The 144,179-nt window shown below is 38.0% G+C and overlaps 2 protein-coding genes, 2 long non-coding RNA genes and 1 pseudogene across 15 annotated transcripts; all 5 read right to left on the bottom strand.

Annotated features, from left to right (window-relative positions):
- Positions 1 to 38,254: 38,254 nt before the first annotated feature.
- On the bottom strand, positions 38,255 to 48,176 carry LOC306652568. The gene is made up of 3 exons (XR_013761473.1): positions 48,060 to 48,176; positions 38,996 to 39,166; positions 38,255 to 38,498 (listed from the first exon to the last, which is right to left on the bottom strand). It is a non-coding gene; the product is annotated as an uncharacterized lncRNA (long non-coding RNA).
- Positions 48,177 to 63,523: 15,347 nt separating this feature from the next.
- Positions 63,524 to 96,224, bottom strand: LOC306652566 (adenosine deaminase domain-containing protein 1-like; the record flags this gene model as incomplete). The annotated part of the gene is made up of 7 exons (XM_079125393.1): positions 63,524 to 63,529; positions 67,021 to 67,153; positions 71,452 to 71,689; positions 89,272 to 89,501; positions 90,417 to 90,554; positions 93,349 to 93,472; positions 96,164 to 96,224. The coding sequence occupies 7 exons, from the start codon at positions 96,222 to 96,224 to the stop codon at positions 63,524 to 63,526; spliced, it is 930 nt and encodes a 309-aa protein (XP_078981519.1).
- A 2,002-nt stretch (positions 96,225 to 98,226) lies between these two features.
- On the bottom strand, positions 98,227 to 104,277 carry LOC306652564. The gene is made up of 4 exons (XR_013761468.1): positions 103,856 to 104,277; positions 101,419 to 101,512; positions 101,215 to 101,313; positions 98,227 to 98,441 (listed from the first exon to the last, which is right to left on the bottom strand). It is a non-coding gene; the product is annotated as an uncharacterized lncRNA (long non-coding RNA).
- An 18-nt stretch (positions 104,278 to 104,295) lies between these two features.
- Positions 104,296 to 112,313, bottom strand: LOC306652563 (TBC1 domain family member 8-like). 11 transcript variants are annotated; one of them, XR_013761459.1, is made up of 4 exons: positions 111,736 to 112,313; positions 108,160 to 108,366; positions 105,745 to 105,869; positions 105,087 to 105,278 (listed from the first exon to the last, which is right to left on the bottom strand). XR_013761459.1 is itself a non-coding variant. In XM_079125392.1 (3 exons), exons 1-2 carry the CDS (start codon positions 111,884 to 111,886, stop codon positions 105,154 to 105,156), a joined length of 276 nt encoding a protein of 91 aa, XP_078981518.1. In that variant the 5' UTR covers positions 111,887 to 112,313; the 3' UTR covers positions 104,296 to 104,327; positions 105,087 to 105,153. The 11 variants fall into 11 exon arrangements, 1 of the variants encoding a protein (XP_078981518.1); XR_013761460.1 differs by having other exon boundaries at positions 105,745 to 105,866; XM_079125392.1 differs by lacking the exons at positions 105,745 to 105,869; positions 108,160 to 108,366 and adding an exon at positions 104,296 to 104,327.
- A 6,651-nt stretch (positions 112,314 to 118,964) lies between these two features.
- On the bottom strand, positions 118,965 to 121,954 carry LOC306652565 (poly [ADP-ribose] polymerase tankyrase-2-like; annotated as a pseudogene). The gene has a single exon. The product of its transcript is annotated as a poly [ADP-ribose] polymerase tankyrase-2-like (transcript).
- Between the last annotated feature and the right edge of the window lie 22,225 nt (positions 121,955 to 144,179).

Below are 144,179 nucleotides of genomic sequence, written 5' to 3'. Positions count from 1 at the left end.
GGAAGTGGACACCATGAACTAGACCCAGGAGTGAGCTCCCGCCAGAATGAGTGAGCACCAGGAGGCCTACATGTAAATGCTTCAGCACTGCGGACAGCTCCTGGGTCTGCTCCCTAGAACTGGCTTTTCTCATCTTTGCAGCATGTTTTAAATGTGCGAATGCTGTAATATTAACTAATTTCAAAGGAAAAAGAAATGAACCTAGCGTGTACTTTTCTCCCCAGGGAATCCTTATGTCTCCCTTTCATGAAATGAGAACTAAAGAGGTCCAAGACTCTCAGGGAACCTCATCAACCATCTCATAGACCCCATTCTTCCATAGAGCTCTGTAACCAGGAAGATCGTCCTAGGAAATGCCTGGCCTGGGGCTCCTCTAAGGCACACCTGGCCCAGAACATCTGGAACATGGGACCATATTGGAGAGAATGGACCAGTGGCAGGCTTCGTGGGGATCCAGGCTTTGCCAAGTACAGGCCCAAACCCAGGTTCAGGAAGCAGTCTATACTTCAAGAACCAGATGTAGAGTGGATGCTGCCAGCTTTTGTCAGTCTCCCCATGGGAAGAAGCAAGGTGCACAGAGAAACATCAGTGTAGCTTGCATTAGGAAATCTGGGGAGATCTGAGTCATGACTGTCATGGTTACTATCTACTCTGGCATTGTCTACACTCCAGGCACACACATGAACTTGACCTCATTTCATCTGCCCATCCACCCTGCAAAACCGGTGCTGCTATACCTCTTGTGGAGATGAGGAATCTCCCGCTTACAGAATGGAACTCGGTAGGAGCAGGACACAGCCAGGAAGTGACAGAACCTGGATTCAAACCTCGATGGCCTGCCTCCATGGTCTCAGGGCTTCTACAGTGCTGCACTGCCTGCGTGACTCCCCAGAGCCTGCCATTCTTGCCACTCTTGACCAAGGAGCAGGGCCTGGCTGGTCTGTCATGGGGCAGGCAGAGCTGTTCCTCCTGGTCCCTGTGGCTCCTGCCTCATGGACGGGCTGCGTCTCAACTTCGCCCTTCCTTCTCCCATGCTCACAGCTCAAAAACTGGAAACTTCATCTTCTAAAGTCAGCAAGAAACCCTGAACAGGCAGACTGCTTCCCAGTTCACTGTGGCCGCAAGGCCAAGTTCACCTCTTCTGTCCTTCTTTCCTGTTTGCACACCAAGGTCTGGGGAGGAGCTGTCAGTCTGGCCTTCATGTTACACTCTCTTCTACTCCAACCTGCTCACCTGTCCTGCCTCCAGCTTCCTCCCTGTCCTTTCTCTTCAGGCTATTGCAAGTCACTTGTCACTTGGACACTCTGCCCAACCCCTATGTGCTGCAAGAAAATGAGCTTTGAAATCACATAGAGAAGAGCCGGGTGCGGCCGTGCACGCCTGTCATCCCAGAGGCTCGGGAGGCTGAGGCAAGGAGGATCTTGAGTTGAAAGCCAGCCTCAGCAAAAGGTGATCTGAGTGAGACCCTGTCGCTAAATAAAATACAAAACAGGGATGGGGAGGTGGCTCAGTGGTCGAGTGCCCCTGAGTTCAATCCCTGGTACAAAAAGAAAGGAAAGAAAGAAAGAGAGAGAGAGAGAGAGAGAGAGAGAGAGAGAGAGAGAGAGAGAGAGAGAGAGAGAGGGGAAGGGAGGAAGGAATGAAGGAATGAAGGAAGGAAGGAAGGAAGGAAGGAAGGAAGGGAGAAAGAAAGACATTAGGGCCAACTATTGACTAATAATAATCAACTATAAGAAGAGGGTCTATGTATCTCTGATAGGAAAAGTGTGGGCATCTTGCTCCAATGCAGCACTCGAGGATAAAAGAGAAGAAAATTCTATCACTGCAACAACATGAATGAACCAGGAGGATATTATGCTAAGTGAACTATTCAAGGCACAGAAAGATAAATATCACATGTTTTCACTGGTATGTGGAAAGTGAAAAAATTGATCTCACAGAAGTGGAGAGTACAATTGCCTTTCCAGGTGTTGGGGCTGAGGAGTGCAAAGGAAAGGAGTTGTGGAAAGAGGATGGGTAGCAGATACAGGATGCAGTTAGGTAGATGGAAAAACGTCTCCTGTTCTATAGCAAAAGGGTGACCATTGCTGGCAACAATTAATTATATATTTCAAAATGCCAAGTATAAAAGATTTTTAATGTTTCCAAAACAAGGAAATGGTTAAGACTGAGGTGACAAATACACCAATTACCCTGATCTAATCATTACACATTGCATACACATTTTGAAATATGATATTCTGCCTCATAAATAAGCAGAATTATCAACATAAACTAAAACTAAATAGGATAAACTACTGTTGAACTATTTTCAAACTGAACTCTTTAATGTTCAAAATCTCTCTCATACATATATTTTTCCAGATCCAGAAGTTTGATAAGGACTGTGTTCTAGAGAATAGAAGTAAGTTTACCTGAAGTTTTCTGTAATTTTTATAAAATTAAAAGCCATTAAAAATAAAATAAAATTTTGTTTAATGTGATTTTTGAGTCCTACCACTAAACAATCTATGAAACAACTTTATAAAAAAAAATTGTAAACTTGAGCTACAAAAAATATGGTTTGCAAATATTGTATTGAAATAAAGTTGAGGAAAAATGTAGAAGGAACTATTCACCTTATGTCACTGTAATGGACAACATTCACTTACCCAGCTACTGGACATCTTTAACTGGGGAAATGCTAGATGATGTAGCCAAAACTTAAATTCAAATACAGACCCCCACTCATAAGCTGGATCTTCACTGGCATGTCATTTAACCTTTGGCCTCTGTTTTTAATTTTTTACCATAAGATGAAGGGATTGGACTAGACATACTCTTATATTCCATAAATTAAGGTTTATAATGCTGTGACTTTAAATCTAGACAGTTGGTATTCATGGTTGCTTAAAGCCAATATCTAACTAGTATGAATATCCTCACCACTTAGGTGGGGAGGATATCAATGCCAGTTAAATAGTGATAAGTTCATGGTTAAACATAATAGTACCTAGAGGAATTCAATCACATGGTAACATACACACATACATTAAAACAACACAATGTAAGTCCATCACCTAAGATGCAATCAAAAACAAATCAAGAAGGAAAAAAGGAAATTAGAGAATATTTACTTTGGGTAATCTGCCTATCATTAATTTCAGGGAATAAAATAAGCTCTAGTACAGTTATATAACATGTCCATGATATGATATTCCAGAGTCATTTTCTCTGTCATCTCTGATGAGCCAAGAAATGATAATAGGAGTGCATATTAATTCTTCAGGAAAACACCATCTCATTCCAAGAACTTATCCAGAACACTGATGTCACAGTTTTGATGTGGTCACCATGATACTCAAAGATCAAAGAGGGGTATAATTACATGTCCCAGTACTTTAAGGGAAAAGTCTCCAGAGCATGAACTATCAATCAGGCCAAACAAATCCATTTATACTTTTAATTATCAGTGAATCAGACAACTCTATCAAATATCTATTATTTGTCTGTTGCTGAATAAAACTATTTTGTTAGTCTCTAGATTAAACACTTGAGGGATGTTGACATGCTTCTATTAATGTAAGTAGTTATTAAAGTCTATCAAGAAGAATTAGACTCATTTAATGTTACACAGTATTGGAGGTTCATTTTATTTATTGTTATGTAACTTCAAATATACAGAAATATTACAAGAGGATTGTAAACATCAGACACAGTTTCCATCCAGGACTCTGCGATAGAGCACAATGCGAGGGCCATTCCAATACTCACTTTAAAAAAAAAAAAAGTTTACTTATAGATGAACACAAGGCCTTTATTTTATTTATTTATTTATTTTTATGTGGTACTGAAGGTCAAACCCAGGGCATCATGTGTGCTAGAGGAGCATTCTACTATTTAGCCACAACCTGAGCCCCCAAAAATCACTTTTGTTTGTTTGTTTCACCTTACAATTCAGTAGGACTTTATTTAAAATAGTTATTCTGTGACAAATGCATTTTGTGTCTGTGCACCTGAGATATGCAATAAAAAATATAGGAGGTTTCCCCTCAAGTTTTCATAGCCTGAATGTGTCCATGTTCAAATAAATTAATTCATGCCAAAGAAAGATTTAGTTTCATGCTAGACAAAATTTGTTTTTCTTTAATTAAAAAAATATTTTGCATATAGGATCCAAGAAATACTCCACAAATGATTAATCTTAAGTAGTGGTTATGCCAATAAATTTTTTAAATGAACCATTGGAAGTTGCCAATTCAATAGTTAATAACTTAAATCTCAGAATTTGTATATTTTAATCTAAAAAAAGGCAGACTATCTAGGCTGTCCAAGTTTTTAATTAATTGACTACCTTGAGAATGAATATCATCAGAAAAGTTCATTTTCATCTAGCCAGGGTGTCTCTTTGTGATCTGCCCTCTTGTGAGCAGCTCTCAAAGGTGAGCAGGAATTCCTCTTTCTGCTGAAACCCTTTCTTTACTTTCCTTTTTACCCTCAGCAATGAAGGCACCAGTAATATGTTTTCTGCAAAGTTTCAATATGTCCATTTCATTTACAGCTTCATCATTCCTCAGTCATTTTTGAGACTCTTATAATTTTTATCTGCAATTATACTTTCATTATCTTCCTTCCAAATATTTTAGATGTCCAATAAGTCTTTTTCCTTAGTAACCAAGTAATCTTCCTTCTTCATCCTGAGGGCAACTTGTATTCTACAGTATTTATTGATAATTGGCATATAAATATTCTCATATTTATAATTTTTCTGGTTTGCCTTTTTATTTATCCTCTGTTGCTTTCTTCTGGAAACATTTCACACTCTTTGGTAATACTTGATGGTAATTCTTAGGAGTGCCATTCTGCTGTCAATTTTCCTTGAACATACTTTGAGATCTTTCTTAGTATTTATTTACAAATGATACTTTCTGTTTCTTGAATGGTTACCCCAAGTCTGCCTGGTTCTTAATTCAGTTTCTTTCTTGCTTAAGAAATAACCCCATCAAGCTTGGATTAGTGTCCCATGCATGTAATCCCAGTGGTTTGGGCAGGTAAGGCAGGAGGATCATGAATTCAAAGCCAGCCTCAGCAAGTTAGAGAGGCCTTAAACAACTTAATATTACCCTATCTGTAAATAAAAAATATTTTTAAAAGGCAGAGGTGCTGGGGATATGGCTCAGATGTTGAGTACCCCTGGGTTTCAATCCCTGATACAAAAAAAGAAGAAAGAAATGAATGAAAGAATACTATCAAACCAACCACACAAATCATGTAACTGGAACATTAGGTTCTTTCTATGTGCTGCTACTTGGTCTTGGTGTTTTTATTCACATTCACATATTTTGTGCTTTGCAATTTTGGCCTTGGAACAAATAGTTTGGGCTTTAAACAGACAGCAGCATTGACCCTGTTTCTCTGTATATTTGGAGCACAACTCAGAAATGCTGTCTCAATTAGAAGTTCATAGTGTCAATAACTTCTTCCTCTGAACAAAAACTGGATGTTGGCTTGGTATGTTCTGCACAATCAGAAATTCATCAGATATTATTCCCTTGTATGTGAACCACAAGAACATGTCCTTTCTTAGGAAAAAATCAAAATACTTTTAAATATATATACATACATACATTTATCACTTAGGAATAAAAGGGCATTAGATTTATGAGCATTGATTTTATATCTTGCTATTTTACTGAAACCATTTATGAGTTCTAGAAGTTTTCTGGTGGAATTTTTAGGCTCCTCTAAATACATACATATATATATACTATTAAATAATAAATATATATTATTGGTAGATATATAAGTCAAAGAAGATAGAAATGTATCACCCCATGTAGAGATACCTAGAATGAAATATATTCAAGAATATTTTTAATAATCTTTACTTTAGCTAATAAAGAAATCTCTTTCTGCACCCTTCACTTTACAAATTGCTTATTTTTCTCTCCTGGAGTAAGGATTTTTATTATTTCAAGAAGCTAATTTTCTGTTCTGGCTTTGCTGTTCGCCTAAGTCTAATTTCTCTTTTATTCAAAAGTCACTTTGTTCCCATTTCTCTGAACATATCCACTTTCCATTCAACTAAATGAGTTTCTCTCTTGGCTTTATTCCCTGAATCCTGTGCTACATACTATATTAATATACTTGGGGATTAAATTTTCCCTGGAGTCTATATGAAAATTTTGATTTCATACACAGAATAGGAGTCATTAAATCAGATACCAGTAACCATCTTCAGTGCAAGGTGCAGAAGGAAGGATGGCCCACTGATTATGAGAATGCTGTTAGCACTCAAAGTCGTGCCTTTGGAAAATCTAGTGACAGGAAAATGACATATGACCCTAAGGCGAATTATCCTACAGTGCACAAATTATTTAATTAAGAGTAAAGCAGAATGAATCATAATAGGTCAATAATAATGACTATGGCTTCCTTCATGTGGCACAATTACAAAAAATGGTAATTTATCATTAAAGAGAGACATACTTCATTTTCGTGTACAAGAAAAATTAGCATTAGTCATTTTGAGAAAAAGCAGGTTATTCCTAAAATCAGGATTTTCATTCAGTTACTCAGGCTTAGAATATACCATACAAATCAGTTTCTCCCAGTCCCCCCTTCCTACTTACAAATTACAGGACAGATGAAAATGTGACATTTATGACATTATTCCAACTGTATAATGATGGACTATGGATCCATTCTATGGAATCATTTGAAGAATAGTTCATGTTCCAGTCATTAAACTTGCTAAATGAGTTTAGACTTGGATCTTATGGATAGAGAAAGAGAATGGTAAAATCTGCAGATGACTGTGTATGAGAAGAAGAAATGTGTGCATATGTTTCAGACTCCCACTACCTTGTTATTTAGAATGTTTGGGGCTTAGATAATTCCTTTTCTCCCTTTTTTCCTTTCTTTTTTTCTATATAAAACTTTATGATTCTTTTTTTAGGCATTAACTTCGTTTATTCAAAAATCTAAAGGCCATTTTTATTTTCATCAACAAGTAAGGTTTACAGACTAGTACTTTTGTGGGTGAAAGTGATTGATTCTAATTTGTCTGGTATAAAACACCACCATTGTTCTGTAGGTTAAAAAGTATGCATGTAAAGTAGTCTACAAAAATAAAATTCTAGATTGATTCCCAAGTATTTTATTTTTTTGAGGATATTGTAAATGGCATAGATTTCCTAATTTCGCTTTCAGAGAATTTATCACTTAGGAATAAAAGGGCATTAGATTTATGAGCATTGATTTTATATCTTGCTACTTTACTGAATCCATTTATGAGTTCTAGAAGTTTTCTGGTGGAATTTTTAGGCTCCTCTAAATATAGACTCACGTCATTGCCAAATAAAGTTATTTGGAGTTCTTCTTTTCCTATTTGTATTTCTTTAATATCTTTGGTCTATCTAATTGCTCTAGCTAGAATTCAAGGATGATGTTGAATAGAAATGATGAAAGAGGGCATCCTTGCTTTATTCCAGTTTTTAAGGGGAATTCTTTCTTTTTTTTTTTTTCTCCATTTAGAATCTTGGCCATGGGCTTAGCACAGATAGCCTTTACAATACTGAGGAATGTTCCTACTGCCTCTATTTTTTCTAATGTTCTGTGCATGAAGGGGTGCTCTAATTTATCAAATGCTTTTTCTGCATCTATTGAAATAATCATGAGATTCTTAACTTTACATCTGTTGATGTGCTGAATTACATTTATTGATTTCCAGATGTTGAACCAACCTTGCATCTCTGGAATGAAACCCACTTGATGGTGGTGCACTATCATTTTAATATGTTTTTGTATGCAACTTGCTAAAATTTTGTTGAGAATTTTTGCTTCTATGTTCATTAGGAATATTGGTCTGAAATTTTCTTACCTCAATGTGTCTTTGGTTTTGGTATCAGGGTGATATTACCTTCATAGAATGAGTTTGGATGGGTCCCCTCCTCTTCTATTTCATGGAATACTTTGAGGAGTATTGGAATGAGCCCTTCTTTGTAGGTCTTATAGAGCTCAGCTGAGAATCCATCTGGTCTCAAACTTTTCTTTGTTGGTAGGCTTTTGATGACTTCTTCTATTTCATTACTTGAAATGGATCTATTTAAATTGTGTATATTCTCCTGACTCAGTTTGGGTGGATCATATGTCTCTAGACATGTAAATGTCTTCAAGGATTTCTATTTTGTTGGAATACAGATTTTCAAAATAGCTTGTGATTCTGTTTTGTAATTCAATAGTGTCTCTTGTGATATTTCTGTTTTCATCTGGAATTTGAATTTTCTCTATCCTTCTCTTCATTAGTGTGGCTAAGGGATTATAAATTTTGTTTATTGTTTCAAAGAACAAGCTGATTATTTTGTCAATTTTTTAATTGTTTCTTTTGTTTCAATTCCATTGATTTCAGCTCTGATTTCACTATTTCCTGTCTTCTACTACTTTGGGTGTTGATCGGTTCTTCTTTTTCTAGGGCTTTTACATGTAATGTTAGGTCATTTATTTGTTGATTTTCCTTCTTTTATTTGATGCACTCAATGCAATGAATTTTCCTCTTAGTACTGCTTTCATAGTGTCCCAGATAATGAGACCTACAGAACACTAAAGAAAGAAATTAAAGTAAACCTTAGAAGATGGAAAGATCTACCATGTTCTTCGATAGGCAGAATTAATATTGTCAAAGTGGCCATACTGCTGAAAGTGCTATAGAAATTCAATGCAATTCCAATTAAAATCCCAATGCCACACTTCATAGAAATAGAGCAAGCAATCATGAAATTCATTTGGAAGAATAAGAGACCCAGAAGAGTTAAAGCAATCCTTAGCTGGAAGAGTGAAGCAGGGGTATCACAATATCAGAACTTCAACTATACTACAGAGAAATAGTAACAAAAACAGCATGGTATTGGCACCAAAATAAACAGGTAGACCAATGGTACAGAATAGAGAACACAGAGACAAACTCATATAAATACAGTTTTCTCAAACTAGAAAAAGGTGCCAAAAACATACAATGGAGAAAAGATAGCCTTTTAAACAAAAGGTGCTGGGAAAACGGGAAATCCATATACAGAAAAATAAAACCAAAACCCTGTCTCTCACGCTGCACAAAACTCAACTCAAAATGGATCAAGGATCTTGTAATTAGACTGGAGACTCTGCACCTAATAGAAGAAAAAGTAGGTCCAAATCTTCACCATGTCAGCTTAGGACCAGACTTCCTTAACATGACTCCCAAAGCACAAGAAAAAAAAAAAAAAAAGCAGGAATCAATAATCAGAATAGATTCAAACTGAAATGCTTTTTGTCAGGAAAGGAAACAATCAACAATGTGAAGAAAGAGCCTACATAGTGGGAGAAAATCTTTGCCACACACACTTCAGATACAGCACTAATCTCCTGACTCTATAAAGAACTCAAAAAATTTTACACCAAGAATACAAATAACCCAATCAATAAATGGGCTAAGGAAATGAGCAGACACTTCACAGAAGAAGATCTACAAGCAATCAACAGATATTTTAAAGAATGTTCAACATCTCTAGTAATAAGAGAAATGCAAATCAAAACTACCCTACGATTCCATCTCACCCCGATTAGAATGGCGATTATCAAGAATATAAACAACAATAGGCATTGGTGAGGATGTTGAGGAAAAGGTACACTCATACATTGCTGGTGGGGCTGCAAATTAGTGCAGCCACTCTGGAAAGCAGTGTGGAGATTCCTTAGAAAACTTGGAATGGCCCCACCATTTGACCCAGCTATCCCACTCCTTGGCCTATACCCAAAGGACTTAAAATCAGCATACTACAGAGATACAGCCACATCAGTGTTCAGAGCTGCTCAATTCACTATAGCCAGACTGTGGAACCAACCTAGATGAATTCAATTGATGAATGAATAAAGAAACTGTGGTACATACACAAAATGAAACATTACTCAGCCATAAAGAAGAATAAAATTATGGCATTTGCAGGCAAATGGATGAAATTGGAGAATATCATGCTAAGTGAGATAAGTCAGTCTCAAACACCCAAAGCCTAAGTGATCTCTCTGATAAGCAGATGATGATACATAATGGGGGTTGGTAGGGAGGCAAGAATGGAGGAAGGAGGGACTGTATAGAGGAAAAAGAGGGATGGGAGGGGTGGGAGGGTAGGGGGATGAAAAATAACAAATTGAGACAAACATTATTACCCTGTGTACACTTATGATTACACAAATGGTGCAAGTCTACTTCGTGTACAACCAGAGAAAAAACAGTTGTACCCCATTTATATACAATGAATCAAAATTAACAAACTTTAAAAAATATATTATTCTAAAAATTCCATCTTTCTATTCACCTTTATATTTAGCTAAAACTTTCTTCCAGTTCAGAGATATGCCAGATTAAATTATAGAAAATATCCTAATGCTTTTAAACTTGCACATTCTATTTCTATGGTCTATAAACTAGCTTACAAAATTTGATTTGATAAAAGCCTTGAGTATTTTGAAGAAGTCAGACTCAGAAGATTTGCCCAATAATCAGTGAAATCTAGTGCTCCCAGTTCTGCTGGTTCCACAATGCTTTTCTGTCCATCCAAAAGGCATTTTTCAAAGCTGGAAGCTTCATAAAAAATATCAAACTCTCAAAACTGAGATAATTTCATAAGCATTTTTAGAGAAGATTGGATTTAACAGGGTTGTGCTTTGGGGAATGACTGGTTGATATAAATCAGAGGTAGTGGGTAGGTAACATTTATCTGATTTCATTTAGCAGCAATATGGTTCAGATTGCAATGTGGGATTTAAGAATATTTAAATATATGGTTGCATCTGGAGACTGCATAAACCTAAATATAAATGACTCAGATGTGCTTATGTATTTAACAATGTCAGTTTTAAATATAGATAAAAGTCAAGACTTAAGGCTGGCAATTGAAAAGATGACTAAAGCAGTTGCTCTTACATATGCAACCATATTTTTAGCCCTGATCTGAAAATGGAGAAAGAGTTCACTAGATATTCCTGTCTAACCAATGAGAGTGAAGAACAAATGAGTATAAGGTGAAATTTGGTATATCAGAAGAAAGAGGTCTGATAAAAAACAAAAGCCAGTAGGATGACCACTAGATTGACTTTGATTCAGAAATACACAAACTTTCTAACCATGTCAGGATCACAGACCTATCTTTTTTAAAGGAAATTAAAAAGATGGCACTCTGAGCCCTTGAGCCAACAAAGGATGGTTTGTCACCATCCTGAAAGGAGATTGGAAACAGAATCTCAGGGAACCATCAAATTGAAAAGTTTCTAGTGTTTAGTTATATGATTCATTCTATCAGTCAGAAAGAACCCTGAGTTTAAAGACCTGAATTCAGATTCTGCAAGTCACTCTGAGATTTGTAGCTATGGGTGGAGTGCATAAGGAGATAATTCATACCTCTAAGGGAGCATCATGAAATTCATTTGGTAAAATAAGAGACCCAGAATAGCTAAAGCAATCCTTAGCAGGAAGAGTGAAATTGTGTGTGGGGGGGGGGGGGGGTATCACAATACCAGAACTTCAGCTATACTACAGAGCAATATTAACAAAAATGGCATGGTTTTGGTACCAAAATAGACAGGTATACCAATGGTACAGAATACAGGACACAGACACAAACCCAAATAAATACAGTTTTCTCATACTAGACAAAGGTGCCAAAAATATACAATGGAGAAAAGATAGCCTGTTCAACAAATGGTGCTGGGAAAACTGGAAATCCATATGCAGCAGAATGAAACTAAACCCCTATCTCTCAGCCTGCACAAAACTCAACTCAAAATGGATCAAGGACTTTGGAATCAGTCCAGAGACCCTGCACCTTCTAGAAGAAAAAGTAGGTTCAAATCTTCATCATGTCAACTTAGGATCAGACTTACTTAACAAGACTCCCAAAGCACAAGAAATAAAAGTAGGAATCAATAACTGGGATAGATTCAAACTAAAAAGCTTTTTCTCAGCAAAGGAAACTATCAGCAAAGTGAATATAGAACCTACAGAGTGGAAGAAAATCTTTGCCATACATACTTCAGATAGAACACTAATCTCCAGAATCCATAAAGAACTCAAAAAATTTATACCAAGAATACAAATAACCCAATCAGCAAATGGGCTAAGGAATTGAGCAGACACTTCACATAAGATCTACAAGCAATCAACAGGTATATGAAAAAAATGTTCAATATCTATATGAATAAGAGAAATTGAAATGAAAACTACCCTAAGATTCCATCTCACCCCAAGCAGAATGGCGATTATCAAAATACAGGCAACAATAGGTGTTGGCGAGGATGTGGGGAAAAGGTACGCTTATACATTACAGGTGGGGTTGAAAATTAGTGCAGTCACTCTTGAAAGAAGTATGGAGAATCTTTAGAAAACTTGGAATGGAACTACAATTTGACCCAGCTATTCCACTTCTTGGCCTATACCCAAAGACTTAAAGTCAGCATACTGCAGTGATGCAACCACATCAATGTTTGTAACTGCTCAATTCACAAGAGCTACATTGTGAAACCAACCTAGATGCCCTTCAGTTGATGAATGGATAAAGAAACTGTAGTATATATACACAATGGAATATTACTCAGCCATAAAGAAGAAAATTATGGCATTTGCAGGCAAATGGATGAAGTTGAAGAATATCATGCTAAGTGATTTAAAATTTTAAAAATAAATAAATAAATAAAATAAATACAATTTGAAATGACTTATTTTTTTAATTTATTTATTTTGCTTCATTGTAAACAAAAGGGGTACAACTTGTTTCTCAGGTTGTACATGTAGTAGTAGAGTTGCACCATTTGTGTAATCATACATGTACATAGGGTAATGAAGCTTGTCTCATTATGTTATGTTTATTCCCCTCCAACCCTCCCACCTCTCTTCTTCCTCTATACAATCCATCCTTCCTCCATTTTTGCCTCCCTCCCACCCCTATTATGTATCATCATCCGATTATCAGAGATATCATTTGGCCTTTAGTTTTCTTGGGATTGGCTTATCTGACTTAGCATGATATTCTCCAACTTCATCCATTTGATTGCACATGCCATAATTATATTCTTCTTCATGGCTGAGTAATATTCCATTGTTCCAGGTGAGCATCTGGGAACTGAGACTGTAGCCTTGTGGGCACCCTGGTTCAGAGGCCACACAACTCAACACGGACATCAGAAGTCACATGAGTGCTAAGTAGCACACTTTCCTGTGAGGAATCATGCCTGGCAGTACTCAATGTGGATGAAGGGGTAGCTATCAAGTGCCAAGGGACCTTAGAGCAGCCACAAAGTGCATAATACCACATGTCAGCTACAGTAAGGAAACCTCCAGTAGGATGCTGACCCCTTCTCTATGGGGCATAGCAGTTTTACTGACATGTTTTACCCATGACAAAGAAATTTCCCATTTAAAGTGTAAAATTCAATGTTTTTTAGTATATTCCCAGAGTGCAGCAATAATTGACAAGATTTTATATCTTTATCACCATAATTCTTCATTATTCCCAGTCAAACACCATCCTATACCACCAGTTTATGCAAACACTGATCCACTTCTCATCTCCACAGATTTGAACACTCCAGATCACTCTTATAAACAAGGTTATTAGTATTACAGGGCTGGTCTATTTTACTTAGCTTCTTCTCAAGGTCTGTCAGTGTTGCAGGTGTCAAAACTTCAGTTATCATAATATTCTACAATATTCTACCATATGGATAAATATGTTTTGTTATTGTTCCATCAGTTGATGTACCTTTACTCTGGGCTCATTATCTATTGTTATGAAAATGTGTACAGACTTTTGTGTAAAAATGTGTCTTCATTTACTTTTGGTATATAACTAGGAGTAGAATTAGAAAGTCCTATGGTAACTCAATGTCCAACTCTTTGAAAAATTACTAGATTGCTTTTCAAGTCATACTATCTTTCACATGGTCTAATATAAAAATAGTACTTTACATACCAACCAGTAGTGTATGGAGATGTAACTGTTCCACATTCTCACAAACACTTGGTATTACTCCTATTTTGAATAAAGTGATTCTGATGTGTGTTGGTATCCATTTGTAGTGTTCATTTTCTATGTCTCTGATAATGAATGATGTGGTGAATGTCATGTATGTACCTATCAGTCAGTTGTATATATATATTTACAGGAAAATGTATAATAGGTACTTGTTTATTTTTAAATCTGGTTATGTATCTTTTCCTTATTAAGGTTTAAATATTCTTTATAGTCCTAGATATTAGACTATAATAACACGTGTTACAATTATTTTTCCTATACAGTATAAACTTTTTAATATTTTTATGATGTTCCAAACACAAAAACTTTATTTTTTATTGTTTTAAATTTTGATGAATTTATTTTAATCCCCTACATCATTTTTCTTTTTCTTTTATTTATCCATTTATTTATTTAATTTTGCTTAAGCTTATATCAAAAAACTTATTTCTAATTCAAAGAAATAAGTATTTCTTAATATTTTCTTCTTAGGTCTTTAGAGTTTAAGCTTTCTGTCTCAGATAGCTGATCCACTTTGAGCTATTTTTATGTATTGTATGTGATACAGATGCAAATTTACTTTTTTCCATGTGAATAACCAGTAGTCTCAGTGCAAAAACACACAATTTACTTGTTGACACATATTTATTAAAAATCACATATATCACTGGTCATGGTGTTGCACACCTGTATTGCTATCAGCTCAGGAGGCTGAGGCAGAAAGATTGCAAGTTCAAGGCCAGCCTCAGCAACTTAGCAAGACCCTGTCTCTAAAAATGTAAAAAGAGTCTGGAGATGTGACTCAGTTGATAAGCATTCCTAGGTTCAATCCCCAGTACAAGAAATAAAACAATCACACACACATCCCCATATATATATATATATATATATGTTTATCATTATATCTAATTTATCTTCATAATTATTTTTACACCAGAACCAAAGAATCATAAGTACTGTATGATTGTTGTAAGTTTTAAAATTGATGTGTGAGCACTATGAATTTGTTAACCTTTTGTTCAGAATTGATTTTGCTACTTGAATCTTGCACAAACTTTATGCTAAACTTGTCAATTTCTGCAAAATATTCAAACAGAATGTGATGTTTGCATAGTTTAACATGAGACATATTTTCCAGTTGATAATGTCATACATTCTATAAACATGGTATATCTTTCCATTTCTTTGGTTATTCTTTAATTCCTCTAAAAGGATTCCTTTTTTTCAGAGTATAAATTTGCATGTCTTTTGTTAACATTTTCCTGAACATTTTATTATTTTTAAAATAATATTAGTAGATTTTTTTCTATGTTGGGGATTGAATCCAGGGCCTTACCCATGCTACAAACTACCACTGAGCTATACTACCAGTCCTGAAGTTATTTTTGAAATTTCTTATTTTATTCATTGCTAGAACATATACTTGAGTTTTGTATATTGATTTTCTATTCTTAAAATTTACCAAACTCATTAATTAGTAGTAAGATATATGAGTGTTCTCTTATTTGATTCTATTGATGCAGCTTATTTAATAATAATACTGTACGGTCAGTGCTATTGAACCAATTATAACATGCCTGAACCCAGACACGTATGGATAATTCCAACATTTTAGAAAAATGGGAATAATTTCTTCCTTTTTTATTGTTTATTATACTTAGTTATACATGAAAACAGAATGCATTTTGATTCATTGTACACAAATGGAGTGCTACTTCTCAGTTTTCTGATTGTTCACTACATAGAGTCATACCATTCATGTAATCATACATGTACATAGGGTAATAATGTCTGTCTCATTTCACAATCTTTCTTTCACCATGCATGCCCACACTCCTCCCCTCATTTCCCTCTACACAATCCAACATTCCTCTATTCTTTCCTTACCCCCTCCCCCATTATATATCGGCATTCACTATCAGAGAAAACATTTTGTTCTTGTTTTGTTGGCATTGGCTTATTTCACTTAGGAAGTTATTCTCCAACTCCATCCATTTACCTGCAAATGCCATCATTTTATTCTGTGTGTGTGTGTACACACACACACACACGCACACACACACACACACACACATATATATATATATATATATATATATATATATCACAGTTTCTCTATCCATTCATCTATTGAAGGGCATGTAGGCTAGTTCCACAACCTAGATATTGTGACTTGAGCTGCTATAAATGTCATGTGTAAATGAAATATGTTGATATTAAGTCCTTCAAGTATAGGTCAAGGAGTGGGATACCTGGGTCAAAAGGTGGATCCATTCCAAGTTTTCTGAGGAACTTCCATACTGCTTTCCAGAATCTGCAGTCCCACCAGCAATGTATGAGTGTACTTTTTCCCCCACATCCTCACCAATCCTATTAACACACACTAGAAAGTAAGCATTAAGGTGAAAAATTTTAAAAGGTAAGAGAAATATGCAAAGAAAAAATTCACAATAGAAACTACAGAATACTTAGAGAGGAAAATGCAATATAACATGATACCAACTGACTTCCTGTCATTTTGATTGATACTGTGTTACTATGTAGATCTGGTTGGAAAATACTGGTATCTTAACAACACTGAATCTTCCTATTTATGAATTCTCCATTTACTTAGCTCTCCTTAAATTTTTCCATTGAAACTTTAAATAGTTGTTATAATTATTTTGTTAAATTCATACCTACACATTTTTGGACATATTGTAAATGAAATTATGTTTCTAATTTTATATTTTAATTTTCATTACTGACATATCAGAAGACAACTGACATTTGTATATTAATCTTGAATCCTGAAACTTGCTGTGATTCCTCATTATAATTCATTTTTCCAAGAGGTTTTTTTTGCTGTTGTTCTTTTATGATCATTTGAGAATTTATGCATTGGAAATTGTTCACTGTTAAAAATTTAGGTTTTATCTTCTATTTTTTATTTGTTCTAATTAGTCATTCATGACAGTAGAATGCATTTTGCCACATTACACAAAAATGGAGTATAACTTCAAAAATTTCATTTTATGTTTTTCCTCACATACATATTATTTCTTTACTTTTCATTGCATTTTCTAGAACTTTTGGTATAATATATGGAAATGGTGAAAGTGGACATTTTTTCTTCCCTTAGAAAATATAATTTACTAACTTTAATTATGTTTTTTGTATAGGATAGTGATTGAATTTTACTTCTAGAGTTTTAAGAGATTTTCAAAATCATGTATGCATTTTTATTTTGTCAAATATTTTTCTGCTTTTGTTATATGATCTTATGATTTTAGCCTGTTTATATTCAGACTCAATAATTTATACTGAAATATCAAAGTGGTCTTGAATGCCTTTAATAAATCATCCCATTGGGTTGTGTACTGTTAAATGAGTCAACTTTCCCTTACTGTAACAAAATACTTGAGATAATCAAATTTAAAGAGAAAAGACTTGGTTTTGCCCACAGATTCTGAGGTCTCAGTCCATTCTCTGCGGCTCTCATTGCATTAGTGCCTTAAATGGAGCAGCACATCATGGTAAGACATGTGATGTAGCCCATTAACTGCATGGCTCATAGTAAAGAGAGACAGGCAGAAAGAGATGTTCCTTTGCCATTCTCTGCAAAGAATGGCAAATCTGCATTCTTTGCAGAGAATGGCAAAGGAACATCTCCAATGACATCAATCCTTCCACCTAAGTTCCACCTCTTAAATTTTCTACTATCTTCTAATAGTACATAGCTATGGAAAATTCTTTTATAAATGGATGTTTCTGCAGCCATTCCATAACATGTACAATTATTTTTACATATTTACATATTGGATTTTCTAAAATGTTAAATTCACCAAATTCTGCCAAGGTCAGATGTACAAAAGAGTGATTGTTTTGTTATTACAATGAAGCCCAAGAAGGTACAAATGCCCAGAGCATTTGATGGAAAAAAAAAATCAGCTCCTAAGTGGTAGTGAAGCTTTATCTGCCTCTTCCACTGACTTTTAGTGCTTAATTTAAGCAGTCTGAGTTCTAGTCACTATGGAATAAAGGGTGAAAGGGAGAAGAGAAGTAAAATGTAACCTCTGAGATATGGCATGCACTTGTGCCAGTTCTTTCCCTTAGTGAAGCCTTCGTGTAATCTGCAATGTAAACTTTTCTGTTTATTTCATCATCAAAGTATTTAGATTTCTTATTAAATCTTAGAATAAAAGTAGAATAATAGATAAGATAGTATCTCACTATCTATGAAAGACAGAAAACATAAGGAATTTCTTTCCTTTTTCATTTTTGTCTTGTAGTTAGAGGTCAATTCAGCAGACTCTTATTAAGGCACAATTTCAGGGGAACCAGATACTTAAGCATAATGTAGACTGGAGATTGCATTTAGTCCCAATAGTAGCTTGAGACCATATTTCTAGTTGCAAGAGAAATCCACGGTCCATGGAAGCTTTGCATTCAATTTGGGGATTTTTCATGCTGTCTTCTTCAAAGCAAGCCAGCTTTAGAAAATAAATAAATACACAGCTAGCGAACTCTCAGAGTTCTACAACCAGAAGCCCTATTGAGAGAGGTTTTATCATTAGGGACTAGACTGCTTTGGGGAGCAGAAAACTTTCAGCAATGGAACTTTGGGCTCCCTGTGGACACAGTGGCATCTTGACCCGGTGGGAGAATCCACATAGACACTGGGGTAGGGAAACTGACATGAGCCTGCAGAACTGTTTGGGAAGCAGAATACAGGCTGTGTTGGTGAGTGAAGCACACAGCATAGGTAATACTGTCCTCTTTGACAAGAAGAGAGACCATTATGGGTGGTATGGTGAGGAGTCAGTTCTGAAGGTGCTGGGACAGGGTCACAGACTGCTCAGTTCCTGTCCTCCAACTCCAGAACAGAGTCTACTTCTTTGTTTGTCCCTGCTTACAACAAGAGACAACCTGTAGTACTACAGGGCTTGGACATTTGCCACACTCCCTTAGGTGCACAGAGTGAAGTCTTTGGTGATAAGCATACACCCATTCTGTGAGGTCCACCTAGTGCTGGAGTTGAGCTTGTGAGATGAGCATTCCTTGGCTTAGATAGGCACCCCACCCCCAGCAGCACACACTGAAGCCTCTGGAACTGAAATAGGCCCATATCACAGGGCCACATATGCCATTGCTAAGCTTGTAAGAAGGCCTTCCTGTGGCCTAGACACTTCCCAGAACATCATAGATTGAGGTCTGCAGAGGTGGACATGGGCCTCTGCTGTGGTTTGTGCTATGCCTGAGCCAGTTCAGAACGGTTCACTGTGGCTCGGACATTGACCACCCCACCACATGTGCAGGCTCAGGGCCTCTGGAACCAGTGTCCTCACACTTGGAAAGTCATGCATTCAAGCAAACCTCTCAGCTAGGAGGAATTGACCCTTTTTCCTTTGTACTTTTCCTTTATCTAGTCCACCATTATTTTCATTTTGCTCTTTTTTATTAATTTTTTTCTTTAATCTTATTTTCATTCTTTATTATGTACTAATAAAATTTCCATTTTTCTCATGTCACATTTTCATACTTTATTAATTTTATTTTTAGTAATTTTTAACTTTTTCATTTATTATATGATATTTTACTGCCCACTTTTCCCATAGTCACTAGTGTTGTAGTTGTGATTTTAAATTGATTGCTGTTCTATATCTATAAGGGTTTGGTTTTCTTTGTGGGTATTACTATCATAGTGCCCAGGTTTGTTCTCCATTTGCAGGCATTTCATTTCCTCCTGAACAGTTAAGGAGACAAAGAAGGAACTCATGTGAAAACTCACAACAGGCCTATGGGATGATGATATCAAGAGAAAGGGCATGGGGGAAGCCACAGTTTCCCTCTTGGGACACCAAGAACCCACATGTCTCCTACTGGTCCTGGAACTCAGACCTAACCACAAGAACACCAGGGATCCACAGAGACCACCATGGCAGGAGAATACTAACAATTTTGAGGACTGTTTTATGTTCATTTTACCAAAAAGTGTATGAAACAGAGCAACACAGTAATGTAAATTTATCTGCATATAAAAAGAGAGTTGAATCTATATTTATGATAAAATGGGACAAGTTAAGTTCAACTATTCTCAGGGATGAAATTAATCATTGTGGACTAATTTTTTCAGGTGAACTGGCTCTCACTGAACTTGTTGCTTTTTTAAACCTCTCTAAATATCCACCCTCCTTTTTCCCTGTCTAGTCTCATTGAGTTTTTGAGTTAATTCTTAGGCTTTCCCAATTTAGCTAGTACTGGTTGCAATAATAAACTTCCAAGGAATCTGGTGACAAAAATTGACTTATCATAAGCAAAAACTATCAGTAAACAGAAAAAAATGTAGTGAACTAAAAAGGTTTTAGGATAAACATTTATATGATAACTGCACTTTGAGAATTATCCTAAAGAGATTGAAAAGAAGATTTCAAATTAGGCATGCCAGTCAAATATAATTTACTAAACTAAAACTAAAAGTGAATTTTCTAGAAAAGTCAGAAGAGGTTAACATGATTTTTTCTCCTGTAAATTTGCTTATTTCTGCTTATACCATTGACACAGATACATCTTGTTAGCATGGCTTTCTTAGAAACTCAATGAACACATTTTCTTCTCTCAACCAAGCAGATGACTTGAACCCTAGAGCAAGCTCTATCAAAAAATGACTAAAACCTGCAAAAAAATTATAAAATGACGGTAAAACATTAGAAAGTTATAGGACATTTTCCCAGTTACTATGTCATGTTGGGTGAGTATAGGAAATGTTCTTTGCCCTGTTCATTAAAGAGATAAATCTAGTTAGGAAATAAGATATTAGAAGAACTTATGAATCACATAACTCTGCAAGGTATGACTTTTTCACATTTTATTTGGCCAATCTGAAACTCTCTGCACATGTCTATCTTAAGACTATTTCCCTCCCTCTGGACTAACTCTTGTAACAGTGGAGGATAACAACATGAATCTCCATAAAATGTCTCCTCTCTTTTGAAATTTTTTTCCTTCACTGGGCCTTTTCTTGTGCCGTTCCTTTAATGGTATCTAACTGTAAGTTATGTGTTTTGAGAGTTAAATTTTCTGCCTTGTTTCACTTAATGGTATAACTTTTGGGATGGCAAACATGGCCTTAAGGATTACTTAGGATGATGGGGACAATCCACAGTATAAGGGATTTCTATGGAAACCTGACCTCCTGTCTCAACCTCTATGAATGACAGTTTTGGGACCTACCATTCTTAGAACTTAGCAACTCCACACAAGTTTACAGCCATTAAATCAAACTGACCTGGAGAAAAATTAGAATGGAAAGGTAATAAATTGTCTCAACTCCAAACACCAAATATTTCATCAAGTAGAGAAGGCTGTAGATACAGGAAGGAAAGAGTGTCAAACTGTCATGTGATTATGTATGAAGAGGACTTTTTGGTCACTTAGGAAAGCTGTTTCCTCATCCACTACTTTTATTCTTCAGACCATAGAATTTTCACAATTATCACACTGTAGGTGTAACACACCCAATATAGGTTGCAGGGAAAAGTCATGTCAGATGAAAATGATGGAAGAAGAGGAAAATTGAGAACTGGATCATAATGGCTGTTAATATTAACATAAGCCAGGGACTCCTTCCTTAAATATTTAACATGCATTTCCCTCTCCCAGAGACTACTTTCCTGCCTCTCACTTGAATTAGGATTCAGCTTTTTCACAGCTTTATGTTAAATTTTTCATTTAACTCTTGAAATTAATTCCATTATTGCAATTATTCTCCTCTAGATTTGTGCTGTTCAGTTCAGAGATTTATGCTGTTTCAGAATTTCAATATAGTATTTGAAATTTTAGTTATAATTCTTATTATTGTTATAAGTATCATTCCTGTACTTATGAGTGAATTTTGTATTGTGGAAGAAGAACTGAGATTCTTTGTGCTACTGTATTCATACCTTATTTTGAGATACATTTTAGATCCCTTTGCAAATGTTCCAACCACCAGAGGAAACATTATATGGACAAGAAGCAAAATCTAATTTTTTTACCCCTTCAAACATACGCTCGAACCCCCACTTCAGAGAGGAAGTACATCCCTCTGACTGCAGTGGAGCACAACCCCAGTGCTTTGGGAGTGTTTCCCAGCTGGAAAGTGGTGGGACTTCTCAGAATGCACTACAGGAAGAGGCAGAGCACAGAGCAAGCTGTTAGGCCCAGGGCTCAGAGCCAGGCTGTACACTGCTGTCATTCCAGGCCAACAAGTGTCCACAAGGACCAGCCATGAACCTGTTAGAACTGCACTCTACTCCTCCTTCAATCCTGACTTTTCCCAATGCATGGTTTGCAGCACAGTGAAAACTATTTCAGACTCACTGAAAAGAAAAAGATATGAGATAGTGAGCTTCTTCCTCACACTAGAGATGGTTGAAAATTCTTAAGAGAAAACTTCAATGTTCTGATTTTTCCAGGTAAGTCTGAACACTGGGGCTTCAGGAGATGGTAGGGAAATTATTGGGGAAGAGACCTATTCCATGAACTATATATATAACCAGGTATGTTTTCAAAGAAAGGAGCTGATCTAGGCAAAATCTAAATTTCCTTTGAAGTGCTCACTTTAAGATTGAAAAATTTGATTTGGATGTTATAGTTCATATTTATGTGTTGCAATATGATATTCCAATACTTCTGATACATGCATACAATGTATAATGATCAAGTCTGAACTTCTGAATTTGATTAAAATTTATGTACATGGAGCAATAAGCCTATTTTAGAAATCAAGTTTCTTGGGAATAACAGAATTTTAATTCCTTATTTTACAACTAGAACTAGAGATGAAGAGAACCAGAAAATCTCTAAGTTAGCAAACATTAGTTACAGTGTTATTTTATAAAGGCTTTCTCTTATACAGTACCCTCCACATTTGCCTTTAATTCTTCTCAAGTGCACTTTTTTCTTAGGTTTTTAACACATATCACACATAAACCACTGGAAGAAGTAATAGAAAAGTAGGTCCTTTCAGAAGAGAATTACTTGGGAGTTTTAAAAATCTAAGGCTTTATTTCCAGGGGAGGAAATAACCCAGAGAGTACAGCCGAGGAGTGTCTGGTTGGCAGTCAGTACAGGTACAATTGCTCCCCATGAGCTCTACTGTAGCCTGGTCAGCTTTTGCTGGCTCACTCAGTTCAGTCATTGTGACTGCAAAATTTTAAGTCCAACCCTCAGAAATGTCAAGTTGATGGGGTCCTCAGAGGAGTAAATGTCATACACTGCCTTGATATAATCTGTTTGGACTGCAAAAGCAATTCCCTAGACTTCACACACAGAACATCCTTGAAATCAAGGAAGTAGGAGGGCTCTGCTGTCTTACCTAGAAATGGCCTTAATTCCTCCTCTAACTCAGAAGCTGGAGAAATTCTGACAAGTCTGACAGAAGCCAATGGCAATAATAAGCCAAGTATCATTTTCTGTAGAAAGCAATTGCTTTATTTTTGAAATATCTATAGCTAAATATCTAATTTACTACAAAATGCATTATTTTTACTCAAATTCAATTAAAGTTATTCTGTATTGCCTACATAAAATATTTCCTATATATGCTTCTTCTTTTCTCAAATGCTAAATTACCCATTTACATTAAAGGATAAATTTCTACCTTGTGATGCTCAGCACTCCTCTGTGTCTACTTAATACAGCTATATTTATCTGTGCCGTTTTTTGTAAATCAGTGGAAATACAGTCTGAGAGAGAGAGGATTTTGTGTATGGGTGCATATAAAAACAGTCTGTGGGATAATAATGGTGAATATTATCCCCATATTCCTTGTGCTTCTCTAACTTCCCATCTATCACCATTATCATTTCTTCATTATAATGATACACCTACGTGATTATACATTTTCTTTCACTTTTTATCTCTTCTTTTTGCCATAAGCTTTTTTATTCTCTTGTTCAATGTATTTAATAATAAAATAGGAAAAATTTTACTATGAAAATATTACTAAGTATTAAAATCAGGATTATTTCAATATAATACAGTGAGTACTCCTTCTCTGAGCTGCTTTACACGTTGACAGGCTTATTCCAATAGTTTTATGCAGAAATTCAGAAACAATTCAGAATAAGTTTTATAAACTTTATTAGTAGATATGTAAAGTCTCAATTTTTTTTTCAATTCTCTGCTTTTTCAGCCTATGTTATGATGTATATTGGGAACGGCACCCTGGGATGGTCATTGAACCTAGTGTGTGTTAGGAGAGCATGTGTTATAACATGACAGAACTGAGCATACATCCCTGGTCAAGAGTGGCTCAGCATGAACCTGACATGTGTCCACCATCCTTTTCCCTGCAGCAGGTCCACAGCATGGTGGCCATGGCCAACCACACAGTTGGGATGGAGTCCTACCTCATGACATCTCTGAGGCCAACGAGCTCCAGGTTGCACAGGGCTTCCTGTTCTTGCTGATTTACCTGGTGGCACTGGTGGGGAACCTTCTCATCATCATCCTGGTCACCATGGACCAGTGTCTCCACACCCCCATGTACTTCTTCCTGAGGAACATGTCCCTCCTTGGTGTTTGCCTTGTCTCAGTCACTGTCCCAAACTTCATTCTGAACTCCTTGTGCCACAGAAGCACCATCTCTTTCCCGGGATGTGTCTCACAGGTCCTGTTGGTAATTCAGTTTGCTGAAGCTGAGCTTTTCACCCTTACAGCCATGTCCGATGACCGCTATGTAGTCACCTGCTGCCCTCTGCACCATGATATCATCATGAACAGGGAGTCTGTGTGCAGATGGTAGCTGCCTTCTGGTTCTTTGGGGGTTTATTTGGGGTCTTATACTGTGAAGGACCTTTCTCTCTACCTTTCTGTGGCTCCAGAAAACTCCCACAATTTTTCTGTGAGGTCCCCTCTCTGCTGAAAATTTCTTGTTCAAAGTTGCATGTCACCATTGATGTGAGTGTGGTCACTGGAGTCATATATGCACTTTTCTGCATTGTGTCCAATGGATTTTCATATGTGTACATTTTTAAAACCATCACAAGAATGCCATCATCACAAGGGAGGTCAAGAGCCTTCTCCACCTGCATGCTTCAGCTCATGGTGGTGACCACGTTTTTTGTGACTGGTGTCACTGCCTTTTTGAAGCCTGAGGAACAAAGATGTCAAAGCTTGTCTGAGGAAGATTCTATGGAAACTGCCTCATTATAAGTTTTAAGGGGGAAAAATAGAACTATTCTCCAGGAAGGATCAATGACATATCTTTATGAATTGCTGTTTTGCGGGTTTTTTATGATGTATGGGATCATTTGGATATAAGGTAAATAACTGAATATCTTGATTTGTATAGGTATGTATTTTATTTAGAAACACTGCAATGAGGTTTATAGGCTCATGACCATGAATCATTAATGATTATCTCAGAACCAACATGAATGTTTTTGAGCATGAACTTTCTTAGTGTATCCAGGTAATTTGGATATCCATGGCACTGTAACAGGCTTCTGAATGACCTATGAAAGTTCTCCTTTGCCAGCTCTTCAGAAACTGTTAACATAATATTCTACTTGGCGGTGGTCACAATTCAATTACATCAACATTCAATAACTGAAGACTAAGATTTTCCTCAGAGAAGGATATGTCTGTGGGAGAATGGTCCTACCTTGCTGTCACTGAAGCTGGAAGAAGTCCTATGCTGCAGAATGAAGGGAACATCTAGGGGTGGAAGAAGTGAGGAGACACATTCTTTACTGGAGAACTGCACAAAGAAATATGGCCCTGATTGCTTCCAAGATTCTAGTGCACAATGACCTGTGCTTGTAGAATAATGAATATCTTAGTCTAAGACAGGCAACTCATATGGTTTATGACTACAAAAGTGTAAAACAACCATAAACCTAAAATCAGAATTTCTGGCATAAGCATAGATATAAAATTATTTATTTGAAATGTTATAAGAATACTGAATTTACTTGCATTTCTTCAACTTACTAATTCCTTAATTCCTGTTTTTGTTGTTCTTGTTGTTATTCTATTTGTCAAGATTAGTATTTTGGACTGCTGATTATTGTGCCGATGTATTTTATCATTGTTTATATCATTCTTTGTATGTTTGAGAATAAAAATTAAAATAGATTATTACTATGTGGAAGGTTTAAAAATAAATGAAAATGTTTTATTTGAAAATAAAATTATAAAGAGAGAGAAAGGCAATTTTACACAATACCTATGTCACCAAGCCTGGCAAAGCCCCGGGAGAGAAATCCTTCATGTGGAAGGAAGGAGATGAGGTGGGTGGTGGTGGTGGTGCCCAGGCGGGTCATGTGCTGACCTCTTTCTCATCATCTGGCTTGGAGACGGTTTCCAGCAATAGATCCCTGGGGCTGCCTCCTTCCCCTCTTTGGCCTTGCTTGGAGTTGGGAACCCAGATATCAGACTTGACGCAACACAGTATGTGGTACTTCACATCAGTGGGTTCCATCTTGTTGATGGCATCTTGGAGCATGTGCACATCCTTCAGATCAAAGCACTTTTAAATTTCCTCATGAAGGAACTCATAGACCTGGACAGAGTCCAGGCCACCAGGGCCCAGCTGCTTCTCACACTCCTCTGTCTCATATCCCTTTGTGGCCTTCTTGATGTGCAACTGGGTTTGGCCCTTAGCATGCTCTTTGCAGGCCTCCAGCTCATCATTAAATCCCTCTCTCCACAAGTGAGTTAGCTATCTTAATCTGATTCTAAACTGTGTGAAGCAGGCAACAGGTTCCACCTGCAGACTCTTGGTTAGCTTCAGAATGAGAAGCATAACAATTGTCTGGTGGGCCCATGCTCCATGAGTGCATACTTCTCCTCTAGGTCAATGCACCAGATAACCAAGTAGCTGGCTGTCTACTCATATACCAAGTGGATATTGACAGGTACTTCTGGCTGTCATCCCAGCTGCAGAGCATGCCAAAGTGCTGATCTGTTTCTCCTACTTCTCCACAAAAGTTTTGGGTTTCTGATCCCTCACTTCCTCAGAATCATCCTCTACATTCTCAGGCTTGGTATTGAACATGCTTTTGCTGAAGCCATCTTTACTGAATGTGTCCAGATTCCAGAATGTGCTCTTTTCCTTCGAGCACATCTCCAGTTTCTTCTCACAGCTCCACTTCTCATTCTGCAATTGCACCAGGTCTGCCTGGTCACCTTTGGCCACCTCCAGCTCCTTCAGTCACCTTGTTCTTGCACTAATAGTAACCCCTGTCCAGCTCTTCCTTCTCCTGATCCATGTGTTCCACCTGGGCCTGGTGTTGTCAGAGGAAGAGGCTGGTCATATCACTGTTGGGGTGCATCTCATCCTTATCATAAGACACTGGGATATGGCCCCACATGCTGTAGTCACCCATCTTGACTTGGCAGACCAGCAGCTCTGGCTCTGATAGAAGAGGTGGCAGCAGTGCTGGAGATCTGTGTTGTGGAGGCCCATCTCTTCTCCATTTTTATTTATGTAAGCAAAGCAAAAAATTTAGGGAATTGATTTTATACTTAAATTACACTCTAAATTGATGGAATTGTACTCTAAATTGATGTAGTCTTCAATGGCTCATTAACACTGATGAAAATTATCAGTGAATTGATGAAATGAATGGAGATGTATACTTTTCTTGATAATGAAAAATTACTTGAATTTTTATTACACACAAAAGATTATGGATTAGCACATGTACACATAACCAGTCATAATTTTTATAATCCATTATATTTGTTATTTCTCATTATGTAACTGCTAACTCATTCTCAGTAATAGAATCTGGAATGTACAAAATTAACAGAAACATAGAAAATACAAATTTTGAATAAAATAGGACTGATAAACTTGGCATGATATTTATCATTAATTTAATTCAAACTTTTATACAGTAATTTATGCAACACATGTATTTCATGAGCATATCTGAAAAACTTTACCCCCCCAGGAGTAATGTTTGTTACTTTTTACTTTCCAAAAAGTTGAATGATTTTCAAAATTCACTGAATAAAATGGTTTTTAAATTACTAAAATAGATATTGCTATTAATATTTATCCCTATACTAGTCCACATGAAATATGTTTAGAAACAAGAAAGGATAATACATATTCTAAAACCTGGATTGCTTGCAAGAAGTGGGAAGTAGGACTGGGAAGATCTGTATAACTGAGTCAATTTGGAACCTGAGTTCTCCTCAAATGCTTCATCCTCTTTATAGAAACCTTCAAAACATACCTGTCTTTCAAAGTTCATCCCAAATGCTTCCTGAATCTTTCACTCTTTTGTCACCTATATATTTTAGGCATATAATTTATGGGAATGTGTTTTTGCACAAATGTCCCAATTTTCTGTAGTGAAATTTCTTTCCTTTTAATTGTTTGGAATAATACCAATATAGCAGCAGCAGCTCTATGTTGGCTAATTTTCCCTTATATAATTCTTCAATAATGCTTCTGTTTACCTTCTTTTCATTTTTATTTTCAAGGCATGCCTTTTTTTGTTTAATTGTTTTTTTATTATTTTTTTTATTTTGCTAGAAAGAAGATTTCCTTTTGATATAATTTTATTTATGTTGCTTGTACTTTTGGGGGTCAATCAAAAAAAAAAATTGCCCAGATAAATGTCTTCTAGATTTCCCTCTGTTTTTTCTTTTCTTTTTTATTTTATTTTAATTAAAAATCATAAATTTACATAGGGCAATGTTGTTTGATTCATTGTTATTTTTTCCCTTCCCTCCTACCCCTCCCACCCCTCTTTTCCCTCTATACAGTCCTTCCTTCCTCCATTCTTACCACCCTCCTTATCCCTAAACCTAAACCTAACCCTAACCCTAACACTAACCCCTCCTACTCCCCCCCATATGTCCTCATCCGCTTATCAGAGAGATCATTCATCCTTTAGTTTTTTGAGATTGGCTTATCTCACTTAGCATGATATCCTCCAATTTCATCCATTTGCCTGCAAATCCCATAATTTTATCATTCTTCATGGTGGAGTAATATTCCATTGTATATATGTGCCACAGTTTCTTTATCCATTCATCAACTGAAGGGCATCTAGGTTGGTTCCACAATCTGGCTATAGTGAATTGAGCAGCTATGAACATTGATGTGGCTGTATCTCTGTAGTATGCTGATTTTAAGTCCTTTGGGTATAGGCCAAGGTTTTATCTAGCATATCAATCCATGTGCATTTCCTTGAGAAGTATTTTTTGTTACATGAGACAATTACTGATTTGACTTTGTACCTACATTTCTTCCATTTCATTGTGAATTTATTTCTCCTTTCTTGCCTTTTTACTTTTTTCTTCATTAAATAAGTCCTTTTAGTGTACTATTCTATATTTCATAGGGATTTACTTTTGTGTTCTGCAGCTGTAGTGGTATGGTTAGTTACAACATGAAACTTTGACTTATTGCCCATGTAAAGTAAACACTGCTGCTAAATTCCCAGCAATTCCACAATCTTACAAAAGTTGATAAAACGGCCTTTCTTTTGTGATGATTATGATTACAAGAAGTAGTACATTTACAAAGGCATGATTTATAAAAAATAAAATAGCTGGTATTTAAACATCAATATCATTTTATATTTCTAACATATTTTCCTTTTCCCAGTCTTTCCATAGTCTTGTGCTATGACTGTTTAAGACTTAAAAGTGTGCGACTGCCAGGGCTCTATCAGTTCAGCACTAAGAAACTGCTGAAACTCCCTTTCCCTGACTTTCAGAAGTTTGAATTTATGTCTTTAGCATCAGAAGCTCAATTAATGTCAGTACAAACACAATGAAAACCACACGCTGCACTCTTAAATACAATCTTCTCGTTTTGATGAAAACCTTTCTAGAGTCTGCTGTAACTCTCCAAAGGATAGTAAAATGTCAGAAACTTGTTCTCTGAGGATTTTTTTTAAACAAAGTTACATTTTCTATCTTAGCCTGAGTGTTCACAACAGAAAGTTTGCCCCATGACACCTTCTCACTCTGCCACTGTGGTCCTGGATTTTAGTCATGCCATCATAGTTGACCTACTTCTTCAAGGCCCTTGAGGATTCAGGAAAGTTGCACTTGGGGTAACTGATTATTATGCTGGATGAGAGGGTGTAAATCCATGTGTGTTCCTTCCTGAGGTCCCACCAGAACTGTATTAAGAATGTCAAAAAGTGCTCACAACCAAGAACATCAGAAACAGAATGAAGAGTGACAGAGATTTAAAACCAGGACTCAGATGGGTCATTTTAATGAACGTGGATTTTAGAAAATCAGATGCCCAATGTGGACTAAGAATCATCCTGAAATACCAGAATGATTCTCAGATGACTCTGGATTGGTGATGATGAGCCTAAAGTAAGCTGATATCAGAATGAGGGGAACTAATAGAGAAGCAAGTTGGTTTCCATCTCTTCTCTGCCCATGGTATAGCCTACCACCTATTCCCACTATAATTTATTATCTGCAGATGATAAAACACAGCTGTGGAGGACAAATCCAGGCAGAGCAGACATTATAGTATTAGGAGGTGAACGCTGTGTTGTGTGCTGTGACTCTCTCTCTTTCATGACCATATCAATCAAACCCTTCTCAGAAGGGAAGGTGACTTGCCAAGGCACAGAAAATAGGAACATCTTATAATTCTGAGAATGTAATGCCTATGGGAGGTCCACATTATTTTCTGTACTGTCATATCTCTGCAACTCTTATCTTGCTAATGAGAAGAAAGTTTTCTGTATTCCCTTTATACCCAGAGACATAATATTTCAAATTATCTTCAACCTTCTTTCTATCATCAGATGTGTTCTCAGACCAGATGCAAGAGGCATTGCTTAGCTGAGAACCAAAGTATATGGGGACTATTATTCCCTGACAAAGATCCTGCTAGAACCTCTTTACATGCCAGACAGCTCAACAATGACAGACGACCAACAAACTGGGGAATGCTCTTATCTTATTCCATTACACCGTCCCACTCAGAATGAGTAAATACAGGAGTATAAAGATAGGTTTGCCACTTTTTTTTACTATTTGCTGAAGTTTAAACATTTATTTTCATGAAAATATCAACCTAAACTCTTTTTCTCAGCAAAGGAAACAATGTGAAGATGGTACTTAGAAAATGAGAGAAAATTTTTACCACACACACATCAGATAGAGCACTCATCTCCAGGATATATAAGGAACTCAAAAAACTGAACACCAAAACAGCAAATAACCTAATCTGTAAAGGAGCTAAGGAAATGAAGAGATACTTCACAGAAGACATTCAAATCAACACATATATGAAAAAACATTCAACATCTAGCAATTAGAGAAATGCTAAACAAAACTAAGATTTCATCTCATTCCAGTTAAAATGACAATTATCAAGAATACAAACAACAAGAGTTGGCAAGGATATGGGGTAAAAGGTACATACACTGCTAGTGGGACTGCAAACTGGTGCAGACAATCTGCAGAGCAATATGGAGATTCCTTGGAAAATTTGAAATGGAACCCCCATTTGACCCAACTAATCCACTCCTTGGTTTATACCCAGAGGAGATAAAATTATCATACTAGAGTGACATGGGTCAAATCAAAGATGTAGCAGCTCAATTCATAATACCTGAACTATGGAACCAACCCAGATGCCCTTCATCAGATGAATGGATAAAGAAAATATGGAATACTAATGGAATACTAATCTTAAAGATGAAAGAAATCATGGCATTTGCAGGTAAATCGATGGAGCAGGAGAATATCATGCTAAACCAAATAATCCAACCCAAAAAAACCAAATGCCATATATTATCTCTGATATACAGATGCTGATCCTTAATGGGGGGTGGGCTAGGGAAGAAGAGAGGAACTTTGGATTGGGCAGAGGGGAATCAGTGGAGGGAAAAGGTGGGGGGTAGAAAATATGGTGCAATGAGATGGACACTATTACCCAATGTACATGTATGATTGCAGGAAGAGTGTGACTCTGCATCATGCACAGCAAGATAAATGAGAAGGTGTGCTCCCTTTGTGTATTCTGTGTTGAAATGTGCTCTGCTGTCATGTATAACTAATTAGAACAAATAAAAATTTATAAAAGCAAATAACCACTCTTCATCCTTAGAAACTAATGGGAAGGTAACACTCTAAAGAATGTTTAGGCAGCCTTAAATAATCGTAAGAAATAAAATGATATTTTAGTATTCCTCCTCCCCAGGAAAAATGAAGGTAATAAATATTCATCCATTCCTCTGAATTTTAAAGCACAGTTTTCTAAATAAGTGTTAATGTGGACTTGATAAAAATTATTATAACTGGTCTACTTTCTCTAAATCTTAAACAATTTCACACATTCCTGTTCCCAAATTACACTTTTGCCTCACAGTAATTTTCCATGCCAGAGAATTTTCAAATCTACTTTTCATCCCAGAATCCACTACACCTATCCAATTCATTTGAATTATTATCCACAATTACTGAAAAATAAAAAAAAAAAAAAACAGAATACACCATGACAAGTTTCATGGTATGTTCAATCTCACAGCATCCAGCCTACAGAAACCATCTAAATCAGATCTACAACATAATTATTTTTCAATTAGTAATATAAGATAAAGTTGTATTTCCATATGGAAACTCCCTCAAAAACAATATGCCCTGTAGCTCCACAATCACTAGTAACAAAAAAGTACAATCACTAATTATATATTCAGCTAATTCAGACAAATCATGTAAAGAAAAGTAAGGACAGGCTATTTATGGTTGGAAGCATGAAATGGGAACCACATGTGTTGGAACACACACTGAAGGGGAAGTCATGATCCATTTCTATGTGCATCTCAAAATAAAGGCTTCCATTTCAAGAGAGTGCACAGAACACGGCATCTATCCCATGGTATTTGAAACAGAGAGTACTCATATGTTATCTGTTCTAGGTTCCTCATTCTCCCTTCTGAAAAGTACATACTCATGCATGATCTCTCCCTAAAGCAAACCCATGGGCAATGTTTCAAACACAGAAAATAGTGATGAATGGTTTATGGAATATAATGATCTCGCAATATATAATTATTTGGACTACATAATTATGAATCATACTTACATTTTTCAAATAGTAACCCTGAAAACAAGCAAAAACAGACTGTGTTGCAGGTTATTTGTCTTGTTGGAACTCAGAAGTCAAGGGTGAAGCAAAAGGATGGTGCAAAATGCTTAGTGAAATAATCAGGGTCCTTAACAACACAACTGCTCTGATGAATACATTTTTCTCTCCAGGAGATCCATCCATTCACACTGTACACATGATCCATGGTGTGGGGTAGGAGGCACATATCCTCACAGATTTCCAGCAGGTTAATACAACACTTGTACCCAAATGAAGGTTTGCACTCTTGGTATCTGTCCACATGAATGCAACACCAAACCCCTGCATTCTCTTCACTTCCAACCTGCATGCAAGAAGTCACACACATGCACAAGCACAAAGGTCAAGATTACAATTCCAACATCACCCAGCCAAGTAGACAAGTGAAATCTACTGCTCCAGTGAATTTTCCCCTCCAAGCTTCTACCCATTAATACAAGAAGAATTTAGCCCTGCTGTAAGGAGGCTACGCCTGAAGAGGGTTCCAGAGAGGAAATCTGGAGCAATTCAGCAACCACCACTACTTGAGTATAGACTGGCTGGAAGAGCAACGAAGCATACCCCAACTAAGTAACTTCACCTGAGTTACTCTAAGAGCAACATTTACTCTTCGATTCCTTAAATGTAACTCAAGCAAGTGGCTCTTCTAGAAGGTTGATGCAGGTGATGTTTGAAACACCATATGAAATCAAATGAGGACCCCACCCAGAACTCTGCACACACATGTGCACATGACTACACACACACACAGCCTAGCAGCTCCATCAGCCCTGACACTTGGTACAGTGGACCCCACTCAGAGGGATAAAAAATCAAAGCAAGTAAGCTGGATGGGGTGACCCCAGATTTCTCCTGGTCACCTCTGACCTTATTCATGTCCCATTACAGGCACTTGGGTGGCACCTTGGCATCTCTCACCCTCAGTCCAGGAGCTGCAACTCCACAGCAGACCACTTCTTGAGGTTCAAACCCCACCCCAACACCACACTGACAGAATCACCTCATTTGTTCCCTCCACAGTTCCTTTGATTAAGTCCTCTAGCAAAAACATTTCTTACTGGAGCAGAAAATACTTTAATCCTTTAGCAAGGAGGTAAACCAATAAACCAGGTCACCCACTACTGTTACTAAGGTGAGTGCCAGGTGGCAAGCACAATTCTTACCTGGCAGTTGAGCTCCAGGCGGCCATCTCATGCAGGTCCTCCGTGTCTACACAGAATGCTGGGGTCCTGTGGTCCACCATCTCTTGGTCTTCTGCCTCTTGGCAGCATTCAGGTCATTCTCCCTCAGTCTCCAAACCATCCTCATTTCCTAATGGCTCTAAATTTCAAAATATATCCCTCCTTCTTTCTATCTTAAGTGTCAGGTTTCACAGTTCATGCTTCCTAATTCATCACCCCAATGTATGACCACCCCCACTACAGTCCACTCTTCTGGCTTAAAGCCTTCATCTGAACTTTAATTTCTTCCACCTTTAGAAAGTAACTTCAAAACAGAAAAAGAACAATCCTTCTGTGAAATCCGAATGTACCAACTATGGAAATACTACCTATTTTTATAAACTCTCAACTGCATAGCTAGCCAGAGACTTAGGAAGTCATAAAATTAGGCCTTCACAACTTTGTTGCATTGAATCTTAAAGAACTTATAAATTCTTGTCCAGGAAGCAACAGCACCAAGACTAGCCAAGTCCCAAACTGTCCTTCCAGATCTCAACAACAATCACCTTAATATGCAACATAATTCCAAACTTTAGTCAGCTGCTTATCCTATCTTCTCAGGCTTCTTGCTCAAACTGACAGAACTCCTGACAATATCAGAAAAGGCTATGCTTCCAGTTCTTATCAACGAGGTAGGTAAGGAACAGGGAAATAATACAATAGATCTATTTACTAATGTTCATTTATTTCAGACATCTGCTCCCCAGGGTCAAAAGCAGTAAAGAGCAAATTGGCCTTGGTCTGTTAGCTACATTATCCACATCAGAAGAACTCAAGTGACAGTCTAGTATGTTCTCCCTTCTGAAAGTTCCACCAATCAACACTTCAATTCATACTCTGATCTGCTCTGGATGCACTGCTGTGGCCTGAGTCTGTCCCCTCTAAAACTTATATTAAAACAAAATCACAAATTTCATCTGTTAATGATATGTGGTGGTGATATTCTCAGGAGGCAATTAGATGAAGTAATGAAGATGGGACCCACATGACTGCATTAGTAGATTTACAAAAAGAGTAAGAGGGAATGATCCAAGTAAATAAACTTGTTCTCTCACCAGGGGCCACCTTGGGACTCTACAAACTTTCCCCAACCAAGAAAGAAGTCTTTCACTACAAGCAGACTCTCAACCACAAAGCTCCTGCCTCCAGAACTGTAAAAAATAAATGGTTTTTCTTTATGAAATTATTCAGTCTGTGATATTCAGTTACAACAAAGGAAAATAGACTAATGCAGTCACACTAACTACTAACTACTATCTTTCTAGTCTACCACAATCGTTCCCTAAGTCAAAGTAAGTCACTATTTCTTTTGTTATTTATTTGGCGCATCCTCATTATTATCCCTAAATTACTTCTAGGACTGCATCCTTTGGTTTAAACAGGACCTAAAGTCCTCCTCTTTTGTTGTACCTGGACAACACTAGGCAAGGTGATGCTTCTCAGAAAAAAAGTAGTGACCAAATCCACCTGTGCTTCCAGGACCTGGAGCCAACCCTTAGCTGTACTTTCAAGGAATTAAGGAAGGGGACTATATTGGGCAGTGAGTCGGGGAGTCAGCAGGGTGAGGAGGTGGATCTTAACTAGGAAAATCCACTTCCATATAAAATCCTGCATGTAACTTCACACTAACTAAAATTATAATTAAATTTACATCAGTATTATTAGTATCTGTCTTTCTCTCCCTGCACTCTCCACTAAACTGCAAGATCCATGAGAGCAAGAACCATACCTAACCTGATTATCGGTAAAATCCCTATGAGTATCTGGCATATAGCTATAATTAATTACTTTAGCTCCATTGGTTAAAAAATTAATTTAATTTATGCTTCAGAAAAGCTGTTATAAGGTGCTTCTCTTGTGGTACATATTACATCTTTTCTGGAACAGTTTATAATAAGATCTAATATTTCTTGAGATCTGGCCATTCTAAGATTTTTAAAAAGGATTCCTCTGTTTTCTACATGTATGCTCAATTAAACCTCATGAAAAAGCTACAGAGTAGATATTTTGATTATTCCCATTTTATAGATGTGACATTAAAGACAGAGAGCTTGTATAATTAATAAGAGGTTATGCAGAGGAGTGACAGAGATATGATTCAAGCCCAGGTAGCTCCCCTAAAAACTCACACTTCTCATCACTACAGTATATCTCCCCTTCCTGAAAAGAATCCAAACTCTTGAATGCCAATGAACTAAGCCAAAATTAAATAAATGATATGAAGATAAATTCAGACTATTACATACAAGTCACAAGTTCCACATGACAACTCAAAAAGAAAAAAAAATATAATATGAATCATTCAAATGTCCGACTCTTACTGTTATTTAAAACAAATCAAAACTGAAACCACTCTTGCTTTTCAAATGACTGACACTAATGGGATACTGAAACCCAAAACATTCTCATATTAAAAATGTTTTCTTCTGCTACTAAATCCCTGTCATAAAAATGCATAAAGGTGATCTTTCTCTGCCAAGGGATGCCAAATCACCAAACTGGACCTAACAGAACTGACATGTATTGCCCAGATCTCCCAGTACATGAAGCATAAATGTGTGAAGAATGCAGATCTCCATGGTTTTGTCTTTCCATATCTTACAGCACAGGGTGTAGGGAAATAACATGTGTCAAGTGTGACTGGATCCTGCAAGATTTTCTTCTATGCAAAACAATACCAGAATCCAATGCAAGGCATTTGACAGGGAAGATGGACTGGAGAGGGAGCAAGAAGAAAATCTGAATTATTAGATTTCTTCCCAGCAGTTGCCTGTTAAGTCCTGACCATGCAAAAAGGTTGGATTTTAGTTGCTCTGCATTTTTGTAGTTTCTAGTTACAAAACTCTCAGATATCTCTTCAAACAGATTTTCTATTCAATTTCAAATCTAGCTAGTGGTTGGCAACTATGGCCTATGATCTGCCAAAACTGACCCCATTGTACTCTATGAGCAACAACTAGAATGTTAGTGACAAGGAATTATTGCAGCTGACCTCATGATAGCTTCACCAAAAATTGAGACACTAGGAAATAGAGAGTGAACAACTCAAGTGTCACCCATCACCATCCTGCTGCCTTCTGTAATTTACAGAGTGACATGATCCCGTGGTCCTACCTGGAATCAAGAAAGCTATTTGGAGGTCACTCCCATGTCAAAACATAAACAATAAAATGCCTATTTCATAAGCAGCTTATAAGAACCTCTTGGCAGCTCAGAGATCTAAATGCTAGGAAGATGGTAGTGTCATCTTCCTATTCCAAGAAACCAAGGAAAGAGGGGCTAAGTTGAACCCCAGGAAAAACACACACACTTCCAGCTATTCCACACTATTTGTTTCTTCCTTAATTTATTCAGAAGGTTGTACCTTTTCCCAAATCTCTTATTATAAATATATTAAAATTAGTAACTATTCAATACTAAACTTTGAAATATCCCACTTAACTGGCTTTTAAGGCCAAAGAGTTCAGCTTTTTATTTTGATGCCAGAAGACTTGTCTTATCCATCAAGAAGAATTTCTTTTTAAATGGATAATGAGGATCCACAGAAGAAATAGAAAGGAATCTAGGGCAATCTAAATACTCAACAAAATGGTCAACATTTTTGTGCTTCAGGCAAACTTATCAATTCAATGTTTGACAAATTCAAACCCTACTTCCCACTTTTGTCTTAGTATCTCACACTGGTACCAGTACCTCCACTTGGAAAGTTCTCTTGCTTACTCAAATTCTCTCTGAATTTACACAAACTTCCCATGACCTGTCTTTATCCCTTCCAATAAAACATCCCTAGCCAACAATACTGGAAGTAAGGTCTCCCTCCTCTCAAATCAGAGCACTTTGCCTTTCACTGTCTCTTATCACCTCTAAATGCATTGCAATTTCTAAGAAGCAGTAAGCCCTGCACAAATTAGATGATCATCTCAAACATGCAATACACACAGGAAAGAGTTGAAAGATCAAGAGATGGCTCACATTCAGGGAATAGCCCGCCAATAATTTTAAGCACCTGGATATGCACTCCTCTCTTCAAGCATTCTGAAACAGCCTCCTTGGACATGTAGGTTTCAAATATGCTCCTTTTCTTCTCTTGCGTGAACTTGGTTTTTGACCTTTTGTCACCTGGCGAAGTGCCAAAACCATGTGAACCAACCATAGGGGACACACCTAGAAACATGACACAGCAATCATTTCTGTCCCCAAACAGCTCTGTATTTTTAAAACTGGAGATAGTATTCTTATGGTTATTACCATTATTATTTATAAAGATCAATAAAATAATGAAATTCTTTGATGATGAATTGAGTCACAAAGAGGAAAGAATGGGAAAGAAAACAAAACAACAACAACAAAAAAACATGTACAGTTGAGAACTGAGCTTTAAATAAGCACCAGAACATGTGTGGAACAAAATCTGAACAATTGGTTTGATATTACTTGCTGTTTAAAGATACACATTTTTAAAACTAAGAATTATTAAAAGATGGTCAATTTTCTGGAGAAAATTAAACAGCTGTGCACAATACATTAATGAATTAAGAGAAAAAGAAACCAAACCTAATTCTAGAACAAATAACATGGGAGAACAGTGAACAGTTCACCAGAAGAATTAGTCCCCTCATCCTAAGAGCTGCCTTCCACCTCCACACCCACTCCACTGGTACCTCAGTTCTCCTGCTGCCAGGACAAGACTCTATTTCCTTAGCTGCCTCTTGTGGGTTACTCAGGGGCCAGAGGTTCAGTCTGTAGACAGAATGGCTCATTACTGGTTCCAGGAGAACCTCCACTGCTGAGCTCAGAGTTCATCCTGTCTGAGGTACTTCAGTTGTCACCAGCTGAAACCAAAGAGATCAGTGAGTGGAAAACAGTCAACCTGCATCCTCCTCTGCCCTCCCAAAAATTTAGTACTTTGGTGCATTACAATTATACATATAGTGGAACTGTTATATACTTGTACATGCATGCAATATAACAATATAATTTGGTCAATTTTGTTCCACAATATTTCCACTTTACTATCCCTCTTCCCTTTCCCTGGCCCCCTTCTCTAATTTACTAGTCTCCCATCCATGTTCATAAGACCCACATCATTTATTTTCTCTCTAGATTTCACATATAAGAGAAAACAGATGTCCCCTGACTCTGTGAATTTGGCTTTTTTTGCTTAAAAGAATGTTCTTATATTCCATCCATTTTTCAGTAAATGACATAAGGGCATTTTTCTTTATGACTGAATAAAACTCCATGGGGTATATATGCCACCTTTTAGAGCTCATCAAGCTTTTAAAATCATATTGAAATGAAAATACAGTACCATAACTATTTAAGTATGGACAAATGTACATATGATGGGAGGGAAAGGATATCTCCAGGTCACAGAATCTAAAAAAAATTGAGGAAGGATTTCAAGGCAGAACTGAGTGTGAGAGATGCTTACTCTGGCAAAATGAAAAAATAAAAAGAGAGATACAGACAGAAAACCCAAGCAGATTCTTACATGAATTCCCTAATAAAGAATGAATTACTTGGTTAGAGTCCCGCCTATATGAAAGGAGGTAGTGGCCAATTGGAGATCTGGGAAACAGCTCAGGTTTTCAGAGGCACTGGGGAATTTCTGAAGCACAAGTGAGCAGAGGAGAAGAACAACAGTTTAAAGTTGCTTCAGGGAAAAAAAATCTACCTGGTCAAAGGCTTTCTCATGGAGTTGAGAAAGAGGAGCAAAGGCTGCACCTTAGGAAAGAATAAAAGAGATGGGCAAAGAAAAAGAGGGCTGCACTGAGTTACACAAACAGACACTGAAAAGAAGGGGCCCTTGACTAGTACCCCACAGCATGGACTGGCATATCTGGAAACCAGGAAGGTATGGAGAAAGCCAGTACATGGCAACTGGGTAGGTTTCCACCTAGGAGGCCAGCTGCAAATACTGGTCTTGTTTCCCTAAGCTTTTATTTTCTTCTAGAAACTAATCCTCTTGTTGCTTCTCAAATATCTTGTAATAATTTGGTAGGTGAGGGGGAGATGGCTTTTCTATTTTTTGTTTGATATAAGATTTATCTCCAACTATTTTCTATCCCATAAATGAGTCCAGAAGAAGCAACCTCACTCTATACTCACTCTCAATGTCTTAATTCCCCAATTTCCTTCAGTATAGACTCACTTTTCTCCCTAAAATAAACTCCCCCATACTTACCCTCTTTCCTTCTTACATTACAGACAGAAATACTCTTAAATATTTACAACCTCACATTCTCAATTTTATTTTTATCTATCTACTCTAAAACTTCATCACCAAACTCATTATTCTCTCCAGAGTTGCCTTTCTAATAATAACCAACCAAACTAAGATCCTGACCTTGCTCCCCTCATGCCTTTAAGTCACCAGCTACCATTCCATTGCTCTCATTCCCCTCCCTGAGGAAGTTCTTAAATGTGGCCTAGACTTAACACCTCTATTTCCTCCATTACATCCTCTTTACTCTGCCTTGGAATATGACTTTTTCATTAATATCTATAACAAAATTAAATTTTTGGTACTGCTGCTTGGGAGGAAGAGCCTCATTACTAAAGCGGGCATGATCTTAGATGGAGGATTACAACACTTTGCTTCTTGGATTTTTTTTATGGGTATGCAAGACACCACTAACAAATTCTTCAGACTACAAAATTCTCACTTTTGGCCTCTGGTATACCTCAGTCTCCTGGTTCTTCTAAATTTCTCTGAAATTCTCAGATTTCCTGCTGATTCACCCTCTTTCATAGGTTTACCTCTGAGGTTTCTACTATTTTCAAGGGTCTATTCATAAGACTCATATCACTTCTCTGCTAAAGAGTTAAATCTACATTTCTAGACCTGTTCTCCAAAGCTCCTCTTTAACTTTCAAACTTCATGCTGAGTAATATTGTCCAGAATTTTGAGTGCAACATGTTTCTAATTCAATTTATAATTTTCCTCAAACTGTACTGTCCACCTATGCACTGTATCCAGATTAATGACATCATTATCATTCCTGGGCAGTAAGCAGTAATCATCTTATCTCTTTCCTTCATTAATAAAAACCTATGGCCAAATTGGGACTATTCTATTTTCATAATGTTTCTAAATAGATTCCTCCATTTCGAACTTGATTAACACTATCTGAATTCAGGTTGTTGCAACAGTACAGCATAGAGATGATAAGAGTTTAAAAAGTTTAATAAGTACCTCATTCCATCCATGTTTCACCCAAAACACAGAAGATATTTTAGGAAGTGCCTTTTCAAAACCCTGCAGGATTCCTCACTGCAACTTTTTAATATAACCTACATTTTTATTCTCATTTTTTACTAAAAGAGCTTTCAGTACCACACTAGATGAATTTTTGATGAAAATGTTAGGTTGGGAGAGCCCATGCATGGCTTAAAAGTCTGAAAAATGACTTCAAAATGCATTGGGTTACAAGTATACACTTTGGAAGAAACAGAAACAACTACATGCAGGTCCTGAAGAGTAAACAAATGGAAGACAGAGTGTTGGAAGGAGAAAACCAAAGTGACTATTACTGGGATGGATTTCCACTGTTTGTGTTTTTGTTTGGGGAATGGGAGAGAAGTGGATATTTTGCCCCAAGGACTGGCCATCATCATAGGAGTGATGCAGGGAAGGCGGCTAAAACATCCATATAAATTCCACAGATTCCCTGGCCAGAAAAGGAGGAAAGAGTTTGATCAAACATAGATGACTGCTACTGGCAATTAAGAACAGGAGAATGCTGAAGAAAAGGTATCCCATAATTCCTATGAACATTGTACAAATCTCAGTCTGAACCTTAACTCTTTTGCTGTGTAAGACAGACACAGAGCAGCATCATAATGGCTCAAAACTATGAAGTGAGAGTTCAGCTCTTTTTTACAGAGAATAAAACTTCCATTCTGAGTTTCAGGGATGGTCTAAAGACAATTGCCAGTGCAATAAAAAAGTTCAGCATTCCTCAGAAGAATTTATTTCTACACAGAAGACTCGCTTGAGTCCAGGAGTTTGAAGTCAGCTTGGGCAACACAGCAAGGCCCTCTTAAAAAAATGAAAAAAACAGACACAATCTAAAATCATTTGAAATACAAAAAAGAATCCTAAAAATGTAACTCATTCTAAAGGGAAAAATTAATACATCTCAACTTCCCAACCTCAAAATATCTCTGATATTAGAATTATCAGAGAAAAGACTTTAAATCAGCTATGATGACTACACTCACTGAGGTGAAAGACAAGAAACTTGAAACAACTGAAAAGATAAGAAATGTCAAAGAAAAATTTACTTTAAAAATGATAAATTTAAAGCTAATAAATACATTATCTGAAATTTAAGAGTCAGTTGGTAATCTTCATAGCTAAATAGACATAAAAGATTAAAGTGTCAGTGAGTTGAACTTAATCAGCGCAAACTATACAAACTAAAAAACAGAAAAAGACTGAACAAATGGACTGAGCACAATGGATCTATTGTCAATATCAAAAGGTTAAACATAAGGCTAACTGGAGTTGCAAAACATAAGAAGTGAATAGATACCTCCAAATTAATGAAATATTAACTGAAAACAACCCATGTAAAACACATAAACATAGATTCAAGAAGCTGAGTGAACGCAAAAAAAGACAAACTTCAAATAAAAACTAAACGCATCATTATCAAACTACTGAAAACCAAAAATCTAAAGCATTGAAGGAAAATGACATCCTCCAATCAGAGGATACTGAATTCTATATCCAACAAAAATATCCTTCAGGACAAAAGGCAAACTGGAAATACCTTCATATAATGGAGAAAATCTATCACCAGCAGAAATGACAAGAAACACCAAAAGGAGCTTTTCAGGCTAAATGGAAATGAAATTGGAACAAAAACTGAAAATTTCACGTGTTTTTTTTGTTGTTGTTGTTGATAGCTACTAACGTATGTGCTTCGGCAAGGCAATACAGTAAACTAAGAAAGAGGATGACATGGATCTAATAAGGAGAACCAGCACAAGAGAAGTGTAAGGAATTTCCCAAGATGACAGAGAAAGGAAACCCCAGGATAGAAAATGTCCATCAAGCAGACGGCAACCTCTAGATTGGAGGATGGCAATGTAGATTGGAAAAGTGTCAAAAGAAAGAATATAACCAAGATCACTGCATGGAACTGCTGTAGAAACAGACACATGGAACAGAATAAAGAGCCCCAAAATGAATACATTTATATGATTCACTGATCTTCAACAAAGATGCCACAATAGGAAGAGCACAGTCTCTTCAATAAATAGTGTTAGGAAAACTGAACATGCAAAAGTATGAAATTAAGGCCATATACAAAAATCATCTCAATATAAATTGAAGAGTTAAATATATGACTTGAAAGTGCAAAACTAGTACAAGAAAAAGAAAGGATAAAGGTGTATGACAGTGATCTCGGCAAAGATTTCTTTGGAATATGAACCTCAAAGCATAAACAACAAAAACAAAAAGAAATTCAAATGAGATTGCATCAGATTAACCAGCTCTTCAGAACAGCAAAAGAAGCAATCAATACAATGAACAGACAGACACATATAAGGAATTCAAGCAACTCATGAACAAGGAAACAACCCTATCTTAAAATATAATATATATATATGTGTATATATATGTATATAAAAAAGTTATATATATATATAAGTTGAACTCAGAAGTTGAAAATAGAATGATTGTTTCTAGGAAATAGGAGGTTAGGAGGGGTTGGGGAGATGTTTTGCAATGCAGAGAATAAGTTCAAGAGACCTACTGCATATCAGGGTAACTACAGTTAATGACAACATATTGTGTACTTGAAAATTGCTAGGAGAAATTTGAAGGGTTCTTACCACAAAAAAATAGGAAGTATGTGAGGTAATGGGTATGTCAATTAGTTTGATCTAGTCATTACACAACATATACATACAATTGAACAAATAAGCCAATACGTGTAAATAATGGGAGTCAGGTTTGTCAATGTTGAAGAAATTACAAATATAGAAAGGCTAGAACTGCAATTGAATTGGAGAGTAATTTTTTAAAATATTTTATGTGTAGATGAATATAATACCTGTATTTTATTAATTTTTATGTGGTGCTGAGGATGCAACCCAGTGCCTCATATATGTGAGGCAAGCACTCCACCACTGAGCTACAACCCCAGCCTAGGTACCTGCCATCTCTGTGTCTGAATGTCCTAATCCACAAGAGAAAGAGTTTTTATCCACTGCACAGGGCATGGGCATAGTTAAATGAGATCGTCTGCATAACAAGCTTGGTATCTGATGGTGTGTCTTTTTTTAAAAGCCGATATTCCCTTAAGATGTTTTAGCTGAGCCCTGGTTTACCTGGATGGGAGTAAGACTCTCAAAGTCTTATCAGCTACTGAGTTTTATTAAGTCTTAAATACAGACCTGGCAAGTTCCAAGTAGAGGAAACAGGAAGGGCTGGTCACAGAAGATGGTGCCAGCCAACCAGATGAGCTGAGGCACTCAGACCCCTGCAGCTCTGCAACCTCCTCTGCTTAGAAAGCAGAAACAGGAGGCTGAGCAGGGAGCTGCTGAGTCACATGGTACTTAGGGACAGACCTGGTTACAGGAGTCAAGCTCATTCAAGTCCCATCATTCTTCTGCAGCCTTAGTCATTGCAGGCTACAGTGGCAACAAATATGCCCTTTCCTATCTGCTAACCCCTGACAAAATCCTCCCCCCAGCTCCCACAGCACCCCATGAGCCTGCTGCAAGGAGACCCAGCTGGATGGAAGAGGAGACAAAAGCAAGCAAGAAAGCCAGGCTCCTCCTGCCACCCTCACCACTTAGAACCATGGCAACCAAGTCTGCCAAAGATGCACACCACTATCTGAAGCTCCCAGGACCTGTGCTGCCAGAAACCAGAAAAAGCCTTAACATGCATTAAGCACATGGGTCTGCATTATTTCTGAGGAGAATTTCTGCCCTCATGAGCCCACAAACACAATGCACACACATGTCAATCCTACCGGCATCAGGAGTGTCAGAAATGTCCCACTTGGAAGTTCTTCACCCATTCAATGGATAAGCATTCTGCAGTACCTCCTCTACATGGTGGTGAGTGGGGGGCCCAGGGGTTCTCATCCCAGAATAAAATCTTTGCAAAGAAAAGGCACAAGTTTCTTCTCTTGCCTGACGACATGGCTTCCTTGTTTATTCCCCGCTCATCCCCAATATTGCATTTCCTCTCCTGCCCCAAACTCCCCCAGAGCCAAAGACTTCAGCAGTCACAAGGCTCTGCATGATGGACCCCATCCTTTCTCTGACCTCATCATCACTCTCCATTACTCTGCTCTAGTTTCATGGGCCTTCTTGCTATTCTCTGATCCCAACTCAAGGGCTTCACATATGTTGATCCTTCTGCCAGGAACACCCTAAATGCAGATGACTACGTCCTCCCTTCCTTCATGTCTCTGCTCAAATGACATCCCCTCAGATATCCAGCAGCCAATGTCCACCCTGTTCTTGCTATCAGCTGAGACATCCTGAAGTACAGATCTAAGCAAATCCTACCATGCTCACACACCTCCTATAACCCCCTGCTACCTGTTGAGGCGAGTCCAAATGCTGCAGCCTGGTTTTCACAGTCCTGCAGACTGGGATAAATGGACCTTTCTGCCTCATTTGTTTCTCTGCATGTACCTGACCACAAGCCATGTTCCTGGTTGCAATTCCAAAGTTCAAAGCTCCCTCCTGCTGCCCTCTGTATGCCAGGGTTACATGAGCCTGGAAAAATGGTGCTTCAATCCTAACTGCTCCATGTGTGACCTCAAAGCATGTTGCTTAATATTCTGTCTCTTTTGTTCCTCACATATCAAATAAAGGAGATGATGATTCTCCTCATGGGGCTGTGGTAGGGAATGAAGGAGATCTGGCTTGGAATCTCCTGTCGCAGTGCCCAACACCATGTGACCCTTCCATGAGCCGGAAGGAATTAGGCAATGCTAACATTAGCACAGCATCCATCCTCATGGATGGCCAAGTCACTTTATAGGTAAGACACTGAGGTAAGATCATGAAGTTTGTCCCAGACAACACAGCTAAGCAATCACAGCCCCCACTTTTCCTCTGAACCCCAAACATGCATATGAAACAATTTAAAAGCAGTGAGACTGAGTTAGTCAAGAAGACAATGTTCACATCAGACTAGCATGGTGGGTGTGGGGTACATCAGCATCAGGTGATAGCAACCTTTCCAACTTTACCAGTACAGTTTGAGCATTTCTAATCCAAAATTCAAATTCTGAATCTTTCTGAAGTCACTATGATGCCATGCATGGACTATTTCATATCTCACTTCATGTGATAGTTCACATCAAAATGTAGATTCACTAAGATACCTTATAAAGTAACCTTCAGGCTATGATACTAAAGTGCAAATAAATCATAAAATGAATTTCAAATGTAGATCTGGGCCCCATCCCTAAGATTGGGATTTTCTGTTAGCAAATATTACAAATTCTAAAAAGTATCCAAAATACTTTTGGTCCCCAGCATTTTGGAGAAGGGACAGTATTGCTATTCTCATCTGGATACTCCCTGTTGATAAAGTGGTTCAGGTAGGAAGAGTCTTGTGCAGTACATGATGTTGTGAGCCCCATGCCTGGTCTCTTCCTGCTGGATGCCAGAGGCAATCCCAACTGTGGCAACCAAAATGTTCCCAACATTGCCAAATGTGTCCTGGGTAGGGTTGCCACATTTAGCAACACATACTAAAAATGTATTCACTTTTTCTGAAATTCAAATTTAATTGGTGGCCTGTATATTATCTGGCAACACGACTTTGGGGGATGGGCAAAGCTATCACCCTGGTTCTTGAAGAAAGACTGGGTTAGAGTCAAACCATGCAGTTCCCGTGGAAACAGCACATAACTCCAGCCTTCTTGGACTGCTGCACCTCTTCCAGCCTGGGCTGGAAGGCGCATTTCCCAAAACACACTCCACTGGGCAGCTGTGCAGATCACTCCCAACAGCCCCAGTTCACAGAACTAAAATCAGCTTCCCCTGCAAGACCAGACTCATCTCCTCATCTCCTGCCTCACAGAATAAAACTTGGTTGGACACACAACCTGTCTGTCATCCTCCTGTGTGGGGAGGGGAAGGGTGAGGAGACTCTGCCTGCCAAAGGAGTAGTCCACAAACTCTAACCAAGGACCCTCACTGAAGGAGCCTCCTGGCTCCTGGAGGTGACTCCAATGACTGAGAATGTGGGGGGGGGGGTACAGGAGGGAGTCATTATGTACCAATACTGAACCTCTCCCCTTACTGACAAATGGACCCCCTTAGCAGCCCCTTTCAAAATTGCCCCCACCCAACAGACCTGCCTCAAACCAGGACCCTGTCACTCCTTTAAGACCCTCTCACTTAGACCCACACAACTGTTCCTTCACAAAATGAGGTCCCACCCACTGGGGTCCCATCCACACAGACACCTCAAGGTAGGCTGTACACAGGGACGATCCTCACACCAAATCCAGCCCTGTAAGCAGCTTAAAGATACCAGAAATACCCCCTTACCTCCAGCCCCACAAACCCCCAAACTCAAGGGTCACACCTCTAGCCCTCAGGCAGTAGACCCCAACCTGGGTGAACATGCCTCTAAAGTGCTGGCTCTCGTCAACAAAGGGAAATTCTCTAGACGCTGCTGTCCCCCACCCAAGGTGCATGCACCCTACCCGAGGGTTTCCTAGCACCTACCTCCTTCTTCGAAGTGCTAGGAGGCAGTGGAGGCTCCTGTGTCCAGGAGGCAGCGTCAGCGGTGGAGTTGGCTCCTTCACTTGGGACCTCACGACCGTGGCTGCTGAGGCTCTGGCGCCCTGGATTCAGCCGCATCAGCGGAGGCTCCAGTACCCTGGACGGGGCGGTAGTGGCTCCTGGGCTCCAGCAGCAGTGTCCTGGAGGCAGAGTGTGTGGCGATGGCGTCCCAGAGGCAGCGGCGTCCCAGAGGCAGCGGCGTCCCAGAGGCAGCGGCGTCCCAGAGGCAGCGGAGTCCCAGAGGCAGCGGCGTCCCAGAGGCAGCGGCGTCCCAGAGGCAGCGGAGTCCCAGAGGCAGCGGAGTCCCAGAGGCAGCGGCGTCCCAGAGGCAGCGGCGTCCCAGAGGCAGCGGAGTCCCAGAGGCAGCGGCGTCCCAGAGGCAGCGGCGTCCCAGAGGCAGCGGAGTCCCAGAGGCAGCGGAGTCCCAGAGGCAGCAGCATCCCTGGAGCATGCGGCGGCGGCGGCCGCCACTGTGGCGAAGGCAGCAGCGTTGACTTCCTCGCTCTGGCTTCTCCTCTCCTCTACTAATGGCGGTATGTAAAAAGGAAATGGCTATTGGTTAGGTCACGTGCTCCTGCTCTTCCCTCACTTCTGCTTTCCCCTAAGGGGGCGTGGTGGCAGAGAAATTTGGACCAATGGCCTTGCTACTTTTCCAAACCCTTATTAGCATAAATGTGAACCAATAGCATTTACCCAAAAGGTATATATATCCTGCTAGCTGCTGCCCATTCAAGCTGGAAGCTGCTGTCCAGTGTTCTGTAGGAGGTTTTGTCTTTTGGATTCAGAGAGCAAGAACCCTGCAAAAAAAAGTTGGTCATGAGCTTCTGCCTTCTGCTGGAACATCAGCAGGCAGAAACTGCCACTTACTAGGAACCCACCTACCAGTACAAGCAGGGAGCCACTTTCACTACAGGAACATTTTAGCAAGGTATGTATATGTATTCATATATATCAACTAGATGAAATTATATTTTCTTTATATGTAATGTCATACATGTTAGTTATTCAAAATGAAATGATTTGAAAAATAAACACAGGCAGGACTGTGGTTGTAGCTACATGGTAGAGCACTTCCCTAGCATGTGTGAAGTACTAGGTTCAATTTTCAGCACCACATATAAATAAATAAAGAAAATCTGGAACATTCTTTCAAAAATATGCTTCATAAATCATACAATGATCAAATTAAAAAGTTAATTTATTTTTTTTTGGCTTTTCTTAACTTTTTATTAAATTTTACGAGTATTTCTATATTGAATGTGTCACAGTAATGTAGACAGGAAGCTTTGAGAAAAAATATATGCAGGGGAAGATACTGAAGAAGAATGTTCTATATTTTCATTATATTCTTCATAATTTAAACATAGGACTATATTTTTTTCTAATCTTATTTCAAGTAGAAGAAATCAGTTCAGAACATACCCTGTGAATTCATCCTGTAGTCTTCTTGGCTTCTTTTAACTAATGAATTTATCTAAATAGCAGACATTACCCTATATGGTATGTTTAATTACTTGGAAAATCCATTATCACTATTTTTAAGATAGAGTTTATAAATGCAAAGACTGACTGAAAAATGATGTTCAATCAATTAAAGTAGAAGGAATTAATTGTTATGTACCTTATTTGCCTTCCATGTTAGAATTTCTGCATTTACAATTTTACATGTCATTAGTAAAAGGTCTGAAACACGTTAATATTTATATGTAAGTGTGTGTGTGTGTGTTTGTGAGCATGCACGTGCAATTTTTCAGGAGCCTATTTTGAAATATTTAAATTAAAGGAGACTGTGAGTTCATGAAAAAATAAACAGCACCTCTTATCACTCTTCATGTATTTTTCAGGACTGGGAATATTTTTGTCAAGGTTGAAGAAATATTGGCAGAAAATAGAATTAAGCATACAAAGAAAAGACTAGTTTTGGCAAATCTACCCATATTCCTTACAATGAAATGCAATAATGTATTTTAATCTGCATCCTCTAGAAGTAGTTTTTATGTTTATTGGATAAAGTACTTAAACTGATATTTAAGAAGGAATTCAATTTTGGTTTTGTTTTCCTTGTGCTCACTTTTTTTTTTTTCAGTGCTGGGGATACGAATCCAGGGACTTGTGCTTACAACGTAGATACTCTACTGACTGAGCTATCTCCTCAGCCCATGCTCACTTCTTTTTAGCATTAGGAATGTTGTTTACTTTGCCAAATAATAGTCACTATGGTACTGCTTTAAGGAATATGAGACGATGGAAGGTTGGGAAGCTCAGATTGGGTTTCCTTTGTTATTTCCACAATCCTACAGTGCTTTGGACTTGAACCCAGGCCTCAAGCATGAGAGGCAGGCACTCTCCCAGATGGGCTATATGGCCACCATTTGACCCAGCTATCCCACTCCTTGGCCTATACCCAAAGGACTTAAAATCAGCATACTACAGAGATACAGCCACATCAATGTTCATACCTGCTCAATTCACCATAGCCAGAGTGTGGAACCAACCTAGATGCCCTTCAGTTGATGAATGGATAAAGAAACTGTGGCATATATATACAATGGAATATTACTCTGCCATGAAGAATGATAAAATTATGGCATTTGCAGGCAAATGGATGAAATTGGAGGATATCATGCTAAGTGAGATAAGCCAATCTCAAAAAACTAAAAGACAAATGATCTCGCTGATATGTGGATGAGGACATACAATGGGGGGTAGGAGGGGTTAGCGTTAGGACTAGGGTTAGGTTTAGGGTTAGGGATAAGGAGGGTGGTAAGAATGGAGGAAGGAAGGACTGTATAGAGGGAAAAGAGGGGTGGAAGGGGTGGGGAGAAGGGAAAAAATAACAGAATGAATCAAACAACATTGCCCTATGTAAATTTATGATTTTTATTAAAAAAATGGAAAAAAATATTTACTTTTGAGGGGAGATTGTTACATAGCAAAACAAAAAACGGGAAATCCATAATCTTAACATTGTGCATACTCTGTATATTTTAATCTATGTACTGTTTTTAAAACACCAATGACATCTTACATCACCTATAATTCTGTATTCTTTTTTTTTTTTTTTTTTTTTTGTACTGGAGACTAAATCCAGGGTTTTTTTTACCACTGAGCTGTACCTCCTGTTCTTTCTTTTTTTTATCTTGAGACAGGGTCTCACTAGGTTGCTAAAGGCCTCACTAAGCTGCTGAGGCTGTCCTTATACTTGTAATTCTCCTGCTTCAGCTTCCCAAATCCCTGGATTACAGGCATAAGCCACCATGCCCAGCTAATTCTATATTCTTTTTAAGCATATGCATTTTACTGTGTTATGAAAAAAAATGAATAAAAATTTAGTGGTTTGAAAAAAAAAGGAATATGAAAACATAAGATGGGGTGGCATAAGCAATTCATGAAAGTTAGGTCATGGTGTTTGATGTGAAAATTAACATTTTTGTTAAAAAAAAAAAGTAGCTGAAAAAATAAATGGACCCTCGAAGATGACAGTATATATTAAAGAAAATAAATACTTAGAAAGTAATTTCTTAAGATCTGTTTTAAGATGCTAGGAAGAGGAGAAGGTCAAGTTGGCTGTTAAATTTGAATTAATCCAATACATCTGCATGTATTATTTATTTAATATTAAAATAAAATAAAATCCTATATTCTTGTTCAATAGCAGATGCATTCTTCTCTGTAAGATATTAACTGTTTCAATGCATAGATTTCTTAGACTTTGGAACTTATTACCGGCAATTCATTGACAGAGGTGGGGAGAGTGTCCTCCTTAGAGATGGAGTGTCTTAGGTAGGACATTTTTCACCTGTGGTAGTAGCAAATGATAATTAATAAAAATTATTGAAGTAATAATCCTTATGATGGATCTGAGGATCCCAAGGAATGATTCCTGCTAATATTCATGAATAATGAGCTCTTTTTTTATAACTCTGATTCTGAGGTTTTGATTGAATAAGAAATTAAGTCACATCTTAAAAATTCATAGTTTTTGATATACAAGTTGTGTATAATTAATCATTTATAATTCTTAAATATTCTTGCTTTCACTTCTCTGTAATTTTGATGATGAAATTTGTGCAATAAAATGCCTCTAATTTCTTAGAATTTGATAGCAAGATTTTGGTTTTATTGTTATATATACTCTTTCTTTAAGGATATATGCATTCTATTCCTGTTGTTCTCCTTATAAGGACATGGAATTAACAATATTTGTTTAGTACCTTTTACATACCAAGGACTATGTTGTCTATATGAGTTTGATCATTTACCACAAGCCTTACATGATTTTATTTTGCCATACTTTTACACATTCTGATCAGTAGTTATTAGACTACTGACTCTAGTCATTACACAGATGAGGAAATTGAGGTCCAGGGATACCCTATAATTTTCTCAATGTCACATTTATGGTCACTGGTGGTATTAGCATCTTACAGAGCTATATGGATGTATTTACAGGTCATCTAGCACAATTGTTTTATGTGAGGTATTGTTTCACAGACATCTGATAAACTGCTCAGAGTTGCTGAGAAAATGGGAAGGCAACAATTAGAACACAAATCTAATGAGCCCTAGAAATTTTATCCTATTAGCTATCAATATTTTAAAAACTAAATAAACTATCAAAAACTTTTGATAGTCAAGTGTCCCAACTGAGCTAAGGAGATGCTTTAGCACTAGACAGAGAGAGCCCAACTATGTATTCAACTACATGATCCACCCACAAGTAGTCACAGACTACAAAGTACTCTATCACCATAAAATTTGTAAATGCCCTTATGATTAATGCCATCATCTGAATTTCTCCACAATCCCACAGAATCAAACTTGACTGAGTTATTTATCAGATGTCACTTTTGCATACACAATGAACAAATATATGCACAAATGATATACACATAGACATATCGATAATTCCTTTATGCAAATAATTATATAGAATCCTGTATATGGCCATAGGAACACTAAGATAATAAATCATGACAGAAAAGCAGAAATACAAATATGCTCACTTGTAGAGTTACTCCTATGGAGAGAAAAACACACTGCACTGACAGAGTGGTAAAAGAAGATGGGATGCATAAACCTTTCTGGCAATGACAAAGGAAACAATGTTATCAACAAATTTATGACTGAAATATTAATGATGATCTGTCTTCTAAGACTACTCTAATGAAGTTAGACTGTGAAAAATAATTGGTGTCTCCTTATAAACTTTCCTTTGCAATTCACAGCTGTATTCTTCTTATGAACTACTGCTTGAGAAATAAAATTAATAATGCATCAATTTTCTTGCTTTCACAACTTTATAGGGAATAATTACAGTGCTCCTTATTTTTGAAAGCAGTCATTCATGTTATATCCCAGGAGTGCTTAAACTAAATCATTTCATCACAACTTTATGGTTAGTGGGGTAATGGACAACATCTTTTGGCCACAGCTTTAGGTCAGATGTGTAAATTAATAGTAGGAATAGCTCCAATATATGCAAAGTGCTACACACACACACATATACATTTGTTTTTTTAACATCTTAAGTAAAGTTGAGTCTGTTAATTCCCTAATTCCTAACTTTGATCTGAGATTGTCTCAGGACACCAATGGTAATTTCTGTAGATTGTTATTGTTAACATGACTTCAGTCTACACTAACTTGATTCTTGGAATTAATTCCCTTTTGCTTTTGCTTTTTTTCTTCACTATGCAATTCATAGTGTTGACTCTAGTGCACATTGTATTATTTTATTTTGGATTATATACCAAAATATCACATGTTGGGTAGTCTATAAATCGAGAAATTTGTTTCTCACATTTCTGGAGGCTGAAGAGTGCAAGATCAGTGAACTGGCAGCTTCAGTGTTTTGGTGCAAGTCCTCTTTCTGGTTCATAGATGGGACCTTCTAAATGTGTCCTTATGTGGCAGAAATACCCACCTTGTTTCCTTGGGCCATTTAATAAAGGTGCTAATCTTTTTTTTTTTTTTTTTTTATTCATTGTATACAAATGGGGTACAACTTTTTATTTCTATGGTTTTACACAATGTAGATTGATACCATTCATGTAATCATATATGTACTTAGGGTAATAATGTCTGTCAGTCTACCCTCTTTGCTTCCTCCACCCTCTTGCCCCATTTTTCTCTACATCATCCAAAATTTCTCCATTCTTCTCTTGCCCTCCTATGCCCTCTCTTTATGTATCATCATCCACTTATCAGAGAAAACATTTGGCCTTTGGGTTTTTGGACTTGGCTTCTTTCACTTAGCATGATATTCTCCAGCTCCACCAATTTACCAGCAAATGCCATAATTTTATTCTTCTTTATGACTGAGCAATATTCCATTGTGTGTATATATCACAGTTTCTTTATCCATTCATCATTGAAGGGTATTGAGGTTGATTCCACAATCTAGCTCGTGTGAATTGAGCATCTATGAACATTGACATGGCTTTGTCACTGTAGTGTGCTTATTTTAAGTCCTTTGGGTATAGGCCAAGGAGTAAGACAGCTGTGTCAAATGGTAGTTCCATTCCAAGTTTTCTGAGGAATCTCCATACTGTTTTTCAGAGCAACTGCACCAATTTGCAACTCCACCAGTAATGAATGAGTGATAAGGTCACTAATCTTAATCATGGGAATTCCATCCTCATAATTTAATTACCTCTAGGAAACCCTGTCTCCTAATACTATCACTTTGGGGTTAGTATTTCAACCTATAAATTGGGTGGGGACAACTTTCATGTCATAGCAAATAAAGTCTAATGTTGGTGCACTTTTGTGTTTTGTTGCCTCGGATATGGTTTCTCTCTGAATATGCTGTCAGACAATTTAGTAGAATGGCTAGCTTCTGCTACCAGTACCCTGTACCCTGGTTTGATTCCTCTTGATTTAATTTTGGTTGGGGATTTGATATACTCATAGTAAGAACAGTTTAATACATTTGATAAATGGTTTAATACATATTGTCTAAAAGTGATCAATACCTGTTATTGCTCTAGAACACTTCAAGTAATTTACAGAGTCAATATTGAGCAGAACATGTCAGGAAAAGACAAATTTATTGGAAAGAAAAATAGTGGTTCAAAAACTAGTTAAATTAATATAATAATTCATTGATATTAAGTTTTCTAAAATACCTCATTAAAGACTGAGAGAGTCCTTCTATTTGAAATGAGTAAATTTATAATTTATTAGAATTATTTGGAATAATTCTCTAGTTAAGCAGTAAAATTTCTAATAAAAAGTATTCCTTGATCATTCTCAGCCTCTGATGGACATTAGAAACCCCTAGAATGCTTTTCAAATGACAGATGCCAGGGCCACACCTTCTGAAATCATATGATCTGGGATGTAGCCCAGTGACAGGCATTTTTAAAATTTCCCATTTGATTTATTCAGGTTGAGAATTGCTGGACTTTAAAATAGAAGTTAGTTATTGTCTCCTTTTGAGCATATTATAATAGAAGCAGCACTCTCCTATGTATGAAAAAAGACTGAAAGAAACATTTCAAACCTCTGCTCATTATTAATAGCTCCTACTTATGCCACAGAAGTAAATCCTGGACAACTGCTGGAACTCTCAGATTAGGAAGGGAGAAAGAGACTATTTCATGAGACCATAAAGCAATGTACACCCTATTAAGTGGAATCAAACTCTAATAGTTATTATGCACTCATGCTTTATATATATTATCTCCAATTTCACAGATGGAATCTCCTGGTAATCTTTATTTAAATTTCCTTGATAACTAAAGATTTGAGGATTATTTTTATGTTTCTTGGCCATTTATATTTCTTCTTTTGAGAAATGAGTTGGTGTTTTTGTTGTGTACTTGTTTTATTTGTTGTTGTTGTTAACTTTTTTAGTTCTTTTTTTGACATTCTAGATGCTAACCCAATGGATGAATAGCTGGTGAAGATTGTCTCTCATTCTCATGGTGATCTTGTCACTCTCCTGATTGCTTCCTTTGCAGTCTTCCAGCACCATTTGTCGGAGAGGCTATCTTTTCTTCAATTTGTGATTTGGGTAACTATATGGAGAAGTAGTTGTAGGTGCATGGATTTATTTTGGGATATTCTATTCTGTCTCACTGGTCTTGTTGCCTGTTTTTATGTTATTAGCATGCTAAGTTGTAAAAATGGCTCTAGAATGTTTTCACATCAGGTGTAGTGATGCCTCCAGCTTTGCCTGTTTATCCTTGGTATTGCTTGGTTACCTAAGTATTTTAGGCATGGGGTTGTGGCTCAGTTTTAGAGAGTTTGACTAGCATGCATGAGGCCCTGGGTTAAATCCTCATCATCACATATAAATAAAATAAATCTATTGTGTCCACCTACAACTAAAACAAAATGAAGAAAAAACTATTGTATGACCTTTTGTGAAATTTAGGATTTTAGTATTTTTTCTAGTACTGTGAAGAAATTCATTGACATTTTGATGAAACTTGCACTAAATCTGTGGATCACCTTGTGTAGTAGTAAAATTTAGCAATATTAATTTTCCACATTCATCCATGAAGATCTTCCAGTATCTTCTTCACTGTTTTGGAATTTTATTTTAGGGGTCCTTCACCTTTTTAGTATGGTTTGTTCTTAGGTATTTTATTTTATGTTTCAGACTATCCTGAATGAGTTTGATTTGTTGATTTTCTTCTCAGCAAATTTCTTGATTTGTAAAAAATTAGTTCTAAAAGTCTTTTGTGCAGTCTTTAATATTCTCTAAGTATAACCACATCACCACCAAGAGGGATAAATTAACTTTCCCCATTTCTGTTTGTATCTATTTTATGTTTTCCTCTTGACTAAGTGTTCTGGCTAAATTTTTAAGAACTATATTGAAAAAGAGTGGTGAGAATGCTCACCTTTGAATTTTTTCCGATTGTAAAGGAAATTCAGTTTTTCCAAATTCAGTATGATGCTGCCTAAGGGTTAGTTACAAATAGTTTTTATTATGTTGTGGTATGAACCTTTTATGACATTTATTCATGTACTTTCATCACGGGGGATGTTAAATATTATCAAAGGCTTTTTCTGTATCTATTGGAATGATCATGTGATCTCTTTCATACTTGATTCTACTTAGGGGTTGTATAACTTTTATCAGTTTGCTTAAGTTGAACCATGCTTGCATCTGTGTAATGAAACCAACTGAATTATGGTACATTATCTTTTTAATGTGCTGTTGAATTCAATCTGTAAGTATTTTATTGAGAAATTATGCCTAACTTTATCAGGAATATTGATCCATGGTTTTCTTGTTTTCTTTTCTTTTTTTTTTTTCTTTTTTCATTGTTGTGCATCATAAGGTTTTGTTAGGTGGCTTCACTGAGTGATTTTGAGATAACTGCTTCACTTTCTACTTTATGGAATAGTTTGAGGAGCACTGGTTTCAATGCTTTAAAAGTCCAGTAAAACTTAGCAGTGAATCCATCTGGCCCTGTGCTTTTCTCTGTTGGGACACTTTTTATTACTGCTTCAATTTCATCACATTTTATTGATCTATTTGTGTTTTGTATCTCCTCTTCATTGAAGTATTATAGGTCATGTGTGCCCACAAATATTAATTTTCCACATCCATCCATGAACTCATGGGTACTCGATCAATGACCACATCCCCAGCCCTATTTAGTATTTTATTTAGAGAAGGGTTTTACTTAGCACCTCACTTTTGCTTAGGCTGTCTTTGAACTTGTGAGTGTCCTACCCAAGCCTCAGGGATTACATATGTTTGTCACCATGCCTGGTTGGCATACATTTTTTTAGAATGTTTTCTAACAATACTGGGAATTTCAGTGGTATCTATTTTACCTTATTTTTCATCTCTTAATTATTTGGATCTTCACTTTTTTGTCTTTTGGTTAGCTTAGCTAAAGGTTTGCAAATATTGGGCTGGGGAGATAGTTCAGTTGGTAGAGTGCTTGCCTTGCAAGCACAAGGCCCTGGGTTCAATCCCCAGCACTGCAAAAAAAAAAAAAAAAAAAAAAAAAAAAGGTTTGCAAATATTATATTTCCATAGAAACAACTCTTAGTTTAATTGATTCTTTAAATTATTCTTTTAGTCTATTATTTTTAATTACATCATTGTTTTTTTTTCTTTGCTTCTGATATTATGTTATGCTTTAGATATGAGATGTACCTCCAAATATCATGAGTGAGACAACACAAGAAAGCTTATATGTGATAGGATCAAGTTATAAAGGCCTTAACCTAATCAGTGCATTAATCCTCTGACAGGGATCAACTGGGTGGTAACTGCAGCCAGGTAGGGTGTGGCTGGAGGAGGTGGGTCACTGGGTCATGCCTTTGGGATATATATTTTGTCTATGGTGAAGTAAGTGTTCCTCCTCCCTTCCTCTCCGTGTGTGTGTGTGTGTGTGTGTGTGTGTGTGTGTGTGTGTGTGTGTCTGTCTGTCTGTCTCTCTCTCTCTCCGCCCCCTCACCTCCCCTCTCTTCTTTTTTCCCTCTCTCCCTTTCTCCCCTTCCTGGTGCAATGCTGTCAGCCACTTTCCTCCTCCACATTGTTCTGCATGATGTTCTGTCTCACCTTGGGACAAAAGCAAAGGAGTCAGCCACTTATGCTAAAGCCTCTGAAACCATGAGCTCCAAAATAAGCTTTTCTTCCTTAAATTGTTCCTTTGGGGTCTTTTCATCATGGTAGTTAAAGCTGACTAAAATATTGGATTTATTTTGTTCTTATTATTCTAAGAGACTGAGATAAATTATTAGATTATTTGATATCTTTCACTCTCTATCTCTCTTTTTAATGTTAGCACTTATTGCTCTGAACTTCCCCTTTAACGTTGTTTTTGCTCTGTCCAATGTATTCTGGTATGTTGTTTCCATTTTCCTTTGATTCTAGGATTTTTTCTGATTCTAGGATTTTTAAAAATTTCCCTCATAATTTCTTGGATGACTCCATGTTCAAACAAAAACATATTGTTCGATCTCCATGTATTTGTATAATTTCTGAAGTTTATCTTGCTGTTGAATTTTAGCTCCATGTTACTGTGATCTGATAAGATGCAAAAATTATTTCAATTACTGATGCCCTAGTATGTAGAAAAAATTCCATGTGATGATGGAAAGAATGTATATTCAGTTTGAGAATGGAATATTGTGTAGATATATATTAAGTCCTCTTGGTCTGTAGTATAATTTAGCTCTGATGTTTCTTCATTGACATTTTGCCCAGATGAGTGATCTGTTTGTAAGTGTGGAGTTTTGAAGTCACACACTATTTTTTTATAATGACTTATATCTCCCTTTATGTCTAATACTGTTTGTTTTTAAAAATTGGATGTTCCAGGCTTTGATGCATATGTACTAATTGTCATTATATCTTCTTAGTGAACTATTCCTTTGATCAATATGTAGTGACCTTTATCTTATCTGGTTTTGCCTTAAAGTCTATTTTGTCAGATATAAGTGTATCTATTGCTGCTTGCTTTCAGCTCTTATTTTCTTGTATTTGTTAAGCATTTATTTTTCTGTTTAGTGAGTAATCCCATCATATATGATGCTACTCTTTCATAAAAAAAAAATGTTTTTTTTTTTAATTAGGACTGCAGATATAGCTCAGTGGAGGGGTGCCTACTTAAAATAATGAGTCCAGGCTTTGATCCCTAGCAATGAAAACAAGGAAAAATAAATAACTTACAGTTTAAAACAAAACAAAATAAAAAACAAATACTGTTTGAGAGCCATTATGGGCACTACAGAAATTCCAGTGAAGGTCTTGGATAGATGTGTAATGTCTCTGCCTTTATTTTTGGCATATGCTGAAAAATCAAATGACAGTAAATGACTTATTTCTGGGCTTTCTGTTCCATTTGTCTAGGTATCTGTTTTTATGCCAGTACCATGCTGTTTTGGATACTAAGTCAATGTGGTGTATTTTGAAGTCAGGGAGTATGATGCCTGCAACTGTATATTTTGTTCAAGGCTATTTTGGCTACTCATGGTCTTGTTTCATATACGTTTTAAGATTGAATTTTCCGTTTTCCTAAAAAAATGTTATTTGACTTTTGGCAGAAATTGCATCGACTCCTTAGAACACTTTGGGAAATGCAGATCTTTAAATATTACTAGTTCTTCTAATTCATGACCACAGTATGTTTTTCCTTTTTGTATTTTCTTATAACTGCTTTCTAAAATGTTTAATAGTTTTCAGTGCTCAGATGTGTCATCACCTTGGTTAATTTTATTTCTAATTACCCTTATAATTTTGTTGGTATTGTTGTAAGCAGGGTTGTTTCCTTTTTTTTCTGATAGTTTATTTTTAGGGTATACAAATCCTAGTGATTTTTATATACTACAACTTTACTGAGTTCAGTTATTATTTCTGTCAATTTTTTTAGTAAGGATTTGTGTTTTGTCTATATAAGATTATGTTTTCTGTCAAGGAACATTTTGCCTTCTTCCTTCCTTTTTTAATGTGAGTCTCCTTTCTTTCCTTTTCTTGAAAGGTCACTTGACTCAGACTTCTTGTAATTGAATAGAAGTGGTGAGAGTGGATATAATTATCTTGTTCCTGATCTTAGAAAAAAATTAAATCCCCCCCACTTAGAATTTGATATTTTCTTTGGGTTTGTCTTATATGTCCTTTATTATATGGACATACTTTTCTTTTCCATTTCTTGTGTCAAGTTTTATAAAGAAATGATGTTGAAATTTGTTTAATGTTTTTCTGTGTTTATCAAGAAATGATTGCACAGTTTTGTCATTCATTTTGTTAATGTGCTATATCACATTTGTCAGTCACATATGTTGAACCATTCTCATTTCACTGGGAAAAATCCCACTTAATCATGGAGAGTAATTCCATTAATATCGTCTTAAATTTGGTTTGCTAATACCTTATTGAAAATTTTTTATCTACATTTGTGAGGGATATTGAACTTTAATTTTCATTTCTTTTTTTCATTGTCTTTGGCATCAGGGTAATGCTGGATTGATCAAATGAGTTTTGAAATATGTCCTTTTCTTCAGTTTTTGGATGAGTTTGCAATCATTAGAATTAATAATTCCTAGAGTGTTTAGTAGAGTTAAGTAATAGTCATAATACCTTGTGCTTTTTTGATGGGAGAATATTTATGACTGAATCAATTTCCTCATATTTTTATTAACTCAATTCTCTTAGAATATATTTGTCAGGGCATTTATCAATTTCTTCTAGGTTTTCTTATTTGTTTCAGTGTAATATTCATCGTAGTATTTTGCAATTCTTTTTTATGTCTGTAGAACCACTTGTAAAGTCTCCATTTTTTGTATAATTTCATTTATTTGTGTCCTCTCTTTTATAAGTTTTGCTGAAGCTTTGTCAGTTTTCACAAAACCAATTAAATTTGATTTATATTTTGTTTTCTTCTAGTATATGTCATTAATTTGTACTCTGATATTTATCACTTTCTTTTATACTTGATTTGTTTGTGTTTATCTTGTTCCTTGAAGTATAACATGGGGTTATTTGGGATTTCCTTTTTATTTATTTTTTCTGGTATGAGGGATTGAACCCAGGACATTTAGTTACTGAGTGACATCTGAAGCCCTTTTTGTTTTTTGGTTTTCTTTTTTTTTTTTTGAAACAGGACATCACTAAATTGCTTAGGGCTGGCTTTGAACTTGTGATTATCCTACCTCAGCCTCCTGAACTTCTGGAATTATAGGAGTGCACCACTGTCCCACCAATTTTGACCTTTGTTTTTGATATAGGTGTTTCTTGCTAGTAATTGTCTTTTACAAAGTGATTGTACTATATATAAAGTTTTCAAATATTGTGTTTTGAGTTTTGCTTGCTTAAACATTTTTTCAATTTTCCACTTTAATTTTTTCATTTTATTTTTTTTATTTTCCAGTTCATGTTGTTTAATTTCCATGTATTTGTGAATATTCTAAGACTCCTTCTTTTATCAATCTCTAGTTTCAATATCATTTATTCAGAAAAGATACTCAACGTCATTTTGATTTTCTTAAATTGATTAATACTTGTTTTGTGTTCTAACATATAATCTGTACTTCAGAATGTTCTAGGGGCACTTGAATGTATATTCCACTGCTGTTATGTTAATTGTTATGTATAAAGTGCACTTTATGTTTCTCTCTGGGTCACCTGTCCATCATTGAAAGTGGCATATCAAAGTCCCCTACTATTACTGAATTACAGCATATCCCCTTTCAGATACATTAATATCTGTTTTGAATCTTTACATGTACTAATGTTCGGTGCCTATATATTTATAATTCTTATATCCATTCAATGAATTAGCCCACTTATAATTATACAAGTTAAGTATTTTATAAATATCACACACATGACAGCAAATTTGTTTCATCCCAGTTTTAGAACTGGGGTTAAAGGAAGGTGAAGAAGGCAGGATAAGGTGAAGGAAAGGGAAAGCAGGGGTAAGTGGAGAGGAGGGGAGAAGAGAAGGAGACAGAGGAGAAGATGGGAGGGGATAGAAAGATTAATTATTGGGAACATTTGTACACACATATAAACAAAATCACATAAGCACTGTAAAATGTAATTCTTTTCATGCTATTAGCTATTGTATATTAAATTTTACATGTTTTATGAATTGTCACAATTTCATACCTTTGTCATTAATGCTGTTTTTTGAAATACATTGGAAAAGATACTAATTTCATCTTCCTAAGGAAACAGAAGGAATATCTCCAGTGTGTATGGGAGGAATAAAACAACAGAGAATAAAACAACAAAACCAAACAAAAGCATTCATCAGAGACAGTGACACATATTTCAAGACCATGTAACACTCAAAAGGACCATGTAACACTCAAATAAGAATTGGCTCAGGGTAAGGTTTAGGAATCTAAAGTCCAAAGAGATGACAAGTGTAATTAGAAGACATCAAGTCCACATGTCTTAGAGGGTGTGGAGACTATCAAGGGGACTATCAAGGGGACTTACTCTTGTAATTAGTCATCTAATGTAAAATTAATTCACTTATTAGGATAATTGAGATTTTTTGTAAAAAAAAAAAAGGGGGGGGGGTAATAACATATATTCCATGCTTGTATAATTATATCAAAATGAATTCTATCATGTATAACTTAAAAGAACCAATAAAAAATTCGCATTCCTACCACAAAAAAGTGATTATACTATAAAACATCATCAGTCTTAGAATCTCAGTGTTTTCTTTCTAAATCTGTATATTTCATTTAAGTTTATTTCTATTTTGCCTGATCTTTGTTTTAGGAGACAGTTTATTTGGGAGAAAGCTAGAGCAAAGGGGTTTCTTGGTTGCAGGAAGCATATGTGAGGTCTAATAGCCTAGAAATTGGTCTTTATCCTGAAGTTGAAGAATCAAGATTGGAGAGGTTGAATTGTTTGTGTAAAGTCACACCAGAGGTAGAAACAGAATTCAGTTTAGGGCTTTGTGCTGTGTCAATCAACTCTGTAAGAGATAAAAAGTAGGGATTACCTGAATGATGACAGTCAAATAATAATAATAATAATAATAATAATAATAATACATCATAAAGCCAAGGGAGCAAAGGAAACAGTAAAAGGATGAGAATAACTAGGATTGATTAATATTTTATAGTTTATGGCTCACTGTCATATAAATCATTTTCCCAACACCTTTTGAGGCTGGTATTATCCCTGCTTTGTAAAGGGGAAAACAGGACTTTTCCATGGGTCTTCGTCATTGTTGCATAGCTAGTAAGTGGCAGAACCAAGTCTTGACCTGAAATCTTGTTATTTTCTCCTACTCCAACAAGTAAATCTATTAGTGTTCAAGGATACAAAGGAATAGGGTGGGGCTATGTTGTAATGGTATCGAAAATTAATAATCTATATTCCAGGAAATAGGCTGTGGTGAGAAAAACCAGAAAGATAAATGGATGTCTACCCTACTGGTTCCACCCTCCTCTGCATCTTAAGGTTTAAGTTCCCCAAACTTTGTGTATCATCAAGGCCCAGTGGCTGATATTCCATTGCTGCATTGTAGGGTGCCACATTTGATGGCTCCAATTTGGATGGCTGACCTTACTTTGGACTTGCTGCAGTTCATGCCACTCATTCATAGAGTCCACTGTACTACTGAGGCTCTCTCTTTGAAACATTCTATCACACTTGTGATGGGAATTGAGCATCATTCTGATCTGTACTTTCAGGTATTGTAAAGCCAAACAAAACCTGCAGGTCTAAAGTCCTAGTTTTAAAATTTCCAGAAAAAAGGAAGTATAGTTCAAAGGATATGGTGATTTTATTCATTCCTCTTTCAGTAAAGTTTTCAACACCATTGTGTTGTTTTTAAAGGGCCAACTCAATGATAGTGAAGACTACACAGAAGCTTCTTGTGACGTGAACCTCATTTTAAGATCGAAGTAAATAATATTATTGTTTATTTTCCATCATTTTCTTATAGTACAATATTCTGATCTCATTCATTAACTTTCCATGATATTAGCATAAAATAAAATTGTTTTAATGCACTTGATTTCCCCAAACAACCAATGTATGCCATATTCCCAGAACTAATAGTGTTCTTTAATTGCTTGCTAAAGAAGACCAAGAGAGAAAAGTACCATATGAGAGTTCATAGGCTCAGGGTATCAGTCATTAAGCTTTTTTCTCTCTTTCTTTCCCTCTTGGATTTTTTTTTCCTTTTGCTTTTTAACAATGTAAGATCACAGTAAGATTTTTAATGAGTTTCTTTCACACACCAGCAGTTAGTCTCTGATAGAAATAAACCATGCTTGTACTATGAGTAGCGTGTTCAGAACATTTTTCAGTGGCAGGTTTGATCAGCTACTGTGGAGAAATGACAGATATATTTTGAAAGAACCTTCATTCTTCTAGGAAATGGATACAAATATGGTGCCAGACAGTTGATAACATAGTGAATGAAAGTTGTTTCTATTTTAAGAAGTTTTTAATTTAAAGGTCTGTCCAGATATTCTTTGTTAAGTAAGCATGGTATCTCAAGAGAAAACTGCTTAACCCTAATTGTACACAGCTTAATTTACCAGATCAATCAGAATATTATCACATTTTGGAGGTGTCCTAAAAGAAATTGTGTGTATATGTGTGTGTGTGTGTGTGTGTGTGTGTGTGTGTTCTCCTTCTGACAATTATACAAATAAAGCCCTTGTAGTTAATGACATGATTTCTTGTTCAGAGCTACAAAAGGTGGGTTTATGGTCATGTTTAATTTGTGCTTTCTGAGTTGTCATGAGCATCAGAGCAGATCACCACCAGTCACATTTACTTTTGATGATCAGTTAATCTGCAGTGCATTTTCACTTACCTATCCAGAGAATCTTGCAGACTCCTTGGGTGTGATTTAATTCACAGTTGATTTCCCAGCCAAGATATGCAACTTGCAAGACTACTTTCCTGATATTTAAAAGTAACCTTGTTTATTATTCACAATTAACAATTTTAGCTACTGCCAAAGAATGAAGTAGACCATTCTCTTTTGTTTGCCTTTAGAATCAGATATTTCTTTCATTTATTTTTCATTTGTTCGATTATTCATTCATTTAACCAGTAGTTATGAGGAACCTGCTCTGTGCCATGCCTAGGTTTGCCAACATCAGAGAAATTGTTCCTGCATATACAAAGCAGCAGACTGGATTATAGGTATCTCAAGGCCACTTCTAACCCTGTATACTCAAGGAGAGGGACTGTAACCTCCATAGTTTCACTCATCCTTCCACATCAATGGCAAACACTACCATCTTCAAAACGTGTTCCTGCTGGATGCTCGTCTAGCTCCTGTGTATACTTCAGCTATCTTTTTCTCCATGATTGCCCCTTTGATGCTGAAAAACTTTTATGTTTCCTCATCCTTCTGAAGATTCAAATGACCTTTCTATTCTGGGATCCCATGGGCATTAATTCTTCCCCTTAGATTAAATGTCAGGCTCTCTGGATAGGATAAGTGTCAATGAAAAAAATGCACGATCCTGAGCCTTGCCCAGTTTTTGTTTTGCTCTCCATACAAACTAAACAAATGCATTTCCTCACTTTTCCGAGAGACACATTTGCATATTTTCAAGGCTTCTTCTTCCCTTTTCCTAGGCAATAAGGTCACAAATATCTTTTGTCTCGCTTCTTATAATACACTTTCTACATTGTCCTGTGTTGCTCAACTTTGTTAACATTTAGTCTGTTGCTGTTTTGGTCACCTTTTCTTTTATGGTTTTAGGTTGTCATGTTTATAAGCTTGGAGCTTAGATCACTTATCCTGCAAGATACTTCATGAAGGAAGGTTCTACATTTAAATAAATTAAGAAATAATGTATACTATTCATCTGATTCATCTGTTTGCATCACACCATAACATATACCAACGTGTGCATGTGCACGTGCACACACACACACCTTTTTTGGAAACTATGGGAACACATAAGTGTAAATACTGTCCTCTGTGTTTAAGAAAAAACTTCCAAATTTTCTACTTTAAATAAAATTATGTTTGCATAGAAAAAACAATTTAAAGAGAAAAAATGCTATCTACATCACCTACTAAACCAGATTCAAATTAGATACTCAAAATTTTTTCACAACTTTAAGAAAATAAATTGATATTGTTATCTTACATTATGTATTACTTTTAGATCCTTAACAAGCTAATGTTAACAATGTGATACACAGGAAAGATTTTATCATTTTGTTTTTCTGGGTATGACATAAAAGGTTTTGGGTAATAGTTTCAGGGTCAATATACACCACACTAAGGGAGCTTCTTCAAGTGGCAACACTTATGTACATATACAATTTGCCACGTACTCATTTAAAAATTAATCCTACCATTACATGATATTATCTTATGTTCCACAACTATTCAATAAGATTTGTTACATATAATCATCATAAAATACCACAAAAGGGTCTTTATTTCTATGATCAATTTCATTCTTTTAAGGACCTTACCTTAGCTGCATGATATGTACTAGCTTCAAGTAAATCATCTTTTTTAGCTTCCTTGGCAAGCAGATTAAATCGACTTAACATTGCAGCCTTACAAAGCTGACTTGCCATTGACACACCACTTTTAAATGGAGAGCTAAAGTAGAGAGGAACAAAACATTCATTAATCATTATTTAATGATTTATTTTGGCAACTGTAGGGATTAAAATCAACAGAGTCTACATATATTTATTAATCACAATGATGTTATGTACAGTGCATGTAATGAACTATTTTCATATAAAATTCTGAATATTTACTTTCTGAAGCTAGTTTATCTTAAATTAGCTATAAGTTTTTATAGTATTATATCAAAAATAAGGCAAAAGATTGATAGTTGGGATATTTTTGTTTTTTGAAGTAAAATTAATGCTATTGTGATATAAAACAGTGGTTCTTCCTTGGATTGACTGGAAGGGAGCACAGAAATTATCTTCCAGGATGATGAAAAAGGGCAATATTTTGACAGGGTGATGGTTACATAGGTAATATACATACATCAAATCTCTTGAAATTGTATAGTGCCAAAAAAATTTAACTTAATAACATGTATACATCCACTTCACAACCCTTGCACACATGTATGTATACAGATGTTTATGTAATTTTAATTCTAATAAAGAGAGTCCACAGATTATGAACCTTTTTGACTTTACTCCTTCATTATGTCTTCGCTAGTAGTTGTTGTGATAGAATATAAAAATTGCAAAATCCTTCATTTCTCCTTTTCTTTACAATGTAACTTTTCAGATCACCCATCAATAAGTGTAGATGATCTCTCTTCCACTTGAATTTATTCTAGTCTTGTAATTTGTTTTGACAAATGAGAGTGACAACATGCAGTTCTGAGCCTAGGCCTCAAGGAACTGTGTATTCTTATTCTTTAGGGTTTCCTTCATATGTCATATCAGTCTGCTGGGATTAGCTCAATGGACAGTAAGAAAACACAGAGCCAGAGACCAGTTGTCCCTCTGAGAGCAGCCAAACTAATCTTTATTTGATCCATAGCCTATCACAGATGCAAGGGAGTATCCAACCAAACATTAAAGAACCACTTAGATGACCCAAGAACTTGTAAGTAATAACAAAACAGTTGTTGCTTAAAGTCACTTAAGTTTTGAGGTAGCTTGTAAGTAGCACAAGTTAACATAAACGTGTGTGAATCTACTGACTCTATAATTTTCTACCATAATATTTTTTTGTTTAGGTAGTTTTTCAGATAAATTTTTTGAGCTTCTCAGGCATTAATGATATCTTCAGAGGTGCTGAGTGTGTAGGTCACTGGTAGACAGCACTTGCCCAGCAAGTGAGGCTCTGGGATCAATCCTCAGCGCAACCAAAAAATGATGACAAAAGAAGTGATAGTTTTATCACCTCTCTTTGGCAACATTTTATATCTCATTTCTTTCCCCTGTCCAAATGTATTAAGGCTATAAAACATCAATAACAATCACATCTTAACTCTGGCTGTTAGTAGCAATGCTTTTGACACTTTATCAGCAATCCTGATAATATTTTGGGGCTAATAAAGATATATTTTGTCCTGTAACCAAAGCAAGTAAATATTCCTTTCTGATTGAATACCTTTATCTAGAATAGCTGTAGAACTTCAGTAATGCCCTCTTAGAACACAGAGATGAAAATATGCTGTATATCCCTGGATCAATAAACATGACAAACAATATATTAAGATATTCTAGCTTGGTATTATTTCTATCATGCTGCTATTCTTGCATTCCTACAAAACAATGTTAATTGATATTACATAAAATATATTATTATATTATTTCCTAATATTTTACTAGCAATTTTTCTTGGATATTAGAGAGCTTGGTCTGTAAATACTGCATGTGTGTGTGTTATGGGGCAGCAATTTTTCAAGTTTAAATATCGATGATACATTTGCTTTGTAAGAATACTTTGTTATTTTCTCTTTTTAAATAGCATTGGAATATATGCTATATTAATATATATGCTATATTAATATATTACAATGCTACTTAAAAAGTTCATTAAATTTGTCTTTTGACTATCTAAAAATGGTGCTTTCTTTTAGGAAGAATTAGAGTACCTTCTTAATAATTTTCCCATAAAAATGTTTAGATTTTTCTAGTTTTGGAAATACCCTTATCTTAGAAATTTTATATATTCACTTAGGTTTTATATTTGTGTAGTCCAACAAAGTAGCTTCTTACAGTTCTTTTAATTATATATTTAATTTTTCCCTTAGTATTTTATAGATTAGCTAGTGATTTTTCATAAAATCATTTTTTGTAACTGTTTCAGTTATTTTCTTTACATTTCTAGTTCATTCTTTCACTTTGCTTAATCTATTTCCATTATTTATTTATTTATTTGTTTATTTATTTATTTATTTATTTGGTGCTTGGGATCGAACCCAGGGCTTTGTGCTTACAAGGCAAGCACTCTACCGACTGAGCTATCTCCCCAACCCCTCCATTATTGATAAAGCATTTAAGACTTTGACTTTTCCATTTGCTTTAAATGTATGTCCTGTAAGTTTTGATAATACTTTCAACATTGTTTTCTAAATATTGTACAATTTCAGTTTATATTTTTCCTTTGAACCAGAAGTCAGAAAACTTTTTCCCCCAATGAAAGCAGCTTCTAGCATTTTGATTTTGTTGTTTATAATGCCATTTCATCATAATCAGAGAATATTGCTTACATTGCTTCTACTTTTTCATTTTTCTCTGTACCCCAAGAAATGGTCAATATTTGTCTACATTCTTGATAAGTATATTTTACATTTGTACTTTTGTGATGTATTTAAAATAATTATATTTATCTAACTGCTTCTTGTTTTGTTCACTTAAACTGCCATGAACTAATTCAATGAAGTGAATAACTGTCTCTACCAGCAGTGTTTCTATTTTCCCTCACCTGCAATTTCTGCTTTGTGGATGTTGACACTATGCTACTTGCTATAGATAGTCATAACTATTTGGTCTTCCTTACGAATTATACCATTTATATTACTAAAGTGTTCTTCGACTTATTGGAATAAATTCTGTTGGGGCTGAATTGTACCTTGTTCAATATTTAAAATATATCTTCCACTTAATTATTTGCAATCACTTAGCAAGTATTTGGCTACAATGCACGTATTAAGCTTACTTCCTATTTGTTAATTTTATTTTTGTTATGCCATTCTTTTAGGTTTGCAGTAAACAGTTTCTGTCTTTCATAGAAAATCTATTTTGAAGTATGGAGGAAGGAAGCACTGTATAGAGGGAAAAGAGGGGTGGGAGAGGTGGGGGGAAGGGAAAAAATAACAGAATGAATCAAACAACATTACTCTATGTAAATTTATGATTACACAAATGGTATGCCTTTACGCCATATACAAACAGAGAAACAACATGTATCTCATTTGTTTACAATTAAAAAAATGAGAAAAAAAAATAAAATAATTTTGTTGGTTACAGAATAAAAAATACATATATTACCATTTGAACTTAAAAAAAAAAGAAAATCTATTTTGTTTGTATGTGTGTAGAGCCTACACACATATGATCCAAAGAACAAATGCCATATTCATCCTAGTTGAAGTAATCAGTATAATGCTTGACTAGGTTCATACCAAGAAACATCTGTATGTGGCCTTAATAAGATCCTTCACAGAGAAAGCAATTTTAACCCTTTAATCTTTTAACATTATTTATAACCTCAATATAAATATATGTGCATACTAAAAGAAGGGCTTTCGTTTACTCAATAATCAGGGGCAAGAATATTACAAAGAAAGCATAGAACACTATGATTAAGAACAAGGTCTTTAGAAATAAAATGTCCAGATGAGAATCCCAACTGCCTCCCTTATTACTTGGGTGACTTTAGGAAAACTATTTAACCTAGTTTAAATCTTAGTTTCTTTATTTGGAAAATAATAGCAATACTACCCAATCCACAGATTTATTACAAAGCAGTTTAACATGGTATGGTATAGTTCTCACACCTAAAGTGACATGGGCAATGTTTGGGATAGCACATTTAAAATGCAGATTCCTTAGCCCCAGATCCAGAAATTCAGTTTCAATAGGTGAAACTGAATGTTTAGAACAAACATGAATGTAATGCTCATCACAAAATACCTGAAGAAACACACACTGTGGACCCAGGCTCCCTGAGTTTGATGCTGGTCTCACCACTTACTATGTAATTTTAATAAGCTATATGATTTCTCCAGGCCCATTTTCTCACCACAAAAAAGTGACTATAATTAGCATGATACTTACAATATAGTCATGCTTGATTAACAATTATTGTTTAGAATTCAATAAATCATATGTGAAAAAGTCAGAAATTGCAATCAAAATATCTTCTTTTACTTAATACGTGATTTTTTAAAAAAAGAAATCAGTAATTCTAACCTTTCAGTGATCTTCCTACTTAGGCCATCCAAAATCTCCAAAGAAATGTCCCCTTGTGCCCAATTCATGCTCAGGGATTTATATTCCAGGTTCACTTGAGGTGGATATGCAGCAGGTACTAAGCTAATATGAGGTCTGTTGACCAAGTAGAACATTGGAAGCTTTGAAGTAAGCGCATCATCAACACGTTGCTTGATTGCAATTTCTAAGCCTCTAGTATCACTGCAGTTCCCATCACCTAGAAAGCAGAACACTCAAATTCAGTACCAAAAAAGACTATACTAGAAATGTGTAAGAAAAATAGTAAATCAAGAATTGAAACCAACCCAAAACCCATTTTTCTTTTATCTTTTAATCTCTTTCCTTTCTACTTAGCAGTTACTTCCAAATTTCTTTAATAACACCAGAAAAACTAGTAGAATTTATATTTTAAAATTATTCTTATGAGAAATTGAGCTACTCTAGTGAATAAAATCAAAGAGCCAGCATTGATCCAGAAAGAAAATAGTACTTTTTATAAGATTCTGCCTGCAAGTGGCTCATTCTGCTTTGATTTCATATTACAGCATAAAATAAGCATGTAATTGTTTATAAATCTGAGAAACAGTTGGTGTGAGTTATCCCACATCCAACGGCCATAAATTACAGCTATTTCAGTATCATAATGCTTCAGTTTCACAAAGTAATTTTAAAAATGACAATTTCTAGTTAAAATTGGCCAATATCCAAAGCTCTGAATTCTCAGTTATAATAACTGCCAAAGTAGAAATCTCAGAAAGATACAGTATTTGCTAATATAAAATAGTGAGCTTGTCAACTTAAAAGTTAGGGAGTCCTCATTTCTATTTTAAAAAAATAAAAGATTATCTTTCCTCCTTAGAAGGTCTGAAGCTATTACAACAGAATCCATATACCAATAGACAAATTTTACAAATAAAAGTTTTGTTTCTGCATCGTTGGAATTGTTAAGGTGGTTATTAGGACTTATACTCATTGTGACTACCTAGGCATTAGAAAATGAACAAAAGCAGATGAGTCTGCCTTTGACATCCTTTTTTTTTTTATTGTAAACAAATGGGATACATGTTGTTTCTCTGTTTGTACATGGCGTAAAGGCATACCATTTGTGTAATCATAAATTTACATAGAGTAATGTTGTTTGATTCATTCTGTTATTTTTTCCCTTCCCCCCACCCCTCCCACCCTTCTTTACCCTCTATACAGTACTTCCTTCCTCCATACTTGCCCCCCTCCCTAACCCTAACTCTAACCCTAACACTAACCCTTCCCTCCCCCCCATTATGTGTCATCCTCCACTTATTAGCGATATCATTCGTCCTTTGGCTTTTTGAGATTGGCTTATCTCACTTAGCATGATATTCTCCAATTTCATCCATTTGCCTGCAAATGCCATAATTTTATCATTCTTTATGGCTGAGTAATATTCCATTGTGTATATATACCACAGTTTCTTTATCCACTCATCAATTGAAGGGCATCTAGGTTGGTTCCACAGTCTGGCTATTGTGAATTGAGCAGCTATGAACATTGATGTGGCTGTATCTCTGTAGTATGCTGATTTTAAGTCCTTTGGGTATAGGCCAAGGAGTGGGATAGCTGGGTCAAATGGAGGGTCGATTCCAAGTTTTCTAAGGAATCTCCACACTGCTTTCCAGAGTGGCTGCACAAATTTGCAGCCCCACCAGCAATGTATGAGTGTACCTTTCTCCCCACATCCTCGCCAACACCTGTTGTTGCTCATATTCTTGATAATCGCCATTCTAATTGGGATGAGATGGAATCTTAGGGTGGTTTTGATTTGCATTTCTCTTATTACTAGAGATGTTGAGCATTTTTCCATATGTTTGTTGATTGCTTGTAGATCTTCTTCTGTGAAGATTCTATTCATTTCCTTAGCCCATTTGTCGACTGGATTATTTGAATTCTTGGAGTAGAGTTTTTTGAGTTCTTTATAGATTCTGGATATTAGTGCTCTATCTGAAGTATGATTGGCAAAGATATTCTCCCACTCTGTAGGCTCTTTCTTCGCATTGTTGATAGTTTCCTTTGCTGAGAGAAAGCTTTTTAGTTTGAATCTATCCCAGTGGTTGATTCTAGCTTTTATTTCTTGTGCTATGGGAGTCCTGTTAAGGAAGTCTGATCCTAGACCAACAAGGTGAAGATTTGGACCTACTTTTTCTTCTATAATCTGCAGGGTCTCTGGTCTGATTCTGAGGTCCTTAATCCATTTTGAGTTTAGTTTCATGCATGGTGAGAGATATGGGTTTAGTTTCATTCTGTTGCATATGGATTTCCAATTCTCCCAGCACCATTTGTTGAAGAGGCTATCTTTTCTCCATTGCATATTTTTGGCCCCTTTGTCTAGTATGAGAAAATTGTATTTATTTGGATTTGTGTCCGTGTCCTCTATTCTGTACCATTGATCTACCTTTCTATTTTGATACCAATACCATACCGTTTTTGTTACTATTGCTTTGTAGTAGAGTTGAAGATCTGGTATTGCAATACCCCCTGTTTCACTCTTCCTGCTAAGGATTGCTTTAGCTATTCTGGGTTTCTTATTCTTCCAGATGAATTTCATAATTGCTTGCTCTATTTCTGTAAGGTACGTCATTGGGATTTTAATTGGAATTGCATTGAATTTGTATAGCACATTAGGTAGTATGGCCATTTTGACAATATTAATTCTTCCTATCCAAGAACATGGAAGATCTTTCCATCTTCTAAGGTGTTCCTTAATTTCTTTCTTTAGTGTTGTATAGTTCTCATTGTAGAGGTCTTTCACCTCTTTTGTGAGATTGATTCCCAAGTATTTTATTTTTTTCGAGGCTATTGTGAATGGGGTAGTTTTCCTAATTTCTCTTTCTGAAGATTCATCACTTATGTATAAAAATGCGTTGGATTTATGGGCATTGATCTTGTAACCTGCTACTTTACTGAATTCACTTATGAGTTCTAAGAGCTTTCTGGTGGAATTTCCAGGTTCCTCTAAATATATAATCATGTCATCAGCGAACAGGGATAGTTTGAGTTCTTCTTTTCCAATTCGTATCCCTTTAATTTCTTTGGTTTGTCTAATTGCTCTGGCCAGAGTCTCAAGAATGATGTTGAATAGAAGTGGTGAAAGAGGGCATCCCTGCCTTGTTCCAGTTTTTAGGGGGAATGCTTTCAGTTTTTCACCATTTAGAATGATATTAGCCATGGGCTTAGCATAAATGGCCTTTACAATGTTAAGGAATGTTCCCACTATCCCTATTTTTTCTAGTGTTTTGAGCATGAAGGGGTGCTGTATTTTATCAAATGCTTTTTCTGCATCTATTGAAATAATCATGTGATTCTTGACTTTAAGTCTATTAATATGGTGAATTACGTTTATTGATTTCCTGATGTTGAACCAACCTTGCATCCCTGGGATAAAACCCACTTGATCATGGTGCACTATCTTTTTAATATGTTTTTGTATGCGATTTGCTAAAATTTTGTTGAGAATTTTTGCGTCGATGTTCATTAAGGATATTGGTCTGAAATTTTCTTTCCTTGATGAGTCTCTGTCTGGTTTAGGTATCAGTGTGATATTGGCTTCATAGAATGAGTTTGGGAGGGTTCCCTCCTCTTCTATTTTATGGAATACTTTGAGAAGTATTGGAATGAGCTCTTCTTTAAAGGTTTTGTAGAACTCGGCTCAGAACCCATCTGGTCCCGGACTTTTCTTTTTTGTAGGTTTTTGATGACTTCTTCTATTTCCGTACTTGAAATTGGTCTATTTAAATTATTTATGTCCTCCTGGTTCAGTTTAGGCAATTCATATGTCTCTAGAAACCTGTTGATGTCTTCGAAATTTTTTATTTTGTTGGAGTATAGATTTTCAAAATAGCTTCTAATTATATTTTGTATTTCAATCCTGTCTGTTGTGATATTTCCTTGTTCATTCTGAATTTTAGTGATTTGGGTTTTCTCTCGTCTTCTCTTTGTTAGTGTGGCTAAAGGTTTATCAATTTTGTTTATTTTTTCGAAGAACCAACTATTTATTTTGTCAATTTTTTGTATTGTTTCTTTTGTTTCAATTTCATTGATTTCAGCTCTGAGTTTAACTATTTCCTGTCTTCTACTACTTTTGGTGCTGTTCTGTTCTTCTTTTTCTAGGGCTTTGAGCTGTAGTGTTAGGTCGTTTATTTGTTGAGTTTTACTTCTTTTATTAAATGCGCTCCATGAAATAAATTTCCCTCTAACTACTGCTTTCATAGTGTCCCAGAGATTTTGATATGATGTTTCTTTGTTCTCATTTACCTCTAAGAATTTTTTAATTTCCTTCCTAATATCTTCTGTTATCCATTCATCATATAATAGCATATTATTTAATCTCCAGATGTTGGAATAGTTTCTGTGTTTTACTCTTTCATTTATTTCTAACTTCAATCCATTATGATCTGATAGAATACATGCTACTGTCTCTATCTTCTTGTATTTGCTAACATTAGCTTTGTGGCATAATATATGCTCTATTTTAGAGAAGGATCCATGTGCTGCTGAGAAGAAAGTGTATTCGCTCTTGGTTGGATGGTATATTCTATAAATGTCCGTTAAGTCTAAATTATTGATTGTGTTATTGAGGTCTATGGTTTCTTTGTTCAATTTTTGTCTGGAAGATCTGTCCAGTGGTGAGAGAGGCGTGTTAAAATCACCTAGTATTATTGTGTTATGGTCTATTTGGTTTCTGAAATTGAGAAGGATTTGTTTGACATACATGGATGAGCCACTGTTTGGGGCATAGATGTTTATGATTGTTATATCTTGCTGATTTATGCTTCCCTTTAGCAGTATGAAATGTCCTTCTTTATCCCTTCTGACTAACTTTGGCTTGAAGTCCACATTATAGGAAATGAGGATGGATACTCCAGCTTTTTTGCTGAGTCCATGTGCATGGTATGTTTTTCCCCATCCTTTCACCTTTAGTCTATGGGTATCTTTTTCTATGAGGTGAGTCTCTTGCAGGCAACATATTGTTGGATCTTTCTTTTTGATCCAATCTGCCAGTCTATGTCTTTTGATTGATGAATTCAGGCCATTACCATTCAGGGTTATTATAGAGAAATGATTTGGTTTCCCGGTCATTTGGTTCATTTTTTAAATTTTGTTTATTTATTTGTTTGACACAACTTGTTTCCTCCTTTATTTGACAATTCCTTTAGGATAATTCCTCCCTTTGCTGATTTGCTTCTTTGTTTTTCATCTCTTCCTCATGGAATATTTTGCTGAGAATGTTCTGTAGTGCTGGCTTTCTTTTTGTAAATTCTTTTAGCTTTTGTTTATCATGGAAGAATTTTATTTCATCGTCAAATTTGAAGGTAAGTTTTGCTGGGTATAAGATTCTTGGTTGGCATCCATTTTCTTTCAGGGCTTGAAAAATGTTGTTCAAGGCTCTTCTAGCTTTTAGGGTCTGGATTGAAAAATCTGCTCATATCCGTATTGGTTTCCCCCTGAATGTAATTTGGTTCTTTTCTCTCACAGCCTTTAAAATTCTGTCTTTATTTTGTATGTTAGGTATTTTCATTATAATGTGCCTTGTGTGGGTCTGTTGTAATTTTGTGTATTTGGAGTCCTATAAGCCTCTTGAACTTGATTTTCCATTTCATTCTTCAGATTTGGGAAATTTTCTGATATTATTTCATTGAATAAATTGTTCATTCCTTTGGCTTGTTTCTCTAGGCCTTCCTCAATCCCAATAATTCTTAAATTTGGCCTTTTCATGATATCCCATAGTTCTTGTAGATTCTGTTCATGATTTCTTACCATCTTCTCTGTTTTTTCAACTTTGTTTTCAAGGTTAAATATTTTGTCTTCAATGTCTGAGGTTCTGTCTTCCAGGTGTTCTATCCTATTGGATATGCTTTCTATGGAGTTCTTAATTTGGTTTATTGTTTCCTTCATGTCAAGGATTTCTGTTTGGTTTTTTTTCAATATCTCTAACTCTTTATTGAAATGATCTTTTGCTTCCTGTATTTGCTCTTTTAACTGTCGATTGGTGCGTTCATTTAATGCTTGCATTTGCTCTTTCATCTCATCGTTTGCTTCTCTGATCATTTTAATTATGTACATTCTGAACTCCTTTTCTGTCATTTCTTCTGCCATGCTGTCATTGGGTTTTATTGATGTAACATCTAGATTTGTTTGCAGCATTTTCTTTCCTTGTTTTCTCATATTGTTCAGGTATCAGTGGACCGCTGAGATATTGCAGATTTCCTCTATTGACTTACAATGTCCCTGAAGATTTCTATATATATCCCCCCTTAGCCTTCAGTAGGCTGAAGTCTTGGAGGAAGTTGATAATGCGGTGCTCCACAAGGAAGCTGTCTCTCTAGGAGTGGTGTCCTTCAGGTGGGGTATATTCCCTGCTAGTGGGCAGAGGTGCCTCCACTTGTTGACCAATGGCCATCCAAAGGGGACCTAGGCTGCGGGCTGAGGCAAGGCCTGTTTGGGCCTGAGTCTCTGGTTTTACCGTCCTTGTGGGGAAACCTCACCCGGCAGGGAAGACTCACCCGGTGGGGAGGTCTCGCTGGTCAGTTCCCTCCAAGAGGTTCCCCTCAATTTACAGCTACCACCTGGGCTGGGCTGCCTTCCTCTGCAAAGTTCCCAGGGGCCTGGCCCTACCTCCTGGGCCTGGGAGCCTCACCCTTCGCAGATGAATCTCCTTAGGCTGCCCCTCCTCAGAGAATCTGCCCGCAGGCCTGGAACCTTCGCTCCGCCCTAAGCCTGTCTCTGTGCGGCTCTTCCACCCAGAAGCCTCCTAGATCCTGGGACCCTGCTGTGCACCTCATCGCCTGGCTATGCGGCCCCTCCTCTGAGCAGCCACCTGGGGCCCCGAACAATCGCTCTGAGTCCCAGAGACCCGCCACACGCCTCTTCCTCCAGACAGCCGCCCAGTAATCTAGTGTGGTCACTAGGAGTCCAAGAAACTCACTTCGTGCCTCCTCCTCCCACCAACCACCTGTAGCCCGGGCAATCAATCACTCCGAGTCAAAGTGACCCTCCCCGTTCCTCCTCCTTCTCCAGATAACCCCCCGGGTGTTCCGGAGCGGTCGCTCTGAGTGGCTCTGAATCCACGTGACCCGCTGCACGGGTCCTCTGGGCAACCGCCCGGAGCTCTGGTGCGGTCACTCAAGACCAAGCGACCCACCACGCTCCTCCTCCAGGCAGCCCCCCGTGTTCAGGCGCTGTCACTTTAAGTCCAAACAACTCACCACTCGCCTTCTCCTCTGAGCAGCCGCCTGGAGCGCTAATGCAGTCACTGCGAGTCCAAACGCCAGCCGCACTCCTCCTCCTCCAACTCCTACTCCTCCGGGCAGGCCCCAGTGTTCAGAAGTGGTCTGAGTTCAAACAGCTCGCCACGCAGCCCCTCCTCTGGCAACCGCCTGTAGCTCTGGTGCAGTCACTCCGAATCCAAGTGGCCATGCTCCTCCTCCTCCTCCTCAGGGCAGGCCCTGGTGTCCTGAGTTCACACAGCTCTCCTCGCCACTCCTCCCCTGGGCAGCCGCCGGAGCCCCAGTGGTTGTTCCGATTCCCAGAGCTGTGCCGAGCATCCTCCTTTATGGTGCTCCCAGTTGTCTCGACATCCTTTTTCTTAGCATTCCTTTGAGTGTTCTAAATCAGAAGAAAATGACAAATGCTGGCTAGAGGGCTATACAAATTAAAGATATAGTTGGTCACAGAAAAAAAATGAAAATAAGATCAGAGAAACAGTTAGTGGATCTATAATAATAGACATATATAATATATATAATATAGATTCAAAGGAAAATGAAATATTTAATTATATATTGTAATAATGACAATGGTTATTGCAAAAAAAGGGGGGGCAAGAAATGGATGGAAAAAAAATCCATCAAGTCAAACTCTTTGTAAGATTCCTTAAGCATCAAATTGTTTTACTTAAACTGTGTTAATGAGAAGCATAAAAGCTAATGTAGTAGAAAAATCAGGTCTATTAACAGTTTATTGAAAATTTATTTTCCTTTATATATGAATGTTTTTAATGATTTTACTGTATCTGAAGTATAATTTTATCTTGATGTTCACTCTTATCCCTGGAAAAATTACCTCTAGAATTATGTAATTGGGAAATTTTGTTTAACTTGAAATGATCTGAAATAACATGAAACTCAAAGGTTAAACTAATCAAAGACTAGAGGAGATGTGATAGAGAAAAATAATCTACCATGGGCACAGCATTGTAAGTCAAGGACTGGGTTTGAGTTTAGGCTCTGCAAATAAGCAAACTAAGTGACTCTGGGCAAATGTTTTATTAATATCCTGAACCTCTTACTATTGATCTGAAAATTCTGAATAATAATCTCTAAGGTTGTAAACTGATTCCTAAAAGCTCATGAACCTGTTTAAATAGATTTTTTTCCTCTAGGAGAAAAATCAGCATTAGGTATTCTTTATATTACAATCCTATAATAAGTATATGAAAAGGACCCCTGGGTGGAAATATCTCTGAATAAACATTTATAAATATTTAGACAGATGAACTTAATTGTGGATACCAAATTTCAAAAATGTATCTTAAACAGTTTGAGGCAGATTGCTCACTGTCAGGCGTCTATCATCCACCATTGCCTGCCACTTGCCTGTCCATCCCTGCCTTACACCTATCCATCACCCAACGCACGAGGATCACCTCCCGATGGTCTGACAACAGTCAGCAAACTGATCGCCTACCGCCAGTGGAGCACCAGCTGCCTGCTGTTGCCTGGAAGTTCACTGTGACAGTACCTGCAGGTTTGATTACACATGGCTGCCGCCATTTTGAGACAACAGCCAGGCCCTGTAGGACCCCTGGCCTCACTGACTGAGCCCCATCTCCATGATCCCTCAGCCCGACCGATCACTCCCTGCCTCTGGGGCCCTCACATCAACTGACTGCTACCTGCCACCACGACCCCCAGACCAACTGACTGCGCCCTATCACTGGGAACTCAGACCAACTGATGCACTCGGCCTCTAGGATCCCCCAACCACACCAAACACACTGGACCTCCGGACCTCTGCCGGATCAATTTCATCCTTTCTCCAGGACCTCCAGCTGACCACGTCCACCCCTGAGCTGCAGCTCCCCATTTGCCAACACATTTGGAAGCCAGAGCGGCCATCTTGGATAATCCTGGAAGCTGTAGCTCCGATATCAGGCGTCCATCCTGAGACGCCTGCTGTAGGCTTGAAGCTCATTGTCAGGTACCTCTCATGCATCAGGCTACTAAACACTGGGAGGTTTCATTAGTATATGACTGTTATACAGTAGATATTTTTTTCTCCTTTTTAAAAAAATTAAGTTTTTATTTCTTTCCTTTTCTTGCTCTCTTTTCCTTTGGTTTACCTGTTCCCTCAGAGTCTCTTTCTCCCTTTTTTGCATGCTAATATCCAATTACTTTTGATTACACTCTCACACTTTCTATTATCTAGAACTTCTGTGTATTCCTTTCTTATCCCATTAACAGCCACATTCTACATCCCTCTGCATCCTTTTCGTCCTCCATTAGAAACTGCAGACCTTATTGCAAACCTGTTTGTTTTATCGAAGATAATATTTGAACTCATTCTGTTTACTATGACAATTTTGTTATTGTCCACATAGGGGCTATTTGGTCTAGGATTGCATAGTGTCTGATTTGGGCACAACTAATATTGATCTCCCCTTAAAGAAAGGGTTTTGGAAACCTATAGGGCCACTATAAGCCTATAGGGGGAAATCTGCAAATCCCAGATCTGCACTGCTAGAGGGGAAGATACATGAACAACAAGAAAAAACACGGGAAGAAAATGATCCAAACAAATCTAGATTCCATATCAATAGAATCCAATGACAGTATGTTAGAAGAAACATCAGAAAAGAACATCAGATTATACGTGATTAAGATGATTTGCAAAGCAAAGTATGAGATAAGAGAGCAAATGCAGGCAATGAATGATAATACCAATAAGCTGAAAGAGCAACTGCAGGAAGCAAAAGATCAGTTCAACAAAGATATAGAGATTCTCAAAAAAAAAAAAAAAAAAAAAAAAAACCAAACGGAAATCCTTGAAATGAAGGAGACAATAAACCAAATAAAAAACTCAATGGAAAGCATCACAAACAGACTAGACCACTTGGAAGACAGAACCTCAGACAATGAAGACAAGATATTTCATCTTGAAAATAAAGTTGCCCAAACAGAGAAGATGGTAAGAAATCATCAACAGAATCTTCAAGAACTATGGGACATCATGAAAAGACCAAATTTAAGAATTAGTGGGATTGAGGAAGGCACAGAGATACAAACCAAAGGAATGAACAACCTATTCAATGAAATAATATCAGAAAATATCCCAAACCTGAAGAATGAAATGGAAAATCAAATACAAGAGGCTTACAGAACATGAAATGCACAGAATCACAACAGATCCACACCAAGGCACATTATAATGAAAATGCCTAACATTCAAAATAAAGAGAGGATTTTGAAGGCCACGAGAGAAAAGCATCAGATTATATATAGGGGGAGACCAATATGGATAGGAGCCGACTTCTCAACCCAGACTCTAAAATCTAGAAGGGCCTGGAACAACATATTTCAAGCTCTGAAAGAACATGGTTGCCAACCAGGAATCACATACCCAGCAAAACTAACCTTCAGATTTGAAGATGAAATAAAATCCTTCCATGATAAACAAAAGTTAAAAGAATTTACAAATAGAAAGCCTGTGCTACAGAATGTTCTCAACAAAATATTCCATGAGGAGGAAATGAAAAACAACAATGTAGATCAGCAAAGGGAGGAACTACCTTAGAGAAAAACCACTCAAAGGAGAAACCAAGCCAACTTAAAAACCAAAAATAAGCCAAATGACTGGGAATACAAATGATATCTCAATAATAAACCTGAACATTAATGGCCTAAACTCATCAATCAAAAGACATAGACTGGCAGAATGGATTAAAAAGAAAGACCCAACAATATGCTGCCTGCAAGAGACTCATCTCATAGAAAAAGACATCCACAGACTAAAGGTGAAAGGATGGGAAAAAAAGCTACCACACACATGGACTCATTAAAAAAACGGGGTTTTCCACCCTTATATCAGATAAAGTGGACTTCAAGCCAAAGTTAGAAGGGATAAAGGACAACATTTCATACTGCTTAAGGGAATCATAAATCAGGAAGACATAACAATAGTAAATATGTATGCCCCAAACAATGGTGCATCCCTGTACATCAAACAAATCCTTCTCAATTTCAGGAATCACATAGACCACAACACAATAATTCTGGGTGACTTTAATGCACCACTGTCACCACTAGAGAGATCTTCCAAACAAAATCCAACCAAAGAAACCATAGAACTCAAAACACAATCAATAACCTAGACTTAATAGACATATATATAATATTCCATCCATCAATGAGCGGATTCACTTTCTTCTCAGGAGCACATGGAACCTTCTCAAAAATAGACCATATGTTATGCCACAAAGCAACCCTTAGGAAATGCAAAAAAATAGAGATACTGCCTTGTGTTTTATCAGATCATAATGGACTGAGAGTAGAAATCAATGACAAAATAAAAAAAACAAAATTACTCCAACACATGGAGACTAAATAATATGCTCTTGAATGAAACATGGATAACAAAAACATCAGGGAGGAGATTAAAAAATTCTTAGCGGTTAATGAGAACCATGTTACAACATATCAAAATCTCTGGGACTCCATGAATGTGGTACAAAGAGGAAAATTCATTGTATGGAGTGCATTCCAGAAAAGAATGAAAAGTCAACAACTAAATGACCTAACATTACAGCTCAAAGACCTAGAAAAAGAAGAACAGAATAACAGCAAAAGTAATAAAAGACAGGAAATAATTTAAATCAGAGCTGAAATCAATGAAATTGAAACAAAAGAAACAGTTCAAAAAATTGACAAAACAAAAAGTTGATTCTTTGAGAAAGTAAAGAAAATAGACAAACCCTTAGCCACACTAACAAAGAGAAGGAGAGAGAAAACTCAAATTACTAAAATACATGATGCAAAAGGAAATATCACGACAGACACCACTGAGATACAGAACATAATGAGAAGCTACTTTGAAAATCTGTATTACAATAAAATAGAAACTACCAAAGACATTGACAAATTTGTAGAGACAATATGCTCCTCCCAAACTGAACCAGGAGGACATACATGATTTAAACAGATCAATATCAAGCAATGAAATAGAAGAAGCCGTTAAAAATCTACCATCCAAGAAAAGCCCAGGACCAGACAGATTCTCAGCCAAGTTTACAAGACCTTCAAAGAAGAACTCATTCCAATACTTCTCAAAGTATTCCAGGAAATAGAAAAGAAGGGTACCCTACTGAACTCATTCTATGAAGCTAATATCACCCTCATAGCCAAACCAGGAAAAGACACATCAAGGAAAGAAAATTTTAGACCAATATCCTTGATGAATATAGATGCAAAGATCCTTAACAAAGGATTGGCAAACCATATCCAAAAACATATTAAGAAAATTGTGCACCATGATCAAGTGTGGGGTTCATCCCTGGAATGCAAGGATGGTTCAACATTCGTAAATCAATAAACATAATCCATCATGTCAATAGACTTAAGGATAAGAATCACATGGTTATTTCAACTGATGCAGAAAAATCATTCGACAAAATACAGCACCCCTTCATGCTCAAAACACTAGAAAAAATAGGGATAGTAGGAACATACCTGAACATTGTAAAGGCTATTTATGCTAAGCCCATGGCCAACATCATTCTTAATGGAGAAAAACTGAAACCATTCCCTTTAAAAATGGGAACAAGACAGGGATGTCCTCTTTCAGCACTTCTATTCAACATTGTCCTCAAAACTCTAGGCAGAACAATTAGGCAGACCAAAGAAATTAAAGGATATGAATAGCAAAACAAGAACTTAAGCTGTCACTATTTGCAGATCACATGATTCTATATTTAGAGGATCCAAAAACCTCCTCCAGAAAACTTCTAAACCTCATCAATGAATTCAGCAAAATAGCAGACTATAAAATCAACACGCATAAATCTAAAGCATTTTTATACACAAGTGACGAAACAGCTGAAAGGAAATGAGGAAAATAACCCCATTTGCAATAGCCTCAAAAAAAAAAAATACTTGGGGATCAATCTAACCAAGGAGGTAAAAGATCTCTACAATGAAAACTACAAAACACTGAAGAAAGAAATTGAGGAAGACCTTAGAAGATGGAAAGATGTCCCATGATCTTGGATAGGCAGAATTAATATTGTCAAAATGGCCATACTACCAAAAGTGCTATACAGATTCAATGCAATTCCAATTAAAATCCCAATGAAGTATCTCACAGAAATAGAGCAAGCAATCATGAAATTCATCTGGAAGAATAAGAAACCCAGAATAGCTAAAGCAATCCTTAGCAGGAAGAATGAAACGGGGTATCACAATACCAGAACTTCAACTCTACTACAAAGCAATAGTAACAAAAACAGCATGGTATTGGCACCAAAATAGACAGGTAGATCAGTGGTACAGAATAGAGGTCACGGACACAAACTCAAATAAATACAATTTTCTCATACTAGACAAAGGTGCCAAAAATATGCAATGGAGAAAAGATAGCCTCTTCAACAAATGGTGCTGGGAAAACTGGAAATCCATATGCAAGAGAATGAAACTAAACCCCTATCTCTCACCCTGCACAAAACTCAATTCAGAATGTATCAAGGACCTTGAAATCAGACCAGAGATCCTCCATCTTATAGAACAAAAAGTAGGTCCAATTCTTCACCTTGTTGGCTTAGGATCAGACTTCCTTAACAGGACTCCCATAGCACAAGAAATAAAAGCAAGAATCAATAACTGGGATAGATTCAAACTAAATAGCTTTCTCTCAGCAAAGGAAACTATCAGCAATGCGAAGAGAGAACCTACAGAGTGGGAGAATATCTTTGCCACTCATACTTCAGATAGAGCACTAATCTCCAGAATATATAAGGAACTCAAAAAACTCTACATGAAGAATACAAATATCCCAATCAACAAATGGGCTAAGGATATGAACAGACACTTCACAGAAGATCTACAAACAATCAACAAACATATGAAAAAATGTTCAACATCTTTAGTAATAAGAGAAATGCAAATCAAAACTACACTAAGATTCCATCTCACCCCAATTAGAATGGCGATTATCAAGAATACAAGCAACAGTAGGTGTTGGAGAAGATGTGGGAAAAAAGGTACACTCATACATTGCTGGTGGGGCTGCAAATTAGTGGAGCCACTCTGGAAAGCAGTGTGGAGATTCCTTAGAAAACTTGAAATGGACCTACCATTTGGCCCAGCTATCCCACTCCTCGGCCTATACCCAAAGGACTTAAAATCAGCATACTACAGAGATACAGCCACATCAATGTTCTTAGCTGCTCAATTCACAATAGCCAGACTGTGGAACCAACCTGGATGCCCTTCAATTGATGAATGGAGAAAGATATATGTGGTATATATATATATGTGGTATATATATACAATGGAATATTACTCAGCTATAAAGAATAATAAAATTATGGTATTTGCAGGCAAATGGATGAAATTGGAGAATATATTGTTAAGTGAGATAAGCCAATCTCAAAAATCCAAAAGATGAATGATCTCGCTGATAAGCGAATGATGACACATAGTGGGTGGTGAAAGGGGGGCAGGAATGGAGGAAGAAGGGACTGTAAATAGGGAAAAGAGAGGTGGGAGGGGTGGGGGGAAAGGAAAAAATAACGGAATGAATCAAACATCATTACCCTATGTAAATGTATGATTATGCAAATGGTATGCTGTTACTCCATGTACAAACAGAAACAACATGTATCCCATTTGTTTACAATAAAAATAAATTAAAAAAAAAAGAAATACATATTGGAAACCTGGCATACATATTTTAGAAAATATAAATAAGTAATTTTTAAAAATAAAAATTATATTTAAATAATTCTTCAGGTTTAGGAAATTTCTAAAAGACATTTGCATAACTTATTTGCTGTTGTCATTAAAATAATTTCTCTGAAATTCCAAAAAAAGTTTGAAAACAAATATAAATCTAAGCATTTTTCAATAACCAACGTGAATTATTTTTGCAGATTATTCTGGATCATTGTCTATTCAAATAACAGTAAATGCTTCTTTAATTCAAGCCTAGATTCCATGTTTAATTTACGAATATTACGCCGTGTTAGGGACCAAACCAGGGCCTTGTGTAGGTTAAGTAAGTGCTCTACCACTGAGCTACATCCCCATCTCCCATGTTTTAAATTTCAAAAGACAACCACTGCAAAATGACAAAGTGAGCATTTGCACAATATTAACAGCATTCTACAAGCTTACTAAAAGTAAAATGGTTTTAAAATATAATACATTATTATTCTACTACATTAACATAGATTTTGAAGAATAAAGAAATTTAAAAGTCTTGATACGAAGTAAATAAGGTCATTTTCTTCAAAGAATTATACTTAATCTGTACAGAAAGAAAGGAAAACACACTTTGATTCTAAATAAGGAAGATGTTTTGGACGACTGGAGTCATTTCATTAATGGAAGTGGGTATCTTTAAACCTGTGCACCACAGTATTGGACACTTTAGAATTAGCTGATCCTCTATCTGGAATGGCATAAGAGGAGTCTAGATATTAGGAATGAAATTATACCATGTGACTAATACAGTTCAATTAACTCTGAAGATTCTTTAAGCCATTCAAATCACACACTTTCAGTGGACATGTACGCACTAAGTGAGAAGGCTCAAAGGGTGAACCATTTTAGATATCTGTATCCAAATCACCTGATTTTTTTAAAAAAATTAATATTCCTGGGCTTTGTAACTTCTGTTCCCCAAATGAATGTTAAGAGTTCCAGAAATCTGTATTTTTTGCACATAAATACCAAGATTTATTTAGGTATAACACACATTATCCATTAGCTTCGGATGTGTTCCACAGAGAGACCAAGACAGGAAGCAGAAGCCATTTTCCAAAGTCCTATTATTTTTATTGCTGCCTGGTACTCCCCATGTCTATGTGCAAAATGGCAATCACAATGACCAGATCTGACCACACTGCAAACTAAACATGTAAAAAAATAAATGCTCTTCCTTTTAAGAAACTATAGTATGGTGTTAATCATCTAAATGACCAATTTTAAAATGTCAAAGAACACTTTGCTTACTAAAGCCATGATTCTAGTAAAATCATAGATATGTCTTACATACTTACTAAGATTAAAAAAGAGTGTTTCCTAAGATTCAGAAAAGTTTGAAGTGCTTTGAGAGAAAACCTGAAGTGACTAAAAGAAAATAAAATGAACAACAGCCTTAAAAACCAAATTAAATCTTAAAACAAAACAACAACAACAAAAAAAAAAAAAACCAAACTGGTTCCTCATCAACTATACACATTTGGAAAAGGCAGTCTGAGAAACAACCACTTTTAAGGATTCCGGTAAACAAGAACTCACATAAGTTCTTTTTGAAACAAAACAAAACAAAATAAAACAAAACCCCATACCTTTATTTGTTTTTATGTGGTGCTGAGGATGGGACCCAGTGACTTATATGTGCTAGGCAAGTGCTGTACCACTGAGCCCCAGCCCTCACATGTTTTTCATGGTAATATTAGGGTGTTATTTTGTATTATTTTTCAAAATTACAAATGCATAATTTTGACTAATAATTCCACTTCCAGGAATTCATCTTATATTTTCACGTGTGAACAATAAACATAAAAACATTTTGGTAACTGCAAAAGACTTAAAAACAATTTTAAAATTCAATCTGCAGCTATTTCAACAATGATACATTTATGCACTATACAGCCATGAGGAATAAGAAAATTCTTTATACACTTAAGCATAAAACTTTTTGAGGTGCATTATTAAATGAAAAAGCAGGATGCACCTAAGTACTAATTGTTCCTATTGGCATAAACACAAAAGAAAAAAGAAAAATTGGTATAAAATATTTGAAGAAATAAGTATGAAATATTACAAAAAATAAGAAAAAATCCAGAAAAAGCACTGCCTAGGAATAAAAATATTATCCACATAAGGGTCTAAAGCTTGCACATGCATTTGTTTTTACAAAACAATAAGCAAAGAAGAATCAAGTGACAGCAGGAAATTGCTTCACTAAGACCATGTGGAAACTATAGAGGAGACAAAATTCTGTTAATGATGTCTGAAATGCCATTCTAGTAAAAATCTAGCATTCCAAACTACTCCCCCCCAAAGAAATAGGTCGATTAATATTTTTTATTTTGTAATCCAGTTACTTTATACTCATCTGACAAGTTAAATGGATCTGCACCTATCATACTCAAATGTATAAAAAAGAAGGGTAAGAAAAAGCCAAAATGGGCATTTAACATTTTATGTCAGAAAGTAGTAAAATGCAATATAAGCTTTTAGATTAAGAAGTTCAAGGAAGCATCTTCTCCCAAAACAAAGGGGGAAGGACTAAATTCTGTGTGAACAAAAGCTAAGACCAAGACAGAATACATCTAATTGGCTATTTTAAAAAGTTAATTCTTGATCTTCTGATAAAATAAGTTATATCATACTAAGAAAGATTAGAAGCTGGGTTGAGTTGAGTTGTGATTACAATTCAAGCAACTGGGTCTGAATTTTGACCTTAAAGTTGCATGTATGCAAAAGCTGATTTTATATAGGTGAGAGTTTTAGTGAAAGAGGTCAGGAGTACTGAGACCCCACTCACCAACAAGTATGCTGTTGACATAAACTGGTTGTATAAAGTGACTCAACAGTGCTCCCTGTACACCCAGCACTTCCCATCCTGTCAACTTGTCACTTGAGGACATACTATTCACTCTATTAACAACATCTGCAGGACAGTAAACAGTCAGGTAAATTCTGCCTTCAACAGCCACATGGAGACTCAGTTCTTCATTGGCTTCAAATGCAGATATAGAATGTGGATTCAGATACCTGGAGAAAGAAAAGTTTCATCTTTAAAAAAGAAACACAGTTGACAAAGTAAAATATAGATGTTCCTAAGCCCTGTCCCCTACCAGGTTTAATTTGCCTGTATATACGGAATTCTAGTAACAGAAACAGATGTAAACACCAAACAAAGCAGGAATGGATTCACTAGTCCACAAGATTAATACAAAACAGACATTAGCCATATTTAGAATTTCAGCACAATTTTTATATTATCAACATTTTATGTCTCGTAAAATCACATTAAAACTATTTTTTTGTCCTTATCATAGTTATTTCCTTCCTCTGTGTACAATTTTTTTTTAAACTACAGGATGGTAAAATAGAAACAAAACTGACAATTTTTATTCAAGATTCACCTCTAATAAATTGATAAAAGAATAAAATCTAAAATCACTTTTCTTGAAGTTTCTCTCTAGGGAAAGTTACCCTTATTTTCAAATGTGTTAGTGGAAAGATTTTTAATCAAAACATTACCCATATTTATCCCCAGATGGTAAGACTTGAGGAGAATTTTACTTTCTTCATGGTGCTTGCCTATACTTTTAAAATTTTATGCTACTTGATACTATTTATTCATCAAAACAATGAAGTTATGACCATAAATTTTTCCTGACTTTCATATTTATATATTAACAGTGCATAAACCCACACTTCACTAATGTTTGTCTTCAAAATAGAAAGGAGAAGATTTTCAATAGCATAGAAAGTAAAGTACATGAAATTTTTAAATACTAGTCATATTGTAGTAAGTTGAAAAGAGGGTGGGGAAAGGATTTGTGGACCCCTGCAGGTCACAAACAACAATGTGGGAACATATGAATTTACTTGTTCTACAGTTTCAGAAAATATGCAGTAGTCACCCTATTATCTTTTAAAAACAACTTCCCTAATACTTACAACCGTGACTTAATCTGGGCTGATCCTTTAGGCAACTGGTTCATATACAGATAAATGTTGATATCCTGTTTCAGAGTGAGTAGATTAGAAGCTGGATCTGTATAAAATATTGATTTTTCCATCATAGCAGGATTTTTGCTATAGAAGAGTAGAAGCTGTCTATAAAAGTACCTAAAATAAATGTTATAACTTTGTTAAGTAATAAAATTCATAAAAGATGTTTCTTAATGAACATATAATCAGTGTGCCAAGAATAAAGTCCCATTATATCAAAGTTTTCATATGGATAAGAACTTGAAAAATCAAGAACCCTTAATTCAATGAAAAATTAATTCCCTTAAGAAGTCCTCAGATGGAAGACAGTCTGCCCTGTATCCTGCAGTAAAACACCAATCCTTGACTATGATTCCACCTCCATTATATATCCTATAGAAGACCCATTGGTCTACTGATTCCTCCCCCAGTCCCTCAAGTGAACAGCCCCTTCTCTACCGCAACAAATTATTTCAACAACACTATCACTATCAATAATAGAAGTTCTGCTCCTTAGTGGTTTAAAAAAAAAAACATAGAAAAAAGTGCTATGGGATAGACTCAAACAAAAAAGTTTTTTCTCAGCATAGGAAAAAATCAATAATGTGACAAGAGAGCCTACAGAGTGGGAGAAAATCTTTACCACACACACTGCAGACAGAGCACTGATCTCCAAAGTTTATAAAGAATTTAAAAAACTTTATACCCAAAATACAAAGAACCCAATCAATAAATGGGCTAAGGAAATGGGCAGACACTTCACAGAAGATATACAGGTGATCAACCAATATATGAAAAAGTGTTCATCATCCCTAGTAATTAGAGAAATGCAAATTAAAACCACCCTAAGATTTCATCTAATTGTAATTAGAATGGCTATTATCAAGAACGCAAGCAATAATAAGTGTTGGCATGGATGAGGGGGAAAAGGCACACTTGTACATTGCTGGTAGAGTTGCACATTGGTGCAGCCACTCTGGAAAGCAGTGTGGAGATTCTTCAGAAAACTTGGAATGGACCCTCCATTTGACTCAGATATCCCACTCCTTGGTTTATACCCAAAGGACTTAAAATCAGCATACTACAGTGATGCAGCCACATCAATGTTCATAGCAGCTCAATTCACAATAGCTAGATTGTGGAACCAACCTAGATGCTGTTCAACTGACAAATGGATAAAGAAACTGTGGTATATATACACAATGGAATATTACTCAGGCATAAAGAATAATAAAATTATGGCATTTGCTGGCAAATTTGCTGGTAAAAGCTGGAAAATATGCTAGAGAAATAGGCCAACTCCAAAAAACCGAAGGCCAAATGTTTTCTCTGGTAAGTGCATGAAAAAAAAAAGTATAACTACCACAAGTTGTATTAAAAAATGAAGCAGGTACACACCTGTAATTTCATTGGCTTAGGAGGTTAAGACAAGAGGGTTGAAGTTCAAAAGCCAGCCTCATCAACCTAACGAGACTGTCTCAAAAAAAAAAGGGGGGGGGGGCTGATGATGTTGCTCAGAGGTGTTGCTCACCCCTGGATTCAATCCCCAGTACCAAAACAAAACAAAAAACTCAGCACCACCACCACCAAAACAACAACAACAAAAAATAGATCTCCTGAAAGACTACAACTAATTAAACTAGGGAAAACTACTTTGCTTATTTAAAAACCACAATTCTAAAATGTACTCCATTCAATCACACCATTGGAAATACGTAATAAAGTAAGCACCAGTGTACAACAATGCCAAACATGGGCAGAAATAAATGTTAAAAGTGAGAACTTTACAGAGGTCAAATAATTTCATCAGTACCAAAGGGGGATGGGAGGACAAGGAGTTGTAAGACCCTCATGGACTTCTCCAATTACTTTTAAGATTAAAGGATTCTTTTCATTAGAGATACATGCTTACATTTTTCAGATAGGATATACCTAAATTTATTTTTAAATACTCCAGCAAAGAAAACAACAACAAGAAAAAGTGAGAATTCAGTGATTAAACAAAAACAGAATAATGGAAATGGAATTTACTATCCTATTTTCATTTGTATTGGAAATTTCCATAAGAAGTAGTTTGATGAAAGTGAACTTTGGAGAACCAAAAGCTGGTGGATACTCTAGGAGGTAACACCCATTTCTCACTGTTTATGTTTTAATAAGAAGTTTTCAGAATGTAACATTTCTGGCTTCTCTATCATATGCTCTTCATTCCTCTTGCAAGCAGAGCAACAGATGATTCTAGAAAAAGAAGCTAGGCATATTCACCTCTGTCCCTTTCCTTCTCTTTGGTATCTGTCAGTCTGAAGGACATTTTACTCTGCTAGAGGATGCATTGACCTCATAAATTGGAAACTTGTCAGTTTTTGGTGCTGCCCTTGGATAAGTGTGGCTAATTCAGAGGTGAAAAAAGATGGAGTGTACTTGATGCAAATCTAAAACTATACTTTCCAATAACTTTAGTCAGTTAAATGGCATTTTTTCCTTACACTTTAAGACTCTTAAAACTTAGTTCACAAGTACTTAATGGAAGTTATTAAAATTCACATAAGGCATTATAATAAGATTTACAAAGGTTATCATTATATAATTAGATGACCGAGATAAGGAAGAGACTATCATATCCTTGGAACAATGGTCACCAAAATTCCATTTTTTTTTTTTTTTTTGTTACCAGGGATTAAACTCAGGGGCTCTTGACTACTGAGCCACATTCCCATCCCTATTTTGTATTTTACTTAGAGACAGGGTCTGAGTGGCTTAGTGCCTCACTGTTGCTGACTCTGGCTTTGAACTCGAGATCCTCCTGCCTTAGCCTCCTGAGCTGCTGGGATCACAGGTGCAGGCATGGCACCTGGAAAGAGCACTGATATTTCGTGGCATCACATATCTGTTACCTTACCTAAGGAGAGACCTTCTTGCTGTAACAACAGCGTGAGTGTCATGTAGCACTCTTCCATTTGGCTTGATGCACTGGCTGTAATTGTATTCACCTGTGCCCACAGCCACAACTTCATGATGCCCCACTGAAAGGAAAAGGTTAACAGTAGCAAGTTACTCTTTCTTATGTCCCATCCCACTTCTAGTCTACCATTTTAACTGGGTAAAACATATTAACCAACCCACAGTTTCAAATAGAGCCTTAAGAGTCTTTTAAGAAGCAAAATTCAGTATCTCAAAAAAGCAGCATGGTGCTTTAAATTTTTGCCACAATCAACAGTATCACCAAATATCCTTGGATTTCAAAGATGCCCCTATTTCTTCCTCATCTAGATTCATGTGACATTCTAAGAGGCTTCATTTGCAATTCTACTTAAAACCGTCTATATAAAATGCCTCTCAAATCCATTCAGAGGCTCTATGAACCAAACTGTTTTTCTCTGTTCTACTAAAACCATTTTGAAAAGAAACTGGAGACATTTTCCAGTAGCTTTGCTTCATTCACATTCTGCTGTGCCCACTTGAAATTCCTGTGAAATTCTAAGCTTCCAAAATACACAATTCAAATTGGCAGTCTTCCCCCCCCACCCCATATTCTATAGGGCCTTTCAACAGACTACTGACTAGTTCATTGCTTTTTTCCACATAAATATTTCCTTTTAAATATTGTCCTCATTCTATCTTTTGCTTCTGGGATGATTTCAGAAAATCTCTAGTCTTAAGATTTTTGAACAAATTTCAATTTACATTTACAACTACCTGAAGAACTTTTTCTAATTTAACAAAAACTGCTGAGGTCCTAGCAACTATCAGGTTCTGAAGCAGATGCTAGGACTAGCATGTGAAGCAAGACATGTCCTCATGAAGCTTCTAGTAGGAGAGACAAAACAAAACAAAACACCAGACAAACCCCAAACTGTAGTAAGTGCTTTGAAGGAAACACAGAATTGATGTGAAGAACAATCATATGGTACTTCATGTTGACTAATTGCATAATCCTTTCTTAATAAGCATGAACCTAAACTTTAGTGTGAGGAGTAAGCAGCATGAGGAGGGAAAGGTATTCAAAAAGAAAAAAATGTCAAAAGGTCAAAAGAAAAAAATGCAACACACCACCCTGAGCAGAGAGAGGGGACCGTAGAGCTCCTCCACATTTTCATCTAAATCCTTTTGACTCAGAGTTTTTTTCATGCAATTATTTCACAGTTTTAATTGTGCCCAATTTGAATGTCACACCCATGTTTAAAAAGGACTCCCATGTGGTCTGAACCAGGTGGAATATAACAGTAAGATCATGTGGTGTTTTTGTAGTGTGCACTCTTTCTCCTTTATCAGCTCAGGTTTTTATTGTTTACTGAAATATCACTGCATATTGGTGACACAGCATGACACAGCAGCAACCAACACAGTCATTTTGTTGTTCGAAAGCCTAGTTAGGAATTGTAATTCATTTTGAAATTCTTTTGACTTAGGTATCACTAGAATATCCTCCTGTATGCATTGACTCATGTCTTGCCCACCACATATTTCAGTCATGATCATATTAGTTACAATGTTTGGGAAAATGTCACTTGCCCATGTGATGAGCCTCCCTTTTATTCTCTACCCAAAACATTGCTTAGTGTATTTAGAAATTCAAGGGAGGACTGGGTCTTCTGGCATTTGTTTGAAGCCACTTATTTAAAAAATATTGTTCTATTTTTAATTGACACAGAATGATTGTACATGTTTATGGGGTGCCATTGATATTGATATTTTCAATGTGTAGTGATTAGGGGAATTAGCATTACTATCATCTTAAACACTTGTCATTTCTTTGTGTTGGTTACAGTCAAAATTCTCTCTTCAAGGTATTTTAATATATATAATAAATTGTCATAAAGTACATTTTCCCTTTATACTGTGAAGCTCTGGAATTTATTCCTCCTTTCTAATTGTATTTTGGTACCTGTTCACCAGTCTCTCCCTAGCTCCCTTGTCTCCTAACCTTCTAGCCTCTAAAGACTACCATTCTACCCTCTATTTCTATTGGATCCACTTTTTAAACTTCTTCCTATAGGAAGAGATCATGTGGTACTTGTTTTTCAGTGTGTGGTTTATTTCCCTTATCATAATAATCTCTATTTCATTTATATTGCTTCAAATGACAGGATTTCATTATTTTTGTGACCAAATCATACTTCACAGTATGCATATCTTCTTTATGCATTTGTTAGCTGATGGGCATTTATGCTGTTTCCATTTCTTGTCTGTCATGAGCAGTGCTGCAGTAAACATCCAAGTTAGTACAGGTGTCCCTTTGACACTCTGACTTCCTTCCCTTTGGATATGTACTTGGTAGTGGAGTTGCTGGTTCACATGTGTTCTATTTTTATTTTTTTAGGCCTCCATACCATTTTCCAAAATGGCTATACTCATTTATAGATACACCAAGAGCATAGCTAGTTTCCCTTTCTTCCACATCCTTGCCTGCATTTGTTTTCTTTTGTCTTTGTGATAATAGCCATTATAACTGGGGTGAAGTGATATCTCTGTAGTTTTACTTGCATATCCCTAATGATTAGTGCTTTTGGGAGGGATGTCCTTGTACTTCATTGAGAAGTACCTTTGAAAACTAAAAGTTAATTGCTCTTATATTTTGTGATCATTCTGTGCTAAAGTAAATGTTAACTGAAAGTATTCATTCATTCTATATATATTGAGCACCTACAAAGTGCAAGGCCCTGTTCTAGGTGCTGTGATATAGTGGTGGCAGACAGAAAAGACAGATTTCTTACCCTCAGGGAGCTTATGTTCTAAAGTCAGGGAGAAAAAGTATTCAAATTCTGTCTCTGTCATAACAAGTTCTCTGAAGGAAAATGTATGTTTATGTCAGGAGTATAGAAAATAAGGGGAATATTATTCTACATTATAGAAGGTATATTAGTTTCCTGTTGGTATGTAAAAAGTTACCACAAGCATAGTGACTTCAAACAGTAGCCATTTGTTTTTTCACAGTACCTGTGGGTCAGAAGAATGAGCATAGTTCAGCTTGGTTACCTGCTCATTGTCTCAAAGGCTGAGTATAAAACCATGCTCTGCTGGAGCTGAAGGTCTTTCAAGCTTATGTGGGTTATTGGCAAAGTTCAATTCTTTGCAGTTGTGGGCTGAAGCCCTTAGCTCTTGCAGGCCACCCCTTCCACAGAAGTTTCTATACTATAACTGCTTTCTCAAGAGCAGCAGGAGACCATTTTCCCTCCCCTCCAAAGCCTCAGTCCTGCAGGTAATGATTTTGCCTATTAAGTCAGTCTTACCTAGGGTAACCTCTGCTTTGATGAACTCAAAATCAAATGATTAAAAGCCTGGATTAAGTCTGCAAAATTCCTACAATTTTGCCATGTATTGTAACTTAATCCAAAGTGACATCCTATCTTATTTTCCCATCCTGTTTATATTGTACAGGGCATGGATACCAGGAAGCAGAACTATTATGGTTGTCCTAGCATTCTGCCTATCACAGAACCTGTGGTAGAAGTGAGGAATCAAACCACAAGGTAGAGTGAACAGCAATTGTAAGGTTTGATTTGGGAAGCAAGTTTTAAGCAGTTATAAAAACAGCCAGGAAACTGGTATGACCAGAGTGCTGGGGGGTGAGGTCTATAGTCAGTGCAGGAGCCTGTTCATGTAGGGCTCTGTAGCTTGCAGAAAAGACTTTGGCTTTCACTCTTTGAGGATGGGAAGCTGTTAGAGGTCCATAAGAAGAAGAGTGATATGATCTCAGTTAAATCTTAAAGTGAGCTCTGCAGTTGCTTGATAAAGAAATGACTACATAGAGACTATTTAGAGTGGTAGTAAGAGTCCCTAGACAGGTGACTGCAGTACTTCAGTGAGTGATAGTGTGACTTGAACCAGGGTGGGGACTAATAGACATAGTAAATAATAATTGAATTTGGGGTTGAAAGCAAGAACTCAAAGATTATTCAAAGTTTTGGTTATTTTGAAGTTGTACCTGAAGTTCTTCAAGTTCTTTCATGGTACTGGAATGTTCCTAAAATTAAAAATAAAACCTCTCACAACTCAACCAATGTTAAGAAATGTTAGAGGTTATAAAAAAAATCTGAGCCAAAGACTCAAAAAATTTGGTGACCTTTCAATATTTAAGAAATATACATCCAAATATCACACCTTAGATTCTCAAATTTAGAGCTGGCATACATTAAGCAATTAATGAATGCACAAATACTCCTTCAATAAGTCTTTTCCTCAAATAACATTTTGATAAAAATATGTCTATACATATGTGAATCATTTCACAGGATAATTTTTACCTTTATCTTCTGTTCCTTTTGAAGTTTTTCAGTTTCCAATTCCTTGTCCACCATTGCTTTGGATTTCTGGACTTCTAAAATCTGTAATTCTAATAACTTGGCATTAGACTGTAGTGTCTCCATACGAGCCAGGAGATCTTCATTATCAGAATTTAGTTTTTCACATTGGAAGGACAAATGGTTCATTATTGTAAACATACAGAAGATATATTCAAGAGAGGAAGAAAAGGTACATTAACAAGAATATTGGCAAAGTGTGAAAAATGAAGATTTCAAAATAAACTCCACAGGATGACAGTGTTAAATTTCAAAACCCATCACTGTTAATATTTATATGGTAAAATTTGTAAAAGACCGGATGCACCCCCAAGAGAACAAAAGATTAAAAAAAAAAAACAAAAAAAACCAGGAACAAAAACAAATCCAGTGGGACTGAGATTAGAGTAATAAGCAAGACAGGACAGTTGTTTTGTTAAATTCATTTCCTAATGGCAGGGGGTTTGTGGGGAAAGGGTGGAGAAAGAAAGAAATCTTATTTCTGATTGTATTTTAATTTTTTATGCAAAAAGTATTGGAGATTAAAAGATATTAAAATTTTCATGTCTGAATTTACTCAATTTGAAATTACCTGAAAAGTTGAATTTCTTAATTGTTTAGAAAGATCTTCCATTTGATGTTCAAAATTACTAGCACATTCTTTTCCCACATCCAACTGCTCTCATTGCTTATCATATTGTAATAAAAGATTCTTCAATAAAAGACACAAATATTTAACTTCAGGTTATTATTATTCATTCAATAGTTCAGATTGTATAATCAAGCAATCCTGACGTAAGATTTATAAGTCCATTTGAGATATTAAATATTTATATACAAAAATATGGCAATGAAAATATAAATCTACACATGAAAATATGATAAAAGATTAGTATTCTTAATATTTAAAGAGATCTTAAAAAACCCAATTTAAAATTTATAAATGAGCTTATTCTTCCTTCGTGAGCAAGTTACACCAGAGCTTGTTCCTTTATATTCTAAGAGACCTTATAATCTAATCCATTAATTTCCTCCAGAGGAAGACCAGGTGTATGAATTTTATGAAGTTCAATTTAAGAAAATACTTTTCAAAAATCCTAACCCATCCAAAATTATTTTGGTATGTGCAATAAAATAAAAAGCTAACTAAATCTTCTCAAATAGTTTTCTAATTCTCTTCTGGCACTGGGGATGAATTCACGGATGTTGTACCACTAAGCTATACCCCTAGTCCTTATTATTGAGGGGTCTTGCTAAATTGGTGAAGCTGGCCTAGAACTTGGGATCTTTCTGCCTCAGCCTCCCAAGTCACTGAACTGGGATCACAGGCATGTGCCACTGTGCCTGGTTACTAATTCCTTCTTCAGTGATTTCTTTCCTTCTTCCTTTTTTTTTTTTTTTTTTTTTTTTTTTTTTTGGTATCAGGGATTTAACCAGAGGCACTTAACCCCTGAGTCACATCTCCAGCCCTTTTAATTTTTTATTTAGAGACAGGGTCTCACTAAATTGTTCAGGGTCTCAGATAACTCTTTGAATTTTTGATTCTCCTGCCTTTCAAGTTGCTGGGATGACAGGTGTGTGCCACCATGCCTAGCAGTGATTTCTATTTTTAAATTTTCCTGGGATAGTATAGCTTAGTTGGTGAAAGAATAGATATGGAATAGTTGGTAAAATTCTACCTCTGCTATGTTATTTGTTTTGGGACTTTAAAGTCTCTTAAGAACTTTAAGTCTGTGACCTGGAGTCTCTATGCCTTAGATTTCTCACCTAAAAATTGGTGATGCTGATACCATACTTCTCGTAATTGTTTTGAGAATTGAGCATACTAAGGCATGTAAAGCACTTAGAAGAGAGCCTGGCATAAAAGTATGTGTTGCTGTTATACATAAGTCTCTGTTTCTTTTGTTAGATTAATCTGATTCTCACATTAGAATTCTACCATATTTCTATAGCTTGATAGCAAAAAAAAATTAGCGTGTAAAGAGGTCACTTTCCCTTTTACATTTTCAGAAAAATTAGCTAATCTTTCTAGTTTATTTTCCATTTAAAGTTTGGAATGATTGTTATGATCACCCCCCCAAAAAAACCACCCTAGAATTCTTAATGATATTGTTTTTGAATTTATAAACATTCTGAGAATTTGTATTTCAAATAATATTCAGTTACCCTACACAAGTTTTGAAGTTTTCTTCATTAAGTGCCCAAATGCTCATTAAAGTTCTCAAAATTTTATTTTTTGTCTACTATGGGATTTTCTTCTTTTTGTCAAATCCTATTTGATTACTGCTCATTCTGTTCTCATTCTCTTCCTGTTCACCTTGCTTTGCTACACAGTCTGTATTGCATCTTTTTTTTTCTGTTTGCCCATTATTACTACTGGAATTTAAGTCCCAAGAGGTCAGGAATTTAGGATTATTTGGTTGGTGGTAGTCTGTTTGGTTGACCACCATAAGGTCCAGAGCTTAGAATTTAGTCCAGTCATCTAAATATTTGCTGAACAAATACATGAAGAAATGTAATGACATTTATATTGCATTTGGTGATTTTGTTGGATTTTATTTTTTTATTTTTATAATAGAGACTTATTAAAGTAGATAAGCATATAACTTCCAGATAACAATACTTCCACTTTCCTGTTACAATTCGTGTTAAGCTTCATGTTCATTCAACTTGGTCAGAACAATATTAAATAGTAATACTAATAACAGACATCCTTTTCTTACTGGTTTTTATTAAGAAATCCCCAAACAGAATTTACTTTTAGAAAACAGTAGATAAAGGCACTATTTAATGGCTAGCCAGGGCTGGGGCTACAGCTCAGAGGTAGAGTGCTTGCCTAGTATGTGCAAAGCACTGGGTTTGATCCTTAGCACCACATAAAAATAAATAACATCTGCAACTAAAAAAAAAAATTAAAAGTCAATGAAGAGTTTAAAAAAAAAGTTTTAACCACTTAAAATCTTGACCTTAGGATTCACTACAATGTACAAAAGCAGAACAAAAACAAAAACAAAAAAAGCGGAGGAAAAAGAGATTTACTAACAAGCACAAAAATACAAGGTGATTGTTTTATAGATAGGACCTTTACATTTCCAGATTTTCAGTTCCTTCCTTCCATCTCTTCCTTCCTCATTTTTTTTCCCTGACGGTACTGGGAATTAAACCCAGGAGCACTCTAGTATGGAGCTACATACCCAGCCCTTTAATTTTTGAGACAGGGTCTTATTCAGTTGCCAAGGTTGACCTCAAACTTGTGATGCACTTGTCTTAGCTTCCTGAGTCCCTGGGATTACGTGTGTGTGCCCCTGTACTTGCTTTCCAGTTTTTTTTTTTTTTTCTTTTTTTTTTGCGGTGCTGGGTATTGAACCCAGGGCCTTGTGCTTGCGAGGCAGGCACTCTACCAACTGAGCCATATCCCCAGCCCTTTCCAGTTTCTTTTAACTGACTAGTTATGAATACAACTTGTTATAAAATAACTGTTTTACCTTTTAGCTTTCTGCCCCTTGAATGAGATCTCTCATGGAAGCAGACAACTGATCCTTTTCTGAACGAACAGATTCAAGTTCTTCCCTCAAAGTCTGGACCTATTATAAATATAGAGTAAAATTTAAGAGTTTTTCATGAACAGAAAAACTGTAGATTTTCTAAAATGTAAGATTCTTGAATCTTTTGTTTCTCAATTGGCTTACCTCTTTTCTGCTGGAATCGAGTTCTTTCTTTGCTTTCACAGTAACTAATTTTTTCTTATTTTTTCCTCCTCTTTGGATTCTTTTTCCAGATTTCCTAAAATCAGAAAATGAAAGAATTATACATGAAGTCAAACGGAAAAAATCACTCAAATTACCTGCTTATTTTAACCCTAGAAACTCATTTTTATTTTGGAACACAATTCAGTTTGAAGTTAAAATAGCCAAAACATCAATATCATCATTAAGTGAAAGTTTAATCATTCATTATCTAAGTAAAGCAAAAGTAAGAAATCTCCATTTTTTTCAGTTCTCTAAAACAGTACACTTTTAATAATCCTGGATTTGGAAAAGTTAAGACTCCTTTATGTTGGGTTTTCTGGAAATGTGGTATGCTAGGACTTTCAGTGGTGGTTGTAAATTGGGACAGTAGCAAAGGTAACAGATATGTATAAGTATCTATGTACAGTCCTCCTTTTGGTTGGTGGATTTGAGTTTCACAGCTAAATATGTAATATATTAGAAATACCCAATTATTTTCCCTTTAAGCTCTTTACTTTTCCTATATGAACTCTGGTGCTCAGGACTTTACTTTTTGGTATCTTTATATATATTTTAGTTGTAGGTGAACACAATACCTTTATTTTATTTTTATGTGGTGCTGAGGATTGAACCCAGGACCTCACACATGCTAGGCAAGTGTTCCACCACTGAACTACAACCCCAGCCCTTATTTTTTGATATCTTTACTAATGATCTGAATTCCTGTCCTTACCTATTAATCAGTGTGCACCTGTGCCACAGAGTGCAGCAAAGGTCAACTGTTCTACTTCTGCATTTCATTGCAATGCCATCTCACCTACTCTGGCATTAGACCAGCAATTTCACCTAGTGTATTTCACCAACAGTTTGTAAACATGCAACAAGAAAAATATCAAGAAACCAAGATCAGGAACAAATAGTGAGGTAGCTACAGAGGTCAGGGGAGAGAACACAATTAGGTGAAACATACAAAATATGTTATTTTTCCCATTTAAAAAAAAAAAAAAAACTCATGCCCTGCTTTTATAGAAAAACTCTCCCAAGAGTTTGCTCTCCAATTTCTCTTTCCCATGGTTTTCCTTGAATCCACTGCAATTAAGCTTAGACACTAGCACATCCTGCAACTCCTCTACATTGTTTAATCTAATGGTTAGTTTTAGCAGAACTTGCTATGGATAATGTTTCCCAACTTCTTTTACTTGTGCTTGTCTTTACTCACAAGAAATTTTCTGTTCCTTTTTTTTAACTCACTGGTTGCTCCTTCTCAATTTCCTTTGTTTTCCGCCTTTAAAAACAGGGAACTGTCTATCTCTGATCCTCTTTTTTCCATATTGCTGGGTGATTTGAATCACATATTTTTTTTATTAAAATATTTTTTATTTTTACAGACACATTTTGATTCATTGTACACAAATGGGGTACAACTTTTCATTTCTATGGTTTTTAATGCCTGCTATTTAACTACAAATTTTTATCTCTAGCCTAGTTCTCTCCCCTTAACTTCAGATTTACATTAGCATTCTATCTGACATTTTCACTTGAATTGGTATTAAAATTAGTCTAAAACTGAACAACCCACCATGTCCCAGTCACCCAACACAGAAACAGGGAGTTATTCTAAACTCTTTCAACTTCCCTTCTACCTTAATCAAATGGGTTATTAAATTAATGAATCATGAGCATGTTATACAACACTTCTAAATTTTCACTTTTAAATGGGAATAAAAGAGTTAGCCCATGTAAAACATAAAACATGTAAAATAAAAAAAAATAAGTATGAAGTCTCAATTCCTATGCACATTACACTAGCATGTTTATGACAAGGCCACTACATCTCCAGGAACTTACTGGTCTGATCCTTGACTTTGTAAATATTAACATACAAACACCTGCAGTTCCTTCTTGCTGCAATACCTTTCTTCTTGTTTCATATTTCCCAATCCTCAAGAACTAGCTGAAAACCCTTTTCTCTGATATTTTTGATAACTTACAACAGGCAACTTCCTGTGCTATCAGTACTATATCTTTGTTCACACCTCAGACTACTATAAAGCTCCCCTATGCAGTGAGCTCTTGGATGACCTTTCTATTAACAGTGTCTAGAACAGGTGGACATTCAAATAATATTTGCTCAATGAAAAATCCCCAAATAATCGTGTAACTACTTACAAATGATGTCACATAAGTGTTTTGTCAGATTAAATAGAAAGTGGCAATTGAAAGGAAATGGAGGTTCAAGGCAAAGGTGGCTCCTTATGTTTTTAACAACTCATTACTTAGCTACTTTATTTCTTGATCTATCCTTTTTTAAAAAAAATATATTTTTATGTTTTTTAATTTCCTGATCTATTCTAACCAGAATCTGTCTAATAGTGACAACATATAAAACCATAGTTACCTATTTTTTCTTCCAACTCTTTTACTGAAGAGAGTTGATCATTATTTATAGAAGGTGATTTCTCTATGGACTCCTAGATTTTATAGGGGAAAAGAAACCAATAACAGAATTTACTTACTTTCCCATAATTAAAAAAGCAAATTGATTATCTGTTTCTGTTGACACACTAGGTAATACTAACCTTATGTATATGGCATTTACTATAAGTACTAATAGTACTCAGGGGCAAGAGTAACATGTCAAATATCAAATACATATGTAAGAAAGAAATGATCAATGATGACTATAGTTTATCAGGTTTTACATCACAATTTTTAAAGAAAACCCTAAAAATGTAGCCAAAGTGAAACTGCCCACTTTTTTGCTCAATACTGCTCTTTAAGAAAGATACTACGCTTAAGAATCAAACTCAAATATCTTCATGATTAAAGATTTGCTAGGTCAAGTACAAAATAGGTGATGTGTGTCTAGCCTTTAAAAGAAAACAAAAAAAAAAGTAAGAGGAAAATATGCACCATTATTAAGTATTAGTTTAAAATCTGTATATGTCAATAATATATACAGACAATAGATTACATTGTCTTATGTAGCTCTTTTTCCCAGAACAGGGCATTGTGTACCAATGTTTATTATAGGGGTGACATATTCTTTGTAGGAAGGAAGGAATGTTGTGAAAGTATATATCTGTATATATTAGTTTAAAAGTATATGTCAAAGAAAGTTCTGAAAGGTGAGGCCCTGGCAGACCCAGGTCCTTTTCTGCAGCCATCCAACTCTAAGAATGAGGGAGCATCTATCTCAGCAGGTTTTCTGTTCCAAAGGGCCTCAACCCCTGCAACTTTGGGGTGTGGCAGCACCCCAGCCTGTGAGGAAGGTGGGGGTACCCAACAATCCCTCTGGATGTAGAGGGGCATGTCTGGTCCACACCCACCCAGGGAGCACACCACCAGCCCCGCGAACCTGGGGGACACCAGCTCAACCCCTCCAAGCAGTGGTGTGATTCCCAACCAGCCCCTCTATCGTGTTCAGTGCCCACTCAGGACACCCAGCCCATCAGAGATGATACCAGACTCACACCCCTTACTACTGGAGGACCAATCATCTCTAGCACATTGTGTGCTCACACCCAAGGGGTTCACCTTCCTACACATGCCCCCTGGAACCCACTGACACAGAGGTGGTGAGAGGGGGACTGTCACGCCATGGAAATCACCATGCCGCAGGCTCCTACCATGTCCTTGTCATTGGTTGAGGTGTCATAGTGCACAGGATGGTTGGCGTGGACCTGCTTCAGTCTCTCAAGCAGGGTCTCCACCAAGGTCTCTGTCCTTGAGCTCGATAAACTGGAAGGCCATCTTGCTCCTGATGCTGATGAGGATGGGGCTGGGCAGCAGACTGGTGTCCTCCATCTTCTCCATGCTCACTATGTGATACAAAAGACGGCACATGAAGGGGAGGTGCTGGAGAATGGAACTGACCAATTACCTTCTGTGCATGTTCCAATATGCAACAATGAATCCCACTGTTATGTATAATTGCAAGGCACTAATAAAAAGATTTGAAACACAGTAAGGACTGCAAAAAAGAAGGAAGGCAGGGCTCCACATACATGCTCAGAAGTAAATCTAACATGGAAGAATGGCAATAATGACCTGATGTAAAGGTTGAAAAGTGTGTAAGGGAGCATCAATCACAATCACCAAAAGGTAGACATAACCCAAGCTTCCATGCACAGATGAATGGATAAGGGAACTGTGGTTTAGGGTACCATGGAATATTACTCAGACTTCCAAAGGAAGGGAATTCTAACAGTTAAGAGGTGGATCAACATTAAGGACATTGTGTAATGCAAGAAACAAGTCACAAATGACAATGCTGTAGGATTCTACTTACAAATTGATTACAAGGAAAATTTCATGCTATGCATAATTCCAAAATCAATTTTTAGGTATGTAGGTCATCATGTCAATTTCTTGCTCCACTGATAATAATGCTTGCAAAGTGAAGATATCTACTGCAGAAGGAGGGCATGGAGGTGGGAAATCATATGAGGAAAAACACTGAGTTTCTAAAAAATCAGGCTCAGGACCTATGCTACGAGAAATGAGACCCCAGAGGTCTTGATGTGTAACAGCTGGGGTACCCCCTCAGCAGAGCTGCCTGAGATCAAGGACTGAGATGCTAGGATTCAGAAGCAAACTCAGATTGCCCACACTCCCGTTTCCAATGAGAGAATCACAGAGTTATAGGAGGGACCTGATTCCAACACAAGGAGGCATTTTTAAATCTTTCACAAGTTCCACGAGAGTATAAATGCCAATTTGCCACCTATTTTCTAAAGGTGAAGCTTTTTATAGTTTGCCTTTTCCTTTGTCTTTTTTAGGCAACAAAAGGCGAGGACCCCTTCCGAAGAGCTGTAGGAAAAGCTTGAATTGCGAGGCATCTACTTTTGAATAACAGTTTTATCAACAGTGTGGGGTCAGGGTATGTTGTTCTAACCATCACTGCCGGGGTCCAGCCCTAGCAGGAGTCCATGGGTTCCACACTGGTAAACGGGTCGCAGGGAGACAGCATCGGTAATGGATGGAGAATGAAAGACACAGACTCTAGTTCTGGTGCAATCAATCCCACTTTATTCTGGGGAAGGCTGGGTTTATATACACTTTTCTTCAGGCTATGATGACAGGCTTATGATTAATAAAATCAAAGAAGTTTCCAAAGCATAGGCAGAAATTGTTTTTACCGAAAGATTGTGAGAAATCAGTAACCGTACAGATTACAATTATTTAACTAAGTCAATGAGCTAATACAATGTTTATATCCTTAATATCTAAACTCTATATGACCTAAGACTATTATTATTCTTGAGGTTAAAGTGATAGACAAATAATGTCATGTGACCATCTCTACTAGGTCCTTCTGGTTAATATCTAAATTACTGAGTTAAGGGTTACAGGAGGGCAGCGGTCCCAATGGTTCTCGTGGCCAAGTTTTTTTACTGAATAGATTACATTGTCTTATGTAGCTCTTTTTCCCAGAACAGGGCATTGTGTACCAATGTTTATTATAGGGGTGACCTTTTCTTTGTAGGAAGGAAGCAATGTTGTGAAACCTTATTCTTTTACCTTACCACCACACATAAACAAAACCATCATCTGGATTAAACCACCCTGTAGGGGATAGGGGGAGATCTATATCTACCTTCTCTAAGGGCTTGACTTTAGGGGGGTACCAGGGCTTGCCATTGAAAAATAAGCTAGTCCATATCTAGTAGCTACTGTGGGAGGTGCTTTTTGCATACTCATGGTTGGAAAGACAGACGGTTCCGTGGCCAAATTTATGTACTGCATTACATGTTCATAACAAGCACCCCAGGAAGAAGACACATCACACAGTGGTAAAAGATTTTTTACTACTTGTGGCTGAGAAGGAGCTATAGTCCCTAATGTTTTATTAATATTCTTGGGAAATTCTGTAGTATTCCCTTCACCCTCAGTGATTACTACCAAGGAATAGTATGAGTAATATAATATTAGAAACATAATGCAGAAAAAGCACCAGAGCCCAGAGGCAAGCATCTGGCATCTCCCGGGATGATGAGTCCTTGCAAACATCATTCCCTCAGTGGATCCTTGTCAAGCACTGGTTGGGTTGCCAGGCGCCCCCGCACATCACTTCTAGGCAACCTTTGGTTGCCATAGCAACAAGAGAAAAAAGGAAGGCTGAAGGGGTAATGACATAATTCAGGCCATGCTTCCCTCCTGGAGCCTGGCCATCAGATGGCGCAAGTTACTCTGATTGGGATATAGTTGGAGTGTGTCCCCTGAAAGTTCTTGTGTTGAAAGCTTGATCCCCAATGGGGCAGAATTAAATGGTGGTGGAACCTTAAGAGGTAAGGCCTAGTAGGGGATGGATGGGTCACTGGAAGAATAGCCCTCAGTAGGGATTATGGGACCTGGTCCATTCCCACATTCGGGGTTGTTCCAAAGAATGGTCCCTCCCTATTCTCTGGCTTCCTGTCCTCATACATGATGTTTCCATCTATTCATGATCATGCCATGGGGACTCTGTTGACCACAATGCCCTCACTGGTGCTCACCCACCACCATGTTCTTGAGCCTCAGGACTGGGAGTTAATTAAGCCTTTTCTTCCTTTTTTTTTTTTTTTTTGGTTAATAAGTAAACCTGGCATCATGGATTTTGTTTTAGTAACAGAAAATGGACTCAACCACATGGGTTAAAAGATGAAAGGGTGCATCAAAGTGTGCACGGCAGGTCAAGCAGAGGGGAGAGGCAGGGTGTACCTGTCTGAGCGGAAGAACAACATTGTAGCAGCCATCTTCTCTGCTGGGAAAGCAGGTGGAGCTATCAGAGGAAAACATGCGTCCTGCAGTGTGGAACTGACTGAAGGGCATACAGAGGAGCAGTCCACCACAGTGTGCAGCTTCTTCTTTCTTGGTGGCCTGAAAAAGATTTGGAACAGCTCCTTCTGTGCTTGGGTTTCAAGGTCCCTGGTGAGTGGTGGGGAGAGGTCAAGATATGGAAAGGTCAACAGACACAAGATTGAAAAGAAAACACTTTTGAACTCGCTGGCAAAACGTGATAGTTTAGTGACTGAAATAAAAAGTCATGCCCCTCCAGAGGCTGTGAGCCCCATGTCCCATCCAGACATTTAGTTGCCCTTCTGAGCAAGTGCAAGGAGCAGAACCCACTGTCCCCACCAGCAAGAAATTCATAAACTCATGAACTCAAATAAGCGTTCCATCCTGGTTTGAATAACTGAGAAGTACTCCAAAAATGGCAGCAAAGGCCACATGTGGAGAAGTTAGATGATAAGCAGGGTGAGCATTGGTTTGACATGGGGAAGGTGGAGCCCTCGCATGCTGCTCGTGGAAGGCCAAATGATGCTCTCACGTTGGCAAACAGCCAGAAGCCCTCAAATGTTGAAAGTGGACCTAGTGTTCACCCAGACATTCCCTCCCAGGTGAGTGCACCCAACAGACTTGAGAACTGACATCCACTAAGTGGCACACGAACACAGCAACAGATCCACAGTCGAACGTGGAGACTACCCCATGTCCACCAGTTGATCAATAGACAAACCAATTGTGGCACATCCCCTCAAGCAGAGTAGATAGTACTCAGCCATTGACAGAAAGTGTGCATGGACAGAGCTTGGAAACCTCAGGCTGAGTGAAAGAAGCCAGACACAAAGACCACAAGGTGCCAGGTTCATTTACATGAAATGTCTGCACAGAAGGCTGACAGACAAAAATAAGGAGTGGCTGCTCATGAACGTGAGCCTTCTTTGGAGGGTAATAAAAGGTTCTGTGGCTGTGGTGATGATTGTGTGGTCCTGTGAATATTGTAAAACCTCAACTACCCATTGAAAGGGTTAACTGTTCAGATGTGAATAACCAAAAAGGAGCCTGACTTTTCTCCAGTGGAGGACCAGGGAGCCAGGGGAAGCCAAATTCACTGCACAAGTTCACACACTGAATCACACACAATTTCCTATGTTCATATATGAATATATGCCTGGTATAGCTCCAGTCTTATACAATCACAAGAAAGGAAGCTGTACTCCAAGGATGTAGGACATGTCAAAGTACACATGACTGTCAAGTATATCTACAAAGAACAAAGAAAAAGAAGTTCACATACTGCAAGAATGGAAGGTGAGGTCTCTCAGGGGGACCACAAGGTCCCTGAGAGTCAACAATGCCCAATGCACTTACATTTAACACTAAAATGTTGCTGCCATAGCATTGAGAGTAGAATGGTGGAAACCAGAAGCCAGAGAGGTTGGCTCAGGGGCTCTTAGCCAGTGAGAGATGGAGCAGGAAATTCTGGGGTACTGCTGCAGAGCAAGTGACTACTGGTGCCAATCCCACACAGAATGCTTCAGAATGCTAGATGAAAGGATTTAGGGACCAGGAAACAAAAACTATTATCAGAGCCCCAATAGTCTCTTTTGTAAGGAAGAGATAAGCATCATCCATCTTCCAAAAGAACTATCACACATCAGAGGTGACCCAACATACATGGAGTTGGATTTGGGAAAAAAGAAAAAAGGAAACCTACAAAGAGCATTTTTTTTTTGGTGCCTTTTTTGGCAACCCGTGACCAGTTTGAACTACATGCACACAGCTGGAAGGGACAGGAAGTCATTCTGAATACATGAAAACCTCCAAACATGCTGCTCTCAAGGACCACCACTGAGAAAGATGCACCCCCACCAGACAGTCAGAAGAAAGTGCATGTGTTAAGGAGGAAGAGATCTGCTGTTTGCAAAATGACTTTCTTTGTATTAGCACTGAACGCTAGACCTCATGGTGTTGAATGATTACACTACAGGTTGAGTCAGCCTTATTCAAAATGCTTGAGACCAAAGAGTTACAAATTTCAGAGTTTTTCAGATTTTACAAGATCTATGTAAACTTTAGCAGTTGAGAATCCCTAATTCAAAAAATCTAAATAAAAACTGTTCAAAAATTTGGTTACAAAACAAGAGTTTCAGATGTTGAGGTACTAAACTGCCTCATGAGCAAAGGCATTATAGATATGGTTTACTCATCTCCATGGATATTTTAAAGAAACATCAATCGAAAAAAAAAATACAGGAATGTTAAAACAGATAAACAATTTTAAAGTAAAGGACTAAGGCTGTTTTTAAAATTAAACATAGGATTATATGATTTGGCTATTCCACTTCTGGGTAAAAATACTGGACAGAATCGAAAGCAGGTGTCAGAGAAATTAGTGTGCCCAGTTCACTACAGCATTGTTCACAATAGCCAGAAGGTGAAAGCAAACTAAGCGTGCACGGACAGACGAGTGGATAAACACAGTGGGGTATGTACATACGATGGATTATGATTCAACCCTGAAAAGGAAGGACATTCTGACACACGCTGTGACAGAGATGAACATTGATGACATTATATTAAGCAAAATAAGCCCAAGGCAAAACATTGAGTGTTGTCTACTTATGTGAGGGATCCAGCTGATTCCACAGAGACAGCAGAATGGCGGTTGTCAGGCAAGGTTGAACAGGGTGGTAGTGTCTAGTAGGTAGACTTTTAATTTAATCAAGTCAGAAGAGTTCTGGAATGCGCAGTGAGGATGGTCATGTATCAGTGTGAACGTACTTAATGCCACTGAACTGCATGCCTGAAAATGGTGAGGTCTGTGTTATATGAATTTCACAGTAAAGAAAAAAAATACTCTGTTTAATGACTAGTAGTATTTGATCAGTCCTGATTCTGTAAGTATGTAAAAATTGAATCCAGGACAGTACTCTGTGGTCCCTCATAGGATTGTTCATAACAGTTTACTTTGACATCAGAGCTGTGGTTAGTTACCCAGTTATGATCTGCAAACCTGAAATCAAAGTCCAGCTCAAACACCATGTTTGAACTTCAGATGATAAAGCTGAATTCCTCAGTGACATTGCAAGCAACTAGCCTGACAGTCTCCATGACTGGTGTTGCCATGGGCCAAATTATACAAAATACTGATGTACTCTATTGATGACCACGGTATCGAAATTAGTTCAGCTGCCCTGAAAACATTTTCTACCATGTGATTTAAGATGAAAAGATGAGGAGTTGGTGTAGCTTGGTGGTAGAGCCTTGGTGGTCTAGCATGCATAAGGACCTGGGTTCAATCCCAGCACCACCAGAAATCCAAAAAAAGGTTTCTATACAAATACCATACCATTTTATGAAAGAAACTTGAGCATTCATGGGGTTTGTTATGCACACAGGCCCTCAAACCAATGCCCAGGGACACAGCGAAGACCTCACAACCAAAAGGTGCTAAGCAAAGCACATGAAAAGGTCAAGCAGCTGAGGGACAGCATGGTACTGAAGCTCTACCTCTTGGTGATCTGGCTTGGCTCATGCACATCTGGCTCCAGACCTCATTATCCAGCAGCCTCCACAGCATCACATCTACTAGCTGCTCCATGATCTTCAAGACCGCATCCAGGATCAGAAACATGGAGGAGTCACGCTCCTTATTCTGCATAGTGATCCAGATGGTGTCCGCCACAAAGACGTTGGCTGTCCTTTCCAATTTCTGGATGTCAACCCAGGGGATTACAAGCTGAACTGAAAGAGAAAAGATGCAAATTCAGATCCCCCATAAAGTGGGAGCCAAACTTCAAGCATCAGCAAATAATAATCCAAAGTTCTATTTGTTTCTTTTAAGCTAAAATGCAAAAGTCTCAAAGCCTGTGCAGGGGAAGAGTACACAACTGCCTGACAGCTACTGGTGAAACCCAACTCATGGGCCAACGGTTTTCTTAAAGATTGAAGTGTCATCTCCCAGGTTGCTGGCTACTGCATACTTTCAAGGACCATCATTTTGCAATCCAACAGCATACATCTTCAAGAATATTTCAACATTCATGCAAAAGTTTCTTAATCACACAAAATCTACTTTCAAAAACAGCACTCACACCTCGAGGTAGGGAAAAAAGGGGTGTGCAAAGCGTTATTCATTTCTTGTTCATAGAAGCAGGCTGAGCATAAAGTCTGTGTCACATGACTCTTATTATGCTTAGAAGACACTACAAGCAGATTCTATGAAATGCAAAGGTAATACAGTACAGTCAGGCACATCATATGTGCACCTCCCAGCTACCTGCAAGCCTGAGGCAGGTGTTTGTCTTGATCCCAGGGTTTCAGGTCCAGCCTGGGCAACAAAGCAAGACTTTCACTTTAGAAAAAGAAAGCAGGTGCTGGGACATAGCTCAGTAGCAGAGCACTTGCCTAGCATGTGTGAAGCCCTGGGTTTGATTCCCAGCACTGCCAGAAAGACAGCCAGGTACTGTGGCACACGCCTTTAGTGCCAGTGACCCAGGAGGCTGGAGGATCCCTCCTTGCTAAGGAGGTAACTTAGCTAGTCCTTGTCTCAAAAAGCAAGGTTGGGGTGGGGGGCGGGGCTCAACAGTTAAGAGCTCTGGCTTCAATCCTCAGTAATACTGCTACTAATAAAGATAATGTAAAATAGTGCAGGTGATACAGTTTTAAACAAACATGCTAGTCCCAGATTTTTTGGGGGGTTGTACCAGGGATTAAAGCCAGGGGCACTTGGCTACTGAGCCTCATCCCCAGCCCAATTTTGTATTTTATTTAGAGACATGTCTCACTGAGTTGCTTAGTGCCTTGCCTTTGCTGAGGCTACCTTTCAACTTGCTATCCTTCTGTCTCAGTCTCCTAGGACGCTGGAATTACAGGTGTGCGCCACAATACACATCTGAGAATTACTGTGGATACAGTGATAGGCAGTAGGCTAATGCAGAGGAAAAGGGGAGAAGATAAAATCATATCTGTTTGCTGATTCATCATACAGATAACAAGTGGAAAAACATAATCAAATATTAGCAATAATTAATTTTTTTCCAAATAGCATCTTCCTAACACAATTAGGTTTAGTGACAATCCTTAGTGTCCCAAATGAAATCATTTCCTTTTCACGTCAGAGAATGAATGTCATATTGTAACATTTCCTTCCACTTATTTAGTGATAGCCTTTTCGATGCTTTTAGAATTGTAAATAGCCTCATTTCTATGTCAGGCCTGGGACTACTCTTTTCCAGCTATTCAAGCTCTTCCACCCACACTAGTTTGGTCTACACTGCCAACTTGAGTTCATTAAGTGACTGCTCTGTGAAGAGCCCTGCACTTAAGCAGCACAAACAGGACAAACTAACCCACAAGCAAATAAGCAACACCAACTTGGCAGAACCCAGTCCTGAAACAGACATGGCGTACATTATATAGGGACAAGGAAGCTGTGGTGGACATGACCAATCTGAACTGGGTTTTGAAAGACAAACTGGTGTTTCTAAAGAGGCTAAGGACAAAAATAAAAGCTCGGTGTTCATTTGGAAAAGCGTTTCAGAAAGAAGGAAAAGAAGGATGGTCAAGCTTACACTGGAGCCCATTCCAAGCGAGGTCAGCAGAGGACTGGGCACACAGGGTGGAGAGCTGAAACAGAAAGAGAAAACAACATGTGCAGGAGGCTGGCTGCAGCAGACATTTAAGAGGAGGCTCCCACTGGCTGCACTTGGAGAATAAATGAAGAAAACCACACATATGTGTGCATCTCCCATGCCACCCAGCACAGGCTCTTGAAATGGCTTCTTAAAGTGCTGTCAATGGCAATGGCTTTTTTTTTTTTTTTCTTGCGGTACTGGGGATCAAATTCAGGGCCCTGTGCTTGCGAGTCAAGCACACTACCAGCTGAGCTAACTCCCCAGCCCGGCAATATCTTTTGAAACCTTGAACACACAACTGACATGTGTGGCCTTACCTTTCCCTGTGGGAACGCCAATACTGAGGATAGTGCCCACTGCTGGTGTGATGTCCATCAATTCTTTCTGGATCTCAAGTGGACCCATGTAAAGCATTCTGCATAGACAACACTCATGACCATCAGAGATGGGTGTTTTCAAAGATGTCCTTCTGCATTAAGAAGCAGAAGTACATGCTACTCCTTTAGAAATATTCACCCATCAGATATGATACTGTATCTTCCACATGATCTATGGTAGTAATAGGTCTTGAATAGCTATTTAAACAAGCTACACAGATATGCTCCCCAAAATAGCAGAAACATGAATTGTCTCCTAGAAATAAAAAAGTAAATAAATAAAAATCAAGCTCCTTCGTTGTAGCATGTATAATTAAACTTAATTATCTGCACAAATCATTTGGGAACTAATCCACTATCACCTGCTGTCATCTCAACCACCCAATTAAATCTTTTGCTATGGGATTTAACCTTTTATGGCTTCTCTCAGGAGCCATGCCAATCAACCCCAGGGCCAACTTTATCTTGAATGACCAAATCTCTGCAGATGCCGGCACTGGCCTCACTTGGCTTCCTTGCCCAGGAAAAAGGGGTAGAAGCAGAGGCAGTTGATGCTGATGTACAGCCAGCTTGGCGGGACACCCGGCCCTTACAGGAGCAGCAAGGATAGTAGGTGACCACCTTCTCTGCCTCAGGGAGGACGAACCTGGCCTCCAATATCACCAACACTTCTTGAAATTTCTTGGGCTCCCCTTCCTGCTCAGCAAGCCTGCTGTTGCTCTCCTAAGCAACCAGACCCTGATGCACAAGAGACAGGGCCTTCATCCAGGGAGCTGGACAAAGGGAAGGAAGAGAGCACAAGGGATAGGAAGCAGGAAGGACAGATGCACCCAGGCACTTGAGGAATCTCTGCTGCTTCCACGACAACCACCCCTGTCTGCTACCCAGAAGAAGCCACAGCCAGAGGCAGGGGAATGAAAGACAGGGATCAATTAACCATCACAAGGTTGCAAAACACAAGGGCAAGTCTCTCAGTCACTGACCATGAAGCTGTGGCTGAATCAGCCGACTTCTAAGGTTTTGAGAATTTTAATTCAGAATTATATTCCAAATCCTCCCTACACTGATGCTACAGTTTGGATCTTCACTCCCTCCCCAAGGTCCATGTGTTAAAGGCCTGATTCCCAGCTAGTGTATTGGGAGGTGATGGAACTGCACAAGTTGGGTTCTGGCAAGAGATTCTTGGGTCACTGGGGGCGTGCCCTTGAAGCCCACACTGGGACCCCAGCCCCTTCCTCTCTGTTCCCTGGCTCACCATGAGGTGAACACTTTTGCTCTGCCATAATCCGCTACCATGATGTGCTGTCCCATCACAGGATCACAAGCAAGGGGGCCGACCAGTCACAGACTGGAGCCTCCAGAACTTGGAGCCAAACCAACCTTCCCTAAGTCAGTCATCTCAGGTATTTGTGACAGTGATGGAACTTGTGAGCCTTCAGAATGGCCCACTCCTATCTGACAAAGGCTGGTGCTCAAGCTGACTCCTGTGTGTGAGGACAGTGCCAAGACCTCTGCCTTGAATGAATTGTGAGATCCCTCAGAATCCACCCTGCTTAATCCCATCTCCAGAGAATATTGAGGGTGAAATCATGAATCACCTGACAGGGAGCACACTAGCTCCTAACTGACAGAGAGGGCTGCTCTTGCAGGAGCCAGTGTGGCATGCAGTTCCAAAGCCTGCACTGGGTTTGTCCAGAGGGAACGCTGGTGCCTGAGGTATTTAGCAGAGGCTTCCATACAAAACAATGGGAACCAGCTACACTACCAATAGGAAGCTGTTTCTCACAGCTCTGGGTCAGTAAACATCAGTCTCTTGAGATAGAATCAGCAGAGTGGGTATTTTTGTGGTCTTCTGTCCTGGGCTTGTAGACAGCTGTCTTCTCTCTGTGTCTTCTCACACTCATGACAGATTTCCTCTTTTCATAAGGGCATCAGTAAGATGGGACAGGCATCCACTCTAAGGCTGCATTGTAAATTGGTCACTTCTTTGAAAACCCCCTATCCAAATAGTCACATTCTGAGGTACTGGGGACTGTGTCAAACTCAGTAAGACTACATGGTACAGAGAACCAGCAGTCTTAAAATCTTCACTATCAGCATCCACATTGGAACCCAAACAATTATCCCAAAGCACAGTTGATTGGATTGCCCAGAAATAGAATGCTTGCCATATTACATGCAGAAAATTATACTGAGCCTCAGAATGTATCCCTGAGCTGGGTGCTGTGGCTCACATATGTAATCCCAGCAATTGAGGAAGTGGAGACAGGAGGATCTCAAGTTCAAAGCCAGCCTCAGCATCTTAGCAAGGCCCCAAGTGACTTAATTAGACCCTTTCAAAATAAAAAAATAAAAATAGATGGGGCTATAGCTCCATGGTAAATCACCCCTGGGTTAAATACCCAGTACCAAAAATAAATAAATACATAAAAAGACCCCTGAGAAAGAAACAGTGAGAGTGGACCCAGAACTACGTGCAGCCAGGTGGCCCGTCATCTGAGCATTGTGGTCAGTCCCTTGGACAACATTTTCAAGTTCAGAGGTTGAAGGTTTCCAGAGCTGGGAGTGGGGGCTGAAGTTAGATGCAGGAAATCCCAAGTTCCCACAGTGATGGGAAAGTAAGAGCAATCTAAGAAGTGTTTCAGTGAGCATCCCTGAGCTAGACTGCTGCATTAGAATTGCCAAGGAGAATATCATGCTAAGTGAAATAAGCCAGTCCCAAAAAACCAAAGGCTGAATATTTTTCCTGATAAGTGGATGATGATACATAATGGAGGGGGGAGAATGGAGGAACTTTAGATTACATAGAGGGAAATGAGGGGGGGAGCAGAGGTATGAAAGATGGTGGACTGAGACAGATATCATTACATGCATGATTTCATGAATGGTGTGAGTCTACATTGTGTACAACCATAGAAATGAAAAGTTGTACCCCATTTGTGTGCAATGAATCAAAATACAGTCTGTAAAAATAAACATTTTTTTAAATTCTAGCATTTTTCTCAATTCTCTGCAGATTCTGATCACTTGATCTAGTCTAGTTTCATTTTACATTGTTGCATAACTATGTTCTGCCTCTGAAATAATACTTGTGTTTTTATGAAGCCCTTAACAGCATCCACTCAAAGGTTTTGGCAATATTACATGGTAGCTACTTGGGATTGATGTAGCTCTATCAAGAAAGATGACTGGCACATCCTTATTGATGTTGAGAAAGAAACCATTTACACCCCAACCCCCAGCTTCATATTAACATGACTATACTACTGTTATCCTCTCTTCAACAATGTAATTTTTTCTTTGAGGAAATTCTTGCCCAAGAAGACAAATATTGCAAATCCTGAACAAATATTGTTCATCCTGAAGATCCATCAACTCTCCAATAAAAAAAAATCAATAAATAAGCTTATGACCTAAGACTTTTTGAACATATCCCTTCAAAATTGTCCATTAATCCTAATCCCAATCCTAATCATGCTCCCCACACTGGAAGACTTAAAAGTAGACTTCAAATCTAGTGACACCTCACCTTTGTCCTTTCCCACTTTTAAGGCTGTGAAGGCTCTGTCCAAAAGAGTGTTTGTCCTCCCTGACTGATGAGAAACTTGGCTTTGAATCAGGTGTTGGGTATTGTTTAGGAATCCTGTTTGCCAACACGACAGCTGCTCAGCTGTAAATAAAAGTCCAGGTGAATATAACCCATATGTGTTAGGTGACTTCTGTCTATAAAGCATTGAGAACTGCAGTGGAGGAGGCTCTCATCCTGACTGGGATGTGGCTGCTGTTCTTTCAATCCCTGCAAAGTGCATCAGTTCCAAAATTAAGTAATATTATCAGGTAGTTTTGAAAGAAGTTGATTCTAAGTAGGACATCTCAGAGCTTCATGTCCTGCAGTGAGAACAGATCAGGATTAAGTGATCTCCTGGATGCTTTGAGAATTGCTGATGAAACAGGTCAATGTGATTGGCAGTAGGCTTTGCTGAAGAGGTTGCTAAAGGTTGGGTAAGGCTCATTGGAAATGGATACACTTTCCACAATGTTTCCATGCAGAGGCTGACATTTGTTTTCTTGTTGCAGCCCCTTCCAATCTGTTCCAAGCTAATACACAAGCTGTGGGCTCAGCATGTGGAAAGCACTCTGTTCAGAGGCAGTGATCCAGTTCTCCCCTGCACCACCTGATACAGTGGGATGGGCCTGCCAAGAGAGGTGGTCCAGAAAGAGAACAGACCCTCCCAACATCTCCCCCCCCACTCAATAGGAGGCGCATGGAGGATGCAAAGCTCAATGACTCTTGGTGGACAGCCAGGAAGGAACATCAAGATTAGACACAGCTCTCCCGTTACCTTCAGTGTAGACCATCTGTATTAAATACAAGCTTGGGGAGGGGTTTAGCTTTGATAAACTCCAAGGGCTCTTTCACCTCTGATCCTGCACAGCTCAATGTCTTCTAGCTGGGCTGTGTGTTCTGAGGGGTAAGAAAGAGGAGATAAAGAATCTCCAGACTTTAGGGGCTGGTGTTGTGGCTCAGTGGTAGAGTGCTTGCCTTGCCTATGTGAGGCACTGGGTTTGATCCTCAGCACCACATAAAACTAAATAAAATAAAGGCACTGTGTCCAAGTACAACACAAAATAATTTTTAAAAACTTATTTTAAAAACTGAATCTCCAATTCCATATACATACTGATTGCTTTTGGAAGAGTTTTCAGCAAAATAAATCCCAGCTCCAAACATGCCACCTACATATGCATGCCTTTCATCAAAACCTTTATGGATAATTACATTCACAAAAGGAGACCCATGAAATAGCATTCTTTCATTTGCGTGGTTGTGGTTTTCTTCAGAAACTTCTTTTCTCCAGTGAGTGTATCATTCCCATAGTTTCTTGTTACAAACCTTCTGAATCTTGAGACTATCACATCTGTTGAAGATGCCACCTGCATGACCTCCACCTCTGTGCCCTTAGACTGTACTTTGCATCTCTTCCTCCACAGACTGAAACTCCTAATCATCAGGAGACAGATCTATGAGAATTGTTCCACTACCAGAGTTGTTCTAAGTTAAATATGGGTTAAGACCTTGTTGTCCAGAGATAAGTCTTTCAACTCTTTTAATTAGTTTGTGTCTATGTCCATAAGCATTGATTCCAATCTCCTTTAGCTCCTGTGCCCCATGTCAACCAATACATCCAAAGTGATCTGTTCTCTCTCAAATATATCCATTAGGTGCTCAATTCCAAGATTCCTTACAAATTGAGTTATGCTAAAATCTACTCCTGGAACTTCCTTTCTCTCCAAACTGGAAGCACCCTCTGTTCCACTTGAACTAACTACTGAAGACAGTTCAGAAAAACTCCCAGATAAGTTGTCAAGACTGGTGACTGCAGAAAGGCTTGATGGGCTGGATAGACCTGAAGACAGAGCATCTGCAGTGGCTCCTGGGCTTCTCACACCATTGAGCACTTGAGGTTTGTAACATGAGGGTAGAGCAGAAGGGGGCATGGCTGCTATTAAGGAGGGCACTAACATCATCTGTTGAAACTAAATGTAAAGGTGTCTGTCCTTCCTGATTTTTAAGAGTTGGATCAGCTCCATGGACCAACAATAAAGCACAAAGTTGTGTTCATCCCTTTTGGGATGTTTCATGCAAAGGTGTGAAAGCCCATTCATCCATGGCATTGACACTTGCACTATACTTTATTAATAAAGCTTTATTAATAAAGCTGCTACATCTACATAAGATGCTGCATTATGTAAGGGAATAAGTCCTCCTTTGTCTTGGGCATTCACATCAGCTCCACATTGTAATACATACTCTGCAACTTCCAAATTATTATAACCAGCTACTAAATGTAGGGGTATAGAATGTTGGCCTTAAGTATCACGGCAATTTACATTATCAGGAGAAGACAACTTCTTCACTCTGGCTAAACAACCTTTCTTGGCAGCATCAAGCAAAGCTTCATCTCTTCGAAGTAGATCTTGAATATCTGTATCTCCATCTTTAACAAGATCTAAAGGAGTATTCCCATCCCTATTTTTCTTTGTAGGGTCTGCACCATGCTGGAGCAGAAGTTTGCAAATTTTATATTTTCCTTTTCCTGCAGCTTCATGTAAAGGTGTAAATTTCCATAAATCAGCTACATTACTGCTCCATGCTTAACAAGAAGTTCTGCAACTTCATAATGTCCATAAGAACATGCATTTTGCAAAGGTACAAGGCCCCCTTTATCATTAGCATACGCATCAGCTCCATGCTGAAGCAGATATTCCACCAGGCACCCTGTTATACCCTACTGCAAAATGGAATGGTGTAGACACATCCTTCAATACCTCTGCAGTTGGCACTCTGAACAATATACAGTTTTATTACAGTTTCTACATCTCCAGCCTTTGCAGCTTCCAGCAACTGTTCATCTGCCTCTGAATTCCCTAAGGGATACCCTCTTGAAGCAGTTGTTGTACATTTTCATTTCCCATATGAAAGAGAGTAAATCCCTGAAGGGATATGATGTTATGATCACATGCATACCTCAGGAGTAGGTAGCAAGTTTGTAGATGGCCACAATGTGCAGCTCTGTGCAGAGACGTCTGACCAAGATTATGGAGAGCATTCACCTTTGCTTCATGTTTCACCACTACTTTGACAACATCATTTTGAGCTTTGTCAGATGCCACGTACAGAGGAGTCAAGAATTCTTTAGTCTTGTCATTAATGGTTGCTCCTGTTCTTAGCAACAGTTCACATATTTGCTTTCTTTCGGGATATGGAGATGCAGCAGCACAATGCAAAGCTGTTTCACGTGTCTGAGGATGCTTGAAATTCACCATTTCCAGAGAGATGTTTTTTGATTCATGTCACATCAGTTTCTCAGGTAACCTGCAGTAATGAGTGGCCTTTAAATTCATATGATTATCTTTCTTTTAACTGTGGTGTGGGAGCCAAGTCAATAGCACTTTTATTGTGACAATTCAGTAGTGTTGGATCTGCAGCATAACTTAGGAGAAGAGAACACTCTTCAGCCCTATTCTTGGAAGCTGCTTCATGAAGAGGAGTGAACTGCCACAAATCCATTGCATTTACACAGGTACCATGCTTGACCAGAAGTTGTTACTTCATAATGACCATAAGAACAGGCATTGTGTAACGGCACCAGATCACCTTTATCTTTAGCATGAACATCAGCTCCACGTTGCAATAACAGTTGTACAATCTTTACTCTGTTGTATCCTGCTGCCAAATGCAGTGGAGTTGACTTTTTGCCATCACTTACATGAGAGTTGACATTTAATGGTGTAAGAAGAGACACGATTTTTTCTTCATTGCCACTCTTTGCACTTTCCAAAAGTCATCTTTCTTATATTCACCAGTCAGCACTGCTTTTGCAGACAGGTCTGCTAAATCCAATGCTGTCCTTCCAACTGTGTTTTGGATGGTTGGCTCAGCTCCATGTTGTAAGAGCACAATACAAACATCAGTCTTTCCTTTAATTGCTGTTTCATGTAGAGGAGTATAATTCCAATTATCTCGAGCATTTGGATCTGCGCCATGTTGCAAAAGGAGATTGACTACTTCAGCATGACCAGAAGAACATGCATTATGAAGAGGAATAAGCCCACCATCATCACGTGCTTGGACATTTGAACCGTTCTGAAGCAAATAGCTACATCTTTCCGCCCAAAGCCTGTGGCGAAGTGGAGCGGGGTGGTCACGGTTGTTCACCTTCTTGGGCGTCACCAGCCTCTTGACTCGCTCCATGTCCCTATTGCAGCATGCTTCGAAAAGCTCGCCAGCGGCCCGCTCCATGGCCTCAGCTAGCACGCAGGGCTTGGAGGCGGCACGACATGATTCTGGCCACCGTCGCCAGTAGCAGCGCTAGCAATGGCAGCAGGAGCCCCGGACCGGGGAGCAGGAGGGCGAGGCCCCCTGGAGGAGACCAGGAGGGCCTGGGCCACTGGGCTCCCTATTGTCACCAGACTCAGTGCAGTAGCATGGCTGCGCCGCCGCGCACCCCTAGCACCGGTTGATGCTTCTTGGCTGCCCCGAGGCAGCCGCAGCGTATAGAACCAGCCATCGGGGTCCTGAAGCAACGCCTTGGCGGAGGCTGGCAAGGCCCCCTCCTGCCAGCTCGCCGGAGTCCTGGCCCAGGTCCTCATTCAGTCACTGGTGGGCCTAGTGAAAATGGCCTAGCATTTGCTGAGTATGTCACCTATAGAGAACAGGTTATCCTGAATATTTAATTACCTTCCAGATTGTGAGGCCTGAAGGTGTGGCTGATGGATAAACAGTTGTTTGGGGAAGGAAACAATTCCACTGAACCTGAAATCACTGAAACAGCTGGTGACCTCTAAGCTCTTCTCCTTTGCTGAAAAATTTCATCAGCTTACAAATTTTTTCATATGTATTGCTCATCTGTACTTCATCTTGCATTATACTGATTGAGTTATCTTTAATGTTTGATTCCAGAGGCTATGTTGAGTTGTTAGTAGAAACTTAGTTGGGAAAGATTAATTTATCAGATTTAATTTGGTGATGAAAGCATTTCTCTCTCAGTAGAAATCTTCCTCTTTAAGAACGTTATGAATACTCTGGGGATATTATTTGTGAGGCCTTCGTATGTGTAAGACACACATTCCAAAGAGCTCTTAAATATCTTAGGTCCTTATTATTAAAGAAGCTTCTTTTCTGGCCTCAAACTCTAGGTTTTACTTAGGAAATTTTTCTAATGTCATTCTGTGACAATTATAGCAAGTGCTCCTGTTTTTTTATAGAGAGGTTAAATCTTGTTTTTGAACAATTATGGTAATTTTTTCATGGAATGTCAATAAGAAATTAAATTTCAAGGTTGGGAAAAGTAATGCTGTACAATTGCCCAATTGTTTCTAATTACCTTAAATCTAAGGGAGGGGGGATAGCAAATAGGAGTGGGTAGTTTTTTATCCTACGTGTTGTTTGTTTTCTGCTCTTTTTTCCTTGATCTTGTATTTATAGCCAATCTATACACCATGGTAAACTGAACCCAGAACCATGAATGTAGGTGTCTCAGTCTTTCCTTGGCCCCTGAATGGGCAAGTGCAGTGAGACAGGTGCTTTCTGATCCTGGGTTACCTCTCCTTGACGCAATGCTTCATTGGAAATATGGTTTCCTTTGTGCACCATGTGGTGACCAGTTTGGCAGCTGTGGAGGGAATTGCTATTCCATAAAATGCCATTCCTGTTTTCTGAAGTAAAACTATCTTTTTTTCCAGAAACATGCATTATGATGTGGCATTCTATTTTACCTGTTCACTCTAGTTGCCTCAGAAGTCAAGGAAAGATTTATATCCACCTAAGTCTTTATGAACGTTCCATTTCACTCTCTGTATCATTTCACTTTTGTGTGACATTTTATTCAGTCTTTAAATTAACTGGCCTTTACAGTAACCTGTATGTAAAGTGCTAGAAAGTCATGATTCTTGTTCTGAATGAGAGTCAAAGTAATTACATTTGTGGAATTGTTTCTGTGATATAAATTGTGATTTTTATTTAAGAGGTCAAATCCTGACCTTGAAATGCTTTTATACAGCTCTCTACTAATTCCAAATATGATCCTAAAGTCATTTCTAAGAATACAAATGGAGTATGTCAAATTTTATACACATTTTTCAGGTTTTCTAGGCCTCTAGATTTTGTAATTAGAAAATAATGAGATGAATTAATGGATTTATATTTACATACCTTGTCTCTCAACATTTAGCCCATATCACTCACTCTCCCTGTGAGTAAATTTGGATTAGTTTGTCATGTAAACCATTGTGGTCTATGATTTTATGATATGATATTTTGAACTGTGTTATTTCATCTGATCCATTACTTAGTGTGTTTTTCCATGAATGATTATATCATGGGTAATATGTTAGCATGCAATATTTTCAGGTAGCTTTTTGATTATTGGGAGATTGGGATTTGGGTTTTTATAGTGCTTTGCATGAAATCCCTTACTTTTAAGTGACAGAATTGCTTTTTCTTTTTTCTTGTGATTTTTTTAAGTGAAATTTAATTTTTTGTGTGAGTAGTACTATTATACCCATCTTGAGTGTCTTGTGCTGTATCACATTCCATACCCTTCATTTAATTTTTAATAAACTGTTCACTTGTTAAAAAAATGAATCTCCAGACTTTAAATGTATCTTAGAGGAAACTAGAAACCTCACTTTGGTTTTAAGTGAAACTGCCCATCTGGTCCATGACAGATAATGCCTTGAATATCTTGAGTTTTCTAATACATAATGATCTTCTGTCTACTGACCATTCAACTTGCCTTCTCTCCTGGTTTCCAGCCACCATTCCCAACACACACACACTGTCAGAGTCAATTCCTGCCTTCCAGCCAATTTGGAAAGTCGTCCACAGTCCTCATCAGGTCTTACTCTTCCTGCAAACATGGGAACTTCCTGACTGGCCCAGTCTTATACAATCTCCCTTGCTGAATTCATATCAGACATACAGCGCAGATATTCCTGAGATGTAGATCCAGATTCCTGGTCTGGATCTCTGCTGCTCTGTCTTCAACCCATGTGGCCACTGGGTCCCTGAGGACCTGGCCACTGCCCGCATGGACACCATGCACATGCCATTCCCCTGCCATTGTGCTCAGTTTCAGCCGCTCGGGCTCCTTCTGTTCTTCTGACACTCCAGCTCTGCTCCTGCCTCAGGGCCTTGTGCTTGTTACCCTCTGCCCTTAAATCTTAGCAAGACTGACAACTCCTTATGAAGCCCTCAACTAAATGTTACCAACTCACCTCCTGATCACTCTTCCTAAGTGGCTCATTCTCCTTTCTTGTCACAGTTCGTCCCATCGCTTTTGACATTTTCTTCCTAACATTTAAATGCTGAGGTTTCTCATTTGTGGGTTTTCCCACAATTTAACTTTCTCCCCACTCATCGCAAAGAGATAAGAGGTGCAGGAGAATGGGAAGCTGCCTTAATGGGCTCTCTGCTTCTGATTCCTAATACAGTCCCTGGTACGGTGTGTGTGATCAACATTTTTTGAATGAATGAATGAATGAATGAATACAACCACTCATGTGTTTGTGAATTACACACCTTGCTAGACTGCAGCTTCTGGAGAGCAGAGACTTATCTACATTTAGGCAGGAATGAATGAGTATGAATCAAGTTGAGAAAATTTGCCAACTATTAGTCCAGTACTGTCCAAGGCTAAATGTTTTCAGAAATAACAGAAGAACCAAGGATAAAACAACAACAACAACAAAAATAGCCCAAAGAGTAGTGACTTCAGCAAAAAAGAGATCAGACAGAACCAGAGAAAACTGCTCAGCTTCTCAGGATTCAGTTTCTTGGCTTTTAAGAGGGACACTTCAGTAACTCCAGAGAGAGGTGCCATCAGGAGAAGTGGGCACCTTACCAAACATAAGATGGAGTGAGTGGTCACCTGATCATCAACCATCTGCATTGTTCACAAGTTGATGAGTAGTTGAGCCTATTTTTTTGGGCATTAAGGCCCACTGGATCTGCCCACTGCATGGGTGAGCAGAAAGCAGCTACCACACTCTCAGCCTGCCACCTGACCACTCACAAATCAAAGTCAAGCCCCCACCATTCCAGAAATCCAAAGGAGGGCCTCTGCTCCCCTCTGCAGGCAGGCAGATGGCCCAGCTGTGGGGTACTGGACAGGAACCCTAAAGATCAGTACTCAGATTCCTGCTCCTCTTTGGTTTAAGTCCTGAGCCTAAGGGAAAGTTCATCGGCTCTGGGTGATTACCTTTGAGGGGAATCCCTGTAATGCCAGCCTCTCCACTGTTTGAGAGGACACCTGCAGAAAGTTCTGAGATAGGATGGAACCCAGCAGATTCTAGAGATGTCAACAAGGTCTCAGAAGTTTCATTTCCCTCTAATAACATCAGTCTAAGGGATAACAGAACATCCCTTGCCTCCCAAACAGACTTTCTGCCTCAGGAGGAAAGGTGAGCTCAGTGCAGGCACATACCAACAAGGAAAACTAGGCCCTGAGCTTGAATTCAGACCTTTGGACTCTCACTTAAAAATTAGGTATACACTCTCACTGCTTCATGTCATACATTTCACACTTCTGTTTCTCTAGCCAGCTGTCTAGCCAGTGTCCTGTTGTAACAATAGGACCAAGCAAGCAGACAGACATCCTGAATTAATAATGGGTTGGGTGCAATGCACACCAGCCTATAAACCCTCAAAGCCCCAGATCAGTCTTGTTTCCTTTTGTGACATGAAGTGATAAAACCCAGAGGTTAAGAGCAAAGACTTTAATTTTAGATCTACCTGAATTCACTACATAAGACTTAAATTCATTTGAGTAAATCACTAATCACTGAATATGAGCTGCTAACTACTAGACTTATTTTTATTTCAACAAGTAAGCAAAGCTCAATATTTTAATAAATGGCAGGTGTTCAAGAATACTCATTAAAATGAATTGCCCATCACTGTCCCTTCTGGCCACACTTCTGATTTGGCACTCTCCTGGCTCCCTCATCACTATTTTGGTAGACCTTGTTGATTATGCCTTGCTTTGTGGGCAGAGACTTCTATGAGGCAAAAAAAGACCCTTTCTCTCATCAGCATTTCTGTCTTCATTTTCATTGCCTGTCCAGTGAGTGAACTCCATATTGAACCAACAGGTTACACATGCCCTTCAATCTGAGGTGGAGGTAAATATGGGAATGCATAAGATATTCTGACCTGCCTTCAGGTCAGAAAAGGGACGCTTAGTCAATGTTATTTTTATCCCCACAAGAATCCTATTTGGTTCTCTACCAACACTGAGTCCAGAGAGATTGACTGGCAACATGCAGACTTTCCACAGAGACTCACAAAATGTCTCCTGTTTCTATATTTTCTAGGTTCTAATGCTGGATATAAAGTTGTGAAGAAGATTGACACAGTTCATAAAAAATGACTGAAGTGTCTGATTTCCATTGTTTTGAGTGCTTCCACAGGGAAGTTCAGGGTACTTCTGAACAAATATGAAGAAGAACTGAACTTGGGCAAGAAAGCCATGGGAGGACTCCCTAAAGTAAGAGCACTGAAGCAGAGAACTGCAGGGTAAAGAGGACTCAGCAGGGTGGAGAGGAAAGACCAGGGAAGATACTGCAGGGGGACTGCCAGGCTGTGGGAAGGCCTGAGGTGGAAGGAGCTTGGCAGAGCTGAGGCAGAGAGGACTAGGAGGTAAGCCCCCTGTGTGGGCGAGCAGGGACCCTAGGTTGCAGAGCAACAAAGGCCACGTTATAGGGCTGGATGATTGACAGAGGAGGGGACAGCAGGGTTTTAGGGATCATGAGTCTTCATGATCAGTGTCTTCATAGATTAAAGGTCTGTGCCCATTCATATTTCACAGAATAATAAAAGGGAAATTCATAAACAGAGAAAAGGGTTTTCTAAAGGTTGAGCTAATGAGCAGGATCAGTATGAACTGGATCTCCTGACTGTGTGTCCAGTGATCTTCTAAACGTGCAGCCCTACTGCCCTTTGAGCTCCCCTTGAAGGGGTGAACAAGGCCTGGACTGGGCACAGGCAGGCTCTACCATCCTGGGTGTGGGAGGCCATTCCCTGGAAAACTTCTCTGCAGGTGTCTACTGGCACTGTTTGACCTCATAGGGAGATGCAAATAGACAGAGTGTGTCCAAGGCTCTGTGGCTGACCACCCGCCTGGCTTGGCTTTTCATGGAATGCAGCCCTTAAAAGATCAGAGGTTCAGTCCCCAAGACCAATAGCGAGAATAATAATGGCACTTTTTCATAGGGTTTCTTGAAAAATTAAATGAGATAATACAACTGACTCTTCAATACATGGGAATATTATTATTACAGGGGTGACCACTCCTACCTCTATCATAGAATGTTATGAGTCCTCCCTCTACCCAACTGATCCTTCCAATTCATAGTTTCTCTTTGACTTATGTACCTCTAGTAACAGGGAACATAGTTCCTATTGCCACATCCAACCTTTTGTTGAATGTAAGTTCTTCCTGGGCTATAAGTGAGACATGTCTCTATGATCTGCAGTCTTTCTTAAGCTATACCCTCAAGCCATTAGGCTGTCCTGAGAATCTGCTATGCACCAGAACTGTGGGAGATTTGGGTCTTGAACATTCTCTACTTGGACAGACCTAAGAATTATTACACTTGAAATATCATCTGCCTAGAATGTTCTTCCCTGACATTACCCAGGACTGACTCTTGCTCACTGCTTCCATCTCAGTTCAACCATTTCCTCCTCTGCCAGTTCCTCTCTGATCAGCCTCACTAAAGGTCCATTCCTGCCCAGTCCTGCTGTTCTTCACAAGCTCAGCTGCATTTCTCCTTGCCTCTTATCATTTTCTGAAGTTATTTCCATTATTTATCTGTAGACTTGCTCATTTGGTGCCTTTCCCCAACCTAATAAGAACAAGGAACCTGTATTTTATCTTCATCACATTTCCTGGCTTCTGACACAGCACCTGGCACATTATGGCTACTCAATAAAGATTGCAGGGTGTTTCTTAAAACGTATTAGAGGTTGGACCAAGTTCCCCCCAAGCCCAAACACATCCTTCAGTTTCTATCATTGAGGCACAGATACTTTCCTGCCCAGGAACATGGTTCGCAGCAGAGAGGGTGCCCATAGGGACACAGGAAGACAGAGTATCCCTGTCTGAATGCAAACATGAGGCGTGGCTGCTGAACAAATTGGTTTTGATTTCACATGGCACCTGGAAGCCAAATAGATTGTAACAGTGCAGCGGAAACTGTCTGCCCCCTGGTAATGAATTAGTTGTTAGCAGAGGTAGCTGCACTCACAATCCTATTGGCGATCTGCAGGGCTCACAGCTGCTTCTCATTTTCCTAATGCAAGAAAAGGGAAAAAAAGAAAAGGTGAACCTATGGAGGACATGAAAACAAGATGGCAGCAGCTGAGGATGCTTGGGGCTCAGAGAGCATGCTGTGGCCTGAGAGAGCATCTTGCATCCATGCAGGCATCTGAGGCTCACTGAAATCACTCTAACATCTATCCTAGATGGAATCACATCACAGTTAAGTGGGTTCAAGTACTGACTCTTCAGTTTTCATTGTGTTTTCTTAGAGAAAATCTTTGACCTCCCTGTGCCTGAGTTTCTTCACCTGTAAGACAGGTATAAGGATCATATATACCTCCCAGAGCTACTGTAAAAATAGGTTGACTCTTTTTCTTCCATTTTTTTTGTGCATTATGATAATGCATAGCAGTGGGATCAGTTGTTAGATATTACTATATATAGCAATTTAATTTGGCCAATATTTTTTCTGAGCATTTTTCCTTCCCTTCTCCCCCCTCCTCCCTTCCCATAGTTCCTTTCCTCTACTGGTCTCCCTTCCTTTTTCACAAGATCCCTTTCACACTGTTCTTTTCCTTTTTCCTCTCTAGTTTTCCCCTATGAGAGAAAACACACAACCCTTACTTTCTGGTATTGATTTACTTGACTAAACGCAATGCTCTCAAGTTCCATTCATCTTCCCATAAATGACATAATTTCATTCATATTTATGGCTGAATAAAACTCCATTCTGATATATATACCACATATTCTTTATCCAAGGAATGGTTTGATTCAGCATAAGATAATCCATTTGATCTGAGCACACATTAAGTGCTCACAGAAGCTTGCTGTTGCTAAAATAACTGATATGAATTATTGTTATTATAACTGTTATTATTGCTATTATTATTATTAACAACAGCAACAGTAGCATTTGGGTTCCATAATAGCCCTGAAGTCATCAGTTCAAAGTTCACTATCTTATTTCAAATATGAGGGAACAAAGGTTGAGGGTGTGGTTCAGTGGTAGAATGCTTGTTTAGCATGCTCAAGGCCTTGGGTTTGATAACTCCCACACACAATGGAACAAGAAAGTAGGCTCATGGAGGGGAAGCATGTAGCCCAAGGTTACTCAGAAGAGGGCCTGAAGAATGCTCATTTATTTTGCAAAATCCAGAGAGCTGTTCTTTTCATACAAATGTTACCTACCTCCAAGCAAAGATTTGGATATGCTCTGTACAAAGCCCCAGGATGCTCATATCCCCTGAATCCTATCAGTTTATGGACAGAAGTACTAAATGCCTCTTTGGGATCCTGACTCTGCCATCCTGCTTCTCCTCAGCTACAAGAGTTGCTTTCCCCACCCAGGGTCTTGAGTTCTCGTGTGTTCTTCCTCATGTGTTCAGCAAAACCAGCTCTAAAAACAAAACCAAATGATCCTCATGAATTCCTTGATATGACAGGCCAACCCCTACTCTCCTATGGCTGGTACTGTTTAGAGGTCCAATCCACTTTTTGAGAAAGTATTTGAGATGGGGGCTGAGCAGCTGGGGTGGGGTTCCTCATGATTTGATAGGTGACCTTCCTAGAGCCTGCCTTCAGAGGTCACAGTGACTTGAGTTCCACAGGGAAACACTCAGAAATCTGACAGCCATCAGGAACTGTGCTGTGAAAGATAATCACTTGTAAGCCCCTCTGGCACCTCTGTGAGAACTGGCATTCTGGAAAGATGCTCCCAAAGGGACAGTCCTGTCAGACAATATGAGACAGTAATTCACCCCTTGAACTGCAAGTACAGATGCCTCTTATTATGAAGCAGAAAAAACTGGAACAAAGATGACTCAGTTGAAACAAACAACGGTTCTCATCAACAGGGAAGAGGCAAATATAACCCTAATGAGAAAATCTGCTGTAATTTTTTAGACAGTAGAATGTCCTTCATTGTTCTAGTCAGGATCCTACTAACCAAGTACTTGAAGTGAAGAAACTCATTCATTCTCTGGGAATCAAGTGGCACAAGATCAAGGAAGTCACTGAGGGAAGGGGTGTAATTCAGACCAGGTGGGGGCAGCAGGAGAGCTGACTGGCTGACTGAGTGGGAACCTGGGCCTGGGCAAGGGAGACGAGACCTGGAGAAAAAATGGATTGGGGAGAAGGAGGTGGTAAATGATGCCTTATGTTCTGGATGGATGAGGAGTCTTCACTATGATGGGAGATATTAAATAGAGGCCAGATTTGGAAAATTGCCATAAAAGCTGTAGCCAACAGTCAGGAGCCACAGTACTGAACTGTAGCTGAAAAGAGAAGGGAATATTTAGCTCTGTGGCTCTCAGAAGGTGGTGCTAGACCAGCAGAATCAGCAGCATCAGCAGCACCTGGAACTTGCCAGAAATGCAAATTTCTGTCCTCACATCACACCAATTAAATTGGAAACCTGAAGTTGGGCCCAGCAAGCTGTGTTTTAAGGAGTCCTCCAGGTGAGGCTGATCCCCAGGAAACTTTGAGAGCCTCAGTGTAGTCCTCTGAGCTTGGACCCCCAGATATGAGGATTAAGAGAGTGGGGTTGCAGCTGTTCAGAGTCAGAGTGGTTGATTTACAGTTGTAAGAGTCTCCATGCCACAGAGTAATTTGCACCCTAGGAAGTAAAGGTTTAAAAGAACAGTTCAGAGCACCCAGAAAATGCTGATCTCTCTAGCCACTTGCCTGTTTCTGTGCACTTAGTTACTCCAAAGGCTCTGAATAGTATCACCATCTACACCTTTTTAGCAGACATGGAAATCAATGGTCTTAAATTTAGCCCAGAAGGGCATGTCAGCTCTGAGTTCAAAGCTGCCGATCTTTCTGCCTCCATGTACCCATTTACCTTCTTCACGATTCAGTGCAATCCTAGGCAAATAAGATCTATAGAAAATAGTGTATGAATTAATAAATCATGGGAGAAGTCCTTTTAATATGCTGAACACACCCAGGTTACATGCACATGGTGTGTAAAAATGCACTCTCCACAATAATAACATTCCTGCCAAAGGGATTTTGCAAAGTTACCTTGCATTGTTGTGTTGTTCTGTTTTGGTATTGGGGTACAGTTACATTTTACCACTGAGCTACATCCCCAGCCCTTTTGTTTCCTTTTTATTTTGAGACAAGGTCTTGCTGAATTGCCCAGGATGGCCTTGAACATGTGATACTTCTGCCTCAGTCTCCTGAGCTGCTGGGGTCATAGGCATGAGTCACTGTTCCAGACTCATATATTGGATTTTGAGGGCCAGGAAAATATTGAAAGACATTTCAGAGACTGATGTAAGATGCTAATGTTTTATATTCATATGGAAGGGAGTTTTAAAACAAAATATCCTCCAATTTACTATAACCATATTTCATAATTCAAAAGACATTCAATGATAGAAAAGCAAAAGGACACAAGCTCAGAATACAAACAGATAAGTACTTTGCATCACTGTATTGGTTGCAATTTTCTGATTTTCTGCAGTTCGGAAAACTTTTGTTTTTGTTTATTTGTTTTTTTTTTTTGTTTTTTCCCTCAAGTAATAATTCAGTGATTCCTTAGCACAGAGGCCATATATTGGGGCTATGTAGACATTTCCTGAATCCTATATTTCATTTTGGAGGAGCATTATACACAATGTAGAAGTCCTTTTATTGATCCTTTCTGTTGTTGGAGTAACTACAGCAGGAACTGTTACCCCCATTGTACAGATAAACAGAGGCACATTAGCAAGTTTAGTAACCAAACTTAGACCTACTGGAGCAGATCCAGCAACCTTCACAGCACATGAAAATGACTCCCATTTCCCTAGGACTGGCTTTGTTTCCTATTTGCTGAATGATTCCTGCTAAGTAGCTAACAGGAATGTTGTCTTCCATCCGATTGCTCTATGTCAAGGTTACAGTTAACAAAGTTTCATCCATTCCAGTGCCAGTTTTAGCAAAAGAGTATCTTCAATTTACTGAGCTGAATGTTTTCCATCCAAGACCAGGGAGAGAGGGAGCAAATGGTATTTGGATAAGTCCTAACCATGCAGTAAGTAAGCCAGGAGAGAGGGCTGTAGTTTGGGCACTAGCTACACAGATAAGCACAATGTTTGATTTATGAAAGCTCATTGGTAGCTTCCCACATTTTCACTTTCCATGATCAAAACATATTTTAAGCATTGAGGAAAAAGAGGATGACACATATCACCCAGGCCTTGCCTTTCCACTGAGGGCAAGCCAGCTGGAATTGATTCTAAGCAAGGGATCTGAAGAGCCCATCCAGGTTCTGCACAAGGAAATTACAGAGGGGACCAGCACTCAGCATGCTCAATGAAAAGAGCTAGATACACATACACATCTTCTACTAGCCTCAAAGGCAACAGTTCTTGACTGTTCAGGAGCCAGAACCAGAAGCATAGCCAACCCATGACCTCTCTGCTAGCAAGGCCCTAGGAAAGTTGACCCTCTGCCTGACATGCTCACTGGCTTCCTTGCCCTTTGGCCACCTAGCCTCAGCAGCAAGTGTATCTTGGTTAGCCCTTAACTTGCCTGTGGAACCAAGTAGAGAAGCACCAATGTCAACCCTAAGACAACTGAGTGACCCAGTTTGCACAGGATTATTCCAGGGCACCTCACTCTCCCCTGCCTAGACCAAGATTCTCAATGCAACTTGCCCATGAGGCAGGTTTTTAACTTCCCTGGTGGAGCTTACTGCTGTCTGGCTCTTTTTCAACTTTTGTCAAAGTTTGAGATTCACCTCTTTGGAGAAGCTTTATTTGACCATCTGATTGAAAGCAGGTACTTTTCTCTACCATAGTAGCTATATTGTCACATTGTGTTTTCTTTATAATCCTAGTAATAATCCTTTCTTTTCTATTTGTAAAATATTTATTACCTGTTCCCTAACTAGAATACATGCCCATAGAGACCAGGACTGTAACTATAATTCCCCAGTGTATCTTCTGTGATTAGTAGTGTGTTGAACACGTAGTGGTTGCTAATATTGGTCAGTTATTGCTGCAAAACAAAATAACCTCAAATTCAATGGTGTATAAAAATGAGCCATTTACTATGGTGCTCACAGGTGTGCAGGCTGGCTGGGACAGCTCTGTTGGAGATTTTAGTCTTTGGATTTGTTGGGCACTTCATCTGCTTATATTTCCCTTTCTTCTGCAACCAGCAAGCTTTGGGGCATTTTCTTTCTGGGTCCTTGGCTTGAAACGTGTGTTAATATCAAAGTTGCCAAAGCAGGTCACATGATTAAACCACACTGATGAATGGTGTTGGGGGATGTTATACTCCTCCAAAGGAGCTGGAGGGAGTGAGATGAACAATTGCTAAATAATAATCTCATCTACTACAGTACTCCATAGATATCAATGATTGACTAAATGAATGTTCTCCTCTAAACGAGTTGATGTTTTTTTAGCTAAACCCTTTTCTAGCCATTACAGTCTTGTGTCTCATCAGTGTTAGTTTTGGAGTTCCAGTTCATTGTAAATCCATGACATAAAGTGAAGGAAGCATGCCATCCTGTTGACCTTGGATAAGACTCAACTTAAGATCTTGGCTGGTTAACAGAGGTTAAGGCCTCCTTCATTTGGTCCTGGCTCTCCCTGCCCCCCCATCTTCAGGCATAGGGAAGGTTTCATTCCTGCCAAAAACTAGAGATGACAGAACCAATTAGAAGTATCTACCATCTGGTGGTGTGGGCTTATCAGATCTGCAGCCAGGATTCCCACTGGGAATGTTAAAGCGTTTGTGCACAATAGCTTGAGTGAGTATAGCAGGGAATATCTTGGTCACTGGGGGAGAGTATCAGGATCACCAGATACCTTAGGTTGACAGCCTCAACACTCCATCAGAGTGCTCTGAAGGGCCCATCTCCCCAGGCACACCCACGTGTGCCTGGGTACCTCCTAAAACTTCCATGAGCACAGGTTTATTGGCTGGGCAGGGATTCTCAAAGACCCCTCACAACTCATCAGCTTGAATTTCAAAGTTTTTTTCTTGCCCTGACTTCTCCTCTGGCCTCCCATACCAGAATCCCCTGTATACATTTCTCTTCCTGGTGACTCTTCCAGCTTCAGCCCATTGATCCTTGGTCTGAATTGATTTAGCATCAGACTCTCTCAATTTCCCTTCTAAAGATATGCGGTGAGGGGACATCACTATTCTGCCTGCTGAGTGTGGGGCCTCCATTCCTTGGATGACAACATTCTCATTTCTTTTAGGGAAACAATTCCTCCCTGATAGTCATAGAGTTTAAGTGTGAGAATTTAAATCCACAATCATTTGGTCTTTTTCAGCACCCTGAGATCTAAGAATGATCATTTCAGGGAGTAGAAGCCAACCCAAAGTCTACAATATTCTGGCCATTGTGTCTCATTCAGAAATGAGAACATGTCCTGGGTTTCATTCAAGGACATCAGCTCCAGGGCTTCTGTGGAACTGTTGGGAAGGAAAAGTTCTCACTCCACTGTAGTTTGAGCTGGGCAGGTGAAGGCTGTTTGTGCTGGGCTCTCATGTGTGACGTACATACACCTGACAGCAGAGCCAACTTAGAAAAGGCAGAGTCTAAAAATCTAGATGATTGTCTCAGCCATGACAACATCCTTCAAGTCCTTGAATCCAGCTATACATAACACTAACTAATCAGGTATAGTTAGAGCAAACTAATCTAACCTCAACTATCTAACTAATCAGGTTTCTATCACTTACCAACAAAAAGTCCTGACTGCTCCCTGCCCAAGTGAGGTTGGCCCTTTTTCCCCATACACAATAATCTCTTAAGCCGAGGCACTCTACAACCCACATATCTAGTCCATTCATATAGAGTGAATCATACATAAAAACAAATGTTTTCAGATTTAGTGTTGCTACATATTTGGACCTGGGATAAACCTAGCTTTAAGATTTCAATTTTTCCCATCTACAGAACAGATTCATTCATAGAAAATGACCACTCACATAGAAAACACCTAACAATAGTCACATTGTACTCATGGTGCATTTATGTTAATAGATAAGAAGCCTGGTTAATCATATTAACCTGAATTTGCCTCACACTTCTGATTTTTCAAAGTTTGCTTGTTCTAATGACCCTGAAAATCTGGTATTATCACCCCATATTATACATCTGCAAACTAACTGGACACAAAGACTTCTCAAGGTCATACAGCAAAATATTGTCTGAGCTGGTATTGAACAAGTTATCTCATATCCTACGTATATTCAGTATTCTATGAAATCTCACTGGAAATTTCTCTAGTGGTCTGTAATGCTCTTAAAATCATAAAAAAATATAAATAATAAAAAATTAGGGTAATCATCATAGCATTAATTTTAAGAAGAAAATTGGAACTAATTAGACATTCAATAAAAAGAAATGGCTTAAACAGTTTAGGGTACATATGTACAAAGGACTTTTAGAAAGTCATTAAAAACGCATACATGGTTTCTCCTGAGTCTGCCGTATTGGCCATTTGGTTCTAGGCTTCACTCTCCTGCTTAGGAGCCCCAGGTTGATTTGCTGTGCAGGAGCTGAAGAACCCTAGGGAGAAGGACTGGCTCCTGAACACCCAGAAATGATTCAAAAAACTGGAGAGACACTGTCCTGAATGAAAGCAGAGTGCTTTAAGCAGAAAGCTTCCAGAGCTCCAAGTCTACAGTAGCCTGATACATGAGAGGTACATGACAATGAGCTTCCAGTTTCCAGTAGGCATCTCAGGATGGGATTTGCCCCACCTAAATATGGGAACTTCTACTTCCCAGATAATCCAAGTTGGCCAAACTGGCTTGAAAGAACTGTTGACATTCAGGGATGTGGCCATTGATCTCACTGAAGAGTAGAAATGTCTTCAGCCAGCTCAATGAAACTTATATAGAGATGTGATGTTAGAGAATTACAGAAACTTGGTCTTCCCAGCAATGACATCTCATAATACTGAAGAATTTTCACCAGACATAAGACATATATTTCAAAAAGTGATTAATGGAAAATATAGAAATTGTGACCTTGAATATTTATAACAAAGGACAATATGGAGAACTTTAAATGAGAGTGAGCAGCAGAAATTATATTATCAAAAACCATGCCTCATTTGTCAGCAGAGAACTCATACAGGAGAGAAGTCCTTCAAATGTACCACATGCAACAAAGCTCTTAATGACAAATTGCACCTTATTTGCCATCAGAGAATTCATACTGGCGGGAAACCCTACCAATGGAAAGAATGTGGCAAAGCTTTTAATGCAAAATCACACCTTATTTGCCATCAAAGAATTCATACAGGAGAAAAGCCTTACAAATATACAGCATGCAACAAAGCCTTCAATAAAAAAATCAGACCTTAGTCACCACCAGAGAATTCATATTGGAGAGAAACCAAACAAATGTAAAGAATGTGGCAAAGCTTTCTATCGAAGAACACACCTTATGCAACAACAGATACTTCATACTGGAGAGAAGCCCTACAAATGTAAAGAATATGGCATGGCAAAGCTTTCTATCAAAGATCACACCTTACTAAACACCAGAGAACTCATACAGGAGAGAAGCCCTTCAAATGTACCACGTGCAACAAAGCTTTTAATGACAAATTGCACCTTATTTGCCATCAGAGAATTCATACTGGAGGGAAGCCCTACCAATGTAAAGAATGTGACAAAGCTTTTAATGCAAAATCACACCTTATATGTCATCAAAGAATTCATACAGGAGAAAAGCCTTACAAATATACAGCATGCAACAAAGCCTTTAATGAAAAATCAGACCTTAGTCACCCCCAGGGAATTCATATTGGAGAGAAACACTACCAATACAAAGAGTGTGACAAAGCTTTTAATGTAAAATCAAAACTTGTTCAACACTAGGGAATTCAGACTGGTGAGAAGCCTTAGGAATGTTCAGATTGTGGCAAAAATTTTAATAAAAAAAGTATGACTAATTCAAAACCAGGGAATTCATACTGGAGAGAAGCCCTACAAATGCAAAGAATATGATGAAGTTTTAATGGGAAAGTATACATTTCTCACTAGCAGAGAATTCAAATTGAAAAGAATGTGGTAAAAAAATGTATACATAATAGTAAAAGTAACATAAATGTTATACCAAGTAAAGATTATGTTAAGAAACAGTAAATAAGTCTATTAAATTTTAACTTGATATATTAGAAAAAAAGATAGGAAAATGGAAATTTACCTTTGGTATTATAATTATACAAGTTTTATTCTGCTCAGTGTCTTTGTTCTATAATATACTAGTAATTCTGTACTATTCTTAAAACATTGGGGATTGATTTCTTCAGTCTCCTCCTGCCTCACTACCCCAGTGCTGTGTTGTCCACATCCTCTGAGACCTGGACCTCCTGTGCTCCTGGGCTTCCCTGTGTTCTCTGGACAGCAGGACGGACACACCACAGTCACCTGTGCAGCAGGGGTTGGAAAGAGATTTCCAGTCACCTCAGGGTCCTGCACACCTTGATGGAAGCTTGCAGAAAGCACTACATGATGCTTCAAGGTGCAGAGGAGAGGGTCAGGTGGCATGAACAGCATGCATGGGGCCAGGGGAAGGGGCTACTAGCAGCCAAGTGAATAAGAAAGCCCTCCAAGTCCACGGATGTTCAGGGATGGAACCTGAAACACTCAAATCAGTGCTCCTCCAGCTTCCTCTGAGAGCTCACTTAGCTTCCTCACCTGTAGAGAGGGAAGGAAAAAAGTACCTACTTCACGGCATTTTCTGGAGTGTGAGGTTGATTTGAAACAGTATCATTTGGTCTTCACCATAACTAGGTGTGGTTGGTACTATTATTATCCTGTTTTGAAAGAATCTAAGGTTGAAAAATAGAGAATCAACGTGTATGAGTCATATGAATTTCATGCATCAATGGCAGAACCAGATCTTGGACCAGAAATCCTTTATTTAGAAAATGGGACCTCGTAATTATTTAGGATCCTTCATGTTAATAGTCCATAGGGAGCTGGAATGAGCTTCCAATTTGACAGATACCTGGTTTTCACCCCCATCACCTTCTAGGTATACAATAATAACTATCCATAAAAATTTACAACACCTCTGCTGGAAATTCCAAAACACGTAATATCAAAGCATTACCATACACAGTCATAATTCGGGCTTATTCTCATCACTGCCACTGCTGGTATGTAACACAGGCCATTCATGAGCACCACGAGCACCACTGAACACTATTCTTTGGTGAAGACTACAATAGGAAGTTGAAGAAAACCAGGTCACTGACCTTGAGTTGCTTAGTCTAGCTGACAGATAAGAAAGATCAGGTGACCAAAACCCAGGATGAAGTGTGATATTTGCTAGGGGGAACGGACAGAGGGTTGAGAGGTACAGGAGAGTATGAATATGAGAAAAGAAGGCATGCTCAGTGGAGGAGAAGGCAGGTACCCATCAGAAGGACAGAATCTCAACAGCGGAGCCTGGGATGAGAGCTTACAGGTGCAAGTGGAGGAAAAGCAATGGGGATTTGAGTTCCAGAGTCCCATGGTCTAACCACCATCAGGACTCAGTGGAGTGTGTCCTTCCTGTTGATGAACTGAGTGGGGGATTTAGAATGGCTCCCACCTGCACAAGTTCATTGGAATTCCAGACCCTCTTCTGGGTAGCCTCCCACCTCCACAGATGCCCACTCAGAGCCACATGTGAAGACAGCTCACACATGTCCCACCATGAACTTCCCTGTTCCCCAGCATCTGTCCTCAACCTCTGCCTCTCTACCAGACTCCATTCCAAATTGATGATGGGAGTAATAGGTTGAAGGCCATTGCTACACAAGCCAAAAGTCTCCAGGCAACATGAATGTGGCAGAGGGCCCTCAAACATCCAATTCCTGGTGAGAAAACAGAAGTCTAAACATGGCACTTCTCCACATAAAATGCTTCAGTGAGTTTCCCACAGCTCAAAATCCAAAGCCAGGACCGGCCTTTGGCATCTTTTCCAGTCCCATACTTTGCCCCTGTTCCCACATAGGCCTCTGCCCAGGACAGGCCTAGAATTCTCCTGTTCCCAGCACTACATCCCCAAAATCTCCAGTGCTCAGAGGAAACACTTGATAGCCCTGCCCAGAGATGGTTCCTGTGTAGTATGCTTTCAGTTTCTCATTTTCTTCAGATCCTTTATCATAACCTACGATGATCCTATTATTTCTGTGATCATTTGATGCATGCCTGCATCCCTTATTAGCATCTAAACACCACGAGCACAGGACTGCTTTCTGTTTTTGTTCATAATAGTTAAGTAGTCTATAAATACTGGTTAAATATTGAACGAAGGAGCCTGAGGCCCAGAGTAGGCTTAATGCCCAGATTTGCATAAAAAGAAATGATGTGGGGGCTGTTGAACTTGGTGTGGGAGCAGGAGTGTTAGCATTTTCCTTAGATTCTTAGTTGACTTGGGGTCCCACCCCCAACCAAAAGCTAGAGAGTGTGTATCCCTGGACATTCCCATGAGTTCTCAGCATAGAAATATGGGTCTAGAAGGATTCTCAGAGATCATGAGCTTCATATTATAAACAAGCATGGGGGTGGTATTTCTCCAAGGTCACACCTAATTGAAGAAGATAACTCCACATTGAATCCTTGTCCTCAAATTCCAATTCAGTGTACTTCCCATTGTCCAAAACATGGTGTAATACACACATACATCCCATCTGCCTCTTGCCTGCCTTTCCAATTTAAACTCCAAGTCCTTGTTTGATGAAGCTTAGATTCTTTTTTTTTTTTTTTTTTTTTTTTTGTGGTGCTGGGGATTGAACCCAGGGTCTTGTGCCTGCGAGGTAAGCACTCTACAAACTGAACTATATCCCCAGCCTGAAGCTTAGATGATTATAACCAGAAGTTCTTTCTCTCCTCTGAGTATATGAAGTGTGTGTGTGTGTGTGTGTGTGTGTGTGTGTGTGTGAGAGAGAGAGAGAGAGAGAGAGAGAGAGAGAGAGAGAGAGAGAGAGAGAGAGAGGACACCTGTCCTATGCCACAGTATTTCTGCTGATGCCCATTTCCTCTATAAGAACCCAAACCCCTTAAGGGAAGAATCAATGCCTAACACATTTTAATTTCCTCAATTCCTAATGTGATGCTTTGTAGCAGCAAACGGATTTCATCTCTTGTGTCCGCTCTTACCTGCAGCTGTTTAGAATGCTATGGTGAGAGGGATATGAGGTCCTGTGCAGATTCAGAGGGAAACAATTCTCTAGTCAGTGAGTGCTGTGAGTGAGGGATGAAGGGGCAGTGAAGGTGCACATGGCCCCACAGAGGGCAATCACTAAACTGCTCTGAATGGACAAATGGAAAAACAAATCTCACCAGTCTTGCAAATGTCTGATGGGACCACCTGTGCTGAGCCTCTGAGGAGAACGGCAGTCTTTCTCCACCCAGCCCAGGTGTGTAAGCTCGCCAGTGGAAGACATGTTTGCAAATACTTCTCAGTACCAAAAAGCTGAGGATCATCCACATTATAAGAACAGAGAGTCAACCACAGACACATGTCAATGCTGGAGTGTCTTGAAGTGAGGACACAGGAGCCAAAATCAGAATGTGACATCACCCAGGGAGCTGGAGACCTCTGCCATGGAGCCTGGAGCCTGGTGTGGGTGCAGAAGACAATGCTGAATCCCTCAGCTCAGAAGCACAAGCGCATGCAGTGGTGGCTGAGGGGAGGCGAGGAAGACTACTGGGACTTGACCCACTCAAAATACCTTCTTCTCACTCCACCACCCAAATGTGCTCCATTTTCCATGCTTGTTCAAGACCCAGCTTCCCCCAGGACATCTCCATTATCCACAGCCAACAGTTCTACCTTGGAAGCACACTGAACCCTGAACCAACGTTACGACAGTGATTCTCCTGCAGGTTCCTCCCACTAGGGTCCATATACTTATAAATCTTCCAAGGGAGAAAGTTCATTCAGTGTTGAAACACCCACCCCACACACCACACCGGTGTCTAGTACTAACTCAGGTTCTTATTTGTTGCATCTTCTGTAAAATGGGGATTTTTTCTACCAATTAAACTTCAGGTTTGCTTTTAAGGCACTCAGTAGCACAATAGAAGAGATTTTTATTTTTAGCGTTACTAAAATGCAGAGTTGCTATTTTTTTAATTCAATGGGCTGCTCCTATGCAAAATTATAGCTACAGTTTTGTATACTCTGTGTTTCCCCTTGGATGCTTTATCAGGCCACTGACTTATAAGATCCTGAAAATTCCTTTTTATAAATGCACTATAGATGAGTAAGTTACCATAAGCATCAGGATATGTGCTCAGGAATACAGACCTTGGGAGTCATGAGACCACCACTTTATTCCCCAGTTACCCTGGTAAATTCTATAACTTGTTGCTGCCTCAGTTTCCTTATCTCTAAAAGAAAGATAATATAGAATTCTCCTGTGAAGATTAAATGAGCTAACTCATAAAAAGCAATTAGTTCTTTACATGGGCTGTAGCCAATGTTTAATAAATGAAAATGAATGCTCCTATAAATATCCATAAAGAACTTATCATTGTTCTTGATGCACAGTAAGTCCTCAATAAGTGGAATCTGGTATAATTGTCATTCTTGGAATTCATATCAACAGGAATGCTCTTAGCCTCTCATTTGAGGCTTCAAAGCATTTTCAACTCACTTGAGAGCCCACCACGTGGGAATGGGGAAGGACATGAAAGATGGTTCAGGCCTTCCACCATCTACAGCTCAGCAGAAGTCTCCAGCCAGTAGTGACTTACAAAGTCTGTGGTGCCAACTGGATCCCGTTTTGGAATCCAAATTGTTCCTGCCCATTCTCTTCACACTTTCCTGCCATAAATTCCTATTTGATCTTAATCCATAGTGGGAAAGTATCTGTACTGGTTAATTTTTGTACTTTTGTCTGACATAAAGTGACAATCATCAACCACCCAGGTTTCCTCTGCAGTCCTAGTGGGTAGAAAAACTCAGAGTGATGCTTGTTGCCCACATTTTATAACACATTCAGTTCAGATGTCACCAATATGCCTATCCCTTCCCCTTCCTGAGACCACCTGTGTTCTCTTTCATGTTTGAAGCTTGTCATACAAACTGTGTACATTTTTCAGATTTTTTTGTGTGTCTACAAACTGTATTTTAAGCAATTAGTCCCTTTAAGTCATTTTAGAAATAAAGAAACAAATTTTAATAGTTACTGGTCCCTTCTGAAAGTAGGAAACCATCTACCTTTTCTTATAGAGACAGACACGTTTCTCCTTTAGACTTGTGGACAGGAAATGTCTTAAGTATTATAAAGTCAGGACCTTTAATTCTACAACTCTCAGAAGTTTCCTACATGAGAAACTCTCTTAAGTGAACCAGAAAACATCAGTGAGGTAAGGGATATGAAGTCAGCCCAAGTACTCATTGGGCTGGCATTAAAGTGAGCAGACAGTGAAAAAGCAAACCCAATCCATGAAGCAGAGCAGATCTAAAATACCAACTGCTGGAACCACTTAAAAGGCTCTGGAAGTTTTTCTTGGAGGGCTTTCTCTTATGAAGACAAATGACAAATCAAGTCATTTTGGCACCACCACCACCTACCCACAGGCCCTCCTTTCATTGGTCTGCACAGAAAGAAATCTCAGAAATAGAAGCAATTACTTACATCTATAGGTCATCTCAAAGCTGTTGCTGATGTTCACAATATCAATCTGGGGGAGCAGTTTTTGAAGCTCTGTGAGTTGCAACAAAGCAAATCTAAAAGCTGTATGTTCCTGTGACTGCTGGTTTGGAAATAATCCCCTTAGGAGGAAATAAAATGCAACATGGTATCTAGGCTAGAGACAGATTTTAGTTCCTCAATAGCCCACCCCAGATGAGCTCTCTTCTCTCTTCTAAGCTCATTAGCTAGTTTTTAGAGGTAAGAATGAGAGTCCAAGTAGACCTAATTGGATGGTAAGTCTTAAACTTGTACAGATGAGCCATTATGTGACAGGGTCCCCAACATCTATCACTCTGCTCAAAGATTTGATTGTTCACCCTTCAGCTCTGCTAAGCTCAGTGAACACAGGAGACCTGTGTCACTTCTCTTCTTCCCTCATGCAAGCTGCATATAAGGCCTGTGTCCATATACACTCACACATCCTTCCTGGGTCTAACTTGTCAG

Source organism: Sciurus vulgaris, assembly GCF_902686455.1.
Source record: "Sciurus vulgaris genome assembly, contig: HiC_scaffold_289_arrow_ctg1, whole genome shotgun sequence".
Taxonomy (NCBI): Eukaryota; Metazoa; Chordata; class Mammalia; order Rodentia; family Sciuridae; genus Sciurus; species Sciurus vulgaris.
Note: the sequence above shows the minus strand (reverse complement) of the source record. Positions and strands in the feature narration are given on the sequence as shown.

Coding starts and splice junctions, on each gene's coding strand:
- LOC306652563 (XM_079125392.1), bottom strand. CDS start 111,886: ATGCAGAATAAGGAGCGTGACTCCTCCATGTTTCTGATCCTGGATGCG. Junction 105,279..111,735: donor CCAAGCCAGATCACCAAGAG/GTAGAGCTTCAG, acceptor TGTATCACATAG/TGAGCATGGAGAAGATGGAG.